The 144,179-nt window shown below is 41.8% G+C and overlaps 2 protein-coding genes and 1 pseudogene across 4 annotated transcripts; 1 reads left to right on the top strand and 2 right to left on the bottom strand.

The window, feature by feature from the left end:
• Positions 1-13,166: 13,166 nt before the first annotated feature.
• Positions 13,167-14,721, bottom strand: LOC311615418 (dystrophia myotonica WD repeat-containing protein-like; annotated as a pseudogene). Its single transcript has one exon. The product of its transcript is annotated as a dystrophia myotonica WD repeat-containing protein-like (transcript).
• Positions 14,722-37,750: 23,029 nt separating this feature from the next.
• On the bottom strand, positions 37,751-129,505 carry TMEM255A (transmembrane protein 255A). Of its 2 annotated transcripts, XM_084870407.1 has the most exons (11): positions 129,289-129,505; positions 122,761-122,903; positions 110,976-111,038; positions 108,768-108,857; positions 103,675-103,743; positions 102,153-102,224; positions 101,664-101,752; positions 91,611-91,773; positions 83,577-83,720; positions 50,961-51,092; positions 37,751-37,860 (listed from the first exon to the last, which is right to left on the bottom strand). In XM_084870407.1, exons 1-11 carry the CDS (start codon positions 129,344-129,346, stop codon positions 37,843-37,845), a joined length of 1,041 nt encoding a protein of 346 aa, XP_084726533.1. In that variant the 5' UTR covers positions 129,347-129,505; the 3' UTR covers positions 37,751-37,842. The 2 variants fall into 2 exon arrangements, with proteins under 2 accessions (XP_084726533.1, XP_084726532.1); XM_084870406.1 differs by lacking the exons at positions 37,751-37,860; positions 50,961-51,092 and adding an exon at positions 72,765-75,573.
• ZBTB33 (zinc finger and BTB domain containing 33) lies at positions 63,797-72,519 on the top strand. The gene is made up of 2 exons (XM_084870368.1): positions 63,797-64,087; positions 67,674-72,519. Exon 2 carries the CDS (start codon positions 67,676-67,678, stop codon positions 69,689-69,691), a length of 2,016 nt encoding a protein of 671 aa, XP_084726494.1. The 5' UTR covers positions 63,797-64,087; positions 67,674-67,675; the 3' UTR covers positions 69,692-72,519.
• Positions 129,506-144,179: the final 14,674 nt, after the last annotated feature.

The following is a 144,179-nucleotide window of genomic DNA, read 5'->3' as shown; positions in this document are numbered from 1 at the left end:
TGAGCTTTGCTCTCTTGACCATTTCTCAGTGCATAGTTCGGTCGTGCTAAGCACATTCATGCTGTGCAAACAATCTCCAGATCACTGTTCCTCTTGTTAAGCTAAGACCGTGCACAGTAAACAACTTTGTGTTTTTTGGGCCTGACAACCAGCTTTCTACTTTCGGTTTCCATTTGATTACTTCAGGTGCCTCCTAGAACTGGAGTCGTACTGTGGTTTTATTTTTGTGATTGGAATATGTCACTTAGTATAATGTCCTCATGTTTCTTCCGTGCTGTAGCACGTGATATGTATCATTTTTCATGGCTGAGTAATATTCCGTTGTATGGAAATTCCATATTTTGTTTATCTAATCATTTAATAATGGGCACTCGGGTTGCTTTTGCCTTTTGGTGATAGTGAATAATACTGCCATGAACACGTGTGTGCAAAATCACTAGGGAGTCACTATTTTGAATTATTTCATGTAGACCCAGAAAAGGAATTTGCTGGATCATATGGTAATCTGCCTTTAATTTTTTGAGAACTGCTCTACTGTTTTCCACAGTACCTGTACCATTTTACGTTTCCTCTAGCAGTCACAAGGAGGGAAATTTCTCCACAATATCCCTCACACTTGTCATTTTCTGCCTTTTGATATTAGCCATCTCAGTGGATGTGAAGTGGCATGTTACGGTTTTGATTTGCATTTTTCTATTGATATATGATGTTCAGCATCTTTTTTTTTCTTTTTTCTTTTTCTTTTTTACAGAGAGGAAGAGAGCGGGATAGAAAGAAACATCAATGAGAGAGAATCATTGATCAGCTGCCTTTTGCACACTCCCTACTGGGGATGTGCCTGCAACCCAGGTACATGCCCTTGCCTGGAATCGAACCTAGGACGTTTCAGTTCTCAGGCTGACGCTCTATCCACTGAGCCAAACCGGTCCCAGCAGATGCTTTGTCTTTTAGTTGTAGTTTTGAAATTTTTGTGCAAAGCAGCAGTTTAGGTGTTTACCTATGCCTCCATCTTGGGTTCTCCCTTGCACATTCTGTTTAAATAAGGATTCACTTTAGCCAAATGCAATATTTGGAGAAAAAATAAAAAAGGATAAGCTACTGGATACTCATGAGGATGTTTTATGTTTTCTTCTACCTGCACCATTTAATAGATTCCCTTTCCTCTGCATTTTGTCCTTTTCTATTTGATTCATTCATGCATCTGTTTATTGTGTCTTAGAATATGAGGCCATATACCAGATATAACACCACAGGTACAGGCACTGCAATAAGAAATAACAAGTTGCCCTAACCAGTTTGGCTCAGTGGATAGAATGTTGGCCTGCAGACTGAAGGATCCCAGGTTCAATCTCGGTCAAGGGCATGTACCTTGGTTTCAGGCACATCCCCAGTAGGAGGTATGCAGGAGGCAGCTGATCGATGTCTCTCTCTCTTAGATGTTTCTAACTCTCTGTCTCTCTTCCTCTCTGTAAAAAAAAAAAAAATCAATAAAATATTTTTTAAAAATGAAATAACAAATTAACTATGAATTAAATTGTCCCTTTTCCAAAGATAAGGTGATGTTTTCCATGGGTGAGTGGTAAGCAGTCTTTAAGCATAATGGTATTAAAATCTGGACTTTATAAGCAAGAGAAGTGCACAGCATTAATATGGTCAGAATGTCTGTGGGTATCAATCCAAAGTTTTCAATCTGCGCATCTGTTGGTTTTTCGGTGTATTGTTATGACTTGTATATGTTAAATGTTTTTTTGTGTTTGTTTTTTTTTTAACATGAAGGGACTTTATGGAGTGTTTCATGCAATTTCACAGATCTGCCTTCAGAGGGAGTCCAGTTATTTCCTATTTAAAGAAAAAGTAAAGATAAAAGAAAGCATTCCAGTCTCCATTCAAGTCATGAGCTGGCCTCGGCATTATTGCCTGTTTCCTCTCTCTTTCTTACACACACACACACACACAGAGAGACTATGGATGTGTCAATCACCATCTCCCAGCTGCTTTCCTAGCATTCCTCTACAATCCAAGCAGGAGGTACAGTCTGAGAAGTTCCTAAGCGCCATAAATTTGAGGATGCACAAATGGTTTAATCTAGAATAATAAAAGCATAATATGCTAATTAGACTGAATGTCTTTTCAGACCAAGCCATGGTGGGTGGGTCCAGGCAGAGGCGACCAGCATAGGTGGTGCCCGAGGCAGCTGCTGCAGCAGGCCAGCCATCCATTTGCATGAATTTCATGTATCAGGCCTCTAGTTTTTTTCATGATATGATGCTGAGGACAGTGATGTTGGTGATGGTAACAAGAGGGTAAATCATGTATGATACTAAACATAGGGCCCATTATTAGAAGTTGTTTTCCATATATGAGATAATAACACCCCATGGAGCATATTCACAGCACATCTTTTTTTTTTTTTAATATATTTTTATTGATTTTTTTTTTTTTTTTACAGAGAGGAAGAGAGAGGGATAGACAGTTAGAAACATCGATGAGAGAATCATCGATCAGCTGCCTCCTGCACACCCTCTACTGGGGATGTGCCTGCAACCCAGGTACATGCCCTTGATCGGAATCGAACCCAGGACCTTCCAGTCTGCAGGCCGACGCTCTATCCACTGAGCCAAACCGGCTTCGGCTCACAGCACATCTTGAAGGGAGAACCATAAAACACTCAGTCTGGCCTCAATATGCTTTTCTTGACAAATATAATTTATCTTTTCCTCAGCAAGCAGTCACGATATATTTCTAGATAAAGTGAGGAAAGTGGTAAGAACGAGGCAGCAGGGGGAACAGTTGAAAACACTGTGGCTTCACAGCCAGAGCCCAGCACAGGGAGCCCTGAACTGGCTTGGGGGACCTGCAACCAGAGACTTTGGAGCGACAGGAAGAAGAGGGCTCCCACTCCACTGTGCTGTCCAGAGCCCCTGAACTGAAAGTGCTCTTGGACGCACTAAGCAATGGGCTGGGGGCTAGGCTTGCACTCGGCAAGGACTGGTGACTACAACCCTGGAGTCCTTGGACTTCCTCAAGGGCGCATCGGGTGTCCTGCAGAGGCCATCCGGCCCGGAATACTGTGCACACCCAGCCCCAGATCCACCTCCTGGCGTCCCAGCGACATAGCCTGTTCTGCCTTCAGGATCCTCGCAGAAACCCAGGGCAGTAAGCCCCCTTGTTTGAACATTTCAGCTTAATTACTGGCCCGAGATCTGCAGGGGCCCTGAGACATTCTCCCATCTTTTCTGTAAGGGGCCCAGGGGCTCTGTGAGGCCACACCTGGCATTATCCATCTCTCGGTGCCCCACACCCCACATCAGCTTGCACAACAAAGCACAGCCCCTTCCTCAGGGCAGACATTCTGTTGAAGCCGGGAGAAGTAAGTGGGGTATACATTCCAATCCTGATTCCACACCCCCATGCCCACTACCAGCACCTTCTTTCCCATAGGGCCCCTGTGTTTGGCCACGCCCATGAGGCTTTCCCGCCTAAGCAAGTCCCACCCACTGAGACTGGCTTGGGAAGCAGACGGGACGCAGGGGAAGGAAGAGCCAATAGGAATCATCTAAAATGGAAGGCAAGGCATTGAACTCGCTACAAACTGGTTTGAATCAGTACCAGGCGCCAAAAGAGAAACATTGTCAGCCCGGGGAGAGCACAGTTCCAGGGGGCGGTCTACCTCGGCTGCATTGCAGCCATGGAGGCTCCGCCCGGGGACTACTATGACCTCGGTTTGTGGAGCCTCGACGAACTTTTCCCCGACGAGCAAATGAGATCTGATTCTGTGCAGAATGAGGGGCCAGAAGCCGATGGAGAAGCCCAGGCTGAGGAATCAGAGCTGTGCCTCTTGAATAATGTCCACCAAGAAGGCGACATCAGCTGCAAGGCCGACCAGGAAGATATCGGGTACGAAGGTGCCTTCGGGTACGAAGGAGCCCTTGGCAATGAAGGCGCCATCGGCCACGAAGGTGCCTTCGGATACGAAGGAGCCCTTGGCTACGAAGGCGCCATCGGCCACGAAGGTGCCTTCGGATACGAAGGAGCCCTTGGCTACGAAGGTGCCTTTGGGTACGAAGGAGACCTTGGCAATGAAGGCGCCATCGGCCACGAAGGTGCCTTCGGGTACGAAGGAGCCCTTGGCTATGAAGGTGCCTTCGGGTACGAAAGTGACCTTGGCAATGAAAGCGCCATCGGCCACGAAGACCACATCTGCCACGAAGGTGCCATCGGAAACGAAGGTTCCATCAGCCACGAAGCTGCCATCGGCCAGGAAGCTGCCATCGGCCAGGAAGCTGCCATCGGCGACGAAGCTGCCATCGGCGACGAAGCTGCCATCGGCGATGAAGGTGCCATCGGCCAGGAAGCTGCCATCGGCCAGGAAGCTGCCATCGGCCAGGAAGGCGGCGGAGGCGAGCAGGAGCCCGGGCAGCAGCTCGCGGCCGTGGCCCAGCGGGCGCCTGCTGTGCGTCTTCAGCACCAAAACCCCAAGCCACGAATCCACCGCCGTAAATTCACGCCGGGCCAAGTGGAGCAGCTGGAAAACATGTACAAGCAGACTCCATACCCGGACAGGATCGCACGGTAAGTGGCGCCATTTTCTCGGCACATTGGCCTCTGCCCCGCGCCCTCTCCTCCCTTTCTGAGCGCAAACAGCCACCTGTGCGCCAGGGCTGGGGGTGGGGGCTGAGTGCCTTTCCGCATCAGGGAATATTTTCACTCAGGCCTCACGTGCACCGAGTCTGGTTTCTGGTCAGGGGGCGGTTTAAAAAATTGTGGTAATGTACCCATAACGATAAGTTTCCTATCCAGACCGTTTCTCGGTGTCCAGTTCAGTCGCGTTAAGCACATTCGTGCCGTGCCATCAAGCCCCAGAACACCTTTCCTTTTGTTAAACTAAAACTGCACACAGTGAACAACTCTGCTACCCAGAGGCCTCCTACAAGTGGCATCATACAGTCGTTTTATTTTTGTGACTGGACTAGTTCACTTAGTGGAATGCCCTCAATTTTCTTCCTGGATGCTGCATGTGATAGGATGTCCTTCCTCTTCAAGGCTGAATAATATTCCACTGTGTGGAAATACATATTTTGCTTATCTATCTATTTATTCATGGGCACTTGTGTTCTCCTACCTTTTGGTGGATAATGCTATGAACACATATGTGCAAAATCACTAGGGAGTCGCTGTTTTCAAATGTTTTGTGTAGACCCTCAAGTGGAATTGCTGGGTCATATGGTGATCTGTTTTAATTTTTTTGAGAAGTGCTTTACTGTTTTCCACAGAAGCTGCACCGTTTTACTTTTGCTCTAGCAGTCACAAGAGGGCAATTTCTCCACATTCTTCCCGACACTAGTTATTTTGATATTAGCCATCTCAGTGGATGGGAAGTGGCATCTTAGTTTTGATCTGCATTTCCCTATTGATATGTGATGTTTAGCATCTTTCAATGTACTTTCTTAAGCCCTTTGCCCATTTTATTTTTTATAAGAATAATTTATATTTCATAATATTTATTATGGTAAAAGACTGATAATGTAAAATGTACCATCTTAACCATTTTAAGCGAGTAGTTCAGTGTTATATAGTACATTATTCTTACTGCGCAACAATCACTGCCATACATCTCCAGAACTCTTCCTCCTGTAAAACTGAAACTCTATTATGTTATATCCACAGGAATACCTTATGCAAGTGAAATCATGCATTCCCAGTAGCATTGGACAAAGGTCAAATATCACCATGTCCTCCACAACATTTGTTATTTTCAGATTTAATTTTTTATAGCAGCCATGCTAATGGGGATGAGGTGGTATCAGTGTGGTTTCAATTGCATTTATTTTTATGATTAGTTAGCAATGTGAAGCACCTTTCCATGTGCTTAGTAACCATTTTTCTATTATCTTTGGAGAAATATGTATTCAAGTCCATGCCCCCCCTTTTTTTCATCTGGGTGTTTTCTTAGAGTTGTGTTATAGGGGTCTTGACATGTTCTGCATATACACTCGTTATCAGATATATGACTTGCAAATATTTTCTCCCATCCCATGTGTTGCCATTTCACTCCACTGGTTGTGCCTTTTTGGTACACAGAAGTTTTTAATTTTGATGTGGTTCAATTTATGTTTTCTTTTCTTTGATTGCCTGGCCTGGGTTTGTAAATAGGATTTTTTGAGTCAGCATAAGGAGAATGAGGTTCTCTCAAACAACTGCAATGCCGGATCCTTATTTTATTTCCAATTTTTATACTTGGTTCATCATAGATTTTTGCCTAAATTAAAATAAATGTTTATATTTTTAAATAGCCCATTAAAATTGTTTATTATGACTGCTGAATAGTTGATGCCACCTTAAATTTGGCAGGGCAACCATCTATAAAGCAAACCTGGTGCTGGGAATGACAGAAAAATTTACCTGTGGAGTTCTTGAGAATTTTTAAATAAGCATGAAATGTATATGCATGCATTTTATTTTATTTACAATGCCAAGTACTGAGCTCCTCTTATTTTCTCCCCTTAGAAGGGACCTTGCGAGACGCATTGGTGATACTGAAGCCAGAGTGAAGGTCAGTAAACCTGAAAATGCCATTTGGCAGAGAGCCATCCTAAAACCTGTTTCAGGACTTGAACAGGTTTTAGGAACGTTTTCTCTAAACATTCTCATGTTGGTGTGTTTTTATGTAGGCAAACAAGTTTTGCTCTTAGGAATATTTGTGGAGGGAAATGGAAAATGTAAACTCCAACTTATAATTATTTCCTATTCCCAGACAGAAGATGATTTTTAAAAAATTTATCTTTATTGTTGAATTATAGATATCTCCTTTGATGTTTGGAACATACTTTCTTAAAGGAAAATATAAAGATGAATGGTTTCACCTAGACTGGGTACAAAATTAAACATATATTGTTTACAAACATATATATATATATATCTGTAAACGTGTGTGTGTGTGTGTGTCTCTGTGTGTGTCTGTGTGTGTCTGTGTGTGTTTGTGTGTACATGTAAGAGTATCATTGGGGAGAGTGAAAATGTCCCCCCTTCCCATCTTAATTCTTCTGGTTGGTCTAACAAGTGCAGTGATGTAAGAGAGATTAACAAGAGAAAAAAAAATTTAGTGCAGTGTTCTCACAATACTGGGACCTAAGGAAATGTCCCAAGAAGGCACTTTTGTACTTTTTAGATAAAGAAATGATATATTTATGAGGAATGGATAAGTCAAAGAGTCAGGCGTGGGTACTTAATCAGTGAAGATTCCAAGCAGAGTTTGGCTTAGGGGAGTAAATTAGTAAAGAATTGAGACTTGTTCGTATAGGCCTCTGGGTCCTGAATTCCCTCTCCTTGGCGATGAGGATGTCTCCTGGTGCAGGGATGGTACCTTTCATATGGGAGATTTATTTTCTGCTTTAAGAGGGACAGAAAAAGTAGAGTCAGAGTGTTGTTCTTGCACCAGCTATTTCTGAAGTAACTTCATTAGAAATGGTATGGCCCAGCTGGCATGGCTCAATGGTTGAACATGGACTAGGCTGGGCATATTCTCAGGTTGCTAGCTCAATCCCTAGTGTGAAGCATGCAGGAGGCAGCCGATCAATGAATCTCCCTCATCATAGATGCTTCTATCTCTGTTTCCCTTTTCCTTCCTCTCTGAAATAAATAAAAACATATTTTAAAAAATCAGTGTGCTACATGAACATATTTTGGGGCGGCCTGTCTTGAGCCCCATCAGTACATTCAATAAAGTGCAACTCCTAGCGCTGGTATCCGTTAAGGTGCACTTCTGTGAGGAGTCATGTTGGGGCTCTGTCTGATTTTAGAAGAATTCAGGTTAATGTACAGAGGAGCAGCTTATAGGAGGGCCCAATTGCACTAAATTATTTAAAGCTAAGCTTAAGCTCTTAGCTAAATCAATATATTTATAAATATTGGGGTGATGGAATATCTTTCCAGAGCAAGTTCTATATTGGTGATGTTCATCCTGTGTGCCACATTATTTTAGTAATTAGTTTATGTGTGCCATGATATGAAAAAGGTTGGAAATCACTGCTCTGTATAAACAACTTACATTTAATTAAGCTGAGACTGGTGGGGGAAGATCGCTTACATGTTTCATCACCTGGTTCTCCTTTTGTTTTTCACTGTTTGGTAAGGCTCTGTAAAGAGTGGCAGCCCCAAATTTTACTTTTCACAAACACTTTGCTGTATCAACCAAAATTATTGCTAGGATACTCTAATGGTGAGAATGGAGGAAATTGACTTTGGAATGCTGTGTGTAGAATGAATGCTGTGTGTAGAATGCTGTGTGTAGAATGAAACAAATGAGCTAAAAGTAATATGATTTGAGCTAAGAAGGGCAAAAACGTTAGAGAACAGTTACATACAGTCAAAATAGGCCTTCAGATCCTACACAAATTCAGTTATGAAGCTATGCAATGTAAAAGTGAATATTCTCATGAAGAATTTCTAACATCTAAGGATTTTCCCCATTTATTTTTATTTTAAATTTGTATTTTTTACATGCAATAACGATTTCAAGAAAATATTTCAAGAAAAAACGATTTTAAATATAATAGTTACATGCAATAAACATGAATATTTCAAGAAAATATATTAAATATAATATTACCAAAACTGTACTAGCTTAGTATAATATCACAAAAGTGTGGAAATACATGATTATGTCTATTATATTCAAAAAAATTTTTCTCTGGCTCTATTCTATTCTAGTTTATGTTGTTTATTATATTCCACAAATGAGTGAGATCACGTGATATTTATCTTTCTTTGGCTGGGTTATTTTGCGTAGCATAATGCTTTCCAGGTCCATCCATGCTGTTGCGTATGTTAAGGGTTACTTCTTTTTTATAGCGACATAGTATTCCACTGTGTAGATGTACCACAGTTTTGTAATCCACTCATCTGTTGATGGGCACTTAGGCTATTTCCAAATCTTAGCTATGGTGAATTGTGCTGCTATGAATATAGGGGTGCATGCATCCCTTCTGTTGGTGTTTCTGGTTTCTTATGATATATTCCTAGAAATGGGATCACTGAGTCAAATGGGAATTCCATTTTTAATTTTTTGAGGAAACTCCATCCTGTTTTCTACAGTGGTTGCACCAGTCTGCATTCCCACCAGCAGTGCAAGAGGGTTCCTTTTTCTCCACATTCTCACCAGCACTTGTCGTTTGTTGATTTGTTGATGATAGCCGTTCTGGCCAGTGTGAGATGGTACCACATTGTCGTTTTGATTTGCATCTCTTGGAAGATTAGTGACTTTGAGCATGTTTTCATGCGTCTCTTGGCCTTCCTTCTGTCTTCTTTTGAAAATATTCTATTTAGGTCCATTGCCCATTTTTTTTATTGAATCATTTATCTTCTTTTTATTAAGTTGTATAAGCTGCTTGTAGATGTTGGAGATTAAAACCTTTATCAGTGATAACATTTGCAAATATGTTCTTCCATACAGTGGGCTTTCTTGTTGTTTTGTTGATGGTTTCTTTTGCTGTAAAAAAGCTTTTTATTTTGATGTAGTCCCATTTGTTTATTTTCTCTTTGGCTTCCATTGCCCTAGGGGCATTATCAGTGAAGAAGTTCTTTTGGCATATGTCTGATATTTTGCTGCCTGTGGATTCCTCTAGTATTTTTATGGTTACCCGTCTTATGTTTAAGTCTTGTATCCATTTTGAGTTTATTTTTGTGTATGGTATAAGTTGGTGATCTAGTTTCATTTTTTTTTTGCATGTATCTGTCCAACTTTCCCAACACCATTTATTGAAGAGACTGTCTTGACTCCATTGTATGTTCATGATCCTTTGTCAAATATTAATTGAACATAGTGATTTGGGTCGATATCCAGATTCTCTATTCTATTCCATTGATTTATATGTCTGTTCTTGTGCCAGTACCAGGCTGTTTTGAGAACAGTGGCTTTGTAATACAGCTTGAAATCTGGCCCCTCCTATTTTATTCTTCTTTCTCAGGATTTCTGTGGCTATTCGAGGTCTTTTTTTAAATTTTTTATTCCAGATGAATTTTTGGAGAGTTCTTTCTAGGTCTGTTAAATATGCTGTTGGTATTTTAATGGGGAGTACATTGAACCTATAGATTGCTTTGGGTGGTATGGATATTTTAATGATGTTGATTCTACCAATCCACTAACATGGTATGTTCTTCCATCTGTTTACATATTTCTCTATCTCTTTTTTTTCAGTGTCCTGTAGTTTTCTGCATATAGGTCTTTTACCTCCTTGGTTAAGTTTATTCCTAGGTATCTTAATTTTTTTGGTGCGATGATAAATAGGATTGCTGTTTTAGTCTCTGTTTCTGTAAGTTCACTATTGGTGTATAGAAAGGCCATAGATTTTTTGGAGTTAATTTTGTATACTGCTACATTGCCGAATTAATTTATTAAATCAATTAATTTTTTTATGGAGTCTTTTGGGTTTACTATGAACAATATCATGTCATCTGCAAATAAGGACAATTTTACTTCTTCTTTTCCAATTTGGATGCCTTTTATTTCTTCTTTTTGTCTAATTGCAATAGCTAATACTTCCATTGCTATGTCAAACAGGAGTGGTGAGAGTAGGCATCCCTGTCTTGTTCCTGTTCTTAGAGGAAATGGTTTTAGTTTTTGCCCATTGAGTATGATGTTGGCTGTGGGTTTATCATATATGGCTTTTATTATGTTGAGGTATGATCCTTCTATTCCCACCTTGTTGAGAGTTTTTATTCAGGAAAGGATGTTGGATTTTGTAAAATGCTTTTTCTACATCAATTGATATGACCATGTGATTTTTATCTCCCAATTTGTTTATGTGATTTGCGGATATTATAGTGTGAAATTTTAACGGATAAAAAGAAGGAATAGGGAAAACCTAAAGCAGGAATTCAGTAAGAGAAACAGGGCAACAAAAGGGGAAAGTGAGGAAGAGTGTGTTGGCATAAAGGTAAAGTTGAGATAGAGTAAAATGATGCTAAAGGAAAGATGAAAATACAATATAGAACACTAATCCCAAAGTAAAATAAAGAGAAAATAAAATACTTAAAAAAAAGAAAAGGTAAAATAGTAGTAGCAATAATACTGATTGAAAATAAAAAAAAATGTAATAACTAAAAAGGTAAAAATCAAGTGAGAAAAAAAAGAAAAAATTAGTTTCTTAAGTAAAAGATGAAAAAAATAAAAATAAAAGTGCAGTAGTGAAGGTCATTCACTTCCTCTACTGTTCTGTTTGGCACACCTATTTCCTAGTCAGGACAGTATTGAAGTTCCCTGCGTTCCACTGCTACTCAGGGTTGTAAGCCAGTCCTGTTTTTTAAGCAGGCAGTTTATTTGTGTTTACACAGAGTCAATTTGTGATTCAACCCCTGAGTGGCAGTGTTTCTGGATTGACCTCTGGGTCTATAGGTCCTCTCTAGCTAGTGTTTAGAATTTGTTTTCCCTGTGGCACTTAATACTGGTGTGTGGGAGTGGGTTGCCCCAGACCTGGTTCTCTGATGGTTATTCCCTGCTCTTATCCCCAGGTTCCAGAAAAACAACTTTCCCCTACAGTCTCTTAGGGTGTCCCCAATTGGATGATCCTATGCTTTGGGCTTAGTAATCAGAAGCAAGGATTTAAAGAAGGGGGGAAAAAGAGCCAGAGTTAAGTGTGCGAACTCCTGGGCTGTGAGCAAGTCTGTGCGGTCTTTTTTCCCCTTGGGTCTAAGTAGCCGGCACACTTTAAAAATTTCTTAGGCTGTCTTTTACACCCATATAAAAATGGGTTGTTTTTTAGAGTTCCCTTCTGTTAGCAGCTCTGTGGACCTCCTTCCACATTCATGGGTCATGCCAGCCCCAACAGCCATGGATTTTTCTTGGTACAGACTTTCCCAGGTCTCCAGCTCCTGTGTGCATGTTTCTCTCTCCTGCCGGGACCACAGACCTCACCTTGTCCCAGGCAAAATCTGACTTTTCCATGGTGGAGTATAGAACTCCTCTGAATCTGTGTGCTTGCGCCACTTGGGAACCGGTGTTCTCAGGTTCTCAGCTGTTCCATGGGTGTTGTAGTTGTAGATTCCCTGGGCTTTTCAGGCTTCCGATAACATCCACTTTTCCTTCAAGATGGTGCGGTCTCTATGTCCGAGCCAGTTGCTGCAGGAGGGAAGTCAGCAGCAGTGGGGGCTGCCCGGTCAGGGGAACCCCATCCGACAGTCCCACATAGTCTCCTGGAGTATAGCTGTCCCTCAACTCACCAACATACACTCCCCGTGCGACCACACACTCTCCCTTTGTTTTCTCACTCACACACTATCTTGCAGTCTGCCTTCCTGTCTGCAGCCATCTTCCTGGATTCTGGCCTGTAGAGCTTTTGATGAGAAATCAAGTGTCAGCTTTATGGGAACTCCTTGTAGGTAACAGTTTTCTTTTCTCTTGCTGCCTTTAAGATTCTCTGTCTTTAATTTTTGGCATTTTAATTATGATGTGTCTGGGCATGGGTCTGTTTGTGTTCTTGTTTGAGGTTCTCTGCGCCTTCTGAACTTGTGTGACTTTTTCTTTACCAGGTTTGGGACGTTTTCTACCATTATTTCTTCAAACACTTTCTCTATTCCTTTCTTCCTTTCTGCCTCTTCTGACACACCCACTATTCTAATATTATTACAATTCACATTGTCCCACAGCTCCCTTAAGTTGTCCTCTTGGTTTTTTTTTTTTTTGTTTTTTTTTTTGTTTTTGAAAACAGGGAACTTTAGTATAAATAAGAGGTGCTGGGGACAGGAAGGACCCCAAATGGCTTCCATAACTTAACACTTTCCAAAAGCACAAACAGCAGCAGGGGAAATGGGGCTTGGGGTCGGGAGGGGCAGGCCGCCCTGCCCTGCCCTCAGACTGAGGGGCACACTGCAGAGCTGGGGTCTTGTGGGCGGGGAGCTTTTCCCTCCCCCACCACGACCAGACACATGCTGGGGACAGGGATGAGGCTAACACTGATGTTTCAGCGGAAGGAGTCGTTGTACTTGGCAGTGGGTGGGGACAAGGCTGAGGCCAGCCTGGAGGGGACACTCTGCCCCCCAAATTTGTGCAGGGTGGGGGGCCGGAGCAGCCCATCCGTCATAGTTAGTCTTGTTAATAGGTTAATCCGTGAGGTCAGCGGAGGGTTTTGGCTGGGTGGCGAGGTGGGGCAGGGAACCCAGCATCCAGGGCTTTACACCAAGGTGCCACTTGGGGAGTTGCCTGGTTGGGAGGAGATGCCTGCCTTGCCTGGCGGGGCCCAGATGCAGATGAGGCCCTCCTGGCAGGCGGTGATGATGCAGTCCTCCAGGAACGGAGGACTTCCAGCTGCTTTTGGGCAATCTTCTTGCACACCAGGGGCTGGCTGGGGCACCTCATAGATGCTCGGGCACAACGCCATACCCAGCACCTTGGCTGGGTCCAGACGACTGTGAGGACCAGTGCCACTGGGCTTGTCCCCGCTGCTGTCCTCCCCCCTCCCCCCCGCCCCATGTTGCCCAGGCTGTAGTAGCGCTTGTGCTCCTCCGCCCCCCAGTCCCTCTGATCCTGCAGCGTGAGCGTGGCAAAGCGGCCGATGCTAAACGGAGTGCCCAGCTCCGTCACTGTGCCTGGGCCACCCGCCTTGCCACTGCCCGCTGGGTGTGGGAGGCTGTTGGAGCGGGACAGGGACCCGGGGCAGGGCTTGCCACCCCGGGAGCTGCAGGCAGCGGGCGGTGTGGTGCTAGGCTTGCCAGGGAGCATGCGGGTGCGGGCCAGGGGTGGGTGTGGGTAAAGCACGTCTTCGGTGAGGTCCCACAGGCAAAACTGTGTGTCCTGGCCGGCCGAGCTGAAGCGGTAAGTGATGGAGCCGGCCTTGGGCATTGTGGAGAGCGGCTCTTCCCCCTTGGAGCCTGGGCCGGCCACCTCGGGCTCCTCCTCCACACTGCGTTCAGCATCGCCACTGGCTGCCGCCGCCTCCTCGGCCCTTGTTGTGTAGGGGTCGAAGGCCACGGCATTGACCCAAGACTTGTGGCCGTGGCCGCAGGCCACCACGTGGCCCTCAGAGAAGGACCACACGGTGACCAGGTCGTCCTCCCCGCCCGTCACCACGTAGCGCCCGTCGGGGCTTCAGCACACGCAGAGCAGGCCCCCAAAGTAGCTCTTCATGAGCCCCCGCAGGAGCTTGGAGTCAAAGTGAAAGACGGTCAGGCAGCCGTCCTGGCTGACACAGGCCAGGTGCCTGCGGTCCGACGAGAAGGCAAACTCATTGAGGGGCACCTCGCCCACCGCCCACTTGACCAGCGGGTTGCGGGGTGCCTTGCTCTTGGCGAGTATGGCGAAGCCCTCCTCCTGGTTCAGCAGGCTGTACTAGGGGGGTAGGAGGGTGCGGACGCGCACGGGTGGCTGACATTGTACAGGTACAGGCGGCCGCTGGCGTGCGATGCCAGGAACAGGCTCTCCGATTCCGGCAGCCACTTTGGGTGCGTCGCCTTGGTCTTGTCAATCAGCCGCTCTTCACTGAACAGCTTGCTGGTGTCCTTCTTGATGAGACCCAGGCACTGCACCTGGTCGGCGGAGAAGCCCACCAGCAGAAAGATGGTCTCTGTGGCAGCAGTGAACTGGTTGAAGTCGTGGCAGGTGGTCTGGGCGCCCCTATAGATCCGCTTGTCGATTGGCTTGTTGAGACGAGAAGCGCCGTCTCTGGGGAGCAGCTTGTAGAAGCCCTGGCGGGTGCGGAGCTGGGACTTGATCTCCAGGCAGTCCCCCATGGAGGCGCCCAGGCCCCGAGCCGCCCTCCGCCATCTTGGGCGCCCCTCGGGCCCCGCCACTGGGCGACCGCCGCCTGCCGCTGGGCCCCCTGCCCTGTCCTCTTGTTTTTAATTATTTTTTCTTTTTAGTTTTATTATTGATTATTTTCAACTCTCATTCTAATTCACCGATTCAATCCTCAACTCCCCCTAATCTGATGTGTATTCTTTCCAATGTGTTCTTTATTTGTGTTATGTCATTCTTTATCTCAGATTGTCCTTTCTTTCATAGATACTACTAGTGGCCCAGTGGATGGATTTGTGCTCATTGAAAGGAAATTAATTAGAAGAAATATTCTTTTTTTAAATCTTTATTGTTCATATTATTACAAATGTTCCTCATTTCCACTCCCCCTCCATTGCTCCTCTCTACCAAGTTCCCACCCCACCCTCTGCCCTTTCCCCAACCCCCATTGTCCTCATCCATAGGTGCACAGTTTATGTTCAGTCTCTTCCCACACCCCCCTCTCCCCTTTTACCCGAGAATCGTCAGTTTTCACTCCCCTTCCATACCTCTGATTCTATTATATTCACCAGTTAATATTGTTCATCAGATTTTTAAAATTCCCTTGGTTTTTAGATTCATTTGTTGATAGTTATGTATTTGTTGTTCATAGTTTTTATCATTATTTACTTTCTCTTCCGAAAGAACCCCCTTCAGCAATTCATATAATTCTGGTTTGGTGGTGATGAACTCCTTTAGCTTTTTCTTATTAGTGAAGCTCTTTATCTGGCCTTCAATTCTGAGTGATAGCTTTGCTGGGTAGAGTATTTTAGCTATAAGTTCTTGCTATTCACCACCTTGAATATTTCTTGCCATTCCCGTCTGGCCTGCATAATTTCTGTTGAGAAATCAGCTGACAATCGTATAGGTGCTCCTTTATAGGTAACTACCTGCTTTGCTCTTGCTGCTTTTAATATTCTCTCTTTGTCTTTTGCTCTTGGAATTTTAATTATGATGTGTCTTGGTGTGGTCTTCTTTGGATTCCTTTTGTTTGGAGTTCTGTGCGCTTCCTGGACTTGTAAATCTAATTATTTCACCAGGTGGGGGAAGTTTTCTGTCACTATTTCTTTCACTATCTTGCTCTCTCTCATCTTCTGGGACCCCCATAATTCTGATGTTGGTTCGCTTGAAGTTGTCCCAGAGGTTTCTTACATTATCTCCAACTTTCTGGATTCTCTTATCTTCTTGCTTCTGCAGAGGAGTGTCTTCTGGCTCTTTATGTTCCAAATCTTTGACTTGATTCTTGCGATCTTCCATTCTGTTTTTAGGACTCTGTATAATATTTTTTTTTATTTCCGACAATGTATTCTTTATTTCTTGTTGATCCCTTATTATTTCTTGTTGATCCCTTTTCATCTCCTCATAGGTCTTATCGACATTTTCTAGGAAATTCTTGAAAAACTTTATAAGCGTGGTTTTGAACTCTATATCCAGTCTCTTCTTTTCCTCCATTTCTTTTGTTTGGGATCTATTTCCTTGTCTCGGCATTTTCACAGCTTCCCTGAGTTGGTAGGGTGGCTTTGTGTGCTAAAGTGTCCTATATGGTTCAGTGAGTCAGCCTCCCAGTTACCTGAGGTGGACAGTCTTGGTGTAGCCCTTTGTGGGCTGTGTGTGCAGTCTTGTTGTTAAACCTTGCTTGTTGTTGGTATCACTGGGAAGCGTTGATCTCCAAGCCAATTGGCTATGAGGATCAGAAGTGTCTCAGGTAGGAGGGTTTCTGTATTACGCTTGAATGGGCAGAAGAAATATTCTTGTAGTAATTAAGTTACTGCAAAAAATTACATGTCAAAATAGTATATGTAATATAGTATTATAAAATTAAAATACAAAATATTTTAATAGAGCTATTCTCCCTTTCTCTATAATAGAAGTGAAAGAAAATTACTTATAGAGGTGAAAGAAAATTACTAAAATGTATATGAAAATAATATATAAATTGATTAATAAATAAACAATAACAACATGCTATAAAAACAACAAAGATGCTGAAACCGGTTTGGCTCAGTGGATAGAGCGTCAGCCTGAGGACTGAAAGGTCAAGGGCATGTACCTTGGTTGCGGGCACATCCCCAGTAGGATGTGTGCAAGAGGCAGCTGATTGATGATTCTCTCTCATTGATGTTTCTAACTCTCTATCCCTCTCTCTTTCTCTCTGTAAAAATCAATACAATATATATTAAAAAAAACACAAAAAAGACATTATATAAAAATAACAAAAATATGATATAAAATCAACATTGATAAAAACAATAATTGATAAATTGATTAATAAGTAAACAACAACATGATATAACAACAGAGACATATAAAAACAAAACATGATATTATACAATAAAAACATGATATAAAAACAACAAAAACATGATATAAAAACAACATTGATAAAAACAATAACTGATAAATTGATTAAACTTATTCTAATATCTCCCTGTACACCACATTAAGAGTAAAAACACTTTCAGAGTGCTTGACTAATTTCCCTTGTGATAAAATATTTACAACTTTAACTTTAATGTCACACGCTCTTTGAATTGGAGAGAAAGCAACATATAACTGCCCATGTCTGAAAACAGGTTCAGGTAGGAATATTCCTACTCTGTCTAGAGTTTGCCTTGTGATTTATTAATAGTCATCGCAAATGCTGGCATCATGAGAAACTGTCTTTGAATTAATTTAAATAAAAGGCCAGTGTCAGACAGGGACAAATCAATTCTTGGAATCAGAACAACCTCTCCTTCCTCAGATCCTGTTAATACTGCAGCTTCGATTATGTTAGGTTGCAACCTTTTCATAATAAATCTAGTACCATTACAAAGACCCCATTAACTATTAAGATTTCTCAGTAGCATGATGATTGCACCTACATTCAATTTTAATTTATGACTTGGCATTCCCAAAGGAGTAATACTATTAAGAAATTCGATGGGAAAAATTTCCTTGCGTGAGCCAATGTTTATTTTTAAATTGCCAGTGCACGTCACATGTACTAGCCGGTCGGTGGGCCTTTTGTATATACAAATATCTTTTTTCATGGTGTTGAGCATCTTTACCATCATTACTCTGAACTGTTTCAGATAAACTTCTTATTTCTGTTTCATTTATCTCTTCTTCTGGAGAATTCTCTAGTTCCTTCATTTGGGATTGTTTCTTTGTCTCTTCATTTTGGCTATCTGTTGGGGTTTGTGACTATGTATTAAGTAGATCCTCTACACTTCTCAATCTCTAGTGCAGGACAGTGTTAAAATCTGTTTCTGACTAATTTGATTAGGCAACAACTCAAAGCCACCAGAGACCACATCTGCCTACACACTGATAAAATTCCAACTTGAATTGCACCCCAGGCAATCATCCTCAGGTGTGGTGAGTGTTTTTTTCAAACAGGATGGGATAATTGCTTCTGCCTGGAGGCTAAATGTTATTATTTTTAAATTTTTTATTTTATTGTTTAGAGAGTATTACAAATAGTAGTACATTTGTCTCCATATTTCCCCATTGACAGCCCTCCACATCTTCCCCTACCCCCAGCTTATGTCGTCACCCCCCCTAAGTGTCTTGTGTTCATTGGTTATGCTTATATGCATGCATACAAGTCAGTTGATCTCTTACCTTCCCACCATCCCCTGCCTTTCTGCTATAGCTTGACAGTCTGTTCAATGTTCCTTTCCATCTGTATCTATTTTTGTTCATTGGTTTATAATGTTCTTTATATTCCACAAATAAGTGAGATCGTGTAGTATTTATCTTTTGCTGACTGACTTATTTCGCTTAGCATAATGATATCCAGTTCCATCTATGCTGTTGTAAATGGTAAGAATGCCTTCTTGTTTTTTTATAGCAGTGTAGTATTCCACTGTGTAGATGTAACACAGTTTTTAAATCCACTCATCTGCTGATGGGCATTTAGGCTGTTTGTAAATTGTGCTACTATGAACATAGGAGTGCATATATCCCTTCTGATTGGTGTTTGTGTTTTTTTGTTTGTTTGTTTGTTTTTTGTTTTTGTTTGTGTGTGTGTGTGTGTGTGTGTGTGTGTGTGATATATTCCTAGAAGTGGTATTACTGGGTCAAATGGCAGTTTCATTTTAAATTTTTTTGGGAAACTCCATACTGTTCTCCACAGTGGCTGCACCAGTCTGCATTCCCACCAGCAGTGCATGAGGGCTCCTTTTTCTCTGCATCCTCTCCAGCACTTGTCGTTTGTTGATTTGTTGATGATAGCCATTCTGAGACAGATGTGAGATGGCACCTCATTGTCGTTTTGATTTGCATCTTTCAGATGATTAGTGACTTTGAGAATGTTTTCATATGGCTCTTGGCTTTCTGTATATTCTCTTTCAAAAAGTGTCTATTTAGGTCATTTGCCCATTTTTTTTTAAATTGGGTTGTTTATTTTCCTTTTACTAAGTTGTATGAGTTCCCTGTAAATATTGATTAAACACTTACTGGAGATAACATTGGCAAATATGTTCTCCCATGCAGTGGGATTTCTTATTGTTTTGTTGATGGCTTCTTTTGCTATGTAGAAGCTTTTGATTTTGGTGTAGTCCCATTTCTTTATTTTATCCTTAGTTTCTGTTGTCCTAGGAACTGTATCGGTAAAGATATTGCTACAAAAATGTCTGCTATTTTGCTGCCTATGGCTTCTTCTAAGATTTTTATGGTTTCCTGTCTTACACTTAAGTCCTTTATGCATTCTGAGTATATTTTTGTGTATGGTGTAAGTTGGTGGTCTAGTTTCATTTTTTTTGCATGTATTTTTCCAACTTTCCCAACACCATATTGATTCCATTGTATGCTCTTGCCTCCTTTGTCAAATATTAATTGAGCATAATGGCTTGGGTCGATTTCTGGGTTCTCTGTTCTGTTCCACTGGTCTATACGTCTATTCTTGTGCCAGTAACAGGCAGTTTTGAGAAGAGTGGCTTTGTAGGATAGCTTTACATCTGGTATTATGTTCCCTCCAACCTTGTTCTTCTTTCTCAAGATTCCTGCAGCTATTTGGGGTCTTTTTTTTTTTATTCCATATGAATTTTTGGAGAATTTTTTTTATGTCTTTGAAGTATGTCATTGGTATTTTAATGGGGTTTGCATTGAATCCATAGATTGGTTTGGATAGTATGGACATTTTAATGATATTGATTCTAACAATTCATGAACATTGTATATTCTTCAATTTGTTCATGTCTTCCTCTATTTCTTTTGTCAGTGTCCTGAAATTTTCTGAGTAGAGGTCCTTTATATCCTTGGTTAAATTTATTCTTAGGTATCTTAATTTTGTTGTGGCAGTGTTAAATGGAATTTGATTTTTTTTTTTTTAGTTTCTCTTTCTGTGAGTTCATTATTGGTGCATAGAAAAATTATAGACTTCTGAGTGTTAATTTTGTATCCTACATTGCCAAATTCCTTTATTAAGTCTAGTACGTTTTTAAATATATATATTTTATCGATTTTTTACAGAGAGGGAGAGGAATAAGAGAGTTAGAAACATCGATGAGAAAGAAACATCAATCAGCTGCCTCCTGCACACCCCCTACTGGGGATGTGCATGCAACCAAAATACATGCCCTTGACAGGAATTGAACCTGGGACCCTTTGGTCCCCAGGCTGATGCTCTATCCAGTGAGCCAAACCGGCCAGGGCAAGTATAGTATTTTTTTTTTATGGATTCTTTGAGGTTTTCTACGTACAATATCATGTCATCTGCAAATAAGGACAGTTTTACTTCTTCTTTTCCAATTTGGATGTCTTTTATTTCTTCTTCTTGTCTGATTGCAATGGCTAGTGCTTCCAGTACTACCCTGTTTCCCCGAAAATAAGACAGTGTCTTATATTAATATTTTCTCCCAAAGTTGTGCTAGGTCTTATTTTCGGAGGATGTCTTATTTTCAGGGAAACACGGTATGTTGAACAGGAGTGGTGAGAATGGAAATCCCTGTCTTGTTCCTGTTAATAGGGGAAATTGTTTTAGTGTTTGTCCATTGAGTAAGATGTTGGCTGTGGGTTTGTCAAATATGGCTTTTGTTATGTTGAGGTATGATCCTTCTATTCCCACTTTGCTGAGAGTTTTTATCAAGAAAGGATGTTGGAACTTGCCAAATGCTTTTTTCTAAATCACTGGATATGATTATATGGTTTTTATCTCTCAAGTTGTTTATGTGGTGTATCATGATTATTGATTTGTGGATATTGTACCATCCTTGCATCCTGGGAATAAATCCCACTTGGTCATGGTGTATGATCTTTCTAATGTAATGCTGGACTTTGTTTTAGAATTTTGTTGAGAATTTTGGTGTCTATGTTTATGAGGGATATTGGCCTATAATTCTCTTTCTTTGTATTGTGTTTATCTGGTTTTGGGATTAGGGTAATGCTGGCATTATAGAAAGATCTTGGAAGTGTTCCTTCCTCTTGATTTTTTTTTTTTAGAAGAGTCTGAGAAAGATAGGTTTTATTTGTTTTTTGAATGTTTGATAAAACTCCCCTATAAAGCCATCTGGTCCAGGGCTTTTGTTGGAAGTTTTTGGATTGCTGCTTCAAATTCCTTCATAGTTATTGGCCTACTCGGATTTTTTATTCCTCTTGGTTGAGTTTTGGAAGGTCATATTTTTCTAGAAATATGTCCATTTCTTTTAGATTGACGAGTTTGTTGGAGTAGAGTTGCTCATAGTATTTTATTTTATGTTATTTTATTTTATGATTATTTATATTTCTGGGGGGTCAGTTGTTACTTCACCTCTTTCATTTTTTAAAATATATTTTATTGATTTTTCACAGAGAGGAAGGGAGAGAGATAGAGAGCTAGAAACGTCGATGAGAGAGAAACATCGACCAGCTGCCTTTTGCACACTCCCTACCGGGGATGTGCCCGCAACCAACGTACATGCCCTTGACTGGAATCGAACCTGGGACCTTTCAGTCTGCAGACTGACGCTCTACCGCTGAGCCAAACCGGTTTCAGCCACCTCTTTCATTTCTGATTTTGTTTATCTGGGTCCTCTTTCTTTGTTTATTGGTGAACCTGGCTAGAGGTTCATCAATATTGTTTATCTTTTCAAAGGATATTCTCTTGGTTTCATTGATCTTTTGTATTTTTTTTTGTCTCTATGTCATTTATTTATGCTCTGATCTTTATTATTTCTGTCTTTCTGTTCACTCTGGATTTTTCTTGTCACTCTCTTTCCAATTCTTCAAGTTGCAGAGTTAGATGGTTTATTACCAGTTTTTATTTTCTTTCTTTCTTTTTTCTAATTTTTTATATATAGGCCTGCAATGCTATGAACTTCCCTCTCAGGACTGCTTTCACTGTGTCCCAAAGATTTTGGATTGTTGTGTTTTTATTGTTGTTTGTTTCTAAGATGTTTTTAATTTCTTCTTTGATCTCTTTGGTAACCCACTTATTGTTTAATAGCATGCTATTCAGCCTCCAAGTGTTTACATTTTTGTGATTGTTTTTATTGTAGTTGATTTCTAATTTTATGCCATATGACCTGAGAAGATGCTTGATATGATTTCAATTCTTGAATTTGGGGAGACTTTGCCTGTGTCCCTATATGTGGTCTATCTTTGAAAACGTCCCATGTGTGCTTGAACAGAATGTGTATTCTGTAGTTTTGGGGTGGAATGTTCTAAAGATGTCGATTAAATCCATCTGACCTAGTGAGTCATTTAGTATTGCTGTTTCTTTGATTATTATTTTGTTTTTGTCTAGAGGACTTATCCAGTGAACTTAATGGAGTATTAAAGTCCCCCACTATGATTGTATTGCTGTCAATCTCTCCCCTGATATCTTCCAGAAGTTTGTTTTATGTATTTGGGTGCTCCTGCATTGGGTGAATATATGTTTACCAGAGTTATATCTTCTTGTTGTATAGATTGCTTTAAAATTATTAAGTGGCCTTCTTTGTCTCTTGTTATGTCTTCACTTTGAGGTCTATTTTGTCATATATAAGTATTGCTACCCCAGTTTTTTTTTTTCATTTCCATTTGCCTAAAAGATATTTTTCTATGCCTTCATATTTAGTCTGTGTGAGTCCCTTGTTCTGAGATGGGTCTCTTCTAGACAGTATATATATGGGTCATGTTTTCTTATCCATTCAGTCTCTGAATATCTTTTGATTGAAGTACTTAATCCACTTACATTTAATGTTATTATTGACTAGAGGTCTGGTGCATGAAATTCGTGTTGGGGGGCGTGCAGGGAGGAATTCCTCATCCTGGCTAGCACCCTTTCACAATCCAGGAACCTTGAGGGATGTCCGACTGCCAGTTTAGGCCCTATCCTGCAGAGATCCCTGTGGATTAGGCCTAAATTGGCAGTAGGACATCCCTTTTGCAATCTGGAACTGTTGGCTCCTAACTACTCACCTGCTGCCTAATCACCCTTAACGACCTGCTTGATTGCTCCTAACCACTCACCTGCCTGCCTGATCACCCTTAAGCTCTCTGCCTGCCTGCCTGATTGCCCCTAACCACTTGCCTGCCTACCAATTTTCCCCTATTGCCTCTGCCTGATTGCCTGATGGCCCTTAACCACTCACCTGCCTGCCTGATTGCCCCTAACCACTCACCTGCCTGCCTGATCACACCTAATGCTTCTGCCTGCCTGATCTCCCCTAACCACTCACCTGCCTGCTTGATCACCCCTAACCACTCTGTACTTTATGCCTGTGTTCCTTCCTCCCCTTCTATTTCTTCTTTTTACAGCATCCCCTTCAGCATTTCTTGCATTGCTGGCTTGGTATTGATAAACTCCCTTAGCCTTTTTTGTCTGCGAAGCTCCTGATTGACTCTTCAATTTTGATTGATTCTCTTTCTGGATAGAGTATTTTTGGATTTAGTCCTTTGCTTTGCATCACTTTGTATACTTCATTCCATTCCCTTGTAGCCTGATGTGTTTCAGTTGAGAAATCATTTGATAATCTGATGGGAGATCCTTTGTAGGTAACTCTGTGTCTCTCTCATGCAGACTTTAAGATTCTCTCTTTGTCATTAACATTTGCCATTTAATTATGATATGTCTTAGTGTGGGTCTTTTGGGATTCATCTTGCTTGGGACTCTTTGTACTTGTGTGACTTTTTTCTTCCCCAAATCAGGGAAGTTTTCTGTATTTATTTATTTATTCAAATATATTCTCTAATCATTGCTGCTCTTCTTATCTTTCTGGCACCCCTATTATATGTATTTTACTTCATTTCATGTTGACCCCAAGCTCCCTTAGGCTCTCTTCCTGCTTTCAATTTTATTTTCTCCAGTTGCTGTTCAGATTGGGTTTGTTTCTCTACCTTATCTTCTAATTCACTTATTAGGTCCTCTGCTTTTTCTAGTCTACTGTTGAAACCTTCCATAGCATTTTTGAGTGTAGCTCTATCACTTTTGACTTCTTCCTAATTTTTGCATAGGTTGTCCATTTTCTTATCTGTTTTATGAACTGTATGACCATTGCTCTGAATTATTTTTCTGTCATATTGCATGCCTCTATTTCACTTATTTCCTTTCTTGGTCATTCTTCCTTTTCTTTCCTCTGGGGATTGTTTTGTTTTCTCTCCATTCTAGCTATCACCAGAACATCCAAACACCGAGTTGTGGGGGCCTAAGCCATGTGCAGTGGGAGTGTCAAACCACCCAAGTGTCACTGAAGAGCTCCTGACACCTAGACGTGTGGCTCCTGTGGGTTGGTGGGAGCCACACATGCCAAGAATAAGTCACTGGCACTCAGTGCAGCCTTTTGCATGCACCTAGAATCAGGAGCCCCACATGTGCTGCACTGAGCAAGAGTCCTCTCAGGCATGAGCTGAAAATCAGTGTCTCCTAGTGCGTGCCTGGAGTCAGAGTCCCCATGTGCATGCACTGAGAATTGAGTGTCAGTGTCTCTGTCACTCTGTGTGGCCTTGCACAGAGAATCAGGGTCCCTGTGTGCATGTGCACCAATAATTGGAGTCATTGGTGCTCAGTGTGCACACACTGAGAATCAGGAGTCCTATGTGTGCATGATGAGAAACAGAGTCTCCATGTGTGCTTGCCAAGAATCAAGGCACTGGTGCTCAGTGCAGTCTCTCGTGCAGAGAATCAGGGTCCTCATTCTGCTTTGGGGACCGGGTTTCACAGCTGCCCTGTGTCAGTAGGAGGCCCATTCCCATGCTGCAGGAAACAGAGTTTTGTTTGTGCATGCCCAGAGTCAAAGTCAGGTAGCACAGCCACCCTATGTCAGTAGGAGGTCCGGTCATGTGCAACACCCTGTGTCCACACACCCAGAGTCAAAGTCAGGTAGCACAGCTGGGCAGCAGGGGAGGCCTGTACACAGGCTGCAGGAAATAGACTCCCAGTGTGTGCACATGCAAAGTCAAATTCAGGTAGGCGGGAGGCTCACGCCTGTGCCACAGGAAACAGACTCCTGTGTGCACACACCCAGAGTCAGAGCCAGGTAGCACAGCCCGCACAGGGCGGGAGGCCTGGTCACAGGCTGCAGGAAACAGACTCCAGTGTGTGGGCATCCAGGGTCAAAGTCAGGTAGCACAGCCGCCCTGTGTCGGTGGGAGGCCTGATTGGGCACACGCTATGGGAAACAGACTTCCTGTGTCTGCACAGTCCCGAATTTAAGTCATACAGCCACCCTATTTCAGCAGGAGGTCTCTCACATGGATCAGGTCTAGCAGGTCCTATGTCAGTGCAGTGGGCAGATGGGGAGAGGGATAGGCTCTGTGACTCACAGAAATCTGCAGCCAGGATGTCTGGAGTCTTGGTGTCTGTGGGTCTGCAGCTGTGATAGCAGGTCTTTGTCCTAAGTGGATGTAGGGTCTCAGTTTGCATCTGAGATCAAATTGGGTGATGGTGAGCCTAGGATCCTAGTCACAAGCAGTTCTGCTCTTCAATATGGTATGTTTCATGTGCTAGCACTGGCCACCCAGGAGTGTTTGTGGTTAAGGGGGTTTCACAGTCTAAGACTGTCTGGTTTGGCAGCCCCTTGAAAGGATCTAACTGTTGCTAGCTTGCACACACAAACACACCATACATGTCTACAAAACCCTCTATAACTCCCTTACTCTCTCACACAATCTATCTCCCTGCCTTCTTGTGGCCGCTATCTTCTCTACACCAATCCCTAAGAGTTATTTTTAATCTCTTAAGTGGCCTCAGGGCAAGGTGTTTTCCAATAGGATGTGTGGACTGTTCCCCCATCCCACCCCACCCCACCCCCCGAGGCAAGGCAAATGTCTATGTGGAAAAGAAGTCTTCTACTTTGTGAGGGAATGACTCAGAACAGGAAATTTGGGGTGTCTGCTTTCTGGGCTCTATCCCAGATTCTCAAGTCTTGGCTTCTGCCCGCACAGCTTCAGTTCTTTTAACCCTCCCCCTGCCAGAGCACAAGGTGAGTGGCGCCACAGGGAATTTAATGTGTTGACCCTTTAAGAGATTGCCCGAATTTTCAGCTGTTACTCCCTGGCAGACAGCACCCCACTACTTTTCACAGCCAGATGATATGTGGGTACCCTCCTCAGTTTTGGTGCTCTCTGCTGGGGGACGCAGCTTGGGGATTAAATCCCAGAGTTCTCAGTGGCAAACCCGCACAGCTGAGATATCTCTCTGGGACTTCAGTTGCTGTCTGTGGGCATCCAGCCAGCCCTTTCGCCCACTGCCTTTCTAGCAGTATCCACATTGGGTCCTCAAGTTATCAGGGTTCTCTCCTGCGAGGTTTCCATTGATTATTCCGGAAATTTTTCTGTATTTTAGATGTAATACCAGTTTGTTCCTGGGTGCATGTCCATGCAGCGTCCACTATACTCTGCCACCATTTTAGATTTTTCACATTTTGATGGTACTCCTTTAAAAATACTAGTTTCACGGAATATGTTTGCTGATGGGGGGTGGCCCAAATTTCAGACAGATCCATAGCTGTGTGAATTTCAAATACTTTTTTCAGTCTTGCAGGCTGTGATGATTAACTGGTAGGTTCTGGGATCAAAAGTTGTATCAAAGTGATGTTTGCACAAAGCAAAGGGAAGAAAATCAGGATGGTTCATGAGCTTTGCTACAGATGCACGTGGGAGTGCAGTGATGGCAATGGACTGCAGCCCAACCAAGCAGACCACTGAGATCTGGCCTCCTGACACCACAGACTGGGCTCACAGGCCTGGCTCAGGTGGGAGAGTTCGGGAGGAGGCTGGGAGCACTTTCTCAGGCTGGCAGGGCATATGCGGAAGAGAAAGAACTTCAGGTTCTGTGTCCTGCTTTCCCCCTTCCCTGGGCTAACATCGTGCTCTCTCCATGGCATTGAGAAGGGAATAGGAGCCTCAAGGAACAAACCAGGGGAAAACGTAGTGTTCTCATCCATTTCAAACCCTACAGATGAATTTCCAGGAGAACTTACTACAGGGCTTTCCTCCTTTCTTTGGCGAATGGAACGGCTTTGTGAAACAAGTACTGGGATACAGACCCACTATGAGCCCATGGCACAGCTGGCTGTGGGCTTTGTTTACGCTTATGGAGATGTGACCACTGGTGTATCTGGATGCCCCCAGAGATTGTTTACACTACGTATTCCTGCAGCACCAGACCACTAATCCTAAACCGGAGCCGGGGGTGGGAGGGTGGGGAATGAGGTCTCGGGCAGGAGAGATGGCCCATTGTGTCATATAACATGTGAATTTTGGAAACTGAAAGGGATTTATATACAATGTAAAACCCATTAACTAGGACATAGAGAAGATACTCAAATGTTCCCAACCGTTTTGTTTGCGGGTAGAGTTAGCAGATATTCAGAAAAGAAAATGTTTATGAGACAATGTTATAATCAAAATGTGGTTGTTGATTATCTTTGTGAAATGCCTGTTCCACCTCCTGCCTTGTGAATGAGGGATGGGATTGGGACTCCTGGTTGAATAGCAGCGCCGAGGATAGCTACCATAGTGGACAGCAGTGGCTCCTGTACAGCGTCCTGACACTGTAGGCAGAGCAGAGTGAGCTGACCTGGTGCTGAGCCCAGGAGGGTTTGTAGGGTGGGGTAGGTGTTGTGTGAAGAATTAAGAATGATTTTGCTCCGGCTGGTGGCTCAGTTGGTGAGAGTGTCTTCTCTGCAAGAGTTGTGGTTTTCACTCACCGTCAGGACACATACCTAGGTTGTAGGTTCCATCATGGTCAAGGCAGGTAAAATCTCCCTCTCCGTCTCCATCTCCCTCTCCGTCTCCCTCTCCCTCTCCCTCTCCCTCTCCCTCTCCCTGTCCCTCTTCCTCTCCCTCTCCCTCTCCCTCTCCCTGTCCCTCTTCCTCTCCCTCTCCCTCTCCCTCTCCTCTCCCTCTCCCTCTCCCTCTTCCTCTCCCTTTCCTTGTCCTTCTCCCCTTTCCTCTCCCTCTCCCTCTCCCTCTCCCTCTCTCACCTGGCACGTAGTAGTAAAGGGTGTGCACCAAGTGTCAGCTGAAGGGTGGTGGTGGTGTTAACTTTGCTGAGGTGTTTTAGGAATACGCAAATAGCTTCTGATGCAGTTGAAGTCTCAATGGCATATAATGTTGCATGTGATGATTTTTTTTCTGTGATGACACTGACTGTTCACTATACTAAACCCATCCCTTTTCCCTCTCTTTCTAGGCTTGGTTTCAGAATAGGAGGGCCAAGTGTTCAAGGATCCAAAGATTATCAATGCCAAGGAATGCACCACCTGTTACTCTTCACCAGCTCGGCTTTCATGTGCTGCAGAAGCCCTAGAATGCCATCCTTGTCCAGAATCCTGAGTGGAGATCAGTTTGTCTGGTGCCACTGACCCTATGGCACCCATGCCTCCCTCACCTCCTCTGCAGTTGTGTTATTAATAAAGAGGCAAATTCTCAGCATGTGTTTGTTTGGGTGCCATATGGGACTAGTAGGGTATGTACGGAACTTGTGAGGAAGAGTCGTTTTAACTCAATGACAGGGAGGTCTCCTTTCACAAGGTGACCTCCTGAATCATTTTCAGGGGCCCCTGAACATCACAGAAATGCCCCATGTGCCCAGGGTGAGTTTGCACTGGCCCATGCCTTCTCCTCAGTTCCCACCACCTTCCCATCCTCATCACTCCCCAGCCCCTTTGGGACCACAGATGTGTGTGTGCAAGATCGGATCCAGGGTGTTCCCAGTGAGGGAGAAGTGTGTTTCCAGACAGGGTGAGCTCCATCATGCTGACAAGATCAGGCTGAACACTGCACTCAGAGGGAATCAGCCTAGAAGGCTACTCCCAGGGCCTTATGGGAACGTGACCATCAAACCTCCATCCAGTGTGCTCCACAGCCCGTTCACCTCCTTCCCTTTTGTGCAGGACACTGGGAAACATTCTGGCCCACGGGTCCTGCTGGCTCAAAGAAAAGTGAGCAGATTCCACCGGGGCCACAGAGAGACTCCTCTCCCTTTTCTCCCCTCCCCGCTCCAGCCCAGGAAAGCCCATTATCTCTCCTTCCTTCCTCAGCTCAGAAGCTGCCAATCACGCCTTCGAAGGTACCTTGGCCCTGCACATCCAGGAGAGAATTCCAGATTCTGCTGCTGAGCACTAAGGGGACCTTTGGGTTTGGTGCTGCTCACACCAGGTGTAAGGAGATGTCTCCTGGGCGGTGTTGCAGAGACTCTCTCATTGGAAGGAAGCAGTTGTACCTTTGCTTTCTCCCGCTGGCCTCCTTGTGTGGAACTGCCAAGGGAGGGGAATGGGGCTGGGGAGTGAAGAGGCCAGGCCCACTTTTTAGGAGGCATTAAGTTCTTCCCAGATGAGCCTTTGTTTTGCAGTAATCTTTAGTGATGTGAGGCTCATTTAGTGGGGTTTCATGTTAAAAGTGACCAATTGTGGACACCACAGTCACCCGGGGAGTGACTGCAATGACTGAAGAGAAGGTACAGTGGTGTCATCAGACTTTCCTCTCTGCTGAAAGCTAACCAAAGTCAGTGTCTCGGTGCTTCTGCATTTCCAGTGTGATGGGAAGGCATCCACTCTTTGCCATGGTGCTCACTAATTTTTACTCCTTTCTTCTTCCAACCTTCTCGATTTTGGGTGTCCGATGTCACTCAAGTGGTGTGAGTGTGTGTGTGTGTGTGTGTGTGTGTGTGTGTGTGTGTGTGTGTGTGTTTGGGCTTCAGCAGACAGATGATATCACTAGTGAGAGGGCTCAGGCCTTGTGGGAGTGTGGTAAATTGGAGAACACCCCATGTATGCTCATTTCCATTCGATGGTTTTTAAGTCAAACCTTCTTACTTCCTAGAGCTGCCAACTTTCCTTCTCTTTTAAACATGAGGTTTCTGGATGCTTTAAGTCCCCTCTGAACTGCAGGGCCCGTACAAATGTAAACTCTAGGACACGTCAGACCCAGTCCTGATTTCTTCTCTCTGGCCACAGCTGAAAGGACCACATTCAGCCTTCCCAACCTGAGACTGGAAGGTGGGAATAGTCAGCACAAATCCCTCCGTGAACCCTCACACCCAGTCTGACACACACTCACAAAGAACGCTGGTCATACTCAGGCTGCCTTAAAGAGAAGAAAACGTGAATCTATTTCCTGTAAGTGGATGGTGTCTGACACATACATACTTTTTAAACAAGACTCTACTTCTTTCCGGTGCCAGAAGTATAAAGGTGGTATGGTAGCATGAGATGTAAACAATATGCAAAGTATTGCTACATATAATAATTCATCCCTTGCCCTGACCGCTTTGGCTCAGTGGATAGAGCGTCAGCCTGCAGACTGAAGAATCCCGGGTTCGATTCAGTCAAGGGCATGTACCTTGGTTGCAGGCACATCCCCTGGGGTGGGTATGCAGGAGGCAGCTGATTGACGTTTCTCTCCCATCAGTGTTTCTAACTCTCTATCCCTCTCCCTTCTTCTCTGTAAGAAATCAATAAAATATATATTTTAAAAAATAATTTACTCTTGCCTAGGTTTGCAAAGAGAGAATTCTCAAATTAATCCCCCAAATTAACTAATGCCCCAAAGATAATTTATCACAAAGTAAACTCCAAATATGGCAAAAGTGTATATTAGAAATTCACTATGCTAATAGGAGGAAGTAACTTTGACTTTAGAATCTGGTTTCCTCAAAGTACGTTGACCCTAGCCCCGTGTTCGGCAAACTGCGGCTCACGATCCACATGTGGCCCTTTGGCCCCTTGAATGTGGCTCTACCACAAAATACCACGGCCTGGGCGAGTCTATTTTGAAGAAGTGGTATTAGAAGAAGTTTAAGTTTTAAAAATTTGGCTCTCCAAAGAAATTCTAATTGTTGTACTGTTGATATTTGGCTCTGTAGACTAATGAGTTTACCGAGGAATGCACCATCTTGGACATGTTTATTGTGGCTGAGGAGTTATAAGCAGGATCTTGTAAGGAGTTCAGTAGGTTCAGCATGGAATAGTGTAATAGCCCTGGAGGCACTCTTGCTTTCACAACGAAGAACACCTGCCAGCGAACTTTCTAAATATTAAGGTGGGAGTTCAAATGCAGTGGGAAGAGGCTGTGAGCTATATGGGGCAAATTTTGTTTTGAAAACTACATTTATGTAAGCTGGATCCAAATTCAGACAAGTGTAATGTAATCAGAACCTTGGAGATCTGCCTTGGGAATGCCTGTCAATCAAAAGTCTAAGCAACCCTTTTATGTACAAGTCCATAGAGCAAAGGGCAGGGGAAAGAAAGGGCCAGAAACAGTTCTTTATGGGTGACACAGGAGTGTGGTCCTCCAAAGAGATGTGAAAAGGGACTTTTAAAGGCAGAGAAGAGGCCTGTGAATGTATGCCCAGCAGGGGAGTGAAGGCCTGAGTTGTTTCAAACAGGACAGATATACATTTGCCTGAATTCTCATCACGGGCTGTTGCGATGGCCACAGGGCTTGCTCTGAGCACACATGGAACTGCCACACTGTGTTACCATGCAGTCGTTTGGTGCTCATGGGGCACCTCTAGGACATGCTGGGGTTCTGGGAGAGAAATAATGGAGACAACACAGAGCACTTCCCTGGACTTGCTTAGTGAGAAGTGCATCTGGGTCTCATTTGACTTCCCGTAGCCCGGGGCCCGGACTGGGGTTCTCCAAGCCTTGAGTGCACACCTCTGGGGTCAGTTGCTGTGATAACATAACCTTCATCCTAAGAACGCTGAATGCCATAGCTTTCACTTTTCACGGAAGACCTGCCTTATGCCACTCCTCCCCTTAAGCCAAGGCAGCAGGGTGTTCCCTCAGAAGGAGTCCTGGCCTCAGCCACCTCCTCATACAGACCATGCTTATTTTCTCTTGTGGAGCTCTCACACAACATCACCTTCAGTTGGCACATGAGACAAATGGTGAGGGGCCTGGCAGTGAAAGGGTGAATATGGTGGAGCAGTAGTGCCATCACTTTATGGGGCTCTCCCAAGCTAAGTACCTCTTTTTCTTCTGGGGGACGCCCTGGCTAAAGGAAGAACCCACAATAGTTTGTCTGCACTGTGGGGACATTTTTGGGTATGCAGTCCATTCTCTTCACAGGTCCACGTGAGGGTTCACAAGCCCAGGCAGTGGGATGGCCTGCAAGACAGAGCATACAGGCTTCCTTCCTGGGAAGGCTAGCCTCTGGTGGCCATGCTCTGCCCTCGCCCAGAGTCGTCTATGTATGAACTGTGCACACCCAGGTGAAGCCCTTCAACACTTACCAGCTCCATCCTGCATAGAGCTTCTTCTCTCAAAGAAGCATTAAAAAAAGTTTTCTCCCTCAGCTTCAGCACTAAGTGTCCATGCCTCTTCCCCCCGGGCACTCAGTGTCCAGGTGTTCCCTCTTGCACAGCAAACCGCAGAGCCTTGTACAGTGGTGCAGTTTGTACTCTTCCCACAAAGGGCTGCGTGTGACTCCACTACCACAGCCTTCATTCCTCCCATCTCCCTGCACAGCTAGGCCTGCCACCTGGCAGCCCGCTCTGCACACAGGATGGAATCACTTTCCCGGGGAAGCAGGCTGATGGCTGGCAGCCTTCGTTATGCCAATAGGAATGCAAAGACTGTCTGCACGCACCTTCCTTTGTGTTTCACAAGCAAGGGAACACAGTGATTTAATGCTGGTATTTCACCCTATTAGCACCTGGCTCTCTCCAAAGCTCAGCCACACACACAAAATAGCCCTGCATGAGAATTGCAGTGTTGGAACATGATAATCCATTTCAGGCCCAAGAACCTTGGTTTGGTTTGGGTTGTGTTGGAAGCGAGCAGAAACCAAGGAAGAGTCCCTGTTCCATTCCCTGTGAACACTGAAAATAAAAGAGTGAGGCAAAGGATGATTTGAAATCTGAAGTGGGAAAAATAACCTAATGGCAGAAAGAAATTCATGTCACTGGCTGTGCACAGTGCTTATGATGGGGGCATGTGCAGGGAATGGGTGCTAACATGGCACATAAAAAGGAAAACTTCTGGTTCATATTCAAATGGGTCCTTCACATATTCCACAGATCCCATCATGAGGTCGTGCAACAAAACTGTCTTTTTCTCTCTAGCCCTCCCTCCTCTTACCTGAAATGCTCACTTTAAGACAAGCATGTCAAATTCAAAGGCTAACGTGGGCCAAATAAATAGGATTTAAATTTATGTGGGCCACAAAAAACCAAAAGCTTTAATTTTCATAGAAACATGGGTTTATTTCGATAGAGACATGCTGAATACAAAGGGCTGAAATAAATGAGTCATCTATATTTATAAAACCCTAGTATGCAAATGAACTGAACAGCAGAACAACCGGTAGCTATGATGTGTGCTGACCACCAGTGGGTGTGTGCAGAACCTGGTGGGCATAGGCAACAGGCATCAGAGCAAGGAATATGGCGGGTGTCGGCTGCAGTATGATGGTGGAGCAGATGAGCAGGGGTGCCAGACCAAGGCATGGTGCTGGTTGCTGTCATTGAGGCAAGTGTCTGGTGATTACTGAAAATTTTTTGCTCCTGTGTGCTGTGGTCCCACCCAATGTTTGCACCTGTTGCCAATTCCCAGCACTGGTCCCAATAGCACACAGCTGCTGGGCCTGATAGCCCCTGAGGGCTTCTCCACCTCCTCCTGCTCCAGAAGGGTGATCAGGGCAGCACCTTCCACTCACACCCACTGATGGCACTGGCCCCACTCATACCTGCTGCTGGCACCAGCCCCAATTGCTCCACGCCATCAGGGGACCAGGGGCTGTGGCAGGACCAGGGGCTGTGGCTTAGTGGGGGTGCAGAGGATGGGCTGAGATCCGTCCCTGTGCCCACTGCAGTCTCATGGCCCACAGTTCATTTCAAGATGCATTAATTTATGCACTGGGCCTCTAGTTGTTAACATAAAATAATATAACATTTTAATAAAAATTTATATTTTTCTTGAACATTAATTATAAGACACTAAATAACTGCACAAATTAATAAGTGTAACTCAAATGAACCTATTTTCTTTTATTCTCTGAAAGCGAAATATTTCCTTTTGTGCACACCAAACAAGTCAGTCCAAGACTAATGGCGTGGCAATCGGCTGCTAAAATATTTGCTGCTAGTATTAGTGGGGAGAAATGGTGTATCTCTGCATGTAAGCGGAGTAAGGGAAATGGATGCAACACCAGTATAATAATCAGTCATTAGCGAACATTGTAGTTCATTATTTATAATTATGTATAACAAGATATTGTAAAAATTAAGTTATGAAATTTTTATTAAAACGTTTCTTAAATACTGTCACATTGGCTGGGCTGCAAAAATTTTCATTGTGGTTTTTTAAATTAATTCATTTTTATTGAGGTATAATTGATATATCAGTATATATAAAAGCCTAAATGACTGAATGACCAAACAACTGAATGACTGGTCAACTGGTTGTTGTGATGTTCACTGACCACAAAGGGGCAGACACTCAATGCAGGAACCCGCAGCAGGCACAGCAAGGCTGGGATGAGTGGGAGCGGCATGTAGGAGCAGCAGCGGCTTTTGGTTGTGGGTTTTGGCCCAATCCCCACAGGCCACACCGAGGGACCCCACCAGTGCACAAATTGTTCACTGGGCCTCTAGTAACATCATATTAGTTTCAACATTGATTTGATATTTGTATGTATTATAAAATAATCCACCACAGCAATTCATTAGTCACCATACAGTTCCAGAAGTTTTTCTTATGATGAGAACTTTTAAAAACTTTCAAATATGCAATAATTTAATTAATTGTAGTTCCTATGCTATATATTACATCTCCATGACATTTATTTTATAACTGGAAGTTTGTATGTTTTGACCTTTGTCACCATTTCTCCCACCCCCAAGCCCCCACTTCTGGCAATCACCAACCTGTTCTCTATATCTATGAGCTTGGTTCCTTTGTTTTTTTAGATTCCACATGAGAGCATATAGTAATTATCTTTCTCTGACTTATTTCATTTAGCATAAAGTCCTCAAGGTTCATCCATGTTGTTATGCCAAGATTCATAATTTTTATGGCTGATTTATATCTATACTAGTGGCCCAGTGCATGAAATTTATGCATGGCAGGTGGGTCCCTCAGCCTGACATGCATCCTCTCCAATCTGGGAGCCTTCAGGGGAGCCCTCTCCAATCCAGGATCCCTGACAGTTTAGGCTCACTCCCTGTGGTTCTCTGCTCTCTGTGGGGTCTGGCTGCTCCATGCTCACTGCCTAGAGGCTCTCTGCGGATGGGGTGGGGCACTTGCCTCGTTGTGGGCTTGATCCCCAGTTGGGGGCGGGCAGGAGGTAGCTGGCCGGTGATTCTCTCTCATAAATGATGTTTCTGTCTCTCCTGCTCCCTTCCTCTTGGAAATCAATGAACATATATTAAATTAAAAAAAAAAAGATGAATAAAATAAAAAAAAAGGGAAAACAGCCATTCTCCGGATCATTGTCCCAACCTCTTGAGATGCTGCTTCCTGGCAAGTGTGGACAGTTTGGCTCATAAAAGCTCTCTACTGGTTTGAATGTTTTTACATGAACACGATGTATACACCTGCTGGTTTCTGAGGGCGAGGCAACAGAATCAGCCCATGAGGTCTGCTGTGAAACTGTAGAGGAGTCTGTTTTTGCTGTCAACAGCTAGGTAACTCTTGAAAGAGTGTAGAAAACCGGAAATGGGATTTACAAGGAGAAAACAGACAGAAGCGAACAGATGCCCCCGCACTCTTTTCCACCCAGACAGGCCGGTCTCTCAAGCATCCTCCCTCCCTGAAGCTGGTGCCAGAGAGTTTTCTGCATTTGAATGAGGCCTTGGAGTGAGATCCATTGGAATGAATCGCCCTGACCTCCTCTCCTCCCACTTGCTCCCTAGGCAACCCTCTACATCCAGAGCCCAGGATCTGTCTGCACCCAGCTGCCTCCCCTGAACATGCCTGGCACAGGTGGATCCCAGAGAATGGGCATTGATCCCCACAGCAGTGCCCAGCTCTGGAGGGTGCCAGCGCCCTACAGCCTGTGGTGCTGCAGTCCCAGGGACAGCAACACCCAGCAGCGGCAGGTCCTCAGCCTCCATCCAGACACAGAAAGAAAGACAACCTAAGCAGCTAGCCTATGGATCCAGACACAGAAGGAAAGACAACCTAAGCATCAAGCCTGGGAGGGACTTGCTTGCCAAGCTTCCAAGTAAAAGGCCATGCATGCACACTGCCCAGAGGTCTTCCGGGGCCAGGGCGGGACACTTGCCTCGTGGCCATGGTGACAAAGCAAGCATCTAGCCCTAGTCACTCTGTGTCCGCAGCCCAGAGGACTGGGAGACTCTGGTGGGGCTGAGGTGACTGGGCACTGCTATCTTGTGGCTATGGGTGCCACCATCTTTGTGATGGAGTGATGGTTAATTTGCATATTACCCTTTTATTAGATAGAATGTATAAAAGCCTAAGCAACCATTACAAGCAAACAACCAGAATGACCAGAACGACTGGTTGCTATGAGGTGCATTGACCACCACGGGGCAGACGCTCAAGGCAGGAGCTGTTCCCTGGTGGTCAGTGAGCTCCCACAGCCGGAAAGCTACTCAGCCAGAAGCTGAGCTCACAGCTGGCGAGCACAGCAGGAGCGGTGAGCACAGCTAGAGCAGCGGGAGTGGCAAGAGTGCTGTGAGAGAGTGGTGTTCGGGCTCCTCTCCAGCCATGTGCCACTTCACACACTGCTACATCCCTCGGGAGATGTCTGACTGCCAGAATCAGGCCTAAACCCCCAAGGGGTCCTGCATTGCAAGAGGGTGCAGGCCAGGCTGAGGGACACCCTCCCCCCCCATACAGGAATCTGTGCATTGGGCCTCTAGTATATATAGGATGTGAATATTAACCTTGTTCTAAAATGCCTATGGTAGTTCCACTCCCTTGCCTTAGGAATTGGGATCTCCTAGTTGGGGAGTAAGGATGGCAGGGGCCTAGGGTACTCTTCCACCCCAGGCAACATCACCTTCCATCTGGAATCCTGAACCTGCAGCTAGACTCAGGTTAGCTGACTGTTCTGAATCCAGGGTAGGCACATGCAAAATTGACAATGGTATGCCACTTTCCTTCCTGGCTGGGCAGAAATAGAGTTTTAATAAATTTGAACCTAGTTTGGCTAAACTTTCCTTAGCATTAAAGGCTAAAATACCAACGCAGTGTCCAGAGCTTCAGCTACTCTCATATCCCAGCAAGACAAGTGATAAACCTACTTGGCCCCCTTGCCAAACTTACATTTTAACTCCCAAGAACAAGCATGACAAACTCAAAGGCTAACACGGGCCAAATAACAAGGTCTAAGTTTATTGGGCCACAAAAACACACACAAAAGCTTCAATTTTCATAGAAACATATGTTTATTTCGATAGAGACATAAGCGTTGAGATAGATGAGTAATTATTAAAATAAAATAATAGAACATTTAAATAAAAATTAATATTTTTCCTTGAACATTAACTTACCAGGCAATGAATAACTGCATAAATAAGCGTAACACACATAAACCTATTTTCTTTGTTCTCCGAAAGCGAAATATTTCCTACTGTCGGTTCTTAATGATTACACTAAAAGTGAACCTTTTAGTGCTGCTGGAAGCAAAAGGAAGGACATGGTCCCCTGATTAATATTCCAGCTTAATGGATCATTGAAAAGAAGCAGTCAAACCTGTTTTTCTTCATGTTGTCTTTATCATGTGAAACTGCCAGGCTAGAAAACAACAAAAATTAAAAAATGGAGTGAGATAAGAATTGAAGAATTACTGCTACATTTTTAAGGGACTGTAATAGTATTGTGGTTATGTTTTAAGAAGAAAGAATATCTTTTAAAGCAGGGGTCTTCAAACTATGGCCCGCGGGCCACATGCAGCCCCCAGGGGAGTCTGATCCTGCCCGCCAGGTTTTTTGGGCAGTGAGCGCAGCCAAGGTGTTACAGTAGGAATTAGTAGTTCATATAGTCCGGCCCTCCACCTCTCTGAGGGACCATGATCTGGCCCCCACTTTAAAAAGTTTGAGGACCCCTGTTTTAAAGGAACATGCTGAATTGTTTTAAATCCAATGATATCTGAGATTTGTTTCGAAATTAATTGGGGGCCATGGCAACTTCCCACAAGTTGATAATTTTTCAAGTAGGGTGATGTGTACATGGGTGATCCTTACACTATGCTCTCTGTACATTTATATATATTTTATATTTCCCATTAAAATTAAAGATAAAATCCTGGCTATCTGTGTTTCTTCCTTTCCTTCTTGGCTCTTTAAAAATTTCCTTTAGGCCCTGGCTGGTTGGCTCTATGGGTAGAGCATTGGCCCGGGCATCAAAGGGTTCTAGGTTCAATTACCAATCAAATGCATGTGCCTGGGTTGCAGGTTCAATTCTCTAGCCCCGGTCAGGGCAGGTGCATGAGGCAAGCGATCAATGTGTCTCTCTCACATTGATGTTTCTCTCTTTCTCCCCCTTTCCCTCTTCCCTTCCACTCTCTCTAAAAATCACTGGCAAAAATATCCTCGGGTGAGGATTAACAAAAATATTCCTTTTGTGTCTTAATCTGCAAATTAAAACACGTTTATGATTTTTTTAAAAACTTACCTCTAAACATAATACCTTTGAGCAGATAAACATACTTTTGCTGTACCATTTGTTGTTAAAAATAAATTCATTCATTCAAACACTTATGTCAGGAAACATGATAGGCACTGGGAATAAAGAACCTAAAGGCATACTAAGTAAAACAATCAAACTATTCCCAAAAATTCAAGAGGAGGGAAGACTCCCAAGCTCATTTTATGAGGCCAGCATTATCCTAATTCCAAAACAAGATAGATACTACAAAGAAAGAAAATTATAGACTAATATCCCTGATGAACATAGATGCTAAAATCCTCAACAAAATATTAATAATACATAAAGTTCATACACCATGACCATGTGGACCTTTTCAGGAGATGAAAGGTTTGTACAATATCTGCAAATTAATAAACATGATGCACCACATTTGAAAAAGGATAAAAGCCATATGATTGGTCACTACATCAAGAAGGCATAATACTTCTCAATATATATGTACCTAATCAGGGAGCACAAAAATATATAAAGTAACTACTTAACAGAAATAAAAGGTGAGATCAAAAGCTACATAGAGATAAACAAGAATGACAATATGACATATCATAACTTCTGGGATGCAACAAAAACAGTAATAAGAGGAAAGTTTATATATTTACAGGCTTATCTCAAGAAACACACACAAAAACAAGTAAACAACCTAACATTACATCTTAAAGAACTAGAGAAAGAAAGAAAAAAGAAAACCAAAGTCAGCAGAAGAAATGAAATAATAAAAATTAGAGCAGAATTAAATGCAATAGAGAACAACAACAACAACAAAAAAAACTATACAAAAATGAATACAACAAAGAGCTATTTCTTTGAAAAAAATAATAAAATGGACAAATCCCTGGGTAGACTCACTAGGGAAAAAAGGGAAGAGACCATATAAACAAAATTAGAGGCCTTGGGTGATAGAAAAGTCACCACAGATATCATCCATACTAATAAAAGTCTTAGATGGTCCTTTCACTCTCATATGATGCCCTCACATCATCACAAGATGGCTGTCACAAATTGGCCACCACAAGATGGCCAGCAGGGGAGGGTAGCTGGGGGTGACCAGGCCAGCAGGGGAAGGCAGTTGGGGGTGATTGGGCCAGCAGGGGAGCAGTGAGGTGTCAATCAGGCTGGCAGGGGAGCAGTTAGGGGCAATCAGGCAGAGACAGGCAATCGAGCAGTTAGGAGTCAGCAGTCCTGAATTGTGAGAGGGATGTATGTCTGCTGGTTTAAACCAGCAGTTGGACATTCCCTGAGGGGTCCCAGATTGGAGAGGGTGGAGGCCAGGCTGAGGGACGCCTCCACATGCACAAATTTCATGCACTGAGCCTCTAGTTGATATATAAAGGATCATATTAGAATATTATAAAAGACTGTATGCCACCAAATTCAATAACCTAAAATAAATGATCAGTTCCTGGAAATATATAACCTTCCTAGACTGAATCATGAAGAAGTGAAAAATCTAAATAGACCAATCAGCAGTGAGGAGATAGAAACAACCATCAAAAATCTCCCAAAAAGTAAAAGTCCAGGACCAGATGGCTTCATTCTACTAAACATTCAAAGAGTTGAAACCTATCCTTCTCAAACTCTTCCAAAAAATTGAAGAAGAGGCAATATTTCTTAACACATTTTATGAGGCCAAGATAACCCTGATACCAAAACCTGGTGGATAACACACAAAAAGAAAACTACAGACCAATATCTCTGATGAATACAGATGTAAAATATGCTAAACAAAATATTAGCAAATTGAATACAACAATACTTAAAAAATAATACATCACAATCAAGTGGGGTTCATTCCAGGGCCACAAGGATGGTTCAACATATGTAAATCAATTAATGTATAAACATTAACAAAAGAAAGGATAAAAATCATATGATTTTATCACTAGAAACAGAAAAAGCATTTGATAGGATGCAACATCCATTTATAATTAAAACACCCAATAAAATAGGTATAGAAGGAAAGTACCTCAACATAATAAAGGTCATATATGACAAGCCTTCAGCCAACATCACACTCGATGGTAAAAAACTAAAAGCTTTCCCTCTAAAATCAGGAACAAGACAAGGGTGCCCACTCTCACCACTCTTATTCAACATAGTTTTGGAAATCCTAGCCAGAGCAATAAGGCAAGAGAAAAAAAATAAAAGGCATTGAAATTGGGAAGGAAGAAGTAAAAGTGTCATTTTTTGCAGATGATATGATTCTGTGCATAGAAAGCCTAAAGACTCCACCAAAAATCTATTAGAAGTAATAAATCCAGTAAAGGTGCAGGTTACAAAATCAATGTACAAAAATCCACCACTTTCCTGTATACTAAGAAAGAAACTTCAGAAAAAGAAATGAAAAAAATTCCTTTCTCCATTGCAATCAAAGGAATAAAATACCTAGGAATAAACCTAACTCTTTCACAAAGAGTGAAAGAACTATATACTGAAAACTACAAAGCATTATTAAAAGAGATTGAAAAATATACATGAAATAGAAAGATATTCCATATTCATGGACTGGAAGAATAAACAGTTAAAATGGCCATATTACCCAAAGCGATATACAGATTTAATGCAATCCACAACAAAATCCTAATTTCATTCTTTAAAGGAATAGAAAAAAATGATCAGATTTGTATGGAACCATAAGAGACTCCTAATAGCAAAGCAATCCTGAGGAAAAAATGAACAAAGCCAGAGGTACCACACTACCTGACTTCAAATTATACTATAGAACTACAATAATCAAAACAGCATGGTATTGGCAGAAAACCAGGCACACAGATTAATGGAACAGAATTGAGAATCCAGAAATTAAACCACATGCACATGGGAAGATAATTTTCAACAAAGGAGCCAGAAACACACACTGGAGAAAAGAAAGCCTCTTCAATAAATGGTGCTGGGAACTTGTAAAGCTACCCACAAAAGAATAAAGCTAGATTACAGTTTGTCCCAAGTACAGAAGTTAACTCAAAATGGATTAAAGACCTAAATATAAGATTTGAAACAATAAATTACATAGAAGAAAACATAGGTACTAAACTTATGTACCTTGGTTGTAGAGAACATTTTATGAAAAAGAAGTAAAGGTGAAAATAAGTGAATGGGACTATATCAAACTGAAAAGATTTTGCATAGGAAGAGAAACTGACAACAAAACAAAAAAGCAACAGACTCAATGGGAGATGGTATTTGCAAACAACACCTCCAGAAAAGGGTTAAAGACCTTATGAAAGAACCAAGGTGGCAGCATAGGTAAAAGCCTGTACTCGTGCGTCCCACAATCACATCAAAATTACAACTAAAATACAGAACAACTATCATTCAGAACTTCCTGAAAGCTGACTGAATGGAAGTTCTACAACTAGAGAATTAAAGAAGCACACTGAGACTGGTAGGAGGGGCGGAGGTTTGAAACGGTCTGGACCAGCATCCATGTGTGCCATTATTTAAATTGGGAGGGAGATAATTTCTGAGGAGGCTGCCCACGAGGAGCAAGGGGTCCCAGCCCCATATCAGATCCCCAGCGCAGAGTTCCAGAGCTGGGAAAATAAGTCCTTGTAACTTTGGCTGTAGAAACCAGCAGGGATTGGGACTCAGTGGCATGGAGGCTGCTGGAGATGCAGGGGTTTCTTTTAAAGGAGTGGTGCATGAACTGAACTTACAAGGTCCTACTTCCTCTGAGCTCAAGTGCCAGGGCAAGGCTCTGGGGGACTCAGACACATACAAGGAAGAATTGGATTGTCTGGCATTGGGGCAGGAACTTGGGACAACTTTCTCCCAAACAGAGGTGGTCCCAGAGGTCATTGTTTCTGTGCAGTTATTTTCTCAGTCACAGGGCTGACTGGCAGCCATAGCTGTTTGCTCCACCATGGTCATTCCCTGAGACCCCACCCCATCCAATTTTCAGCCCCACACAACCTGTTTGTAGCTGCTTTTGCATATGAATGGTCTGTCCTTAGTTAGGCTTAAGCCTTTCTAAAATCTCTCAAACAAACTGAAGCTTGGTCAGGGAGCCCCGAAACGATCAATAAAAGGCCCAAGACCCTGCACTAGCATGAGCCTGCTTTGCTTCACAGCTGGGCCTCACCTGAGCACCTCCAAGTACAATACCAATAGCTCCTGCTAGGTGGCCCCAGGCAGTGGCTGACTTTGCACCGCCCTGGAAACCCTAGAGCCAGTGCACCTTGTGGCAGCTTCATACCATAGCAGATTACAGCTCTACACATCCATAAGTGATACAATCAAGGGTCAGCCTCAGTGAGCACCAAAGCCCCACCGAAGCAAGTTCTGCTCCATAGGGGTGTTTCCTGCACAGCAGCTCTCCCACTATAGCAGCAACTGGTCCTCACAGCCAATTGACTTGGAGGTCAATTCTTCCCAATGATGCCAACAGCAATCAAGGCTCAACTACAAGACTGTGCACACAGTCCACATAGGGACACAAATAGAGTGCCCAGCTCAGAAGACTGGGAGGCTGAGTTACTGGGCTCTACAGGACACTTACTTCACAAGGCCAATCTGCCAATTCCAGGAGGCATTACAGCTCTACACAATACATTGAAACAAACACAAGGAAGAAGCCAAAATGTGGAGATAAACATGTTACAAATAAAAGAAATTGAAACAAGCAAACCTCTAGATATAGAATTCAAAACCAGGATTATAAGATTTCTCAAGAATCCTCATGAGACTTTCAAGGATCTTAGCGAGAATGTCAAAGACATGAAAAAGGACAGTCATAAATTAAACATACACTAACTGAAATAAGGAATAATTTATAGGGATTCAACAGTTGGATAGAGGAGCCCAAGAATCAAATCAACTGTGTGGAATACAAGGAAGCAAAAAATACTTAATTAGAAGAGCAAAAAGAATCCAGAAGCATAAAGATGGTATAAGTAGCCTCTGGAACAACTTCAAACATAGCAACATTTGCATTATGAGGATGCTAGAAGGAGAAGAGAGAGAGCAAATTATTGAAAACATATTTGAAGAAATAATAACAGAAAACTCCCCCTACTAGACTTATATGTCCACAAGAGCAACCCAAAAAGGCCCACACCAAGACACATCATAATTAAAATGCCAAGGACTAAAGACAAAGAGAGAATCTTAAAAGCGGCAAGAGAAAAACAGTTAGTTACCTATAAGGGAGCACCCATATGACTGTCAAATAATTTCTCAACAGAACCTTTGCAGGCTAGAAGGGAGTGGCAAGAAGTATTCAAAGTGATGAATAGCAAGGACCTACAATCAAGATTATTTTACCCAGCAGAGCTCTCTTTTAGAATTGAGGGTCAGCAAAAGAGTTTAAACAAGAAAAAGCTAAAGGAGTTCACCACCACCAAACCAATATTACATGAATTGTTGAAGGGTATTCTTTAAGAAGAGGAGGAAATACAAAATGTGAACAATAAAATGGCAACAAACAAACAAACAAACACACACACACACACACACACACACACACACACATATATAAATAATTGAATCTAAAAATCCAAAGAAATAAACAAGAAATCTAATGAACAAAATAAACTGGTGAATAAAATAAAATCAGAGTCATGGAAGCATGGAACAGACTGATGAATGTCTGAATGAAATAGGGGCAGGGGGAGGCAGGAAGAGATTAACCAAAGATCTTACCTATGGACACAGAAAATAGGGTGGTGAAGGCCTAGAGCAGGTTGGGAATCAGGTGGAGAAGGGCAAGGGGGGGGGGGGAGAACATCTGTAATACTCTCAACAATAAATATTTTTTAAATCATAAAAAAATAAAGAACTTATAAAACTCAACACCAAACAAACATATAATCCAATTAAAAATGGGCAGAGTACCTGAACAGATACCTCTCCAAAGAAGACATACAAATGGCCAACAGATATAAGAGAAGATGTTCAAGCTCACTGGCAATTGGGAAATGAAAATCAAAACCACAATAAGATACCACCTTATACCTATTAGAATGGTTATTATCAACAAGACAAATAATAACAAGTATTAGAGAGGTTATGGAGAAAAGGGAACTCTTATTCACTACTGATGGGAATGTAGATTGGTATAACCACTATAGAAAACAGTTTGGTGATTCCTCAGAAAATTAAGAAGAAAGTTACCATATGACCCAGCAATCCTCTCCTGGGTATCCTGAAAAATTAGAAAACATATATTAGCAAATATATGTGAACCCTGATGTTCAATGCAGCAAGATGGCCAAGACATGGAGACCAGCAATAGAGGATTGGATAAAGAAGATGTGGCACATATACACAATGGAATACTCAGCCATAAGAAAAGTTGAACTACTGCAATTTGTGACAACATGGATAAACCTTGAGATCATTATGCTAAGTGGAATAAGTCAGTCAGAAAAAACTAATAACCATATGATTTCATTCATATGTGGGCTATAAAACTGAAACTCGTGGATACAGACAGCAGTGTGGTAGTTATCAGAAGGAAGGGCTTGGGGGGAGTTTGAGGGGGGAGGGGCTAAATATATGGTGATGGAAGATTATTTGACTTTGGATGGTGGACATACAGTGCAATATACACATCATGTATCATGGAAATGTACACTTGAAACCTATATGATCCTATTAACCAATGGCACCCCAATAATTTTTCTAAAATAAAAAACTATAAAATCATATCAATAGATTCAGGAAAAGCATTTGATAAAATTCAATATCCAGTTGTGATAAAAAGTTCTCAGCAAAGTGGGAATAGAGGGGACATACCTCAACATAATAAAGGCCACATATGACAAACCCACAGTCAACACCTTACTCAATGTGCAAAAACTACAAGTATTTCCTTTAAGATCAGGAACAAGAGAGAGATGTCTGCTTTCACTACTCTTATTCAACATTGTACTGGAAGTCCTAGCCATAGCAATCAGACAAGAAAATAAAATAAAAGATATCCAAATTGGAAAGGAAGAAATAAAATTGTCATCATTTGCAGATGACATGATACTATTAATATATATATAAAAAATCCTAAAGATCCTACCAAAACATGACTAGAACTAATAAATGAATTCAGTAAAGTATCCAAATAGATAAACATACAGAAATTGGTGGCATTTTTTAATCCTTAACCAAGGATATATTTTTATTGATTTTTTTTTTACAGAGAGAGGAAGGAGAGAGAGAGAGAGAGAGAGAGAGAGAGAGAGAGAGAGAGAGAGAGAGAGATCCATTGGTTACCTTCCTGATGTGCCCTGACTGGGGATCAAACCTGCAACCTAGGTATGCATTCTGATGAGAAAACAAACTCACAAACTTTTGGTGTATTGGACGATGCTCCGACCAACTTAGCCACCTGGCCAAGGTGCAAGTGGTGGCATTTTTCTTTTAAAAAATATACATATTTTATTGATTTTTTTACAGAGAGGAAGAGAGAGAGGGATAGAGTTAGAAACATCAATGAGAGAGAATCATCAATTAGCTGCCTTTTGCACACCCCCTACTGGGGATGTGCCTGCAACCTTGACCAGAATCGAACCTGGGACCCTTCAGTTCACAGGCCAATGCTCTATCCACTGAGCCAAACCGGTTTCGGCAGTGGTGGCATTTTTCTACACTAATGATGAACTGTTGGAAAGGGAAACTAAAAAACAAACAAACAAACAAAAACGATCCCATTCACAATTGGTTAAAAAATACCTAGGAATACATTTAATCAAGGATGTAAAAACAAAAAAACAAAACAAAAAACAAACAAACAAAAACAACAACCTATAGTTGGAAAATTTTAAGACAGTGAAGAAAGAAATTGAAGAAGATACAAATAAATGGAAGCATATACCTTGTTCATTGACAGGAAAAATTAACATCATTAAAATGTCCATACTATGGAAGGGGAGTGAACTGACGATTCTTGGGGAAAAGGGGAGAAGGGGGCGTGGGAAGAGACTGAACATAAACTGTGCACCTATGGATGAGGACAATGGGGAGAGGGGAAAGGGCAGAGGGTGGGGTGGGAACCTGGTGGAGGAGAGCAATGGTGGGGGGGAGGGAAGAAACATTTGTAATAATATGAAAAATAAAAACTTATTGAAAATTAAAAAAAAAATAAAATAAAATAAAATAAAATAAAATGTCCATACTATCCAAAGCAATCTATGGACTCAACACAACTCCTATCAAGATACCAATGACCGCCCAGCTAGTGTAGTTTAGTGGTTGAGCATTGACCCAGGAACCAAGAGGTCATGATATAATTCCCAATCTGGGCACATGCCTGGGTTGCAAATTTGATCCCTAGTCGGGGGCAAGCAGGAGGCAGCTGATCAATGATGTTTCTAAGTCATCAATGTTTCTATCTCTCTCCCTTCCCCCATCTCTTTAAAAAAAAGAAAATAACTAATGGTGTAATTCACACAAGTAAAATAAATATTCCAAAAATTTATATGTAACCACCAAAGACCTGGAATAGCCACAGCAATCTTAAGAAGAACTAGAGGAATCACTCTACCTAATATCAAACTATACTACAAAGCTATAGTAATCAAAACAACATGGTACTGGCATAAAAAACAGACACGTAGATCAATGAAATGGAACAGAGAGCTCAGAAAAACAACAACAACACATGCCTTTATGGTCAATTTATATTTGACAAACAAGGCAAAAACATACATTGGGTAAAGATAGTCTACTCAATAAATGATGCTTGAAAAATTGGATACATGCAAAAATATGAAACCTTCTTATACCGAACATAAGAAGAAACTAAAAATGGATTAAGGACTTATAGGTTGGATTTAAAACCATAAAAATCCAGGCAGAGAACATATGCAGTAAAATCTCAGACATTTCTCATAGCAATATTTTTTCTTATATATTTCTTATATATTGCAAGGGAAACAAAAGAAAAAATAAACAAATGGCACTACATTGAACTTAAAAGTTTTTGTACAACAAATAAAACAGTCAAAAAACCAAAAAGACAACCCACTAAATGAGAGGTTAATTTCCAGAACTTATAAAGAAAAAATTTATAAAGAACTTATAAAACTCACCCTGGACAGTGTGGCTCTGTTATTTGAACAACATCCCATGCACAGGAGGGTCTCTGGTTTGATATCCAGTCAGGACACATGCCCAGGTTTTGGGCTCAATCCACAGTAGGGCGTGTGCAGGTAGGTGTTTCTCACATGGATGTTTCTCTCTCTCTCTCTCTCTCTCTCTCTCTCTCTCTCTCTCTCTCTCTCTCTCTCTCTCTCCCCTCCCTCTCATTAAAAAGTGGACAAAGGTCCTGAATAGACACTTCTCTAAAGAGGACCCACAGATGGCCAATAGACATATGAAAAGATGCTCAACATCACTAATCATCAGAGAAATACAAATTAAAATCTCAATGAGATATTACCCCATACATATCAAAATGGCTATCAGCAAGAAATCAACAAATAACAAGTGTTGGTGAGGACATGGAGGAAAGGGAATCCTTGTGCACTGTTAGTGGGAATGTACATTGGTGCAGCCAATGTGGAAAGCAGTATGGAGTTACCTCAAAAAATTAAAAATGAATTTCTTAATGACCCTGTGATTCCACTTCTGGGAATGTATCTGAAGAAACCCAAAACTGATTCAAAAGAATATATGCACCCCTATGTTCACTGCAGCATTATTTATAATAGCCAAGATTTGGAAGCAACCTAAATGCCCATCAGTAGATGGGTAGATAAAGTCTGTGGTACATTTATCCTTTGCGACCACATGGATGGACCTGGAGAGTATTATGCTAAGTGAAATAAGCGAGTCAGAGAAAGACAAGTATCAGATGATTTCACTCATATATGGGATCTAATAAACAAAATTACCTAACAAACAAAATATACTCATTGAGTGAGAACAGAGTGACAGCTGTCAGATGGGAAGGGGATTGTGAGGCTTGGTGAAAAAGGTGAAGGGATTAAGAAAATAAAACCATAGACATAGAAAACAGCATGGTGATTACAAGAGGGAGGTAGAAGAGGGTATGGGGCATAAATGGTGATGGAAGGAAATTGGACCTGAGGTGGTGATGACACAATACAATATACAGTTGATGTACACCTGACTTGTACACCTGAAACCTATATAATTTTATTAAGCAATGTCACACCAATAAATTCAATAAAATAAAAAGTATTTTAAAAAGTCACACTAGGCATTTTTTTTAAAGAATTGCTTATGGAAATATTTAGCATCGACATTTGTAACTTACTTTCAATATCTCAGAAAAAAAAGCCCATATTTGAAAAAAATATCAAAATACTAACAATTGTTAAAATCTAGGTGATATGTATATGGTTTTATGCTGTTCTCTTTACTTTTCTGAATGTCTGGGTATCTTCATGATGGAAAGAGAAAACCCTAGTATGTTTGGGGGATGCTTTCCAGGAGCTCAGTCTAATGGAGGAGACAGAGGTGCAGAGATAAATAGAATCTGGAGTGACTGGGGCACTCTGGGCCTACAGGAGTCTTAGAATCAGGCTGACATGGAGAGGATAGTTGAGGAATTGTTGGCCAGGCAAAGGTGACTCTAAAGCTACTTCTTTTTTTAAAAAAATATATTTTTATTGATTTTTTACAGAGAGGAGGAGAGAGGGATAGAGAGCTAGAAACACTGATGAGAGAGAAACATCAACCAATTGCCTCTTGCACACCCTCTACTGGGGATGTGCCTGCAACCAATGTACATGCCCTTGACCGGAATCGAACCTGGGACGCTCTACCACTGAGCCAAACAGGTTTTGGCTAAAGCTACTTCTTTTTAAAATCAGTTTCTAAAGAAAAAAAATCCAATAAAATCAGTTTTATTACAAAAGTAATGCATGCCCATTGTTGAAATGAGTTAAGCCAAGCCGCATGCAGGGAGAGATTGGCATTGCGGGCAGACAGACTATATGTATGAGTAACAAAAACAAGAGAAAGAATATGGGATATTGAGGAGACAGAAAGCAGTTCTCAGGCTACAGAGGATGCTACAAAAGAAAGTGAGAGGATAGCCAAAACCGGTTTGGCTCAGTGGTAGAGCGTTGGTCTGCGGACTGAAAGGTCACAGGTTCGATTCTGGTCAGGGGCATGTACATTGGTTGCGGGCACATCCCTGGTAGGGAGTATGCAAGAGGCAGCTGGCCGATGTTTCTCTCTCATCGACGTTTCTAACTCTCTATCTCTCTCCCTTCCTCTCTGTAAAAAAATCAATAAACTATATATTAAAAAAAAAAAAAGAAAGTGAGAGGGTATATGTGGCCCAGACAGTGTGGCTCAGTGGGAACCAGGAGGTCACAGTTCAATTCCCAGTCAGGGCACATGCACAGGTTGCAGGCGTGGTCCTCAGTGTGGGGTGTGTGGGAGGTAGCCAACCAAAGATTCTCTCTCATCATTGATGTTTCTATCTCTATCTCCCTCTCCCTTCCTCTCTGAAATCATTAAAAATATATTAAAAGAAAATTTTAAAATTAAAAAGAGAAGGTAATGTAATTAGAGCAGATCAGTCAAGGTCTGTACTTTACCTTGAAGACCATGAAGAGCTATTGAATGAAGCATTCAGTAGGGGACTGACATCTTAGATTTGTGCTTTAAGAAAGTCTAGTCTTCCAATAATGAGAAAGAAAAGTCACAATGGGCACAAGGAAACCCAGGTAACATGAGAGGAAGGGGCACCTTTATGTAATGTGTCCCCAGAGGATGTATCCTCTGTCAATCATCAGCCAGGAATAGGCACAAAAAAGGTGGCTTTTTGATGTGTCACCCACAGGGGTGTCTTCCTTCCTTAAATCAGCTGCCAGCCTGAAGGGGAACCTTTATGTGAAACCTTTTGAAAATTGCACAAAGGTTCCCACTGAGTGTGAGAATTACACAAAAGAGCTGCTCAGCCCCGTATGGCTTGGTTTGGCACCACACGCCTTGCAGCCCAATCAATCTAGAGTCACACTGCTTAGGTTTGAATCCAAAATGTGACCTTTTAGGTGGTACTTTAAGCTGCTCTGTGCCTCCCTTTCCATCTCTAAGATGTACCCTACAGTTACTGTGTGGATTAACTAGCAAGGACTTAGCAGGGTGCCGGGCACAAAGTAAGTGTTAAAAGACTCTTGACTATTATCATTGTTTTTAAGAAACTACCTCTGAAATAAACTTTAAGACGTAAAAGTAGTTTTGAAGTGAGACTTGCAGAATGATGTTGCCTTTCTTACCACTGGAGTCTGTTTCAGAATCAGAGTCACTGTCGCTATCGTCAGAATACTTCCTGTGCTTTCTTTTAGATGATTTTTTCTTTCTCCGTTTCTTGGACCTTTCTTTTGAATGGCTAGACAACTTCTTTTCTTCTACATAAAATACAAATAAAAACTGACTTCTAAAAAAGTATTTCTGAGTCTCAATTTTAGTATATTTGAAATACTGTCAAAACAAAGATGATGGGTAAATTGAGTAAAAGCAAAGTTTAATGTTCAATTATTTATAAACTTATTTTAACTTCCCAATAGAAAAAGCTCTGATCTGGCCAGGTGGCTCATTTGGCTGGAGCCTCACCCCTTACACATTCCCAGTCAGGGCACATACCTAAGTTTCATGATGGATCGCAGTTTGGGGCACGTACAGGTGACAATGGATCGATGTTTCTCATATCGATGTTTCTCTTAGCCTACCACTTTCATAATAATATAATAATTTACACTTGCATAATGCTTTAGAGTTTACAAAGTGCTATTCAAACTGACAGCAGCATGTAAGATTAACATTTTCAGAAGAAGTCTCAGAGCAAATGTAGGGAACCATAGGAAGGATGAAAGAAGGTAGAGATAAGTGTAATAAAAACCTCACACACAACAGTATAAGCACATTGTGTTCTGTTGTAGAAAGTTCTGACAGTAAGCTATTAAAATTCTATAACAGTTTTAAAAAATTAAATTTTCATATCTTATAATCTTTTCCTCTGGGGATCAAATTTGGAATAACTTAGGCATCACCTGGAAAATTATTGTTTAAAATATATTTTTATTGATTTCAGAGAGGAAGGGAAAGGGAGAGAGAGATAGAGCCCAAAACCAGGGCATATGTCCCGCCTAGGAATTGAATCATGGCCTCCTGGTTCATAGGTTGATGCTCAACCACTGAGCCACACAGGCTAGGCTGAAAAATTATTTTTAGGGTTCCTTCTAAATTGAATTCCATTTAAGGTTGTTATAAGGATATCCATAAGAACAAGTTTCTGATAATAATGCTTTATAACCCTGTCACAAATTACAAAGTTTACCTGTGAAGTACATTGTCTCAACTCAACCTAAAGTAGACACAGCAGCTTATGAATAGCACCAAAGAGAAAAGAAATAAGTAAAAAAAAAAAAGAACTAAGATTTCAGATAATATTAGATATAGGAAAGTTAAGTAAGCAAAACCATACTGGTACATTCATTGTTAAAATCCCTTTGTAATGCTAAAATCCGGCATGCAATCTGCCATTGGGTTAGTTGAGGAAAAATAATATAAATGTATTTTTGTGGTTAATCCTCACCTGAGGATATTTTCCCATTGATTTTTTAGAGAGAGTGGAAGGGAGGGAAAGAGACACACAGAGAGAAACACTGATGTAGAGAGACACATCGATTGGTTGCCTCCAGCAAGTGTCCCGACCTAGGTACATGCCCTTGACTGGAACTGAACCGGGGACTTGGCCCTTCAGTCCATGGGCCGATGTCCTATTCACTGAGCCAAACCCGCCAGGGCTAAATGTATTATTTGCTTTAACACTGAACCCTTTTATGAATAAGAAATTAGCACTCTGTTGATTATAATTTAAAGAGAACAATTAGCATGGTAATATCCACTAGCAGCATGTTTTAATTCTTAGGTATGTTTCATGTTTTTAAAACTTAAGGGATATAAGAGGATAAGGCACAGGGAAGAAGAAAAATGTGAGATGTACTTAAAGTTCTTTACTTAATACAAATTTTAACAATAGATTCTGGACTTAACAAGTGTTATAAAATGTTAAAAATATTTTTAAAGAAATTACTCTGATTCAGGATTGTATTAGTCAGCTAGGGCTGCCATAACAAAATACCACAGACTGGGTGGTTAAACAACAGAAATTATTTGCTCATGGTTCTGGAGGTTAGTAGTTGAAGATTAAAGTACCATCAAATCAAGGTTGGTTTCTAGTGAGACCTCTCTTCCAGGTTTATAGACTCTTGCTTTCTCCCTGTGTCCTCCTGTGGTCTTTCCTCTGTGCACTCCTCTTGGGCATGGGGGTGGGGAGGAGAGATATCTCTGGTCTTTTCCTTTCAAATCAGGGACCATCCTTATACGTCAGTTAGCCTAATTACCTCCTTAAAGGCCCTATGATCAATAGTCACTTTGAGGGCTAGACTTCAACATATGAATTTGGGGGTGGGGGTTCATATTCAGTCTATAACAAGATTCTTTGGAGAAAATCCTCATACTTCAGGAACTCCCAATTCTTCAATCCTCTCTCACCTAATCTCTCAGAATATATAGACATGTCAATAAATCAATGGCTGAATTCTATTTTATTCGTGTGTGTGTGTGTGTGTGTGTGTGTGTGTGTGTGTGTGTATGCGCGCGCGCATGCTCATGAGATTCAATAGAACCAGTTAGGTCCAAGTATCCCTTGTCATTTTAAACTTTAATAAAACTTGGTATAGATGTAAATTCAACATTTAGGATTTGATGCTCTGATAGCAAATGGCACAGACTACAGACAGCCTGAGCGGCTGGGCCAGAAATGTAGCCTGGGAGTCTATCAAGTGCATCCTTTCTGTCACAGGCATGGCAGCTCCCAACTGCTCATGTGACAGAAAGTTTTCATTGGGAAATACTAACTGCATTTGTTTACACACATTTATAAAAGCAAAAAGAGGTCTGTTTCAGTTTGGTTAAAACTTTAGTTATCAGAAACCCATGAATTTGTAAAAAATGAAGCACTAGAAGTAGTAGAAAATAAACGGAGCTCTGAAAAAAGTTCCACGTAACAAAAATTAAATTCTATGAAATTCATTTCAGGGTGTCTTTCCTCTTTTTTCCTTTATGTTTGTCATTTTTTGTTTTAATTTTTGCAGTTACTAATAAAGTGAAAACAACTAACAGGGTCTCGATTTCCCCAAGTTTAACTGTGTCTCTATTTGTGTTTTTAAAATCTTTACCAAATAAATATATGTGGTTTCATTGTTTGAATAGATTTATTTTTTACTTCTTTATTCAGGGGAAAAGATACAATTATGCAAGGGTGGAAGCAGTGTCTCCACTTCAAGAAGCAGGCAATCTCCTCCCCCAAGTCTCTATCCGCCTTGGCTCCCGCAGTCTGCTCTGCAAATGGGCTCCTTGGTCTACTGCTCTAGTTCCTGTCACCTATGATTACACATTGCCTGATCCCTAAGGAAGCATCCTGGTGGCCAGCTCACCAGAGCCAGCGCAGGGGCCCGCCAATCTTAGTGGCCACTACGAGGCACCAGATTTCCAGAGGCACCAGGCTCTTTTGAGGGCCCTCACCCCTCTTCATTTACCCCCTCCTCCCCTCCCCAGCTCACCCCACAGACTAGCTAGGCTTCAGCAAGTGGAAACAATTGGGTTCTTTTTTTGTCAAAACAGCAAAACACCTAAAAGGAGTTGAGAGAGGCCTGCTCTTTACTATCCAAGCCACAGGGGAGCTTTCCTGACACCCTGTAACCACAACCTCTTGCTTTTCACCAAGTGGAAAATAAACAAAAAGCAGCAAAAAAAGAAAAGGAAGAAAAAGAAAAGCAGGCAACCTAAAAATAAACATAAGTAAACATGCAAATAATAGTTCTTCTAATATATCAATATGAGTATAGGGGCCAATGGAGCCTGCCAGACTGTAAAGGCACACAGTCCTTAAAGTGTAAAGCATAAAATTAAGGCCCATTATTATGTACTACCTAGACATCTGGGGAAACCAGAAGGGCATCCATGACCTAATGACAAATTACCCTCCCCACTTCGCTCCTGCCTATAGGTCCCCTAGCCAAACAACCTTCTTTATCAAAAGGTACAATTCCAGCCGAAGCCAGTTTTGCTCAGTGGATAGAGCATCGGCCTGCAGACTGAAGGGTCCTGGGTTCGATTCCGGTCAAGAACATGTACCTTGATTGTGGGCACATCCCCAGTGGTGGGTGTGCAAGAGGCAGCTGATCGATGTTTTTCTTTCATCAGTGTTCCTGGCTCTCTGTCCTCTCTCTTCCTCTCTGTAAAAAAATCAATAAAATATATTAAAAAAAAAAAAAAGGTACAGTTCCAGACATGCCTGGGTAGTGAGTCTGAGTACCCTGCCAGTCTGTGGATCTCATTTGTCCAGTGTCAGGTAACCTGTGTTCAGCCTCCCCATAACTCTGGGGAGGACATCCCTTCCTCTCCCACCAACAGGGTGAGTAGGAGACCATTAAAATGGACCCTGCTGCTAACTGGTTTCATCTGTACCCTTAAGATGAATTATCTTCTACATCCACAAATGCAAATTTCATCCAAGCTGTTCTTACATCTTTTGGTTAAGATTCTAAAATAGGAAGCTGTTTCGCCCTGACTGCCACTGTGGCTCAGTGGGTTGCAGGGTCGTACTGTACACTGAAAAATGTCGAGTTCAATTCCTGGTCACATTGATGTTTCTTTCTCTCTCCCCTTTCCTCTCTAAAAAAATAAAAATAAAAATAAATCAATAAGCTTATCCTCATGTGCGGATTTAAAGAAAAAGAAGCTATTTTGGTTTGGGTTGACAGACTGGGAGCACCTTTTTGAAACATTTAACTTGGAGGGGTAGGTCTCCACTATAACTCAGAGGGTTGTTTCTACCATTTCCGCTCGCAGGCATGAAACCATAATAGCTAACACGGAATGTGTATTATGTTCCAGGTATTATATCATCACAACACTAAAAATGTCAGTATTATTTTTATCCCCTTTTTATAGGTGAAGAAATGAAGTTTATAGAGTTTAAGGAACTTACCCAAGGTTTGACTTTGTTAAATTAACATTTGTTAAGTGGATGGTGAGCCAAAGTTCAACAACAGACCACAAGAGTAATTGAAATAGAGTAGTTTATTACTCACAGGTCTGGAAGGACTTGCACAGCATGCCTGGAGGGTCCACATAGGGAGGTCAAGACAGAATACAGATAAAGATGACAGGACCTGGAGCACATGCCTCTATTAAGGCCTGTGGGTGGAGTGCTTTGGGGTTCCCCAGCTAGGTCCAGATCAGTCCATTTAAAACAAAGGAGTGATGCCGAAACCGGTTTGGCTCAGTGGATAGAGCGTTGGCCTGCGGACTGAAGGGTCCCGGGTTCGATTCCAGTCAAGGGCATGTACCTTGGTTGTGGGCAAATACCCAGTGGGGTGTGTGTGCAAGAGGCAGCTGATCAATGATTCTAACTCTCTATCCCTCTCTCTTTCTCTCCGTAAAAACTCAATAATATAAGAGCAGTGTCTTATCTAAGGGGCCATATAGCACACAGGTGCTAGAAGGCAGGGGAGACTATTGATCACAAGGGCTGCTGCGTAAGTCATATCAGGAATGTACATTTGCTTGTGCCTCTGTGTGCTGCTATGTCGGGCATGTGCTAGCATGAGGGGGATAGTGCCAATTTAAGGTCCCTGCAAGCTGCTTGGCTGAACAAAATGGATGCTGAGGCTGTAATATCATGGGATAGCTTAGCTAAACTCTTCCGGCACAGGCATTAAGTGGAAAAGCAGGGCTTCAAACTCAGGCAGTCATAATCCTTCAACTATACTCCTTCTCACTGTGCTTTATTACCTCTCACTGCTGGAAGAAAACACACACCATCAAGATATGTCTTAGCTGTTGTAATTTCAACCTACCCCTCAATGCCTGGAGTGTTTTTAAATTTCTCATTTTTTGCAACACATCCAAAGGCACTTAGTATGCTACCTGAAATGAATACTTACACAGCAATAATAGTAAGTCTTTCCTTCTCCTTCTTAAGCTAATTTTCCACTCCAATACTCAGCGTCAATAGAAGAAAACTGATCTCACCCTCCCCCCATTCTTTGAGGTCAAGATAGAGACCACTTAACAAGACCTTTCTTAAAGGAGACTCCTCTGAAGTTTAGCACATCACTTTCCCCATATTGAGCTAATCATGGCTTAGAGGAAGGTTTTTCTACTTTCCAATTTCAACTCTTAATTTCAATCTTTCCCAACACCCTACAAAGATTTTCCACTTACACATCCTGTTATCATCTCCAACCAATCAATAGATATTGGACAAGCAATTGTTGAGCTCTTATTAAGTGACAAGTAAAGCGAATTCTGTGATGAATAACTCACAAAACTCCTCCTTCCACTCAGTATGATGGAAAATAAAAACTTGTTCAAATAACACAAAGCATATAAATGCTATACATAGGTCTGCGAGCCTTGGCCATACCCGCTACAAGACCAGAGGTGGAAGGGGTGTGTGTGTGTGTGTGTGTGTGTGTGTGTGTGTGTGTGTGTGTGTGTGAAGGGATCCCATGGCACTGTCTGAAGGGGCCTGAGGGTGAGCGAGAATTAAGGAAGAAAAAGCCGAAAAGGGGACTACCATGGATACAGTGAAGAAAAAATGAAAATAGACGCAAGGAAGGTAGAAGGAAGCAAAACGCAAACGGTCAAAAGCGGGGTGAAAGATGAAGGGACTCGGAAAGCAGCTGTGCGCTCCTCAGGATCAAAGACCCGTGGTCCCTACCCACTCCTTGTCCATGTTCAGCAGCCTAAGCCAGGGCTTGTTGCCCGCGATAGGCAGCCAAGGAGGCAAAAGTGACCTGGCACCTAGCTCAGCTCTCGAACCAACGGTACCTTGAACTGCAGGAGTGGGGTGGGTTTCCGGGACCTTGGCGGAGGCCACCTAGCTGATGCCCAAGGCTATTTGGTCCCCTGACCGAGAGCTGGGGGCCCCCGAAGGGAACGCGCAGCCTAGCTGCGCTTCAGGCTCTGGGGAGAACTGCGAGGCTTCCTCTCAGAGCCCAAGGTCTGCAGGAGCTCAAGCACCAGCGCCACCCTTGTTGCAAAATAGGTACCGCTTTCCAGAACCTGGGAACCCGCCTGACTCCCAGACAGCGCTACTGCGCAACCTCCCAAAGCTGGGAGACCATGGAAACCTTCCGGGTACATCCGCAAAACCCTTCCCCAAGCCTACGTGGCCAGCGGCGGATGTGAAAGGAATGTGGGTAATCGTGTAAACAGGCCTCCGTTACAATCGGTTCCGGGCATCCTTGTGGTTCCCCATAGGGCACGCCAGGTTCAGATTGGACCAGAGACTATGTCTTTCTCAGCCTTGTACTGGAAGTAACTGAAAGGAAGAATGACAGGCCACATGATTTATTTCAGAGTGGTTCTATCAACAATAGAGTCAATTCTGCTTGTGTTACATATTCTATACTATTGGGTACTTACTGTGTTTCATATATGCATATATGTGTATGTATATATGTATGTATATATGTACAAATAATAAATGAATAAATAATATAATATGTGTAAATCAAGTGTGTGTACATATATACATATAGAAAGAATAGTGGTGGGACAAAATAGGTTTATAATTTGTATAGAAAATAACATAATTAATGATAATATAAGAATAAACTTTCACATACTCACAACTGTAAACTTACTTTTGCCTCACTATATATATATATATATATATATATATATATATATATATATAGGAATAGTTCAAATATAATTAGGTAGTTATAGGCAGATTTTCAACTGCCTGGAAGGTCGGTGCCCCTAACCACCCTCTCCCACATTGTTCAAGGGTCAACTGCACATATTTTTAAGTCTATCTTGAATTAAAAGAAAAATCTAAATGGGATAAGAAGAAAACACGCAAAGTATTGAAACTATTTCCTAAGCAGCTGACAGTGTGTTTTAGTGTCAGATTTAGCAAAAGGAAATAATGCAGTAGGTCCACTTACATTTGAATTTCAGATACACAACAAATAATGTTTTAGCACAAGTATGTCCCATAAATAATAATACAGCATGGTATTATTACAGTCCCTGCTCACACATCATCTTTTCAGAGGCAGTCCCTGACCACACTATTTGCAATGGCACCCTCATCATTCTCTGCCCCTTTACACTAATTTTCTTCAAAATACTCATTCATATCTGATGTTATATATATATTTTTAAATATATTTTATTGATTTTTTTTTACAGAGAGGAAGGGAGAGAGATAGTTAGAAACATCTATGTGACAGCATCTATCAGCTGCTTCCTGCACATCCCTCCACTGGGGATGTGCCCGCAACGAAGATACATGCCCTTGACCTGAATTGACCAGAATCGAACCCAGGACCCTCCAGTTCACAAGCCGACACTCTATCCACTGAGCCAAACTGGTTCCGGCTGATGTTATATATTTAGGTAATATATACACATATGGTTATTGTATGTCTCTCCCGTTTTAAAAATATATATTTTATTGATTTCAGAGAGGAAGGGAGAGGAGAGAGACACACAGAAACATCAATGATGTGAGAGAATCATTGACTGGCTATCTCCCTTCAGAATTTGAGTTTCATGGCCTGAGACTTTATTTTGATGATGACTGTATCCACAGTGCCTATGACATTGCCTGGCACAAAGTAGATACAAAATTATATGTATTTAATGAACAAATGAATGTATTTTTATGTCAGTGTTAATAGTAATTTCATTCTGTAACATATTCATAATCAACCTTGCTGTTTGGTCTTAGTCCTCCACTTAAATAGATTGGCTCATTGCAAAATGTCCATTTTTAATTCTCTATTTTGATTCATTTCTTACTTGATTTCATATTGTCAAATAATTTTTATAAAGAACTCAAGGGTATTATAGTCCCTCATTTTCTCCATATTTGAAATATGAAACTGTTACAGAATAGCAAGAAGCTAGGAAAATTCCATGATATGTGGAACAGGAAAACTGAGACATAAACAGCAGTTTGCAACCACCTAATAAATCCTAACTTCCCTAAGTAGTCTGCTCTGCTTTTCTACAAAAATTCATTTCCTAATCATTGGATACTCTTTAATTGTAAGTAATTTATTTTATTTTATTTTAGCTTTTGCTGAGATAGGGGGTGAGTGACATGGACAGAAGGGAAGAGAAGCTTCCTGGGCTTTGAATTAACAGATTTTCATCATATCTCATTTGAGGTTCCACACTTTTAAGGCCCTTTCGTGAAAGAAACCAAAAGGCAAGACAATCCTGGGGGCAGCCGTGGTGCTGATCATATTGATGCAAAAGAAGTTGTATTGAAGTGTGTCCTCCCACTTACTGAGTGGTAACAAAAAACATTTGATAACAAGTGTGGTAGTTACTGCCATTGCGATCTGTATTTCAAAGTTAAGTCATTTCAGTTTTAGTCAACTTAGCTACTGAAAGCTAAATAGATCCTAAACTTTCAAGATGTAGTTTGTTCTAATACCATATGATTTTATTTATATGTGGTATCTAAAGAACAAAATAAAGGAACAAACAAAATATAAACAGACTTATAGATAGAGGATGGACTGATGGTTGCCAGAGTGGAGGGGGGTTGGAGGACTGGGTCAGGTGAAGGGTTTGAGAAGTACAAATTGGCAGTTACAAATTAGTCATGAAAACATAATGTACAGCATAGGGAATATAGTCAATAATATTGCCATAACTATGTATGGTGCCATGTGGGTACTAAAAATATCAAGGGGTGCCAAAACCAGTTTGGCTCAGTGGATAGAGCGTCGGCCCGCGGACTGAAAGGTCCCGGGTTCAATTCTGGTCAAGGGCATGTACCTTGGTTGAGGGCACATCCCAAGTGGGGGGTGTGCAGGAGGCAGCTGATTGATGTTTCTCTCTCATCCACGTTTCTAACTCTCTATCCCTCTTACTTCCTCTCTGTAAAAAATCAATATAATATATATTAAAAAAATTAAAATATCAGGGGGAACACTTTGTAAAGTATATGATTGTCTAACCACTATGCTGTATACATGAAACCAATACAAAATAATATTGAATATAAATTTTAATTGAAAAAATAAAACTTAAAGTTCTTAAAAAATATGTACTTAAAAAAAGATGTACTTTTTCCTATTTTCTAATATTTTTTGCTACTAAATTTTGAGGGAGAATGACTCAAAAATGGTCATTAATCTGCTAACTAATTTTGTTAAGTACTTAGTTGCCAGGCAAATACTACTATCTATTTTACTTTCTTTTATAACAACACATTACTACTTCCCATGAAATGTATTTATTAAACAATGTATTTATATTAAACAATGAAACTTATATAATTTTAAGTCCTAGTTTAACAAAACCAGTCTATATATATAAAAGGTTAATATGCTAAGTGTCTGACCGTTTGACTGTTTGACCATTCTCTATGATGCACACTGACCACCAGGGGTCAGATGCTCAATGTATAAGCATGGAAACATGGAACAGACTAATGAATCTCAGAGGGGAGGGGGGAGAGTGGAGGGTGGGAAGATATTAACAAAAGATCTTACATGTATACTAGAGGCCCAGTGCACAGATTTGTGCATCAGTGGGGTCCCTCAGCCTGGCCTGCACCTTCTCACAATCTAGGACCCCTTGGGGGATGTCGGACGGCTGGTTTCAGCCTGATCTCCACAGGCCAGGCTGAGGACCCCACCGGTGCACGAATCTGTGCACCGGGCCTCTAGTAATGTAATAAGCCCCACATAGTTTGTTTTCCCACAATATAAAATCTTGGTGAAGTAACCAAGTAATTTCATGTGACTTTCTTATTTCCATGTGAAAATACAACTGTATTACACCACTTTGATGCTTTGCTATGTGGCTTTACTTTACTGATGAGAATGTATAATAGATTGGGGATGGATAGATGGAGATATGCTTGTCTGATTTCATGTTGAAGAAAATTAGATATAGTTAGATCTGTTTTAGCCTGATGGATATTTTCAGTAAGGTTTTTGTAGGAAAGAAGCACAGAGATTCTGACTGAAAGGTAAATAGGTGCAAATTAAAGTTTTTGGAAACAGATGCAATACTATCCTATACATATTTTTAAAAAGAAAATTATACCCTTGAGTCCTTTCATTGTCAAAGAAAAAAACAAACAAACTACTATTTTGGTTCCTTAGTTGAATACGATCATTAACCAACCTAAAGGGAAATATTTTATTCTCCAAACACCAATCCTGTCGCTTCCTTCATCATGGTACTCAGTTGGAAGTGTATTATGAGAGGATTTTTAAAAAATTACCACAACTATCCGTAGCTGGTTTGGCTCAGTGGATAGAGCATCAGCCTGTGGACTGAAGTGTCCCCCTGGGTTCAATTCCAGTCAAGGACATGGATCTTGGTTGCAGGCTCCTCTCTGGCCCAGGGCCCTGGTTGAGGAGTGTGTAGGAGGCAACCAATTAATGTATCTCTCTCACATCAATGTTTTTCTCTGCCTCTCCCCCTCCCACTCTCTCTAAAAACCAATGAAAAAACATCCTCAGGTGAGGATTAAAAATATTTACCACGACTCATTTATTCATTCATTAAACAATTACTGAACACCTACTATGCAACTGACACTAAAGCCCTCTGAGGAGGAAATGCTATGTAAATAAAAGTAATAAATTAATAATGCAAGTGTTATTATTATTTATCATTCAAGGTACAGCTCAAATGTTAGCATTCAGTATGCTATTCCCTTCTCTGTGTTCTATACCTTGTACAAACACTTTGGTCCATGTTCGGTGTCTATCTATTGAGCTCTTTGAAAAGATAGAGACTTGGCTTATTCATGTTTGTATTCCACAGAACCTAGCATAAGATTTGGTATAGATAAAACAAAATAAATGACAGTTGAAATTAAGGAATTACAAGTACTGCATCATTTAGTAGTCAATTAAGAAGCTAGTACTTTTACAAATTACATGAATTTTTTTTATTGATTTTTTTTTACAGAGAGGAAGAGAGAGGGATAGAGAGTTAGAAACATCGATGAGAGAGAGTCATCGATCAGCTGCCTCTTGCACACCCCCTACTGGGGATGTGCCCGCAACCAATGTACATGCCCTTGACCAAGATGGAACCTGGGACCTTTCAGTCCGCAGGCTGACGCTCTATCCACTGAGCCAAACCGGTTTCAAGAAGCTAGTACTTTTAAAAATATTTTTTTATTGATTTTTTTACAGAGAGGAAGAGAGAGGGATAGAGAGTTAGAAACATCGATGAGAGAGAAACATTGATCAGCTGCCTCCTGCACACCCCCTACTGGGGATGTGCCCACAACCAATGTACATGCCCTTGACCTGAATGGAACCTGGGACCTTTCAGTCTGCAGGCAGATGCTCTATCCACTGAGCCAAACAATCGGCTTGTCCAGACACTAGATTTATTGATATTTAAGAATAGTTACTGTAGCCAAAACCGGTTTGGCTTAGTGGATAGAGCGTCAGTCTGCGGACTGAAAGTTCCCAGGTTTGATTCAGGTCAAGGGCATGCACATTGGCTGTGAGCACATCCCCGGTGGGGGGTGTGCAGGAGGCAGCTGGTTGATGTTTCTCTCTCATTGATGTTTTTGGCTCTCTATCCCTCCCCTTTCCTCTCTGTAAAAAATCAATTATATATATATATATATATATATATATATATATATATATATATATATATATAATAGTTACTGTAATATAGTTATTATCCTACAACTTGAATTATCATAAGTTGATGAAATCTATTTGATTTCATTTATTCAGATTATATTTCACGGTGGTTTATTATCTAAGAAACAGGCTAATAGAGCCGTTCCAAACTTGCTGAAGAAATGAAACCGGGATAGCCTCTCAAAGTTTTTACGCCCTAGATGCTTAAACTGAATTTAGATGAAAGCGTCTAGCTTCCCTTGCATCCTTAAGGCTCCTCAAGACTACAATTACCCTACCTTTCTTTCCCTTTCCTTTTTCCCACCCTTTTGCCCTCCGGAAAGGGCCGAACCTTGCGAGGACTTCCCAGGCTTCCGCTGCCCGCTGACGGAAGGAGCCGAAGACGGGGAGAGGAACCCAAGCGACCCGCTTCGAGCCGGGGCCCTTCCGGAAAGACCCGAGTGCGTTCGGAGGTGGAACGCGCCTTCGGCTCCGCGCGGGGCCCTCTGTCGGCCGACGTGGGGCGGCGGTTGCTGCGGTGGCGGCGGGAGGCGGCAGCCGCGTCGACGTCGCCCAAGACTGGAGCGACGTTTAAAGAAGGAGCGGAATCGCCGCGGAGTCCGGCCTCTTGTTGTCGGAGGCCTCCCACCGTTCGGCGCGGCCTGAGGAGGAGAAGCGGCGACGCGGAAAAGCAGGTAAAGAGCCGGCCCGGCCCGGGAGCGGCTGGGGCCGCGCTGCTGCCTCCGTCCCGGCCGCGCCTGCGTCTGCTTCCTCCTCACTGGAACCAGGAAGCGGCCGAGTTGGAGGCTTCGCTCCCCCGGCCCTTTCTTTGTGTGGGCCCCGGAGGGAAGGAGGGGGCGACCGGGAAGGCCGCGGTGCGGTCCTCTTCGCCGTCAGGGGCCCGAGGGCTGCGGGTGCCGCGGGTAGGCCCGGGGCGTGGGAAGCCTTCCCCAGAGGCCCACTTGGCGTTTTCCTGGCCCCACCGCCTGCCTTTTTGTGCCTCTCTTTCTGCTCCTTGTCCGGACTTTGTTTCAGAGCCTTTCTGCCGGGCCCATCCTTCCCTTCTGTCCCCTTCCCAGGGCATAACAATGCCGTCGGCTGGGCCTTATCCCCTCCCAGCGCCCCCACCCTCCTCTTCGCCACCTTCTACTTTCCCCAGCTGGCCTTATGCCCCCCGCTTTCACTGCTGATCCTATCTCTGTCTGTATTTGCGAGACGCTGCCCTTTTGCGTGGAAGGGGGTTAAAAACCTTGGTTGCAGCCAGCTGGGTGCAAATGGAAAAGGGGGGGGGGGAGGTGGAGAAAGGAAGATGGGGTTCAGCTGCTGTTGGGAGCCGCGTGTCAGTTTGTTTCACTCCCTTGCGGCAGATGTCGTTTCTAGCTTTTCCACCATCACTGGCCCTCCCCTCTCCCCCCACACCCCCGTTCCTGGGCCCACCCTAATGGGGAGGAGAGGAAACCTAAACAAAATGAAACCAAGTCCCAGTGTCATTGGGACATGACCACTTCATGCATTCCTCCATTGGAAAAAAAAATTTGTAAATGACAAAAATTGTGACCCTATTCAGAAAACGCATCTATCCAGTGAAAAGTGACTTTTTTTTTTTTTTTTTTTTTTTTTTCGAAATCCCCATATTTCTGAAGCCCTGGTTGCTGGCTCGCGTTGTCCAAAGGTCACCCTTTCTGATGAATGCCTAACCTGGAATTCCTTGGTACTGTTAACAAGCAATGCCTTGTTACTGATGATGATTTAAGTCCTGGATCTCTAGACTCTTCACTGTTTTAAAGCTACAATTTTGAAATATTGAGAAGATATTTGAGATGTCTCTGTCTTCCATGTGTCCAGGGTGTCCCAAAAAATGTATACACATTTTAACAGCTGCTAGCTATTTTGGTAATTCTAAACGGAAAAAATATTAGAAATAAAAGTATTTCTTTACCAAAAGTACTTATCAGCTAATCTATACTAATAAAAGGATAATATGCTAATTAGACCGGGAGACCTTCTGGATGTCCTTCCAGTCAAAGCTATTTTCGTGGGGCCAAGGCAGAGGTGGTTAGGGGCAATCAGGCCAGGAGGGGAGGGCAGTTGGGGCGATCAGGCTGGCAGGGGGATGGGGGGCAGTAATTGGGGGTGAGCAGGCCAGCAAGGTGGGCAGTTGGAGGTGATCAGCCTGGCAAGGGGGGGGGAAGTTGGGGGCAAGCAGGCTGGCAGGCAAAGTGATTAGGGGCGATCAGGCTGGCAGGCAAGTGAGTGGTTAGGAGCCAGCGGTCCTGGATTGCGAGAGATGTCCGACTGCCAGATGGACATTCCTGGAGGGGTCCCTGATTGGAGTGGGTGCAGGCCGGACTGAGGGACACCCCCATGCACGAATTTCGTGCAACAGGCCTCTAGTTTATATGTATTTATACTAAAGGCCCCATGCATGAAATTCATATAAGAGTAGGCCTTCCTTCCCCCCAGCTGCCCTCTGGCACTCGGGTCCTAGGCTTCCCTCATAGCCCTGGCTTCATCCGGAAGGTTGTTTGGAAGGATATCCAATCTAATTAGCATATTATGCTTTTATAGTTATAGATACTTGAGGCCCAATTCATGAGATTGGGTGCGGGGAGCCCCTCAGCCCTGCCTGCGTCCTCTTTTAGTCCAGGAGCCCTTGAGGGATGTCTGACTGACACGGAGGTGGGAGAGGCTCCTGCCATCGCTGTTTTGCTTGCCAGCCTTGAGTCAGCTTCTGGCTGAGCGGCGCTCCCCCTGTGGGAGTGTATTGAGCATCTTCCCTCTGGTGGTCAGTGCGCGTCATAGCGACTGGTCATTCCGCTGTTCAGTCAATTTGCATATTAGCCTTTTATTATAGGATTGGGGTTGGTGGGGAGGAGGGGGAAGGGCTTCAGGAGGTTGGCCAGCCCTGCCCCCAATCATGGGGGGGCGATTGGGGGTGGGGTTGGCTTTGGGGAGGGGCCACAGAGGTTGGTGGGCTGGAGGTTTGAGCTGGTTGGCCAGCCACAGTGTACATCATAGCGACCGGTCATTCTGATCATTTCGGTCATTCTGGCTTTTATATATATATATAAATTGTATTATATTGGATAGGATAGGGCATCCCCGAAATATGTATATATAATTTAACAGCTGATAGCTCAATTTTGAAAATGAAATGTATTTTAATAAACATTGCCTTTATAATAATTCAAAGTGTGCATATACATTTTGGGGGGACACCCTATGTATTTTAACAACTCAGGATCATTGTGACTGAGAATATTAAGATGTGCAAAAATATTTTTCACTGATGTGATTTACTGACATCCCCCCATATTTTCTGGAGCAGTATCTGCACTGTTCCAATAAGCTTATTTTCATTTTCACTAACTCATTTGACGTGAGAATGTTCTCATACCAATGCACATAGTTCTTTACTAACAAAATGTTTTTGTGCAAATAGGCATTAAGAAATGGTAAACTTTTCCTTTATCTTACTTTTTATAGTAGCATCTGTTGATTTCATTTGGCACTCTTTAACATTCCACCTCTGGAGATTGTAAGAGGGGTGAGGAGGAGGAAGAGGAAGGGAATGAAAGAAAGGATAAGAAAGGTGTTTACTGGTTTATCCTGATGAGGCATCACAACTTAAATAAGAATAGAATAATAATGGGATGTTTAGAGGTAATAGTTGTCAGTGCTTGTAAATGCTGATTTAGTCATTGGCTGCTGAGAGTAGTTTTTGAATATGTTCTTAAAGATAAGTTAAAATTTAGGAAGAGTATATATTGCAGACTCAGTTTTGTATACACCAAGTGTATCAAATTTGTGGCCTGCAGGCCGCAAGCTTTTCTGACATTTAAATCATTCATTTACAGGTGAAATAATTTTTATGTGTTTATAATGAAGATTTTTCTTTAAAAGGTTTTAAGACAGCTAAATATTAATTCTTAACTCTTCTTGAGAAAACAAAATTGGAACTAAGAAAATTAATTCTAATATTTAAAAATTGCCTAGTGGTGTTGCATGTATTTGAGATGCAAAGGAAGAGATTACTGTTCACATCTGTAGATCAGTTTAAAACTTGCTTGTCTCTTCTCAGGGGGAAGTCATGAGATTTGACACACGGTCCAAAACCCAACCCATATGAACAATTTATATAAAAGCCATAAAGTTATGCCAAACTTCGGTTAAAACTTGAGCAAATTATTTAACGATGCTGTAGCTAAAATTCTGAACGGTAAAATACTTTTGCTTTTCTTTCCTAATCTTTCATCCCTACCTTCTCCCTTTCTCTAATAGGCATGGAGAGTAGAAAACTGATTTCTGCTACAGACATTCAATACTCTGGCAGCCTGCTGAACTCCTTGAATGAGCAACGTGGCCATGGACTCTTCTGTGATGTCACCGTTATTGTGGAAGACAGAAAATTCCGGGCCCACAGGAATATTCTTTCTGCTTCTAGTACTTACTTCCATCAGCTCTTCTCAGTTGCTGGGCAAGTTGTTGAACTAAGCTTTATAAGAGCAGAGATCTTTGCAGAAATTCTCAACTATATCTATAGTTCTAAAATTGTTCGCGTTAGATCAGATTTACTTGATGAGCTAATTAAATCAGGGCAGTTGTTAGGAGTTAAGTTTATAGCAGAGCTTGGTGTCCCATTGTCACAGGTTAAAAGCATCTCACGTACAGCTCAGGATGGTAATTCAGAAACCTTACCTCCTGGTTCTGGTGACAAGAACCTTGAAGCACAAAAATCAAAAGACGAAACCCAAGATAACGGGGCAACCATAATGCCTATTATAACAGAGTCTTTTTCCTTATCTGCTGAAGATTATGAGACAAAAAAGATTATTGTTACTGATTCAGATGATGATGATGACGACGTTATTTTCTGCTCTGAGATTCTGCCTGCAAAGGAGACTTTGCCAAGTACCAGTGCAGTGGCACAGGCCCAGCCTAATCCAGGCCCTGTTGCTATTTCAGATGTTGCACCTTGTGCTAGCAGTAACTCCCCCCCTATAACAGAAAACACACCTCCTCAGAAACTTCCTACTCCTGTGAATCAGGCAACTCTGAGCCAAACACAAGGAAGTGAAAAAGTGATGGTATCTTCCGCCCAGACACATCTGACTCCTAACATCATTTTGTTAAATCAGGCACCACATACTACGCCACCAAATGTCAGTCCTTCACTTCCAAATCATATGTCTCCTTCAATCAATTTACTTGTGCCGAATCAGCAGACAAACAGTACTGTTTTGAAAGGAAACAAGGCCAATGACGAGGAGGAGGAGGAAATTATAGATGATGATGACGACACTATTAGCTCCAGTCCAGATTCGGCTGTCAGTAATACATCTTTGGTCCCACAGGCTGATACTCCCAAAAATACCACTTTTGACGGATCACTGGTACAGAAGATGCAGATCCCTACACTTCTGCAAGAGCCACTTTCCAATTCTTTAAAGGTTTCAGATATAATTACTAGAAGCACTAATGATCCAGTTTTAGAATCAAAACATCTAATGGAGGGCCAGAAGATCATTACTTTAGATACAGCTACTGAAATTGAAGGCTTGTCAACTGGTTGCAAGGTTTATGCAAATATTGGTGAAGATACTTATGACATAGTGATCCCTGTCAAAGATGACCCCGATGAAGGGGAGGCCAGACTTGAGAATGAGATACCAAAAACAATTAGCAGTGAGCCAGCAAACAAACGTATGAAAGTAAAGCATGATGATCACTATGAGTTAATAGTAGATGGAAGGGTCTATTATATCTGTATTGTGTGCAAAAGGTCATATGTCTGTCTGACAAGCTTGCGGAGACATTTTAACATTCATTCTTGGGAAAAGAAGTATCCTTGCCATTACTGTGAGAAGGTATTTCCTCTGGCAGAATATCGCACAAAGCATGAAATTCATCACACCGGGGAGCGAAGATATCAGTGCTTGGCTTGTGGCAAATCTTTCATCAACTATCAATTTATGTCTTCACACATAAAGTCAGTTCATAGTCAAGATCCTTCTGGAGACTCAAAGCTTTATCGTTTACATCCATGCAGGTCTTTACAGATCAGACAATATGCATACCTCTCGGATAGGTCAGGCGCTGTGCCTGTAATGAAGGATGATGGAATTGGGTATAAGGTTGATGCTGGGAAAGAACCTCCAGTAGGGACCACATCCGCTCCTCAGACCAAGCCAATGACCTGGGAAGATATTTTTATTCAGCAGGAAAATGATTCAATTTTTAAACAGAATGTAACAGATGGCAGTACTGAGTTTGAATTTATAATACCAGAATCTTATTGAACTCCTTTGAAATATCAAAGTTTTGGTTTGGCTTTCAGAAGACCTATAAAACAAATTAAGAAATTTTATGTGACATGTCATCTGAAGGTAGTTTAGTTGAATTATCTGTTGGTAATTTCTAGAAGCAAATTATTCTGAAGGTTTGTAGAGATTGAGAACTCCCAACCCCCAAGTATCTGTTTATATAGTTAGCTATCAGCTCACTTAAAGGGGGCAAAAAAGCTTGGAGAGATAGTTTCCAGAATAGAATTTGATGCAGTCTGAATGTTTTTTGAAGATAACTGGAGTTATTAGCATACCCTAGTATATCTTAAACTTTCCCCTTCTATGTTAGCACTTTACTGCTCAATTCTCAATTTTCTTAATATTGAGACTATAAATGTGTGTTGTGTTTTGTATATGGCATAAAAAGTAAACAAGAACTTCTGAAGTTGTTCTGGAAATTTTTTAAACAATGTTCCACGTGGTTGTGTGTTCTGCTAGTCCAAATGGATAGCAACCTCCTGCCTCCTTCCATGAAAATGGCCATGCAGTCAAGTCTCATCTGAAGAATTAATTTTAGCCAATTAGATTTAAATCTTACTTTTATTGTCATAGCGTGGAAAAGACTTTGGTGGCTGGGACTATTGTATATATACCTTTGCTATGTGGTCTCTGTGGTTAAAAAAAAATACTAATCTCTAATGCAGACAGGAGGCGATGAAAAGTTCTGTTGCATTATTTTTGAATATTTACTATTACGTGTTAGAGGCAGAGTAGAAGTGATTGGAGATTGCCTTTTTGCTCATTATGGTTAAAAATAGTCCCATGAAAAATTTTCAAATTTTGAATATGTAAGCCACCAAAATAAATCTTTAATTCTATATAAATATTTATACATGATAGTTCCAGAAATGAGACTCCTACATATTTTGGGTAGGAGGCTACTGGCATATATTTTTCAATGTTCATATTACTTAGAATCTCTAATAGGAATTTTTCATTTGAAATAGCTGAATCAGTGATCTAGTACTTTCTTATCAGCAGGACCTTTTAGGTTTTTACCCTTTCGCAAATAAGTTCCATTCCATCTGCAAATTGCTGCAATGTTATAGCAATCAAACTATATATGGAATGTAAAATAAGCTTGTTGATCCCCCTTTATCTTGAGACCAGTAAATACCACCTTTCTTCCTTTTTAAATGACACATATTTAAACATTTAGAAAATAAAGTAAAAACTTATTGAAGTGCTAGAACTAAAAGGAAGCAGGTTGGAAAATATAGCCTAGCATTTATAACAAGATTAACTTGTTGAACTTCTTCTGTAAATGACTTTGCAAAGAAAAAAATTTGATACTGAAAAAGATTGTTGTGCATAGTTATTAGTCATGTGTAACTTTGCTTAAGTATTTCTTAATTCAACATATTTTCTTTCTCCTTAACAATGTATTTTTTAAAATAGTCTATTTCTTGACTTCAAACTTAAAGCTTTAATTGTAATTTCTCATGTATACATCATTCTTCTGATGGTAAACTAGATTTAAAGATAATGGTTTCAGTGTTTCTAAAGTTGGTAGCTGAGGGTATCAGGCATCAGTATTTGCAATAATACAAGGAGAAAGAAAAAGTCATCTGTTGCTTACTGAGGCTTAGAATGACGTACATCTGTTTTCCGTTCTTTGAGTCTATACTGTCAAAAACAATTTTGTAAACTAATCCTCGGAAAATTTTAAATTACCTTATAACTCAAGACTCGGCAATCTCCGGATTCACAATATCTACTTCCTTTCTGTGTAGCTGTTGATAGCATTACTCTTTGGCTATAGGTGCATTCTGAAATATTTCACCAGTTAGACATAATTACTCTACAAGTATGAGTGATACTGATGCCAGCAGGGCTTCCAGACTTTTTAGGCTTAAGTGCTAGGTAAATTAGTTTGTCATCATAACACTTGGTATTTTCTACAGGCTATTATGTCAAACCAAGAATTCTATAATGGAACACTATCCATTCTGAGTAATATGGATATTATTTTTTGCTTCTGCTGTGCTTTATGTAAATTCTTTGTCTGAGATTTAAACTGTGCCTACTGAAGGTAACTTCCAGAGTTTGGGGGGAGGAGGAAAACCGGAAAATTAAATTGTATTTTTGCCAGAAGACTCTTTCTTGCATGTATATCAGAGTCTTCAGTTTTTCTAGAAATTTATTTGAAGTTTGGAATTCATGTGGAATATTCTAGTAAAGGGTTAACACCCTTTACTCCCAGTATTTATTAGGTTGGAAATCTGCAGCAAGACAAAACTTATTGTGGGTTTTCTTATTTTATACTTAGTTTTCTGGCTATTGAACTTCACTTTTTCTTTCAAGTTGGCCTCAAATTTGGTTATGGGATAAATTACCCATAAATATTCTAGAGAGGAACTATTCGAAATAGCAATTTGTTAAGATGGCAGAAAGTGAAACTGCTCAAACTAAGCAAAGATGTTTAAGTGATCATTATAATTTTGGTGATAATTATTCCCCACATGCAACTACTATGAGGAATTAATGCTGCATTGTTTCCTATTATACAAAAAAAGATAAAGCAAATGGTAAAAATGACACAAGGTATTTTGTATGGTCAAGGCATGCATATTCTAAAAAATTAATTGCTATTCAACAGGATTGGCTTCCTCACCTCTGTCAATCATGTGAAAACTTGTCCATTTTCACCTAATGCTGTAATATTCATACTTGTACAATCTTCCCTTTCATGACTTTTAAGTTCTACATTTCAACTGTTACCTGATATTAGTTCGTAGAGATTCATATGGCAAAAATAAAATGTTTTGTGATTTTTGAGTGCATTTTTTTACAAGACTATCTTTCAGAAGTTATATAGACCTTTATATTCTGTTGTTCTCAATTTTTTTGTGTGTGTCAGGAGATTGGAGCTATATATCTAATGACAGCAAGACAGAATTCTTCATTAGGTTTTATATGTTGGTTATTTGCATGCCCATTGTATCTTGAACTCTAGTCAAAAGTGAGTCAGCTGCTGTCACTTTAGAGCACATATGTCAAACACAAGGCCCGCGGGCCAAATCCAGCCCGCCAGGCCTTGCAATGTGGCCCGCACCGCGCTGTCATCACTGCACTCCGCTGTCAGTTTATGACATTGTCAGTTTATGACTGTTCAGTAAACCATTCGGCCCGCGATTTAGGCTGGATTTTAGATTTTGGCCCCTTCTCTGATTGAGTTCGACACCCCTACTTTAGAGCAACAATTTGCAACCTTTTTCATCTCATGCCACACACAAACTAATTATTAAAATTCTGTGCCAATCTGACAAAAAATAGGTATATTTTGGCTCATTCACACTGGACAGGAAGTGTGTTAGCTGTTGTCAGTTTTTTTATTTGACAATCTAAGGGAAAAGAGGTCAGTGTCCCTGACTAAATAGGTACTGCGTGTTTTAAAAATTCTTGTGGCACATGGGTTGAAAATCACTGCTTTAGAACATTTGTGACACCCTTTGTAGATTCCATGAAGACATATGTAAGTGGATAAGGAGGAGGATAATTTTATTAATTTGAAACATCACAAAAGCAGGATTTCCAACATGGCAGTGGTAAAGATTTTAAGCAGCCTCCAGTTTATAGGTGCTGGGTTAATATTTTAATATTTCATGCCCAGTTCAATACTTTAAAGCAGAATTAGGAATAAAGCAGTAAAGATTACAAAATACAGTTAAGGTACATATTGGAAATACAAATTCCTTCATTACAGCAAATGTTTTGCAAAAGAGTAAAGCAGCAAATATTAATTTTTAAGGTAACATGCACTTCATGTAATTTGATGTAATAAAAAAGAAACTGCTCAAATTAAGTGTTACAAAATCTGTTTTCAAGTTATTTTGTAAAGTAAGAAAAATACATAGAAATGAGTCATAGAATCTTAAAACTTTAAGAAATGTGATAAATGTAGGATATAGTGTGTAATGATGCCTTTAAAAAATTAAATACTAAAGCAAAAGGTAAAGTGTAAATAGCAAAATATTTCATTGAATTACAAGTTGATACTTGTAAGTCAATTGGTTATTAGTTCCTTTTTGAAATCCATTAGAATTTTAATGTGCTCAGAACTATGGAAAATAATAATTTTATGTAACAAAAAATTATAGTTTTTCAGATTTCAAATCTGGATGAGACTTCATGGTGCTGAAAATTAAACTGAATGTCTTGCAAACATTTACTGTGAACAGTGAGTGCACTTGTTGTGCCTTGATAATTCTTGATGGCTGGGTGTCTGCAAGGTAGATGGGAGCACCAGCGTTTGCCTGCTACCTGTAGTCCATCAAGTCAGGAGGTAGCTAAATTGGCTGGAAAATTTTCCAGTATGTGTTCTGTTTGCAGAACTGTCTAATTAGGTACCCTCCTTTAGCCCTGGTATTTTTACATGATACAAGTCTAGGGTTATCAATCTTTTTTAAAATCAATCCTCAGGTTAACATAAGATTGCAATGGAAGTGTTCGTTTTGAAGTGAAGGCATGAGTGCCAAAGTGTTAAATCCATCAGGTTGGTGGTTTAAAGCTATGCCTAATTAAAAGAACTGTACAAATACCTACCACAATGTGCCAGATGGATTTTTAATCTACAATAACACAATAATTTGTCAAATTGGCTACATTTGAGGTTTTGCAGATTTAAAGCGGCATTGTAAAACTTTAATAATCTTTAACACTGTCATAATTGGTCTCAAAAGAAACGGGACCAATAAGCGCAATAGCATTAAAACATGATCTTTTTGGGGTAGGGTGCAGGATACGTGCGGTTTGCTAGGGTTGAAGCACAATATTTGAAGATTAAATAGTCACAAAGATTAGTAACAATTCATGTTACGACCCAAGAACCTAATCTAGCATTTTAATTCTGAATTTAACCATAAGATTTATATCTGTAGCAAATGTATTTTGTGATACTGCAACACGTAGTAGAACCACTGTCTCCTAAGTTATCAGATATATAGCATATCTCCTTAAAATATCTCACATGTTGCTCTCTGTGTATTTCAGTGCTTCTAGAACAATCAACCCTGTATCCCACTACTTGAATGGATATTGCACTTTTCCCTTTGGGAGGTACCAAGAACAAAAGCTGAGCTGAATGATCACGACAGCCATTTTTACAATACTCATAGAGAAGGAAAAGATATGGGCAGCTTTTTACAACATCCAGACACAAGTAAACTAAATCCTGGTCAGAACTCTCCGTAAAGGAACTACTGTGTAGCCCCATCATCTGGGAAATTTTCCTTAGGAACTGACTAGTAGTAGGGAAAGATAGGGTCTATAAGCTAGGTGCTTCAACCGAGGTACTAGGGTGGCAATCTACCAAGGGCTTGAGGACAAAACTCCATTTACACAAAATGAAACAGATGACAACCACACTTTAGCTGAACACAGGAAGAGCCAAAGGGTAATACAGGTCCAAACATGACAAGCTTCTTGCTGGGCTGGCTTCCCAGCCTTGCTTAGAGCATGTGCACTGTTCTTCACGGAAGTCCTGGGTTCAGCCTAGCCACCCCTGTTCGGCACTGATAACAAATAAGCTTCATTCCTATCTTTCCCTAGCCTGGTAGGCTGTTTGTAAAACTTGAAACTATGCATAAGAATCACACTTGAAATTGTGTACCCTATACACTTCCACTAAAGCAGAAATACAAAAGCCACAATAATCCCAATGGCCAGCAGACATTCCTCTAGGGGCTGTAAGGTGGTGGCTTTTCAAAGGGCGGGTAGTAGGGTGGAGAGTAACGGGGTGGTGCACTGGAGGACCACATGTAGCTGGGTGAAGGAGAGGCAGACTGGGGCTCATCAGAAAGTCCAGAGGGAGGCGAGGGTGGAAAGATGCCAGAATGCTGTGTAATGAAAATAAAACAACATCAGTTTGGGCAGTTTGCTTTAAGTCCCCATTGTCAGTTATTTTAAAATGAAATATAGACCAAATTTGTTTCTGTTTGGAACACCAAAGAGCTAAAACCACAAAGTTAATGAGAGGCATGAAGCTGGGCTGGTCTCACTTTCTCTTGGTCACTCAAGCTGTGAAGCTCATGCAGAGATATCTTGGACTGCTCCTATCCCTCCCGTTGAGCCCCTTTTCCATGTTTATAACTCAAGCCTTCAATACCCCTCTCTGAGCTATGGCAATAGCCTCCCAACTAGTCTTTAAAAAGGTAGTTTGGGCCTTAAGAACATTTGATGTTAAGTCACTAATACATGGGGAAATCTTTGCGACAAGAATATATCACAAAGCCCATCTCATAAAACAAAGCAAAAAGTAAGGCCAGAGAGGTTAAATGGCTTCCTTGGATCTGTAGTCGTTTTTTTTTTGTTTGTTTGTTTGTTTGTTTGTTGTTGTTTTTTTAATCCTCACCCACGGATATGTTTTATTGATTTTCAGAGAAAAAAGAAGGGAGAGCGAGAAACTTTGATATGAGAGAAACATCATCAGTTGCCTCCCATATGCACCCTGACCAAGGATCAAACCCGCAACTCAAGTATGTGCCCTGACTGGGAATTGAACCCATTAACCTTTTGTTGTATGGGATAATGCTTCAACCAACTGAGCCAACCGGCCAGGGCTGGATCTGGAGTCCTAAGCTAAGTCCATTAATTTCAATTTCATCTTAACTGTGCCCCCACCCCAATAACAAGGTAGGTGGGAGAGAAAAGAACAGAGGCATGAATAAGACGCAGGGGTCCTCAAACTTTTTAAAGTGGGGGCCAGATCACGGTCCCTCAGAGAGCTGGAGGGCCGGACTATATGAACTACTAATTCCTACTGTAACACCTCGGCTGCGCTCACTGCTCAAAAAACCTGGCGGGCCGGATCAGACTCCTCTGCAGGCCGCATGTGGCCCGCGGGCCGTAGTTTGAAGACCCCTGATAAGAGGATGGAGCAATATGTCAAGTTGCAGAGACAGTGAGGATTCCATTTTACTTTGTGTTGTCTGACTGGTGGTCTTTGAGAAAGGAGCAGATTTGGATTTAAGAAATACCAAATGTATTGGCATGGTAGGCATCATTTGCCCCTTCTCTTTCCCTGGATCCTAATGATTTTCCTGCTCTAAAAGAGTTGGCCTGTTTTGTTCATTGCTATATCCCCCAGAGCTTGGCAAGTAGTAGGTACTCAATAAATATTGAATGGGTGACTATAATGTCAGGAGTAGATAAGATGAACTTGGTATGTTTTTTTAAAAAAATGATATCTATTGCCGAAACCGGTTTGGCTCAGTGGTAGAGCATCGGTCTGCGGACTGAAAGGTCCCAGGTTCGATTCTGGTCAAGGGCATGTACCTTGGTTGTGGGCACATCCCCAGTAGGTCGGTGTTTCTCTCTCATCGACATTTCTAGCTCTCTATCTCTCTCCCTTCCTCTCTGTAAAAAATCAATAAAAATATATTTTAAAAAAAGAATTAAAAAATAAATAAATAAAAATGATATCTATTTTCAAAGAATGCGGTCACATCTCATGGGGATCATTGCCTTGCTCCAATGGTGGAGCATGGCTGAGACCTCAAGGCTAGAGGAGGCTAGAGGGATGACAAGAGGCAAGAAATTAGTTTTAGGCTCTCCAGAAAAGCAAACATAAGCCAACAAACAGGGCTGGAGAATGGTCTCCACTCTAGGAGGAGCCATTATGCTTAAAAAAAAAACTAAAAAAAAAACACCAAAATTTCTTAAGAGTTCAAGTACTGTTTGGAGAGGTCACACCTCTACTTTGTTCAGCTGGCCAGACTCTGAGTAGATCATGTCTTTTTTCCAGGCCTGGAACAATCTAGAGTCAGCCTAAGACCAGTTGGCTGATTCTCCTCATCCCCAGTCCTGACCACTGCCCAGGTTTCTAGGCTTTACTTGAGACACTGAAATATCTGTCCCTTACACTTAATGTTAGGATTGAGAAGAGACTGTAGCTGCAATCTTTCCCCTTCCTCTCCCACCCCACCCATTACCAGTATTTCATCTTGAATGAAGGAATGACAGGTTCATACAACCTGCAAAGCTATTCAAAGCAAAACAACTTGAGGCAGTGGACTCAAGTCAGATTCCTTTCTAAAATCTCCATTTTTTCCTACCTCCAAAAGAATATGTGTCAGTATGGTGAATTACCTAGTCTTCTACTCTGTGTCCCAGAACTCTTTCTCCTTCTCTCCCTCCTTCCTCTTCTGCTGCTTTCTTCAACTGATAACACTGTCCTCTTAACCAGAGAGAAGAGCAAAACCCCACCAGGGACCAAATTTCTGCTGGGGCTGTGGTGGTACTATGCCCTTTGGATTCAGCTCTAGGATGGGTAGAGTCAGGAGGCCATTTCCATGTGTTCCCAGCCACAAAAGGGAAGGACACATTCCCTACAGTGGAGCTAAAGGCAGTTCTGTCCTGAGAGGCATTTAAAAGCTGCTGTGGGCAGCAACTACTGTGGGTGGCAGTTGTACACTTTGATAATAAAAGGGGGTGGTACAACAGTCTTTGGTTTTCACTTCCGAGTTTCATGTTTGGGAAGTATTGGGTGGGGGAGAGGTGGAATGATTCTCACTTCCTTTGAGGATGCTGGGAATCTTAAGGATAAAAGTGAAGGGCTCTTGGCAGAGCTACAGGGCTCATTGGCTGCAGTCCACACACCCTTGGGGTTTGAGTTGTTGGGTGTGGGGAGGAAGGGCCCACAGTACCAGTGCATAGTTTCCTAGCAACAGGCAAGCACCTTGGGAAAGATTTGGCTTTGTTGCAGCTGAAGAGCTGGCCTGGTGCATTTTGGTTCCTGCCTAAGAGTCGACTTTACTAGTGGGACAGGCAACTCAGAAGAACAGAGCTTTGAATCCTTGTACACCACAAAGCGTGAAAACCATCTAAAAAACCTACTGCTAGGCCTAGTTGGCTAAAACTTCCCAAGCTGCTTCTTAGAGGCTGGGGTGGCTACAGACTGATGACACTATAAGAGGACCACCATCTTTTCAGGACACACACAGCTGTCTTGCATCTTTGCCTGCCCCCTCTGCAGGATGGATGACCCATACTCTGCAAGACCAACCTGCATTTCTGTCACAGTTGGCTTATCTCTTCAGAAGTACTAGGAGGTAGTTACTCAGAAAATAGCCCTGACACTGACCAGGTGATAAAGATTACCAGCAAGAGATGCTGTGTTCCCAGGGGAAAATCCAGAGTCTCCTGGTCTTTGCATTCTCCCTCTATTTCTGTCCCAGAAAGAAAAGCCAGGGGAGATTGAGAGAAGAGTAGCTAAAAGGAAGAGGATGGAAAAGAAGGAAGAGGTCAGAAACCAGAGAAAAGAGGAGAATAAAGGAAAACCTTGGCAGGAGGAGGGAAATAAAGAGAAAAAGTTGAGTGGTGGCAGCAGCAACACCTTCTAAGGCTCTCAGCAACCTGTGCTATACACTGCCTCCCCCAGGAAAGTGAACCTTTCATTAAATGGGTCCAATTTATAATGGGTCATTTTTCACACCTAAGAGGAAATCTAGTGTGTACCCTCATGTGGTTAAAAAAAAAAAGCATAAACAGAGGTGCTTACAGTTTTCATATGCTTAGACTTTTGTTTTAAGCTAAACTTGGCAGTTCACCAAATGGACAGGAAACAGATCAGTCCATGGTTAGAATAAAGCAGGGGGACTTGCCCAGCAGCTAGCCTGGGAAGTATGGCTGGAATCCTTAAGTGGTTTACATAAAGCTACACTGGGTTGACTTTCCCGGGAGAGGTAGAAACTGATGCTTTTGACCTGACAGACTTTGGACTACTTGGCTGGAGCTGAAGGACAGGTAATGGGGAAATGAGGACAGGCAAAGGGCAAGAAAATTGAGTATTGGGGTGATGAGCAGGGAGGCAAAGGTAGTCTCAGTTTATCTCCTTCCTGCCTTGAGGGATGGGTATTTCATTAGAAACAAGGACACCTTGGAGCCCAATGTTTGAAAGAGTCCTGTTTCTCCAAGCTCAGCTCTTACAGAATCCTCAGGGTCAGCTGACCAGACTCAAGTGCCTGTTCATGTCTGTCCACAAGAAATGTTTCTCAAGCTTCCTAATTGGACAGATACCCAGTAAGGGCATGACGTTGAGGGGTTCAATCAAAACCCTATAAATCTCTTTTCTCTTCCTTCTATCAGCTTTGGGGTAAAAAGGAAGCAGAAGTCTTCAAACTTTAAGTCACCAGAATAGTCCTATTTGGAAATGAGCAGAATGGAAAAGTCATCCAGAAGAAAGTCTAGAAAGATCAGTTTTCCTGATATGATTTGGGCCCTTTTATAATCCAAGAAGAGCACAGGGAGCTCTGGCTTTTTTGGGGGGGTGGGGAGGTGAGGTCTGTGCTTCTGGTGGTTTTATTATAAGAGCTAGCGTACGTTTTGCTGACTGCTTGTTTAATTTTTAAAAATATATTTTATTGATTTTGTACAGAGAGGAAGGGAGAGAGATACAGAGTTAGAAACTCGATGAGAGAGAGTCATCGATCAGCTGTCTCTTGCACACCCCCTACTGGGGATATGCCCGCAACCAAGGTACATGCCCTTGACCGGAATAGAACCCGGGACCTTTCAGTCCCCAAGCCGACGCTCTATCCATTGAGCCAAACCGGGTTTGGTCAAAAAAAATTTTTTTTTTAGAATTTATTAATTAAATGAGAGAGAGAGAGAGAGAGAGAGAGAGAGAGAGAGAGAGAGAGAGAGAGAGAGAGAGAGAGAGAGAGACTTGTGTGCTCTGACCTGGGATTGAACCCAAAGCCTTGGCATATTGGGACAATGCTCTAACCAACTGAGCTACCTGGCTGGTCAGGGCCTGACTGATTTCTATTCATCTGAGAACATAAGCATATGTTCTCCCATCCTTTTGGCTTTCTTGAGTGAAGACTGGTATTTCCTCCTATGAAACTATAAGGGAATGGAATTTAGTGAACACAAAAAAGCTCAGCTCAAACACTAGAACAAAATACAATCTAAGTTCTAAAGGGAAGCAAATCACGTAACATACCCCTCATATCCCCATCATACAACTATAAAGTCTCCAAAAAGGGAAATACAGAAGACAGTTGGAACCTAGGGAAAGAACTAGGAGAGGTATGTGTCCCAGTAGCCCTACAGTGTTTAGCAATTGAATAATGTAATAAGGGGCCCTTTATAAGAGTCATGATTAGGAAGCCCATAATTTAAACCAGTAGAAATATAAATATCCTAAAATTAACTGGGGGAAAGATCTGTGCTGTGTTCAAACGTATAGCTTTTCCAAAGAACCTCAAGCCAATCTCTCAAGTCAGACCTGGATACAAATCCTTGCTCTTCCACTTAGCATCTCTGTGAGGTAGTTACTTTCTCCATGACTTAGTCATCTCATCTTTAAAATGGCAGTGACAATTGTATTTTCATCAAAGGACTAAGCAAGATGATATATATAAAACACTTCTTAGCATAGTGCTTGATACATAGTAAGTGCTCGATGTATAGCAGCTGCTATTAAAAAGTAGAGTCCTCCTTAAATCCCTGGAGGCCCTGCTATGAGCCCATAGTGTAGGTCTGGGTGAGGTGGCTAGATTTGGATTCCTGCCCAGGCAGTGTTGCTCAGCGGATTGAGCATCATCCCATGGACCAAGAGGTCTCCAGGTGGATTCTCTGTCAGGGCACATGCCCAGGTTGCAGACACGATCCCCAGTAGGGGGCATGCAGGAGGCAACCTATCAATGCTCCTCTCTCATCAATGTTTCTATCTCTCCTCCCTCTCTAACTAAAAATCAATAAAAACATACTTAATAGATTTGAATCCCTTTGCTGTGTTAGATACCCTGTTTTTGGGTTTCCATAGCACTCTTGGTAATTGTCTATTTACTTTTTTGTCCCCACTGATGTCCCCTATCACCCTCTCAAGTCTAGAGACTGTCGCATTCATAATCAGTTTCTCTATCCACAGCTCTTAGCACAGTGCCTGGCACAAGGGAACACAAAGTAAACATTAGCTGAACTGAAACCAATAGCTTGAGTCACCACTGGCATTGTCAATCTTGCTTTCCCCCTGGAGTAGTGTTTGAATAAGGAATGATAGAGAGAAAGATGGCTCCATACTCTAAGATAGTGCTTCCTATCTTAGAGTTTGCAGCAACCATCACTAGGGAGATCATTGTTCCTACTTAAGGGGCTCATTATAAAGTGAATATTCCTATAATCAATATGTTTTACTTTGATATAAAAAAGTGAAGATGGCCTCTTCATTGAATTCATGTGTTTCCCCTCTATCTCAGGATGGCTTTTTATTACAGGGGCCGAAGAGAATGATGACCCTCCTCGTGTTAGCTTCAACATCCTTGCATTCTCTTAAATGATTCTTTTTTTTTTGCCTGCATTACAACTGAAATTATCTATGCATTTTTAACATACCTGTGTTTTTTGGTTTACATAATCTATTTAGGTAATAAGTTCCCTGAGTTACCTGTGAATATGTAGGTTTTAAAACAATTTCTAATGTTATGTTTTCCAAGTTTTAATGGATACCTCCTGATTCTAATATTGTATTTTATAACAGTGAACAAGTCCATGTTCACACTACATGTATAGTTGTCCCATGATATCCATGGAGAATGGTCCCAAGACCCCCCACAAATACCAAAATCCCTGGATGCTCAAACCCTTATATAAAATGGCATAGGGCAATGTAGACATATCCGCAGATTCCTAATCGCAGATGGAAAATACTGTTCTCCAGCTGTGGTTGCTTGAATCTACAGATTCAAAAGCCTGAGATACAAAGGGCTGTGTCTTTATTGAAAAAATCCATGTATAAGTGGACCCGTGTAGTTCAAACCTGTGTTGTTCAAGGGTCAACAGTGTTACTATTGCAATGTGAAATCCTAGACCTCCCCAAACAGTATCTAAACCATGCAAATATATGATTTATTCAACTATATGGGGTTTTCTAGTTTTAATTATTTTGTTAATCTAAACCTAAAATTAGGTTTCCCAAGGGTTTTGCATTTCTAAACTAGCTGTTTAACTGGAAGCACCCCAAACACTCTTGCTTTTATGTCCCCTTGGAGCATTTATGGGCTCTTAATCAATAGCAGTAAATTCATTATGAGCCTCCCTTCCTTCAAAGATATTGCCTTTGGTTCCCAAATTTTGAATTAACCAGATTTTAGTGCAATTCTACTTTTCTGTGGCCAAGTTTACCACCACTGAAAATGCCTAAAGGATCATTTCATTTGTTTTTTCAAAGTACTCTCTGCACACAATGGATCCCTTTTAATTAAAAGCCTTTTTTGGTTCCATTTTTTCTGTGCTTAGTCTCAGCTCAAAAGGAAATAGGGAAAGTGCAAATTTGGTAACATTATTCCTGACCTATTTGATAATAGGACAACAAAGGAGAGGGGGGAGTTATAAAAATATTTTCTCTGTGTAGTTCTAATTATGAAGTCTGGAGAAAAAAGAAGGGATTATTACAGATTTGATTCAAACCCTTATGTGGCTCAGAATGTCTCTCTGACCCTTACGCTAAGGATCAGGACGAGGCCTCTTCCTGTAGCAGAGAAATAGAAAATGCCACTGGTGGACAGGGGTTCATGGTGAGGTACTAATGAGTATCATCTTCTCCTTGGGGTAGATCAAGGCAATTTGAGATACCTCGATCTTTCTCTCCTCTATTCTTCCATCTCTGTTTCTTCTCCTCTTATGTCTTTCTCGCCCTTCCCATCTATCCTATCTTTGCATGTCTACATAGCCCTTATGGTAATCACTGGTATCCAAAGGCTGCTAAAAGCCATCAGGGACAGAGAGCCTGACTACCTCATATATATTAGGGAGATTCTATGATTAAGGAGAGAACAAGAGAACATGAATGAGAGCAAAGGTAATGGAGAGTTTTTTTTTTCTTCTCAAAACATACCTGAAAGTCATAAGCAGAATATGGTGGCAGGTGAGGAGGACTATGGTAGTAGGTATTGTAGGATGCCACTTGAGGACGAGCATAATAAGAAACAGTCGGATGGGCATTTTCAACAGAACAGTTCAATGCCGGGAGAGTTGGATTCTGTAGAAAACAACACATTAGAAACAGTATTAAAGTTCATCACTAGGAAAATGGTTAAATAAACAGTGGTACATCTATACTACAGAATACCATGCAGACATAACCATTATTGATAAACAGTTTAGTGACAGAAAATGTTGTCCAGGATATGTTGTTAAATTAAAAAAAAATAAGCCACTGGCAAAACTATAGAGACAAAGATTAGTGGTTGCCAAGGGTTGAGGTTGGGGGGAGGGATTAGTAGGTGGAGCATAGAGGATTTTATGGGAGTAAAAATACTCTATATGATGTTACACTGATGGATATGTCATTATAAATTTATCTAACCCCTAGAATATACAATACCAAAAGTGAACATATGGTAAACTATGGACTTTGGATGATTATCATGAGTCAATATAGGTTCATCCTTGGTAACAATGTACCTCTCTGGTGGGGGATGTTGATAATAGGCTATGTATGTGTGGGGGCATGGGGTATGTGGGAAATCTCTATCTTCCTCTGTTTTGTTGTAAGCCTAAAAGTGCTCTAAAAACAAGTCTTTAAAAAGGAAGCCACCACATCTAACAAATCACTACATGGAAATATGAAAATATCTGGGAGATACACAATGGACTGACTCAGAATAAATTATTTCCAAATAAATAAATAAATAAATAAATAAATAGATAGATAAATAAATAAGGAAGCCACCATGTTATATTAATATAGCATGATCCCACTTTATGTAAAAATAAAGACCTAAACAATTATATATGAATATATGTTGTAAATGAAATTAATCTGGAAAGATTCACAACAAACTGTTAACTGTGGTTATATCTGGAAAGGGGAGTAGTAGTAGGTGGTAAATGAGGACTCTTCACTTTCTGTTATATAGCCAGAGTTTTTACAACTAATAAGAATATTTGTGTCATTTCTCTCAGCTTATTTTGAAAAATTCAAACCTATAGAAAAGTTAAAATTATTTATTTGTGATATTTTAAAAGAAAAAAAAACAAGACCCAAAATACACAATGTCAAATATCTTGCTATGATAAAAATGTGATGGATCACAAAGGGATTTTAAGAGTTGTGAGGATTCTGGTAGATTCTAATCCTTCGAAGGAGCTCCCACATAGACATGAAGTATATTTATTTCTCATCAGCTCTGCAGGCTGGAGGCAAAACCCTAGCAGTGAACAGAAACCAGGAATGACCAAGCAGAGTATACTGATTATTTTTTGCAAACAAAATAATGCAGAAAAAATTAAATACCATTTTAATATGGTGATGTGTATAGGCCTTTAAATGTTAAGGCTAATCTTGTCCGGGATGGAAGTCCTGCTCCCAACAGGGCCAAAGCATCGCTAAAGGAAGTCACCACTATTCATTAATTCCTAAAGAGGATTGTGATTTGTATCTTTTGAGTGCCATATGGGTAAAGGTGTGAGGCAAATATTTTATCCATTTTCTATGTCATTGAAACCTCCATTTGTATGGATAATCAAGAGCTGTTTTCAAAATCAATGTGTCTTGTTTCTGGTACACATGCTATATCATAAAAGGGTAATATGCAAATTAACCCTAAAGGTGGAATGACTGGTCGCTATGATGCACACTGACCACCAGGGGGCAAATGCTCAATGCAGGAGCTGCCCCCTGGTGGTCAGTGTGCTCCCACAGCAGGAGCTCTGCTCAGCCACAAGCCGGGCGGACCTCTCCTACGTCCTCAGTAGCGCTAAGATGTCCGACTATGGCTTAGGCCCACTTCCCCCATGGATAGCGGGGTATTGGGCCTAAGCTGGCAGTCAGATATCCCCTGAGGGGTCCCAGTCTGCAAGTGGGTGCAGGCTGGGCTGAGGGACCCCCCCGAGTGCACGAATTTTTGTGCACTGGGCCTCTAGTATACTCTATATTAATAGAAAACAGAAGCTTACTCTCAAGTGATAAAAATGTGTGGGCAGGCTTTGGCAGTGGCACAGGCAACCATATTGAGGTGTTGGCAGGGGAAACTCCCTTATAGCAAGTTTCAACACAGTTCTGCTGCTCTCTTCCTTGGTGTGGGTTACTGTTTACATTTCTAGGAGGCTTAAAGAGCTACAAACCTGTCATTATGATGCAGCTCACAGATAACCAGAGAAATGTTTGTTAGCCTCTATCATTTGTGGGAGAGAGCTGAGATCTTGGATCCCAAGGGTTTGTTCACTTTACAGAAAAAGAGTGCTCAGAAATGCCCCTACCTCTCCACCAGAAATGTAAGAAGAAATTTCATCTCTGAGGAAATCCCAGAAATCATATTCCCTAGGCCTTCTGTCAATTAAAAAAACCACTCTCTATAATCAAAAGAGATATGACTAACCAAGGTGAATTAGGTAGTCATTATCTATCTTTATCAGAATACTTGGGTACTAATGCTTTGGGTACAATAGCATGGTTTATCTAATATATCATAATAGATCAATGATTCATTGTGTACTTTCTCAGAACAATAAAATACTTCCAAATATCTTTGCCAACTATATAGCTAACATATGGCCAATTTTGATTCTTGATGTAGTAATTAATTAAACAAATAATGCATTAATTATTTGTATTGAGTTAAAGAGGTAAGAAGATAAATAGTATTTTTATAACTTGGCATCCAATTAGAGTATTTCTAGATTCAATGCTTTATCATTGTCATTACTTTGTTTTCATAGATTTCTTTTCCTAAAAATGAAAGGTCACCAATGAAATCTCAATAATATCCACCAATAAACAAACAAACAAACAAACACACCCTCCAGCTCTTGCAAAGTGAAACCAGTTCTTCTATGCAAATAAATTAAGCCTAACCAGAGAGAAACCATCATGCAATATAAACTCTATAAGTTTTTTTGTGTGTGTGTTTACCAACTCCAGGGGGCCAGGATAATCTTTGAAAAGAAGTTGACTATTATAGAGAAAGAAACACAAAAATATAAGAGGAAGATAGAATGAGCACTGAAAAGCCACAGAGAGAAGAAAGTTAGGAGTAGAGGACAGATAGAGAAAATGGGCAGGGCAACAAGATAAGGTGAGGGGTTGAAGGAAGGTGGAGTGAAGAGTTGGGCAGGGAAGGACCAAAAGAGATGGCCCCAAATAAATGGTCTGGTTATGTTTTAAAGCAATAATTCTGATTTTACAATAAATTTAAATTTTTTACAATAAATTTAAATATTTTTTCCATTTTCCATGTCATCAAAACCTTCTCCATTTGTATGGATAATCAAGAGCTGGGCACTGTCTCTGTTTGTGTGTGTATACAGGAGTGTGTGTATTTCTATTAAAATTTCTAGAGTTTGCCGAAACCGGTTTGGCTCAGTGGTAGAGCATCGGTCTGCGGACTGAAAGGTCCCAGGTTCGATTCCGGTCAAGGGCATGTACCTTGGTTGCGGCCACATCCCCGGTAGGGGGTGTGCAAGAGGCAGCTGGTTGATGTTTCTCTCTCATTGACGTTTCTAGCTCTCTATCACTCTCTCCTACTCTCTGTAAAAAGTCAATAAAATATATTTAAAAAATTTGTAGAGTTTAAGCTATGAGACTCCCATTACTGATCAGTAGCTTTTTAAACTCCAGTGCAATAAAGGCTGCTAGGTAGCACAGAAAACATTGAAAGCAATCTAGTCTGGATAAAGCAGAGTCTGTTCTGAGACAATAATTGCAGACTTTGCAAAGATTGCCACTTTTATTCCTCCCTACTTTACTCCAAACCAGAGACAACCATTAGGAGAAAATGATAAGATATCACTTTTGAAAGATTCATTTCTAATCCTTATAGCTTTGGTCAGCAAATATTTTATCAAACATTTCTTTAAGATCCTTTTAACCAAACACCTCTGGTCAGGGAATGAAGTCCTCCTTTTTCCTTTCAAAATCCCACAATTCTGGAAATGGTGGCTCTTAGCTGATCCTGTTGAAGACTGCTAGCTCACAGCCCTTGGCTTCTATCCTTACTCCCTAGGGAATGGCTTTCATCAGCCAGCACCCCTGAGTCTCTGTGCGGACCTCAGGGCAGTCCACTCAGAGGGAAGGTACATCATAAGTCTCTAGCCACATTTGGACCTAGGCTGTGGATTTTAGTTAGGTTTATTTGGTTGATGTTCCAGGATTTTATACATCATGTATAATTTTAATACAACGAGCTAAGTAATTCTTCCATGGTGGCCCCATCTCACTCTCCTATTAGTATTCTCTCACCTTAGGAATCAAATATTTTGCCCCCTGATCTTTGCTTTTATCTTTTGTTTTCCTCACTTGCCTGAGTTCTTGGGCTTGATTGGCATTTGATATTGAACAAAATTTCCCTTGCTCTCCTCCTTTACTATTGAAGAAGCTCCCAACAGTTGTAAACAACTTGCTTTAATTTTTTTGAAACAAAGGAGGCAATTTCTGTTAAAACATTTGTAGAATTAGAAAAGGCTATCCACATGCTAAAGAGAAGCTGGGATGGAGTAGAAAGGCTCTGGCATTTGAGAAACCTGGGCTTCAGTCCCAGCTCTGCTGTTTAACTCTGGGCAAGTCATTGATCTCTGTTGGCCCCTTATCTGTGAAATTGGGGCAGTAATACTTACTTACTTCACAAGTTACTAGTAGATCAGAGAAAGTAACTGTGTAAAAGTACTTCATAGAAAGTAAAGGGCCATTGCTGCCACATATGAGGACAGACCATCAACAAACCCCTTTTCCCCCCTAGGGTAAGGTGACTAGACGTCCCGCTTTTGGAAAAAATCAGGACTTTTTAAAAACGCTGTGGGACGTGGGACAAATTGTTAAAAATCGGGACTGTCCCGCCAAAAGCGGGACGTCGGTCACCTTACCCTAGAGCACATATGTCAAACACAAGGCCCGCGGGCCAAATCCAGCCCGCCAGGCCTTGCAATGTGGCCCGCACCGCGCTGTCATCACTGCACTCCGCTGTCAGTTTATGACATTGTCAGTTTATGACTGTTCAGTAAACCATTCGGCCCGCGATTTAGGCTGGATTTTAGATTTTGGCCCCTTCTCTGATTGAGTTCGACACCCCTACCCTAGAGCAAGGGTCACAGTGAAGTTATGAATCAGAAATAAACCTAGACATCAATGGTCCACTGAGTCTTGACAGGAGTCCTTGCCGGGAACCCCATTGAAACTACCAAGTAGCCATCACCCACTCCATTTGTGCCCATGTCAGAATGCTCTAGCAATGATTCAGAGTACTTTTCACACTGGTCCTCATGACCCATCTCCTCAACTTACCAACCTAGGAACTTCTCTACCAGCCGGCCTATTTTAGATTCCGCTTTCACCTATACCCTGGGGAAATTCTTCAAGAACAAAGGAAGTTCTTTTCTCCAAAAAAAGTCCCAACCCAGAAACAGTTTTTCCGCTCTCACACCCAAAGTTCCCTCAGGCCCAAACCGGAAATCCTTCTCCCTCCTCCTTCTTCCTGCTCCTTCTACTACTGAAGGCCCCACCTTGTTGATGCTTCCTCCACTCCTCTGTGCTTGGGCTTTCCTGAATGGGAGAAGGGGCATGGGAATGAAAAGCGCACATACAAAAGAGAGAGAGAAACAGACAGACAGACTGGGCATGAGCAGGAAAAGATTTCACTTAAGAGTCACCAGCAGGAACACTCAATGCTTCCAGTCAGCCTGATTCTGCCAGGGATTTGCTGCCCAAAACTGCAGAGTTTTTCTTTAGCCCACCTTTCATTTTCCATTACGCAGCCTTTTGACAGTCCAGAGTTAAATTACAAACTGCCTTTCAGGTTCTTGTTCCTCAGGGACCCCAAAATGGGACAGAAATAGCCAAGGGCCTAGAGGCTATCGGTCTCATTTCTGGGGTCAAAGAAAAACCACTTTTAGGTACAAAATAATTCCCTAAACACATGAGGGACATTCCTTTGCAGTATTTCCCAAATTCTCTCATGATGAGAATCACCTGGTGGAGCTGTTAAAATACAGATTCCCGAATCCCAACTAAGAAGTGCTAAACTAGAATTTTTGGTAACATATAGGTAAAATTGTATACTTAACTAGTGCTCCACCAGGTGATTCTCATCATGAGAAAAGTTTGGGAAACAGTGAAGCAATGGTATGCAGTCCTGACTGCAGATCAGAATCACCTGGGCTTCAATTTAGACCATTTATTTTTTTTATTTTAAATATATTTTGATTTTTTTAGAGAGGAAGAGAGAGGGAATAGAGAGTTAGAAACATCGACAAGAGCCGAGACCGGTTTGGCTCAATGGATAGAGCGTCAGCTTGGGGACTGAAGGGTCCCGGGTTCGATTCCGGTCAAGGGCATGTACCTTGGTTGCGGGCATATCCCCAGTAGGGGGTGTGCAAGAGGCAGCTGATCGATGACTCTCTCTCATCGATGTTTCTAACTCTCTATCTCTCTCCCTTCTTCTCTGTACAAAATCAATAAATTAAAAAAAAAACAAAAAACATCGATGAGAGAGAATCATCGACCAGCTGCCTCTTGCACACCCCCTACTGGGGATGTGCACACAGCCAAGGTACATGCCCTTGACCGGAATCGAACCCGGGACCTTTCAGTCCCCAAGCCGATGCTCTATCCATTGAGCCAAACCAGTTTCGGCCAATTTAGACCACCTCAATTGATTATATTCTCATAGGAAGCCAGGAGGATAATCAGTTCTAAAGCTATCTACACTAATAAAAGAGAAACATGCAAATTGACCATCACTCCGTGATTCCCACCAGCCAATCAGGAGTGAGTATGCAAATTAACCAGACAAAGATTGTGGCAGCCCCGCCCTCCAGCTGCTCCAGGTCTTTGGGCAGCATGCATGCAGGTGCGGAGCAGAGGGAGCTACAGAAGTGGTGCTCCAGCTGGACCGAAGACTGAAGGCTTCTGCCAGAGCGAAGGTCTGGGTCCCAGGTGCTGGAGGAAAACCGGTGCCGGCAGCCAGGGGAAGGAAGGCCTATTGCACAAATCTTTGTGCAACGGGCCTCCAGTTATCTCTATAATTTGAGATCAAGTTTTATTAAATAAGCAAAGAAAAGCTTAGAAATGCTTTAAAAACAAAAGAAAAAAAGGGGCCCACTATTATGAAGCACCTACTGGGTGCTGAGTCCTGGCATGCCTTTGCAGATACTCATACCCAAAAAGATGAAAAAGAGTTGAAAGAGACGTTAGAGAATGTGGGGAGGCTACGATTGAGGTTGAGGTTGAGGATAAGACCTGGCAAGCAGTTTAGCCCACAGCTGGCTCTTCAAATGCAGGGGGTTGAGGGGGAGTAAAAAAGGGAGTCCAGATGCTCTTTCTGGAGAAACTCCATGATGAAATTACTGAGAGGGGAAAACTATCATTACTCTTACCTGTAGCTAAAAAAACACCACAGGAATCAGATATAGAGGGGCAATGGGGGAGAAATGAAGAGGGCATCTGTAATACTCTCAACAATAATGATTTTGAAAAACCAAATCTTTCCTTCCATCTCTCCCCAAGTCTGTTGGGGAAAAACTACCCTGAAATATTTATGTTAAAAGTGTGTTTAGGGTAGGGAAGAGTTTGAAAAGGTTATCTATATAAAAGCATAATATGATAGTTAGACTGGACAGCCGAATGACCTTCCAGACGTCCTTCCAGACGAAGCCAGGGCTGCGAGAGCCGAGCCCCTTGCACAAATTTCGTTCGTTGGGCCTCTAGTATTTACATAACCAGCATGAACCAGAAAATTGCTAACACCTTCCTCTCCCTCCACCCCAGAATGTGCCATAAGAACACAAGCAACTCATGTTAACAAGAAATATTTGCAGATGTTTGAAGGCAGTTACATTTTTTAAGTAATTGCTTCTGATTCCTTCCTTCAAAACATGCCCATTGTTCCTTACCCCAGCCTGGCTCTCACCTCTGTGGAAAGGGAAAACCCTTCCTTACCATGTCCTTAAATCCTCCAAGAACAGCGGCAGTGATGATGCCCAAGAACAGGCCAACGATGTTGAGGATGGTGGCAGACCAGAGCAGGTGGTAGAGGTGGATGATGTCCTGGCAACTGCTGACATCGATGTATTCATAGTACCCACCAGTAATTTCCACCCGGCTGGACAGGGAGAAGCACACTTCAGTCAGTCCCCAGGGAGCAGGTTGGGCCCCTAAGGCTTTGGCTACCACCCAGCTCAATGAAAAACAGGTTAACTATCATAAGGGACATCATAGGTATGAATGCACTTGGGGAGCAAGAAACTACAATATGATAAATCCAAGTGTAATTGCTGTTTATTAGAAATCAACAATAAAAAACTACTACCTGCCCAGAGAAACACTTGTTATCAATAACACTAATCCTAGATGGCATTATTGACCCCTGGCAATATGCCAGACACAGTGTTAAGGATTTTACATATGTAAATTCATTAAAAGTGTGCTAATATGGCAGTTACTAGTCACATGTGGCTATATAAGTTTAAATTCATTAATATAAAGTAAAATTTTTAAAATTCAGTTCTTCAGTCTCATCAGCCACGTGTTACATGCTCAACAGCCACACTAGTGGCTGGTTACTGTGCTGGACAGAGCAGATTACAGAACATTTCCATCATCGCATCAAGTTCTATCAGACAGTACGGTAAATCCTTAAAATACTCTGTGAGGTAGGTACTATCACTATTCCCTTTTTATCGATGAATAAACTAAAGCACATAGAGGTTAGGAACTTGCTCAAGTCATAAGAGGTAGTGCTGGGATCTGAATTCAGACTTCAAAAATATCAGTATTTCCTTTCTCAAGATAAAACAAAACATCAACAGCCGTAGCTGGTTTGACTCAGTGTATAGAGTGTCAGCCTGTGGACTGAAGGGTCCAGGGTTCGATTCTGGTCAAGGGCACATGCCCAGGTTTTGGGCTCAACTCCCAGTAGAGGGCGTGCAGAAGGCAGCTAGCTGATCAATGATTCTCTCATCATTGATGTTTCTATCTCTCTCCCCCTTTCCCTTCCTCTCTGAAATTAATAATATATTAAAAAACAAAACAATTTCCCAATAAAGAACTACAGCTGAGTTGCTGAACAAAACCTATCATCTCCTTGGAGAGGTCTTCCCTGACCATTCTGTCTAAAGACAACCCCCACCCCCAAAGCTCAGTCATTCTCTATCACATTACTTGCTATGGACTGCATTGTGACCAAAATTCGTATGTTGGGGCCCTAACTCCCATTGAGACTGTACTTGCAGAAGGGCTTGTAGGAGGTAATTAAGGTTAGATTAGTTATAAGAGTGGGACCCTAATCCAATAGGATTGGGGGTTTTACAAATTGAGAGAGAGAGAGAGAGAGAGAGAGAGATATCTACGTACACAGACCCCAAGAAGACACGGTGAAATGGCTGCCATCTGCAAGCTAGGAGAAAGCTCTCATGGGAACCGGAGCATGCTGTCGCCCTGATCTCAGACTTCCAGCCTCCAGAATTGTGAGAAAATAAATATCTGTTGTTGAAGCTATCCAGTCTCTGGTATTTTGTTATGGCAGCCCCTGTGCCTGATGTAGTTGATGCTACCTAAATACCTGGTGAACAAATAAATGAAGTTCCTGTCCTCCTGGATGTGGCAAACTAATTTACAACTTGACCACTGGAAGCAATAGTAATTCTTGCCCTAGCCAGTTTGGCTCAGTGGGTAGAGCTTTGGCCTACGAACTGAAAGGTCCCAGGTTCGATTCTGGTCAAGGGCACATGCTCACAAGGGCTCCATCCCCAGTAGAGGGGCTTGCAGGAGGCAGCTGAGCACAATGATTTTCTCTCATCATTGATGTTTCTATCTCTCCTTCTTTCTTCCTCTCTGAAATCAATAAAAATATATACATTATTTGTGTGTGCCTATGGGTGTCTTTGTGTATGATCACATGTCTTTGAGAAAGAGCTAGTTAACACTCAGATTCTTAGGCCCAGCCTCAGTCCTACTGAATGTGGCAGAATTGGGGGGTGGGGGGGTGAGGCTCAGGAATCTGTGTTAACATGGTCATTGTTGTTAGAGAACCACTGTTTTACATAGTAAGCTGCCGTAGTGGAATTTTAAAGGTATTTCAATTCATCAGAATTTTAATTGGATTTAAGTATTTTCCATAACATAATTGAAGAGACCATCCATAAGCATACATTGAGTGTCTTTTGTTAGTTGGCACTGTACTCAGTCCTGGGAATGGGGTAGGGAAGACACATAGATTACTTAAATTCAAAAGGGCACAGTGGACAGGGACTATCCCCTGGAAAGGATGGGTATGGGTGTAAGGGAAAGTGGGCTTGTAGAGACCCAGGAGAGGCTTCTGACTGCCACCAAGTTATCTATGCCTATCTCCTAAAACACTGAGGGCAGACTGGCAGTACATATAGATACAGTATAACAAACTCTGGAGTATGACTGCATTTGAACCCTGGCTCTGTCACTTATTTGTGGCCTGACCCTGAACAACTTTCTTAACCCTTCTGGGCTTGTGGGATTTAATTAGAGAATGTATGAAAGCAGCACTCCAGCGCATAATAAGAGCCCCCACCAAAACATGCAGCTATATATATTTTTCCCTTTTAAGAGCCAGCCGCTGGCAACAAGATTCAACTTGGAATCTTGTTTTTAAAGGCATCAATACTTTAAAGGCACAGGCCACCACATGATAGATCAGCAGTTTGTTTTAAAATATTCAGTAATTCTAGCCATAACCGGTTTGGCTCAGTGGATAGAGCATCGGCCTGCGGACTGAAGGGTCCTGGGTACGATTCCGGTCAAGGGCATGTACCTTGGTTTCGGGCACATCCCCAGTGGGTGGGGGGGTGCAGGAGGCAGCTGATTGATATTTCTCTCTCGTCGATGTTTCTGACTATTACTTTCTCTTCCTCTCTGTAAAAAATAAATAGAAATATATATTTTTAAAAATAAAATAAAATATTCAGTGATTGTAGAGAATATATATTTGGTTTCTGTTTGAGTGGGTTCAGTAGCTATTGAAATATTTTTTACTGAACTATGAAGCAAAAGACCGTTAATACTTAGATCTGGCTCAGGATTTAGCAAAATAGTGTGGTTTGTTTCTGTTTGAGATTTATGGTTCCATTTGGGTTAGTCTCTGGAATTGCAGAATTTCCTCTGGAATTTCATCTTTTGCATTCTCAGCACTCCTACCCTCAAGCCTCCATGGCTGCAGGGATCCCCTGCCAGACCCAACCACTGCCTGATTTAGCTTCCTAAAACATTTAAAAAACTAAGTCATTCATTTAATCAAAACCCTTCCATGGCTTCCCATTATCTTCAGGAAAATGTGTCCAAATTCCTCAGTCTGCCATAATCTGACTCTAAAATGGAGTTCACACTCCGGCTAGGCTGGAGTCCCCAATTGGCCTTGCTGGGCACTTATTCCAAAATTTGCTCAGATTTCTCCCCCTGTGTGCAAGATACTGCCTTCTATTCTCTGCCTATCCTAATCTCTTCTACTGCTCAAAACTTCAATAGTCAACCTCACTAGGGCTTTCTTCAAGGACTCCAGTGCCAATTCATTAGCCTTTTACCTGGACTCCCATAGCCTCAGAAGAGTCTGTTTTTCTTTTTCTTTTTTTTGAATCCTCACCTGAGGATATTTTCCAATTGATTTTTAGAGAGAGTAGAAGAAAGAGGGAAAGACAGAGAGGAATATCGATGTGAGAGAAACACATCAATTGGTTGCTTCCTCCTGCATGAGGCCCAACCAGGGCCCAGGCTGGGAAGGAGCCTGCAACCGAGGTAAGTGCCCTTGACTGGCATCCAACTGGAATCCTTTGGTCTGCATGCTAATGTGCTACCCATTGAGCCAAATTGGCTAGGGAGAGCCTGTTTTTCTTAGTTTGTACTTTACATATATCAATAATTCAGTTATTCATTTAATCCAATGTCTATTGTGAGCCTACTCTGTATTGAGTACTGTGCTGGGTACTGAAGCTACAACCAAGCCAAAGTGGACATGATGTCTCTGTCTAAATTGTAATCTCTTGAGGGCAAGGATGGTCTTTTACCTACATTTGTTTCTCCCACACTGCCTTGCACAGTTGTAGAAATGTTATAGGTCATCAATAGGTACTTGGTGAATGAATAACAGTTCAAAGACTGATCATTGCATTGATCATGAGATTGATCACTCAATAATGGGCTCTAGTCCCCTTGCTGGGTGTACCTGTGTTTCGGATCCCATTTACTTAAATAGGAGGCTTTATCTCTGGATAAAGCAGAAGGGCATGCTTCTGCTCTTAGATAAGAGCCTGGAACTATATACCAACTCTTGATTAGCAGGCAATGACAAGGGCAGCCTCTGTGCATTCTGTCTAATCTCCCACCCCTTCCCACAATCTCCCTGAAAAATTGAGTTCCTTAAGGGTAAAATTATATTTTATTGAAAGGTATTCTTCTAGAATAGTCTCGGGCACATAGTAGGAGCTCGATAAAGCTTTGTCAAAGGAAGAAATGAGTGAAAATAAGCTATCATCTTTCATTTTATTACCAGCTGAAGCAGTTCACAAACCACCAGTGTTTCATTTCACTTCCTTTAAGTTATACAGTGAAAACCAGTGATATTGACTTGGCCTCTCCAAAGCTGAGTAAAGTGCTTTGAAAGGCTGCTACTGAGGAGCTGTGTCCTGGAGAAAGCCACCTTCCTGCACAAGGCAAAATGAAATAATCTATGTTTGCTATTAAAACCTCACTGCCCCTGACGTCAGAGAAGTCTGTGGCTTAGAGGGGACAGTAGCAACTCTGTGTTTCCGTAGCACTGAACAAATGACTGCCTGATGTCTTTGTTCCCACTTTTTTTTCCCTTGGCCTCCTTTCCAGGAAACGGACTGAAGAATCTCGCAATTGATTAAAAATAGGCTTCATGTGAGGAAAACAAATACGTATTCGGCAAAATTAAAGACACTGAGCCCTAGAATGCTTGCGGCTAACTATATTTAGGCCAGGAGTTTAAGTCTCTTCGGGCGCTGGCTGGACAAAGCCTTGGGTCAAGGTAAACTTTCTCCTCTATTGGAGGATCATCACCTCTTAAGTCTCATGGTCTTGATTTATGACCTACTGTGACGGTTTCCTGATGAAGAGCTTAGTAAGTGCTTTTCTAGTGGCCTTGCTCTTGGAATCTTAGCATGAAATACTTTGGAAAGGGCCTTGACTGCTGCCTGAGGCTGGTCACCAGGCACCAGGTAGGTAAAAACCATTTCCAGGTTGAAGATCTTTAAGAGCAATGTCCCCATGACCCTCTTAGTTGCCTAGTCCCATATTTTATTTTCCTGGTGAAAAGGATGTTCCTCTTTTTGTTCCTTTTCAACAAATGTCACTCCCTTTTCATTAGGCTTTTACTCATGCCTGGGCTGGTGTTGGGTGGAGCCTGGGATATAGATAACATGAAGTTATGTTTACTGCCTTTAGTGAGCCTAGAGTTTAGCACAGCTCCTCATAAAATTCCTTTAGAACCTTGAAGATAATACTAGCATAACTTGCTTTTAAAAAGTTAGAAAGTCAGTCCTGGATGATGATTCTCAATGGTTAGAGCATCAGCTCACACCTCAAAGGGTTGTGGGTTCGATTCCTAGTCAAGGGCACTTACATACTTAGGTTGCAGGTTCTATCCCTGGTCATGGTCTGGGCGAATGTAGGAGGCAATCAATTGATGTGTCTTTCTCAAATAGCGCTCGCTCTCTTCTCGCGTCTTTCTCAAATCCACTCTCGCTCTCGCTCCTGTCTTTCTCAAATGTCGCTCTCCCTTTTTTCTCTCAAATCGCGCTCTCGCTCGTGTCTTTCTCAAACCTCGCTCTCGCTCGTGTTTTTCTCAAATCCCGATCGCTCTCACTCGTGACTTTCTCAAATCTCGCTCGTGTCTTTCTCAAATCTCACTCTCGCTCGTGTCTCTCAAATCTCGCTCTCGCTCTCGTTCGTGTCTTTCTCAAATCTCGCTCTCACTGGTGTCTTTCTCAAATCTCGCTCTCGTTCGTGTCTTTCTCAAATCTCGCTCTCGCTCGTGTCTTTCTCAAATCTCGCTCGTGTCTCAAATCTCGCTCATGTCTTTTTCAAATCTCGCTCTCGCTCGTGTCTTTCTCAAATCTCGCTCGTGTCTTTCTCAAATCTCACTCTCGCTCTCGCTCGTGTCTCTCAAATCTCGCTCTCGCTCGTCTTTCTCAAATCTCACTCTCGCTCTCGCTCGTGTCTCTCAAATCTCGCTCTCGCTCGTCTTTCTCAAATCTCGCTCTCGCTCTTGTTCGTGTCTTTCTCAAATCTCGCTCTCGCTCGTGTCTTTCTCAAATCTCGCGCTCGCTCTCGCTCGTGTCTTTCTCAAATCTCGTTCGTGTCTTTCTCAAATCTCGCTCTCGCTCGTGTCTTTCTCAAATCTCGCTCTCGCTCGTGTCATTCTCAAATCTCGATCTCGCTCGTGTCTTTCTCAAATCTCGCTCGTGTCTCAAATCTCGCTCGTGTCTTTCTCAAATCTCGCTCTCGCTCGTGTCTTTCTCAAATCTCGCTCTCGCTCGTGTCTTTCTCAAATCTCGCTCTCGCTCGTGTCTTTCTCAAATCTCGCTCTCGCTTGTCTTTCTCAAATCTCGCTCGTGTCTTTCTCAAATCTCGCTCTCGCTCGTCTTTCTCAAATCTCGCTCGTCTTTCTCAAATCTCGCTCTCGCTCCTTTCTCAAATCTCGCTCGTGTCTTTCTCAAATCTCGCTCTCGTTCTTGTCTTTCTCAAATCTCGCTCGTGTCATTCTCAAATCTCGCTCTCGCTCGTGTCTTTCTCAAATCTCGCTCGTGTCTTTCTCAAATCTCGCTCGTGTCTTTCTCAAATCTCGCTCTCGCTCTCGTGTCTTTCTCAAATCTCGCTCGTGTCTTTCTCAAATCTCGCTCGTGTCTTTCTCAAATCTCGCTCTTTTTCAAATCTCGCTCTCGCTCGTGTCTTTCTCAAATCTCGCTCTTGCTCTCATTCATGTCTTTCTCAAATCTCGCTCTCTCTCTCGTTCGTGTCTTTCTCAAATCTCGCTCTGGCTCATGTCTTTCTCAAATCGCTCTCGCTCTCTTAACCTCTTCTTCGCTCTCGCCCTCTCTCCTTCTCCCTCTTTCCCTTCCTTCCACTCTTTCTAAAAATCTATGGAAAAAATATCCTCTGGTGAAAATTAACAAAGAAAAAATGAGAGTCAGTTATTATGAAGATTAGATTTGACAGAATGATAAACTGGGCTTGAGTCTCCACTTTAAAAAGAAATCTAAGGGCTCAGCTAAATGGAATTTAAAGTAGGATTTAGTTTACTCAGACCTTCATCAGAAATACACTTAATTGCAAAGAGCAAGGTGTGTCTGTAAGGAATCTATTCTCAGCCTCCTCAGTGAGCCTCTTGTTTAATTCTCATATCTCAGGCCCTATTCTGGCCAACTTCCAGCTGCCCCCTCCCCTTTCCCGCCCCAGGAGGCCTTGAATCCGGAAAGGAAAGGGGAGCAAAGAGTAGGGAAGAGGCTGTTAGGAGGGAGGAGGAAAAAAGAGAGGAAATGGCAGAGCAGGGGAGGGAGGGATAAAGAGAGGCTAAAGGAAAGATAGCAACAGAGCCCCAATTCCCCTGAGACCCATTTTACATTGCTTTGATCATTTTTTGAAGGATGGACTCAGGAAGTACAATTATAGCCAGCTCTCAATCACTGCTGCTAGGAGGGAAGTCCTTTACTTAGTTATTATAACATGAATAATTAAACCTCCCAAATAATCCCCAAACCTCATTTAAGTTTCCTTTCCTCCACCAAACCTTTTAACGAAATGAGACTGATGCTAGCAAAGAAGGTAAAGGACTGGTGTGTGTTCACCCCTTCTCTTCCCTGCCTCCAGTCTGTCCATCTGTCTGGTTTTAATCCTCATTTTAGAGAAACTTCCCCGCCCCATACAGAAAGCGAGTGAGGAGGGGGCCTGCATCCATCTGACCCCTCTGGATCTAGCTCCATGCAGACTTCTTCTGCCAACACCCCCTTCCTCCCTCCCTCTCCTGGCCCTCAGCACTCCTGCACTGAGAGTCTAGAGAAAATATGTGCATGGGCAGGAATTGGCTGACACACCCCACAGGCAGTGCTATTCACTTATACTCTATCTTTTGCTCATGCATTCCTGTCAATTTTACTTTCTAAATTGCTCTTGAGTGTTTCTTGCTGTCTATTATCTCCAAAGCAACTTAATCCAGGATCCATTCCCTTTGGTCTGAACTCTTACAGTGACCCCCTAGCTCCTTTCTAAACACTCAAACCAATTTTCCATGCTATATCCTCCAATGGATCCCAATTGTTTACAGAGTCAAGTCCAAAGGCATTTCTATGGCCAAGGAGCCCTCCATAATTTGACTTTAGACTACAACTCTGTTCTTACCACCTACCCCCTTGTATAACTGTAGAACCCCACCCCCACAATGCTTGGGAATATTTCCCAACTTCCACCCACTTTTAGTTTGTTTCCTAACTTCCTATTTATCCTTTAAGTATCAGCTCCCACACCAACTCTCCCTTGACACTGCACCCCCCAGCAACTCTGACTTTCAATCATTTGTGTTTCCAGTGTCCCCAGTACATCCACTGATTCCCCACCACACTCATCATACTACATTGCAATCAATTGTTCAGGTATCTGTCTTCCCTACTAGCTTGTGAACTCCACAGCAGTAGTCTCTATATTCCTAGCTCTTTGTTTTGAAAGAAAGAATAAATGATATTTTCACAATTGGAGGGCAGAGAACCAGAATGGTTATAGCAGAAATAGCACCAATTCTGCTCCTGCCTCAGGGCCTTTGCACTTGCTGTTCTCTCTGCTTGAAAAACTTTTTCCCCCCAGGTATCTACCCATGTTTCCCCGAAAATAATACATCCTCTGAAAATAAGACCTAGCGCAACTTTGGGAGGAAAAATTAATATAAGACACCGTCTAATTTTCGGGGAAACAGGGTACTTGGGTTTCCCTCTCACATTACTCAGGTCTCTACACAAATGTCTCCTCCTCAAAGAGGCCTTCCCTGGATATTCCATCTAGCACAGCACACACATTCCCCTCCTGTTACTATCTATCTGCCTTTCATGCTTTTTTTTTTTTTTCAGTGCTCTGATTAATACTTGGCATGTTATACAGGATGATGTAATAGTAGGTTTATAGTTGTGAGTACCCAAAACACGAAGTTTATTCTTCTATAAATATTTTTAAATTATTGTATTATTTTCCATATGAACAACTGTAAACCTACTTTTGCCCAACCCTATATATTCATCTTTATTAACTGATTTCCCTAATAAAATAGAAGCTCCAATAGCGCAAGGATTTTTGTTTTGTTTGCTGTTGAATATCCAGTGTCTACAATAGGCCCACGCACAGAGAAAGTATTCAATAATGACTTGTTAATCCTCACCCAAGGATATTTTTCCATTGATTATTAGAGAGAGGGAAAGACAGAGAAACATCAATGTGAGAGAAACACATCAATTGGTTGCTTCCTGCACGAGCCTCAACCAGGACCCTGGCCAGGGAGGACCCTGCAGCCAAGGTGCCTGCCCTTGACCTGAATCAAACCCGGGATTCTTTGGTCTGTAGGCTGGCACTCTATCCACTGAACCAAACTGGCTAGGGCAACTTGTTCAGTGTTATTCAATTTTTTGACTTAGAACTCTGTTTGACCCTATCTCTATCATTTTCAACTTCTGTGTGACCTTGGGCTAGTTGTCTGTGTCATCTGAGCCTCACTCTAATCATCTGTAAAATGGGGATAACAATTCTACAGACATCATAGACAAGAATGAAATTAGATCAAATATTTAAAAGCACTTGATATGCTTCCTGGCACAGAGAAGGCAGGTAACGTATCTGGGCTGAAATCTGGTAACTGATCAGTGTCTTCTACTTCTTTGATCCCTATGGCATGCCCTTCCCCCATCTTAGCCCTTCCATTATCCATTGTGATCAAACCAATATTCCCATGCCTGGAGGCTCCACTCTTACTTGCCACAGTTGTAGAGGTCACAGCAGAAGCAGGTGTTTCCCCGGATGCGAGGCGTGCAGAATCCACGGCTGAGGTGAGGGCAGCTCACCTGAGGGCACACAGCAGTGAGGAAATGAGCTGGCATTGCATGGGAGGCAGGACCCTCTGGTATTTGAAATGTGAGTTAGCCACTGATGGAGATGGTAAAGATGGCTGTGAGATGAACACACCAATGCACAGGAAGGCTGGGCAGGGGACTAGCTGAACTGTGTATGAAGCAAATCACCGTGTAGCTGGGCTCAAATCCGGCCTCAGCCACGCCCTCAGTGCCCCATCCCTGAAAGGTGGAGATGGAGAGGAGAAGGATGGATGGAAGAACAGACAGAAGAACAAATAGACAGTAGGAAATGAGGATATGAAAGGGGAAGGCAAGTCATGGTGTAGAAAAGGGGACCAGATGGGAAGGAAGACAGAGGGACTGTCACATGCACTCTGAAGTACAATGGTACCTCTCTAGCTGCCTGGGTAAGGTTCCTCATAACCCTCGTGGAAGGAGAATTTTTGGTTGAGGAACTTATGACCTTATATAGGAAAAATAGGGTTAGGGGGACCAGGATTATCAGTGAACCTATGGAAGTTATTAATTAACATTTTTACAGTCACCAAATTAACACAAGAAAGCAGTGACAACAAAGACAAGAACAAGAGCAATGACATTTTACCCATCTTGATTGGCAAATAATTTTAAAGATTGATTTCCATTTACTCTTGTTGGTAAGAAATTTTCCAGACTCTCTCCCACATATGGATAGATATATAGATGTAATAAAGCGCTTGTAAATTTGTTCTGTTGTGTTATAGAGAATATTCATAGTAAATGAGGATTCATTTTCATCCAAATGCTCACGGCCTTTCTGATAAGCATACATATTTCTATTCCTCCCTGCTAACCTGGGGATAGTTAGAAAAATGGCAAATTTGTAATTGGGGAAAGAAAAAGAAGGCAAGTGGATTGCATGGCCATAAAAAAAGTATTTGCCCTGATGCCTTGAGAGCAGGGTTATTACTTTGCCTAACTCCATAAAATATATAACTTCACATTATATTTTATGTAGAATGGTTTCCCCTGAAGTTGTGCAATGCAGTGGTCATTTTATATCCACTTGTCTCTCTTTTCTCCCAATCACACGTTTAAATTTGTTCTAACTATTGGGGGGGGGGGGCAGGAGGGAGAATGATGTTCAATTTGGGTATTAACAGAGAACCAAAGTGTCAAGGTTCCTAGAAGCACACAGTAGGGTTTCCTATGAAAGTGATCTCTGGGTTTGGGAAGGGCTATTATGTACTGAAATGGAAGCTCTCCAAAAATGACATGGAGTCGTGTTTCACCTTACTGTCCACCAACTCTAGTTCTGCATGAAAGGACATGAAATACAAGGAGAGCTGTATGGGTCAGTGGAGAGAGACTCTCATGTACCCAATTCAAACATCAGACTGGCCTCATGAAAGGGGCCAGGCTAACAGTCTGGCCCTCCCCAGAGCCTGCAAGGGAACTAGGCCTCTCAATTACCCTCATTTGACTTCCTGACTCCTCATGTGTGGGGGGATGCAGGATCTGTCCCCTAATCTAGGCCTACTGCCTTGGTGGAGCTCCTGATTTTCTTCCAGCTTGGGTACCTGAACCACAGGCAACTGAACCATTATCCACAGAGATGGGGAAGGACCCTGCACTGTGGCCTCTGTACTCTTATATGTTTCTCTAGGGATCAAAGCCACAAACTGAGAGGCTGCCTGCAGGGGCAGAGGAACAGCCTGTGTCCATAGAACAAAGTAAATCTTATTAGGCCTCATGAGGCTCCAACCTATGAGCATAACCTTATTAGCACTGTGCTCTGATCCGAAGAGCAAATCAAATATAGATACCAAGCAGCCAGCATTAGGCCCCCGGAAAGGAGTACCGTAAAAGAAAAAAAGTTTAGTCAGAACAGAAGACTCCCAAAAGGTAAGACAGATAGCCTCATTCTGGCTCACCTCCTCAGCTTCCTTCTGGGATGTCTTGGGGACATAGTGGCACCGGTTAGCGTAGAGTGGTTTCAGATCCTATAAATGGAAACACCAAACCAAAGACATTTTGGCTTTGGAAAATAAAGCAGCAAGTGGTCTGATGGGTAATAAAAGATTTGAAAGCACGTGTGCGCGTGCACACACACACACATACACACACCTGAGAGAGTAGGCAGGGGGTTGAGTTAATTAATCTAAGAAGACTGAGAATGTGAAGATCAGATAAAAAATGTTCTAACAACTGCTTTTAATTGGACCACTTGGTTAATGGGAAATTAGGAAATTGATTGAGAAATGGGTTTCCTCAAATTTCCTCTCTCATTTTATTCCTACTCTTTTTCTCTTGCACAAACTTCACAGGGACTGAGCTTCAAAGCTCCAGGTTATTGCAATATCACACTCCTAAATGATGGGGAGGGGCTGAGGTTGGACAGCATAGCTTTAACAATGAGATCTCATTATTGCCTGAGGACAGGACCAGGGCTGGCTGACATGTACTCCCTGCTGTCAGAGCCACAGCTTTTCCAGAAGGAAGAGCTCAGGAAGCAAGCCCCAGGGGGATGGGCAGCCACTGAGATTTTAACTTACCTGAACTATGAGCCATTTTCACAAATTAGATAAAGACAGAGAACTCCAAAAATATTGCAAAATCCCAGAAAACTAAAATGGGTTTTAAGAACAGTTGATTTACCCACTGGCTTGGCCAACTTCCTAGTAAGGAAGCTCTCGGGCACGGGATACAGGGGGTGGGGGTTCGCATAGAACAGATAAGACACAATGCTGCCAGGAAGCTTGCAGGCAGGGAATGTTGTTCACTTTCAGAGTAACATTAAACATCCCCTGAGTGGTAGGGGGCTTGGGCCAAAAACAGGTTGGAACAGGACAATCAGTTTATGCAAACTGACCTTAAGGGTTTGACCAAAGCACCCTGGCAATGGGAGTTTACCAATTGTTTCCCACCCTGCCCCCAGTTCTGTCAGCATTTCCGATGATCCTGGTGGCTGCTTTTTCCCACATATGTAATTTAGCATCTCCTGTTCCTGGCACCCAAGTGCCTCCTGTCTCCTAGCCTCCATACCAACAAGGACCTAGGACTTTCCATCAGCTGCTTTTACATAAACCTGGCTTCCCAATGTTCTAAAAGTACATTGTCCTATTACCTTAGCCTGGAGTTGGGCTGGAAAGGAATGAGAATTCTCATGTTCAAACCCAGCAGGGTTTATTTTCCATGTTTGGGTGATAGCAGAAATCATTATTATCCCGTGGAATGGGAGACTTGATGTGCTTATTGGTCACAGCACTCCTGACCTCCTGGTTCTGCAAAAAGCATTCAGCCACCAAGTGCCCTAAATGAAAATTCACATATGCAATGGTTGCCCATTTGGTGTTTCTGGTTGTTATTCTACGTTGAGATCCCAGAGGAAGAACAAGCCTGTACAATTGAGAGGTAAGGGAAGGTCACTCAGCCAGGGCTCAGCAACCTTTTTAATCTAAAGGATCACCATCTCTGGAGTGAAGAAATGGAAACAGATATTGCTTTGTGGTGAGTATCTGCTCTTTGCCAAGCCCTCTTAGGGCATGTACACACCCATGGCTTCATATTGTCCTCATACTTACCCTGACAGGTAAGTTATTATTATATCCATTTGGAGAAGGAGAAACTGTGGCACAGAAAAGTGATATGACTTTCCCATCTAGTTAATGGCTATATTTGGGGGAGGGAAACGGGAAGAATTAGGAGATGAGAGAGAAAAGGAATAAGAAACATTTATAGGGGTGTGTAGGAAAGTAGGTCTTGAGAAATTCATATGCCCCAAGCCAAAAGACAGGGCAAGATGACATTAAAGGGCTTCAAAAACAGGAAAAGCTGGCTTTAACCCATCCAAGCGATACTAGGGTCAAGATGTACCTTTAATTTAAACTGGCTAACAGATATCACTATAGATGAATAAAGCCTCATTCCTCAAAAGTCTCTGGGTGTCAATGAGGACTGATAGATGTCTTAGGACAGGTACGGTGGAAACACAAAGGTTTTCGTAAGGATCCATCCAGCCTTACCCAACCCCCTGAGTCAAATGTGCTACTTCAGGCCACTCTCTGTGGGAGGTACACAGAGCCTGGAGTCAAAGGCAGATAGGGGTCATTGGAGGAAACTTCTGGTAAATATAATTTGGATTTTTACCCATTGCTTTTGACTGAAGCCAGTAATAAAACATTAAATGTTTCTGGCAAATGCACATCAAACCCACAATCAGACACCACTTCAAACCCACTAACCCACTAGGATGGCTATAATTAAAAAGTCAGATGATAACAAAAGTTGACAAGAGTGTGGAGAAACTGGAATACTCATACACTTGCAAGGGGGATGTAAAATGGCACAGCCACTTTGCAAAACTGTCTGGTCGTTTCTCAAAAGGTTAAATATAATTACCACATGACTCAACAATTCCATTCATAGATATATAGCCAAGGGAAATGAAAACATGTTCATACAGAAACTTGTAAATAAATGCTTATAGCAGCATTATTCATAATAGCCAAAAGGTAGAAACAACCTAAATGTCCATCAGCTGCACAAACTTTAGTATATCCACACAATGAAATATTATTAGGCCATAAAAGAAAATGAAACACTGATAACATGTATAACTGATACATGTTATAGCATGGATGAATCTCGAAAATATTATACTAAGTTAAATAAATCAGGTCACAAAATACCACATATTATATGGTTACATTACTATGAGATGCTAATTAATATAGGGAAATCTGTAGTGAAAGAGATTAGTGGTTGCATAGGACTGGGAAGTAGGGGGATGGGGAAGTGACAGATAAAAGATATGGGTTTTCTTTTAGGGATGATGAAAATCTTTTAAAATTGATAGTTTTCACTAACTGTGAAGATATAAAAGTCACTGAATTGTATACTTTAAATGGGTGAATTATATGAGATGTGAACTACATCTCAATAAAGATGTTTTAAAAAAATTAGGAGTGAGAGGAGGGAAATGGAAGAAGCCATTTTAGCTCATGATACCATCAAAATCTACTGCAGGCTTCTTAGCCACAAGGCCTTGTTGCCATGGAGACCGCCATAGAGTGAATACTGTTTGTCAAGTGGAGATAATAATGCCTGCCCTACATACCCCACAGGATTGTTGTGGATCTCAAATGAAATAATAGATGTGAAGGCACAATGAAAAGCTATATGCACTACACAAAAATAAAGCATTATTGTTATCAAGATGGTTCCTATTGAATACACAATAGCATGCATATTATGACTGAGTGCAACCATGCTACAAAACAGGTATGTACTCTGAAGGTATGCAAAAATGATAATAATGTGTATATGAGAGTGATAGGATGGTGGATAAGTTCCTGATGTGTCATTTGCCTTTTTAAGAAGAAAATGATAAAGAACAAGATGGCTGCTCTCAGCTCAAATCAGAAGGGATGGGTCTGATCTAAGTGCCTACATTTATATCCTGGCCCTGAAAGAAAACTGGGCAAAGGGCCTCTCTCTCCCACCCTTTTCTTTTACCCCTTTCTAGAAATTATTTCCAGAGATGCCATTTCAGAGACTGCTTGGGTGGAAGCACTGACCATATGAATCCCTCTAATCTTGGCAAAGAAGAAATTAACTGTTATGTCTGGGAGGAGGGCCCAAGAACAAGTTGAAATTGAAATAATAATATTTCAAATCATAATTTTCCATATCCAACCATACCGATGACACTCCCTCAGGATGACCTGCACTATTATCCCATGACTGAAATGAACTTTAAATATCATAGATCCACAGAAGATCCCAATAATACAATTTTACTCCAATTCAATTGTTTTAGAAAAACAAAACAAACAAAAAAAGTCAAACTAGTTCATGAGGTGTTTTCATTTTTTATGTTGGTTCAGTTGGAATCAAATGACTATTTGAGTTTGTTGTGAAGGCTCAGTAATTTGTTGTGGCTTGACTTTTGTTTGTGGGCCAGATCAGAACTACACTATGACTTCTCTGGGACTTAGATACTTTTGCCTTTGTGGGCCCCTTCCTTCTTCAAAAAATATTGAAAACTATATTTTATTTATTTTAATTATATCTTATTTAATTGCTGTATATTCATATTATATGAAAACTTTCTTTTGACCTAAATGTACATCATTTTCTTCTGATTTGAGAATAAATAATATTTTTATGGGCCCCTGAAAATAGTGTGGATCATAGGCACTTGTGCCTACCTCTTGTGCCTAATGGAGAAATTGGCCCTAGGCCAGATGTCTAGAATAGTATGAAATAGAAATTGCTGAAAAAGGGGAATGGAGAAAGCCATTTTAGCTCATGATGCCATAGGAATGCTCTGAATTTTAGGCTTCCCCAGAGAATAAGCACAGATTTGGGTTTCAGGAGTAAAATGGCCTTTTTCAAGGCATGGATTATCCAGAGAAGGAAGCATTTGGCATCTTAACACCAGGACTGGGCTCTGAATTGAGGCTTCTAGTTCTGGGACTTTCCCTAGATCCCAATCACATCTCTACTCTCCAATAACTGCTGCAGTTGACAGCAAAGTTCAGGCATCCAAGAAAAAGTGGTCTTCTCTTGTAGCTATTGAAGGAGAGAGAGGACATCTATTGAAAACTTCAAGTCTCTCAGGAAGTTATGGGGCTTCCTGCTCTTCTCTGCCTACCTGGTTTTTACTAACATCAGTTCCAAGCCATTCCCCTGGTCCCACTGCCCTGTCTTTGCCTTTACAAATCTCACCCACATGCCAAAGGCTTAACTCCAGCCCCAACACCACTGGGAAGAGTGCCCTGACCTCTGAAGTCCAAGATAAACCACTCTGGCACTTAGAGTGTATATCCTCAGCCTAGACTCAGTTCTCTAGATGCCTGTGTATTCATGGGTGTCCTTATCTTGATTGTCAGCTCTTTGATGCAGGGATCCTATCTTCTCTCCTTTCTGTTCCCCTCAGGGCACTCAACACACATCCAGCACAGATTCAGTGAAGCCTCACTGTAGAGCACACTTACTTTAAACCAGGGCTAAAACTACTCACAATGTGTCTGGCAGCAAAGACCCCATCGACTATGGCACAACAGAAGGCTGCAATCACACCAAAGCTGATAAAGACGATAGAAGCCACCAACTGTGAAGGGAACAAAACAAAAGTGTCTGTTAGTTTTCCACTCTTGCTGATTCTGGAGAATAGATGATCCCCAAGAGACTGCCAGACAAAGCAGAACTCTGGCTTGCCACTCCATGAGGATGCTCTTTGCAGCCATGCAGGATTAGTGGGAGCAGAGAAGGGGCCAATGAAGCACCATTTATTGTACATTTTCAGGGCAAATAAAGAAATTCACTCTGTGAGCACCAAAGAAGAGGCTTTCTGGTATCCAACATGCTGTCCATGGCAGAATTTGACTGTATGACTCTTCCATTCTCAGATTCAGAAAAATTGATGTTGGGCCTTTGACATCATGTAGTCCAACTCTCTAATTTATTGTGAAATTAGAGGCTCAAAGAGGGGAAGTGGTGTGTGTGCCCAGGATCACCATCTAGTCCACACAAGAGTCTGGTGCCCACCAACTCTTAGTCCAATGTTCTTCCCAACCCCTCATAGTAGGCACTGATGAATACAGAGATGATTCTGAGGCCTTGCATAACCCTACATGGTCTTTTGCATCATTGAATAAAAAGAACATTCAACTTAATACTTAAATGTCAAAGACATTTTACAAAGGTTGAAGCCTCTGACACTGAAGCCTCCCTGTGGTGCATACGAAAAATTTTAAGTAAGAAAAATGTTTGCTTGAATTAGATTGCCCTATTCTCTGACCTAGTTAGACAAAAGAAATATTCCTAATAATTTGTCTTCCATTACAAAGGTGGTAGGGAGTAGGTGTTTCCAGGGGCATGGATAGGTGCAGCCTGAGTCCACCATCTACTCCTGTTGACCCTCAGAACTAGATAGATTCAGTGGTTTTCTTCCTTGAGGTGTTTGGGGGATAAAGGGGGAAATAGCATGGCATTAAACAGCTCTCTAGGGAGAAGGAGGAATCAGAGCCAAGGCCACCCTAAATTTCTCCCACCTCAACAGGCTAGGGGGAAATGCTTATCTCCTTTGCGAGTTGTTGAGAAACCTCTCCCCATAAATCTCACTTCACAGCACTAAGGAGAATTGGTAAATAATGGATGAACAATGTCATGAAATTGGCATTATTAGCTATGCTATATCAACTCTACAACTAAAACTCCCCTATTATTTTGAATAATTTAGGTCCAAAGTGCAAACACAACTGGGAGGGGGGAGTCTAGATGAAATGGAAAACAAGAACTATTAGAAATTCCCCTGAGGGCAATTCCCCATATTGCTGGGGAAGAGATATGGTTAAAGTTCTCTGTCCCTAGAGCTATTACATTATCTGATTAAACTTGCTGTTAAATAGACCCCATTATCAAAGTCAGGATGCACAGAGACTTATACTGGGGGAGCTAATCAATCTACCATCTGACCACTCACCAGGCATCTTGATTTACAAGTCCTATAAAACTATAATATGTGATTGCAATTCAGTCTATTCCTTCTTCTCCTGCCCTCTAGGAAGCTTTCTCAGACTGAACCAGAAAAATACAACAGCTTGTCCTTGTGGGCCCCCATCAGGACATAGAACTTTCTAAATTTTAACTCCTGTTATATATGCTCATCCTCCCTTTCAAATCTACAATATACTTGTTTTGAACTACAGATAATGGGGCTGCATACTTTAGGGCTCCATAATTTAATTTTGTCTTTTATGTGCTTCAAGTATATTTGTTCTCTTAATCAAAGTACCCTAGATTATAACTTCCTAAAAGTGGGAACCCTCTACAAAAACTTCTTCAAAAGATTATACATCAGAGAGAAAGATGTGACAGTCCAATAACCCAGGGCTGTGGCAATGAAAATTACAGAAGCAAAGGCATTTTAGGCAAGGATAGTTGCCTGACTGGATAGGCTGGGGAAGTCCTCTGGGAGTGAGGAGGAAAGCTAATGGCAAGGTCCAAAATATCGTATCCCTATGACTTGAGGAAACTAGCTAGGCCCTGAGGGAGCATCAGACAAGATGAGAACAAGTCCAAACCATGGGGTCATTGAAAAACAAGTTCCCTGGAGGCTTAGGCGAAAAGGCAAAGTAGTAGGTTTTTGTTTGTTTGTTTGTTTTTTGCCCAATTTGGGCAACCTTAAGAAATGTGTTACTTTCAGATGAAGAACTTGAACACTTACCATCTGCCGTTTGTTCTCAATGAGGTTGGATCCGATGATTCCAAGGAATGATCCAAAGCCGAGCTGTAAAACAAGGCACATATAGGATGTGGGGAAATGGTCAGCCTGACCGCACAATCATTCAGCTTCTGGATATGATTCAGGTTAATGGAAAGTGACTGGGGTATAGATGCTAAAACCATATGCAGTCTTTACTTACACAAATAAAGTGTGTGCAATAAAAGTATTTCTCCCACCAGTTGCCAATTTTTCCTTGTACATAGGAATCATGCCTAAAAAGAAACGTATCTCCCCAAAACTAAAAGTCAACCATAGCTTTTCAGAGCCTGCTAATTTCAATTTCAATATCTATTACCTAGCATATAACTGGTGAATCAGTAAGACACATATAATGGGAAAAGCACTCATTATATTCTGATCTTTATCCTTTTCTTTTTAAAGCAACCTTCTGATCTGATGTATGAATTACAAAGTAAAGGTTTGAAATAGCAATTTTTGATGCATCTGGCACACTAATAAAACCCAGGAAGTACTTTAGAAAATAGCAAGCACCTTAACCTAAACTTAAAAAAAAGAACAATTTTTTTTTAGAAGCCTGTATTTGTGGTTGACCCACTGCAATTTATGTTAGCACTTATTCACCTCTCCTTCCATCTCTGCTTCATTTACGGACAGAAAGATTCATTAAAGGATGTACAGAAATGGCAGCATAAAACCCTGAAAAACAATTTCCCTATCTAAGTGGCTAGGATGATGGTTCGGTGTAGCAGATCCCACCTTCGTCTCAGCTCTGCCATTAGTGGACTGAATCTGCCAGTCTCAGCTGAAAATGATCACTAACTGATAGCTGTTGATGGGGATGAAAATGAAAGGAGTAAAAAGTGGTGAGAATGGACCAATAAACCTTAACACAAGTTCAGCGATGTAGTTACATATTTCTTTAGCCTCACTAATGGTCTGAGTTTCCATCTGCAGCCTTTCCTTAACTCACAGGGGCATCTATTTCAGTCCAAGGCCCTAAACTAGGGGTGTCGAAGTCAATCAGAGAAGGGGCCAAAATCTAAAATCCAGCCTAAATCGCGGGCCGAATGGTTTACTGAAGTCATAAACTGACAATGTCATAAACTGACAGCGGAGTACAGTGATGACAGCGCGGTGCGGGCCACATTGCAAGGCCTGGCGGGCTGGATTTGGCCCGCGGGCCTTGTGTTTGACACATGTGCCCTAAACTTTACATCTAGGCTTAGAAATCAAATGGACCCATGGATTGGGCAGGAGTTTGGTGGGGGAGTGTAGGGGTACTAGGTGGTTGTCTCAGAAACCCAAGAGTGAAAGAAAGGAATGAATACAAATGTACAAAGACACACTCTGCAGGGCTACTCAGCCAGCAAACCCTCTTGGGAAATACATAGAAGCTGAAGGTCGTAAGGTTGTACAGATCCCATGCCATCCAAGACTCTACTAAAAACATCCTCACTCAACAGCTAAACTATACCTATCTCCCACCTGGTCTTATTTTACAGGTAATTAAAAAGAGTTGTCCTAAAATATAGTGATTAAAACCTGGTTATTTAAAAAATATAAAAAACCTGGTTATCAGACTAACTTGGCTTCTAACCCCAGCTTGTGTTCCATTTATATTTGTGCAATCTTGAACAAGCTGAATGACCTCTCTAAACCTCAGCTTCCTTATTTGGAAAACAGTGATTGTATGGTAGTAGTGGTCCTGTTATAGGACTTAAGAATTGACCAGGATGATACAGTCAAAGAATTTTGCACAGTGCCTGGTACATAGTAAGTACTCAGTAGACATCACTCTTCTAGTAATTATTATTACTGTTTTCAAAAAATTAACTTTTGAACAGTTCTAACCTGATTTGAGCTAGAAAATTCTACCATTATTTGCTGTGTTCCATAGTAGACTTGTGTTCTATCTCATTCGCCCTTCCAATATGCTTCACAGCTTTAATTTTTTAGGAAGAACTCCATGAATAGTATGTGCTTATTGAACTATGGGCGACTTGTGGACATTGAGAGAAAGTTGGAGGCATCTTCTTACATGGAAAATTAATGCCTTTCCTGAGTAATTCTGTTTCCTCAGATATTCACTGAATGTCTCCTGAACGCCAACAGCAGTCTGCTTTAAGATGGGAAGCAAAGACACTAGCTATTTCTGCACTCTCATATGGCTCTCTAATGGCAGTGACCAGAGTGGGCTAAAGTCTCAGGGAATTGACTGGCAAGACAAGGCACTCTGGGACTGGAAATCCCAGGCAAGCCACTTACTTCATTCAGTTCCCTTATGTATCCTTCCATTCCATTCTGTTCTACTCCAACTCATCCAATTTTCTAACATTCACTGAGTATTTTGTCAGATAAAATAAGTTATGGCCCTGACATCCAGGATCTCATAATCTAGTGAAGGAGATACAGACTTTGGTTTAAGGACTACAAGTATAAACATACTGTGATAGGAGCAGAGAATAATTCATTTTTTATTATATCCCTGGCTCGGTTACTTATAAATTGTGTGACCTTGGACTAGTCTCTTCATTTTCCTCATCTAAAAAATGGGACTCATGACTTGGCCAGTTTTGCTCAGTGGGTAGTGTTGGCCTGCAGACTGAAGGGTCCCAGGTTCAATTCTGGTCAAGGGCATGTACCTTGGTTGCGGGCACATCCCCAGTGGGCCGGGGGAAGGGGGAAGGCGGTGCAAGAGGCAGCTCATCAATGTTTCTCTCTCATTGATGTTTCTAACTCTCTATCCCTCTCCCTTCCTCTCTGTAAAAAATCAATAAAATATATTTTTTTAATAAAATAAAATAAAAAATAAATTAAAAATGGGACTCATGCCTAGCCAGCGTGGCTCAGTGGTTGAGCATCGACCTATGAACCAGAAGGTCACGGTTCTATTCCCTGTCAAGACACATGCCCAGATTTCGTGCTCAATCCCCAGTGTGGGGCATGCTGATCAATTATTCTATCTCATAATTGATGTTTCTGTCTTTCCCACTCCCTTCTCTGAAATCATAAAAATATATTTAAATTTTAAAAATGGGAATCACAATGTTATCTATAATGCATGGCCACTATGAGGATTAAATGTGATAAGGTACAGGTATACTTTGGAGATAACAACTACAATAAAGCTGATATTGCAATAAAGTGAGTTGTAATATATTTGTTGGTGGAGGTTCTTGCCTTCAATTTGTAAAACACGCAACATCTGTGAAGCATAATAAAGCAAAGTGCCATAAAATGAGATATGCCTGTGTGTAGTGTGACTTGCATAAAGGAGGCTGCTAAATACATGGTAGATCTAAGATTTCACAGAGGAGGAGGCATTTTAACATGAGCTCAAAGGATAGGTAGATTCACTAGGCAGGAAAGTAATATCCTTTGAGTTCTGGCTGGAAGAATTCACTCACCTGGATGACAGGTTGATGAACTCAGCAGTGTCGCCAAACTACCATACCTTTGAAAAGTATTTTAATTTTGATGAGCACTTGCCCTCCATTTTGGTCAGAGTAATGTTATGGAGTTTGGTAGTGCTCATATCATTCCCATTTGACAGAAAGGAAAATAGAGGTCTAGAGCATTGTATGGACACGCTCCCTCTTGTAGCAAGTTATTAGAAGGGCCAAGACTAGCCCACAGGTCCCATGAAAGTCGGGGTACTTTCAACCATGCTTTGCTGCATTTGTGTCCAGTGTTTGTAAGTATAGTGACCTTTATAGTTGCCCCCCACCCCACCCTGGGAAGAAATTCTCTCTAAGGATGGAGTGAGAAGTCCTATTTGAGGAAGAGCTGAGGGGTTGAAAGTAAAGAAGGAAAAAAAATCAAAAGAATTTCCTGAGAATGGGCAGCTGCTTCTAAATCAACTGTTTGCTCTCCTGGAGCCTCAGAAAAAAAATCTCTAAAGAGAACCCTCATGCACTGTTGGTGGGAATGCAGGTTGGTGCAGCCACTGTGGAAAACATATGGAGGGGCCTCAAAAAATTAAAAATGAAACTGCCTTATGACCCAGTGATTCCACTTCTGTGAATATATCTGAAGAAACAAACTCAAAACACTAACTTGAAAGAACCTATGCACTCCTATGTTTATTGCAGTATTATTTACAATAGCCAAGATTTGGAAGTAGGCCAAACACCCATCGGTAAATGAGTGGATAAAAAAAACTGTGGTACATTTACACAATGGAATGCTACTCAGCTGTAAAAAAGGAGGAGGAGAGAAGGAGGAGGAGGAGGAGGAGGAGGAGGAGGAGGAGGAGGAGGAGGAGGAGGAGGAGGAGGAGGAGGAGGAGGAGGAGGAGGAGGAGGAGGAGGAGGAGGAGGAGAAGAAAAATTTACCCTTTGCAATAGCATGGCTGGACCTATAGAGTATTTTGCTAAGTGAAATAAGCCAGTACGAGAAAGACAAATACTACATGATTTCATTTATATGTGGAATCTAATGAATAAAATAAACTAAGACAAAATAGAAACAGACTCACAGATACAGAGAACAGACTGACAGCTTCATTTATATGTGGAATCTAATGAATAAAATAAACTAAGACAAAATAGAAACAGACTCACAGATACAGAGAACAGACTGACAGCTGTCAGAGGGGAGGATGAGTGGAGGGCTGGGTGAAAAAGGTGAAGGGATTAAGCAAAAACAAAAAAACAAATACCTCAGAGTCAGACAATAGTATGGTGATTACCAGAGGGAAAGGACAGTAGGGGTAGTAGAAGAGGGTAAAGGGGGATAAATAGTGATGGAAGGAGACTTGACTTTGGGTGGTGAACACAATACAATATACAAATGATATATTATAGAACTGTGCCCTTGAAACCTATATAATATTATTAACCATTGTAACCCCAATAAATTCAATAAAAATTAACTATTTTTTAAAAGAAAAGTAATCTCTGTAGTCACCCCCTGAGAACTACATGGATTCATGGAACATTCAGACCTTTGAACCTCCAGCTTGATTCCCTGTTACATGAACAAATAACCAGTTTGCTTTATTTTGGCTACCCTCTACTTGTAGAAGAAAAAAGATAAATCTTTAGAAATCAAAGTCAGAGTGTCAAGTGCTCTTTTGGGGTTAGAACCTATGACCTATGCCTATTTCCATCTATTGCTCCAGAGACCCAGTGCTGAAGCTCGGAGGATTAGTTATCCAATACACAGATATCAACTGGACACCTACTCTGTGGCAGGCACTGTGATTTGGAGTCCAAGAGGCCGAGAGGAGTATGACACCAAGATCAAAAAGATTCAGCTTCAGGAACTGTAATTAGGTAAACTGGTCCACAATTCCTTTCCATTATCCTGAAACCCACAAAGCTCTTAAAACAAAAAGGTTTTTCATAACTAACTTGGTAGCAAAACCAGACTTTAAACTGATATGAGGGTGTTTTGTTTTTTTTTAAATCATCTTTATTGGCTTAGTGTAAAAATTCAGTTTATTGTAGAAATATAAAGGTGCTTGATTACGGGGTGTTTCTTATGACCCCACGGGGATGTTAGATAACATATGATATCTGCACTATATTGCTTTCTAAAATAAAAAAGTCTGAAGTCTAAACACATCCAGCCCAAACCAAGGGTTCAGATAAGGGATTGTGGACCTGTATAAACAAAGCTAAATGAGAATATAGTGCAATATCCCACAAAGCAGGATGCAAGAATTTTCTAGGAATCATTAGTAGTTGGAATCTATGGAAAGTTCAAAGACAGTAGACATCACTGTGGACCCTACTAGCTGAGAAAGGTCCCTACTGTGTCGTTAAGTTGGGATAGGACAGAGCATTAAGATATACTACAGAAAGAGAAAGCAGAGTGAATGTTCTGGGCCAGGGGTAACCATGAAAATGACAGTATTAAGGCAGAAAAGCCCAAGTTATGTTCAGGGGACTGCTGATTAACAATTTTGGCAGAAGAGAGGTCATGGGAAACTAGGCCAAAGGCATCTTGCAAGAGCTTTGAATAAGAACACTCAAGAAGCAACAAGGAACCAATGAAGCTTAGAACCTTCTGGCATTGTAAGTCTTATCTAGCAATCAAGTTTTTTGTTTCATCTTTAAATGTACTTACTAAAGTAGCAACTTCAATTTAGAATTATCTTATATTTTAGAAACATTTCCAACAAGAGGTGGACAAAAATTCTGCCTAATTCATAATAAACCACCAAATCCCACTATACAGAGCTCCTTGTATTTCCAGAGCATTCAAGTTAGTCAAAACTTGGTTGGCTTTATCAAGAGTCTTTACCTGTGACGCTCAAGTCACACTGGCCTAATGAAGGTTTCTGGGCTATTGTTTCTGAATGATCCTTGTTGTCCCTATCTCCTGATGTAATTTTCAATTAACTGACCCCACAGCCCCCAAAGGAAATGTGGTAAAAACTCCTGTGGGTTTTTTTTTCTTGCCTGAAAGAAAATCCAGGCTGGTGTGGGCCCTATCAGTACAACAGCTGGGGAGAGGGTTCAAGAATGAAAGGCTTTCTGCACTGATCCGGTGGCCAACTCCATCTTGTGGGTTGCTTGAGAAACACATTTAAAGACCTCCCTCTTCTGGACATAAAATTAAGAATTATAGGGAAGGATCAGGTTCTCTCCCCTGCCTTTTTCAGTTTCATACAACCCAGGCTCTTATTTTTTTAGGCTCCCAGAGTAGAAAGTTCACCAAAAAATCTTTTGGAATAGAATGTCTGAAATATCTGAAGACAGTAAAAATGCTAAATTGATGTCTTTTGGGGAGATTTTAATTTTTGTAAATTGTACAATTCAGCCTGTATAGATGAGTATAATTTTAAAGGTGCATGTGTACATGTGTCTTAGGGTGATGATACCACATTCTAGCTCAGGTGAGTAGCTAACACTCTATCACAATGCACCTTGTTGTACAAGGGCATCTCTTTTGGCAAAATAAGTATGCCCCAGAAAAGTTTCACATGACTTAAGTTATGCAAATGCTATTATATTTTAAAATGCTCAAGATCTCAATATTTAAATGAATTGTATGGTAAGTCTTCTTTCTTTTTAAAAAAATATATATTTTATTGATTTTTTACAGAGAGAAAAGGAGAGGGATAGTTAGAAACATCAATGAGAGAGAATCATCGATCAGCTGCCTCTTGTACACCTCCTACTGGGGATGTGCCCACAACCCAGGTACATGCCCTTGACCGAAATCGAACCCGGGACCTTTCAGTCCGCAGGCCGACGCTCTATCCATTGAGCCAAACCAGTTTCGGTGAGTCATCTTTCTTTTAATCTAATAATTGCTCCATAATTTATCTGTTTTTAAATTTAACTTCTCATATATTGTTAACACATTTAACGGGATTCCAAAACAGCTGGGTTCCAAATAACCTGAAAATTTTTCCCAGTGCTATCAATAGCATTTTATATTCAAAGTGACCAATTTGAGAATATAAATCTTAAAATGCCATATTATGCTCATTCTGGTTTTATTGCTAAGCACACTGTATTTATTGTTTTAGTTGCTTGTCCACCTGAATTAGACTCCCCTGAGGTGTTCATTAAAATGCATATTTAGCATGTTTTACTATTTCAATCAAAGGTTATTGCAGGAAAAGAAAGCTCAGGGCCTAGGGTCCAACCCAGACAAACTAAATCAGCATCTCTGGGGGTAGGGAGCAGAGCTCTGTATTTTCCACGTTTGCCAGGTCATTTCTATGCATGCCAAGGTGGGAAAACTACTGGCTTGGAGTTTATATTGCCAAACTATTCAATTAGTGAAAGTGTCCCATTCCTGGACAAATCTTGATTCTCAGGCACTTACTGTTTCACAGATATGAATCCTAATTGTATTTGTTACAACATGATCTGACCTGTAGACTCAAATGGATTTTTCTGCTTTTCTAACTGTAATCTTCCTCCTTCGCTTTCTATAATTAAAACCCTTTAAAAATCAACAGGAACTATAAGAACAAAATTTTAAAGGTTAAACCATGGGGCACACTGTCTGTTAAAGATGGCTCTCCTATTAATATTTCCAGATTAGCTTTTAGTGAAGAGCACACACAAAGACACACGCCCCCACTGCTTCAACTTGCAGCTCTAGCTGAACATCAGGTACTCAAGTAACAACAATCATGCACCCTCCTTCCTTTGTTAATGTATTCCCACCTAACCACCCACAGCCAGAGCTTCTACAGAGAAAGTTCATAGCCACCCTTTGTGAATAGGAGTTCCTACTCTCAAATCTCATGGAAAATGCTTTTCTTCACCCGTGGAGAATCTGAATCTTGGCTTAAGCATTATTAGCTAATCAGTAAGAAATATTTCACTAAATGCAGCTACCTGAAACACACAAAGTCACACAGACCCTAATATTGCTTTTCTAAGCCACCAAAATGCAATCTCCCCTCCCTTTCCTACCCCCATCCCACCTTGCTTGTGTTTAAAAGTAAAATCCAATTCTGCTGACGACTGGTTTTCTGGTCTCACCACAGGAAATGGACTGGGTGAGTTCTCACATCATATGTTTAACAGAGGGCACCAAACTGTGTCTGTGGAACACCTTCTCTTTTAGGGGAGCCCTGCTGGCCCTAAAACTGTAAAGCCACACCCCCAGGCCACCTTCAGCTCCTGGGAGTCCAGCCCAAGTGATGCCCTAGCTTTGCTAGTGCTCTTGAGGAGGCTGACTATGGAATTACTGACCTAGGCAACAGGCGACAGGCTTGTTCACTGCTGGCTTGTCAAAGGCATCCATCTTTTACCCCTTTCCCTCTCTTTGCTTCTCTCTCTCTTCCCCACCTCTCAAAAGAAGAGAGAGAGAGAGAGAGAGAGAAAGAAGAGAAGAGAAGAGAAGAGAAGAGAAGAGAAGAGAAGAGAAGAGAAGAGAAGAGAAGAGAGAGAAGAAAATGAAAACAAATACGTCTGACCTATTTGCTATTCTAAAAAATATATATTCAAAGAATGAACTATCCTAAAATACCTTCCTATTTTCCCACAGTTACAATTGGGAATTCATTTGATATTGAAAATATGATCCAAATTCTAGAGTTAGGTTTTGGGGTTTAACAGCAGTGTGTGTAGATCCAAATGAGATTTTGTTTGTTTTTCTTTTCTTCCCCCTACCCAGCTTTATTGAGGCATAACTGATAAATAAAATTGTATACATTTAAAGTGTACAATGTGATGGTTTTATATAAAATGAGGTTTTATGTGCCCTGGCCAGTTGCTCAGTGGTTAGTGTCAGCCTTCAGACTGAAGGGCTGCAGGTTTGTCAAGGGCACGTATCAAGGTTGTATCAAGGTTGCCAGTTCTCTAGCCCAGTAAGGGCCAGTGGGGGAGGCAACCAATCCAGGTGTCTCTCTCATGTAGATGTTTTTCTCTCTTCCCTCCCTCCCAGTCTCCCTCCCTCCTCTCTCCTCTCTCCCTCCTTTCTCTAGAAATCAATGGAAAAACATATCCTTGAGTGAAGATTACAATAAATAAATAAGGTTTTGTATGTAAAGAGTGCAGCAGTTTCCAAAGCAGATTGCATGCACCCTGGGAGTGGGTAAAACAATCCACTGAGGTATGGAAAGAAACTATTTGGACTCTTGTTTCCTATTTGTTTATTTAAAATAAGAAAGGAATTAAGTGTTACAAGTATTCAATAAACAGGCTGTCATTGGCACCTCTCTCAGTGTGAATATCAGACAACACGGTGAGCTACCCTGAGGGAGGAGGGAAAGTTCCAAGCAGCAAAAGGTTGATGGTGGAGCATTTTATGTAACCAGACTGTCTTATCTAATTTTACTAGTAACTAAATTAGTCCAAAAAAATAGACAAGTAGTTCAGAAAGACTACTGCTGAGAAACCACAAATTGAAGATGATCCTAATAATGTAAGCACAAATCAGCAATAAGAAAACAATAGAGTTGACACTTGTAACTCTTAGGATGCACTTTTTGTCAGCCACATGGCGAGAGCAACATTAAAGAACAATGATGTTCACTGGTTGGGCTTCAGCCCATGAACCAAGAGATCACTGGTTATATTCCCAGTCAGGGCACATGCCCGGGTTGTGAGCTTCATCCCCAGGAGGCAGCTGATCAATGATTCTCTCTCTCTGTCCCTCTACCATCCTCTCTTCCTAAAACAAATACACACACACACACACACACACACACACACACATCCTATATAATAAAAGCTTAATATGCTAAGTGTTTGGTTGTCTGTTCAACCAATCAAAGCATAATATGCTAATGATATGCTAAGGTTGCTCAACCGCTCACTATGATGTGACTACCAGGGGACAGATAGTCAACCAACCAGTCAACCAGTCGCTATGATGTGCACTGACCACCAGGGGCAGATGGTCCAACAGGTAGGTTAGCTTGCTGCTGGGGTCTGGCCAATTGGAACTGAGCAAGACAGGCCAGACATGCCCTGGAGCCCTCCTGCGGTCCCTCCCCAGCTGGCCAACCTCCCACATCCCTCCCAGGGCCTGATCATGCACCCATGGGTCCCTCGGCCTAGCCTGTGCCTTCTTGCAATCTGGGCTAAGGAGCCCCCCTCCCCCCCAGTGCACGATTTTCACACACTGGGCCTTTAGTATGTATATAAAAGGCTAATATGCTAAGTGTCTAATCATCTGACTGGTCACTATGATGTGCACTGACCACAAGGGGGCAGATGCTCAATGCAGGAACTGCCAAGTTGTAGTGACTTGGCAGCAGAGGTTCTCAGGTGATGCTCCCCAAAACCAGAGAGGAGGGAGCCTGGTTCCTTGAGGGGCTGGGCAATTCCATCTTCTGCTGTGGGTTATGTTGCTGGGGCACTGTCAACCTCAAATCTGGTTTACTGCACACTTGCGTTTGCGTTCTACACCCTGTATGACAGCAACTTTGCAGAATACCTTCTCGTACTCTGGGACCCCTTGGGGGATGTCGGAGAGCCAATTTTGGCCCAGTCCCTCAGGCCAGGCCGAGGGACCCCACCTGCCTGAGGGACCCTACTCACTCTGCAGATGCTGGGGAGGGACCGCAGGCATTTGGCTCCAGGGTGTGTCCGACTCCACCCAGTTCCACCCCACTGGCCACCTTTTAATTAATTTCCTTTCTATGTGCATGAATCTGAGCACCAGGTCAATGATGCAATGGCAATCTAATCATCTGGGAATAAGTCATCCAAAAATATTCAAAATTATCTAGTAGATTATCTGAATTAGGATTTATAGCCACTATCTTAAATGACAGACTTCATATGACATGCATATCATTCTTTGCAATTTAATTAGTATTAATATAAAGATGTTAAAATTACTGTTGATTTCACTGTATCTAAATTTTGAATGTCCACTTTGCATATTTTATAAGCAGGTACATAATTTATAAAAGAACAAATATACATGTTTTAGGAATAAATATTCTACACATTTTTCCTGATAGGAGTGCAGGATCACTTTTGATATCAGAGTGTCAAGCTGCCAGGGTCCTTAGATTTCAGGTAAGATCAGGAGACTCTATTATATATTGGAAAGCAGATGCCCACAGAGGAATGCTCCAAATCACACTGCTAGTTAGGGATGGAGATGCTTAGTCCAGTGTTCTTCTTAATGAGCTAAGAGTTGTCTTTGTATTTTATATATACATATATACATATATACATATATATATATTTCCTAAATATATATATATATATATTTAAAGGAGGAAAACTGAGCAAACACTAGAAACTCAAACCAAATTGAAAACTATTTAAGTAGAACCCAAATGTCTGTAGCCAGCAAGCTACTGAGACCCACCTATGTCTTTTATACTTACAATAACTCCTGGGTAATAACCTCCAACAGTCACATTCTGGGTCCTGGTGGTTGCAGCAAGGCCCACCGTGAGAATTAACACGGACACTATCAGCAAAGTCACGGTGACATAGATGGAGTTTCGTTTCCTCCGATTGAAGGCTCCTGAAAGTACACAGAGGAAATGAAATTACTCATTTTGACTGGGGAAGAGATAGACACAAAGAAAAAATCACTAGAAAAGTGTTCCTTTCCTATTCCAACTGGTAACTGGGGTTATCTCTGGGGCGTGGAATTGTGGGGAAGAAATGGAGCTTTAGGTTTTTTGGCTGTCATCAGGTGCCACATTCACAATAAAAAATATATTTCCTCTTTGAAAATAAACAACAGAAGAAATATTGCCAGTTACATAAGAACAGCAAATTTTTGTGCTTTCAGCACTCTATAAAAGATGTGTCAAACCCACTTAGTAGAGTGTTTTTTAGTCTAAATTATAAGGCATATGATAAATGGGAAGTGTGCATGTGGAAGTATTAAATGAAAATATTTTAAAGCCAGTGTGTAACTAAGAAGGGCTTTTTTCATAAGCTGGAGATATGAAATTTCATTTTCAGTGTAAATATCAGAACCAAGCTAGGAACTGGGATTTTTTTTTCATTTATTTCTGACATTTGCCACCTCATGTATAAACTTTAAAATGATGTGTTAGCAAGATTTGTCACATAACAAATGTGTGTAATAAAGTAAGTGTTTAGAGGCCATTAGTCCGCAAAGATATGTATCAGGGAAGGTAGACGGGGAGGATTATAACTTATACACTTATAAGCTTATGTGAGGATGACATAAATATAAATGATGATAAACCCGTTCTCCTACTCAGTGCTTATCAGACATGATCGTGCAAACCAATATATATATATTTTTTTTCGGAAACAGGCTTATTAAATCAGAAAAAAAAAGATATCTAGACTAGCTTTTCAATTTAATTTTTTTTTTTTAAGGAATCAAGCACTGGAGCACTGCTCCATACTCTGCATGCATTTCTCTGACCTGGGGAGGGACTCCCAACAGGAAATAACAGGCACGGGTTATCCTATGAGAATCTCTAGCTCTCTAGTGAGGATGAAGCAGGGGGGAGCCTTCTGATGGGGTCGCCCACCCAGTGGCTTGACTGTTAAAGAGGCCGCTTGGGCCTGTTCATTGGATCCCGTCATTGGGGAGGCCTCACTGCAGCCTTAGGAAGCTGCTGCCAAATGAAGCTGCCTAGACTGCACCACTAGGAAGGAGGGGAGAGAGGGGTTGAGGAAAGAGGGAAGGAGGGAGAAACTGTTGGGGTTCAAGAGGCCTGGTGGTGGTGATAGGGAGGGGTGGTTGCTGACCCTTCAGCCCCCAGCAGACATCCCCTTCTATAGGGAAGAAAATCGTCAAGAGTGCCATTCTGGATTAGCCCCACCATCCATCTTGTCTTCCCTAGTGCAGTCCCTGCAAGGCTCCAAGGGAGGTGGGAGGGGCTGGCGGTCTCCCCTGACGTCAGCCTTGAAAGTGAGGGGCATGACTCATCCGGTCATTTCTAATAGGATATTAGTCTAAGACGACTTTACATTGAAATGTAGAAATGGCATGAGCATTTATAGGCACCCACTCTGCACCCTATTGCACCCGGGGTGGAGGGGAGAGTAAGGAGAGTTGGGAAATAAGGCTCCCCTCCAGTGGTGCCTAAGTCCAGCCTACACAGGAAAACAGAAAGGACTGCTAGAGACATCTGTGACATCAGGGCCCTTTGTGTGAAAGGGGTCTTTGGGATGCAAATGGCAAGCAGACTGATGGTAAACATGATGAGCAAGCCTGGGAGAAGCCAGACTACAAGTGGTTCAAATAGAGGAGCAGGACTTATTTCATCTGTTTACCTTGAAGATTAGTTATCCTTCCTCTGGATTTTGAGGGGATCGAAATGATTCTCTAAACAAGGGCCCCGACATCTATTCAATAAGAGATACTTCTCAGTGAATCTTCCAGTTGGTTTCACAGAGGGGCTTTGAGCTAAACTTACCAACATCACCTCCTATTCCTTCCTGTCTGTCTTTCTCCTTTGTCACTCATGCCATCTCTGCCCCAAACTGGCAAAAGAGAGTAAGGGAAACATCTAGATATACCAAGATTATTTTTGTGACACATGAAAGTGTTTCAACACCTCATATGTAACCTTAGAGACTTAATTGGGAGAGTGTATGTGTGCACGGTCTTTCTGATTTTTTTTTTTTTTTTTGTATTACTCACCTGCTCCTTCCCCAAATGGCTTTTGATCCTATTCACAGCCTTTGGGTCTCCTTTGCAAATATCACTCTAACTCTTTAAAGCACAGGAACCAGGTCAGAAAAGTGACTCAGCAAACCACACAGTGTCATTTGAAAATCTATTTTTTCCCCCTGCTTAGAACCTGAATTGAAAATCCAGCCAGCTGAGAAACCCAGGCACAGATCCTAGAGCTCCACTGGGGCCTTGCCTCTAGTTAGGATTTGCTTTGGGTAAAATTCCTAAGAAAACTCTCCCATCACTAGGTTGAATATCTATTCTCTGTCCCCTCCTCCTCCCACACGTCACCCTTTATTTTACACTCTACGGACCGTCTAGTTGCACTTGGGGAATGGACCATTTTAAGGAAGGTGGGGGTGAATCCTTTTGAAAGTGTGACAAATCAACCCTCTATTTATCTTTAATGTTAATTTGACTTAAAAGTCACATCTACTTAGAGCAAGACACACCTTTTCTCTGAAGGTGTGGCCAGGCTCCTAAAAGGCAATTCATGTGTCTGCTTAGGACGTTTTCCTGGTGGTTGTTTTATTTTGGAAAGTAGAGCCCTGTTCTTATTATAGTGCTATTTGGGACCTGTTTTAGATGTTCTTGTAAACAGAGGATCATCTGATTCCGAAAGTGTCTAGTAAATGAACAAATCAAAAAACCTCAAATACCACAAAGTACTTAAATAAAGCAGCAGGTACTTGAAAATAGTGCTTATCACAATGTGTGATACCTAGTGAGCAGTCAATACTTGTTGAATAAATAAGAGGCAACATCTCAGAATTGCTTCCTTTCTAATAAAAAAGGCCGTGTGTGTGTGTGTGTGTGTGTAAATATGGAATTGATTTTTTAAAATAGGATACACCTGATGGCTCTCCAGAACTAAAAGCTTTCTTGCCAACTAGTGTCACATCCCCAATGTCTCTCACTAGCCTGTCTACTTGGTGCCCAGCATATTCCAGTTTGAATAACAATAACCTCCCCTGTGACTGACAGCAATGGGAGAGTCTGAAATCCCGTCATAGGCATTGCCTACCCCCCCCCCCACCCCCAGGTCTGGGCAGCCTCCCTGCAGAACTACTGCAGCCCTCCTTCTCCGCAGTGCCCCCCCACACTCCAGATTAGCGAGGACCCGGATGCTCAGCTCTGCAAACACCCAATTATTTGCTGTCTCCACCCTTTCAAATACAGCCCCTGGTCAGAGTCCCCCCCCCACTCCATCCCCACACGGCAGTTTCTGATCTTGGTCTTTCCCTTCCTCTGAAACCTGTTTAAAGTCACCTCCCCCAAGTTTTTCTTGGCCAAGCTCACTCCACTGGAATCACTCATTACTTCATGTCCCTATGTACCTTACTCAATAAGTATATCAATTATAACTGCTACAATTATAATTGTAATTGTGGGTATGGTCCACAACTCATCTAATGCCCACCAGTTTCAGGATTATGTATCTGACAGGAACCAAGGTGTGGGTTGTCAGTAGGTAGTGATTGTCTCTGCTCACTTGTGTTTTACCTTGTACATGTTCTTGATTATAAATTATGTAATCCCAGTGCAGGGAGGATGAGGGGGGCAGTATCCTGTCTTGTGCACTGACTAATTTGTTGTTGTTGACGATGGGCTAATTTTTTAGGCTGATCTTTTGAATTGATTAGGATTTGCTTACCTTAGCTTTGCCACACGGGGTAGGGGGTGGGGTCATAGGAAGTCCCAGCCTTGAGTATCCATGGAAACAGGTGGCTGCCCACAGAAGAGTCTCAAGACTCTGCCAGTCTCCCAAACATTTCCTTAGAGGCACTGAAATCCCCCCATCCTCATGGGCAAATCTTTGACCAGAGACACCCACCAGTGAGTTACCAAAGTGTTATTTGGGAGGGAAGGAGTGCCCTGCTGTAGTAGAGATGCCTTAGCTGCTGGGGGTGGTGTTTCTAAAAGGGAAAAAGGGGTGCTGAGAAGGGATAAAGGGACGCTGGAGTCAGATTACCATCTTTCTATTGCCAAGTGCTCTGCTCAGCTCCAAGCTATGGACTAACCATTCATCCCCAGGCAGCGAGTAAACAAGTAGCTCAGCATATAGTGCAGGCACCTCAGTTCAGTGTATCTGTGTGTTTTAAATTTTACTGTTTTGTTTGTGGTTGTGTCTTGCCTGTAGGGAGAATCCCCTCAGAAATGTTGCCCTTGGAGACTGACCCCTGTACTTCCCTTCTGCTCCATGCAAGGGAAGATGGTGTTGCCAGAGCTAAGTGGGAGTAGCTCCTAAGTAGCCTAGACTCCCTTGCCCACAGTGTGAAAATTCATGGTTACCACTCCACTCGGGTTTGCTTGCGCCCTGGATCTGCGGACTTTCCAAAGAGGGATGCATAGAGCATACTTTTACTCCAGAAGGGATCCGTGATTCTTCTCCCGCAGTATCTGGACGAAGCCCACTCGGCTTCCTGTTGCGCAGACCTTTCAGGAAATGCGAGGGCCCCTGGGAGCCCAAGAATCTCTTCATTTTGTTCCCCAAACCCACAGAGCAGTGTGCCAAGTAGCAACATTTTTAAGCCCTGGGTTACTAACCTGTGTACTCCTCCACAAGCGGATGGCCGGGCGCGAGAGAGAGGTTGGACTGCTTGGCAGGTGGTTGTGGTTGCTGCAGGCAGTGTACTGCGGACCCCCACCCCCCTACCCCGCATTCCCCTGCCCCCTTCCTCCAGCCCTCCTGCGCAGCTGCCTAGAGTCTGGGAGCCAGGGCAGCTTTGGCGCCACAGCTGGCCAAGGCGAGGAGTGCATTGTGTGTGCTTGTGTGTGCGTGTTAGGGAGAGAGATGGGGGGAGCCTGGTACTGCTGGGTCCTGGTTCGGACCCAAGTCCTTGGCCTCATTTGTACCACGTTGTAAATAACTATGCCCTTAAAAAAAGGCAAATTATTATTCTGAATATGCAAAACCAATAAAAATATGGAGACTATATTTTATGAGAGGTCCCTCCAGTGAACTAATTCTGCTGAGACCTAGTCTTTTGCCAGCAATAGGGAGCTCACAGACTGGGTGCAATCCTCTCCCGCCCTTTCTCGCCAGGTGTTCCCGCAAATTCTGCGGAGAAGACCTGAGCAGACTGGATTGCAGGAATTCAAGACGGAGGGATTTTGCAGAATGCAAAGTATGTTGGAACGAGAGAATTTTATTTGGTTAAAGTGTATTGGAGGCGATTTTTAAGATTAGGTGGGATCAGGGTTTAACAATCCCCTCCCGCTCTCCTGGGCTCCAAATTAATTTCTACGCCCAATGAAATCATAGGGCTTGGGAAGGTGCCTAACAGCTGAGAACTGGGTTTGTGTTTTGTTTGTAACTGAAAAAGCAGCTTTGAGGGGCAGCCAATTTAGTGCCTGGAGGTAGCCATCCCCCAGTTTTGATGAGGAAAGGTGTTGAACCAAATCAGGCTAGTGGGTTCCCGCTGCACCTCTATTCCATCCAGAGAGGGAAACTGCGATTTCAGAAGATGCGCGGGCTCCAGCTCGATCTTTCTTTCTCGTGCTCTCGCCTGCCCCCCTCCCAACACACACACACACACACACACACACACACACACACACACACACACTCCATATCTTGTATTTGGAGCAGAACAGGAATCAAATTCAAGAAATGTTGATGCTGCCACTGCAGACGGCTGGGCTGGACTGTCTTGAGTGATTCTTCAGGAATTCCCCTCCCTCCAGCCCCACCTCTTTTCTTCCCCCACCCGCCCATCCCCCAGGGTTGCGCAAACCTCCCCGTCAGAGAGGTGCAAGTCAGTCTCCCTCCCACTACAGCTCTGAATTTCGGGGCAGCTTCCATGGAGTTGGGAGGGGGCGCGGACCCCGCTTCTTGTAATTATTGTTATTATAGAGCTCTTAGAAGTGACGCCGACTTTGCAAAGAGAGACCGTCGAATGGAAAACGAAGGCGCAGGTTGCAGGGAAGTGTTTTGATACCCAGACAGCTGGGATTTACCACGGGCTGCAAGTCTGTTGACACACTCACACAAACACACTCACACCCACACTCCGGGCAAGGAGATTCCCAAGCTAGCTGGGGCTCCAACCTCATCACTTTGCCCCCTCCCCTGCTGGGCCGCTCCCCTGGGGCTCTGGTCCTAGACTCAGAGGCTGGGGCATGCGGACCCCCTCCTTAACCCAGCTCCCTGCCTCTCTAGGCAGTCAGGGCACTCCTGTCCAGAAGGCAGTGTACTCACCCCTTGCTGCCGCCGCCTAGGAAGAGCGTCTGGACTTACCCATAGAATCGGGCAGAGACATATCGCTGGACCGCTGCTGAGTCAGGGACTGATGCATGGTGAAAGCTGCCCTGTTGCCCTGGCCAACGAGGCTGCTTCAGGCGTCCCTGGCTCAGGGCGCCTCCAAGAGCATCCTACACCTCGGCAGCCGCTCCCCCTCTCTCTCAGAGAGAAGACTGCCTGGGTTTGCGAGCTGCAGCTCAAGTGCCGCCTCCTCCTCCCCTCTCCTCTCCTCCCTCCCTTCCTCCCTCCTCTTCTGCCTCCCTCTGGCAAGGGAAGCAGCAGCATTGGCGGTCCAGCATTGGTGTGCGCTTGCGCAAGACCCCCCTCCCTCCCCCTCACCCCCCCCCCTCATCCTAGTTATCCACCTCCCAGCCTCCCAAGCCAGACAGGGAGCCGTTTTTTGCCCCTTGGGGCCAAGGCTGCGCAGAGAAAGAGGGGGAGGCTACAGCCTGGGACCAAATGGCCTTCTCTGTAGTTTGGAGAAGGGTCTTGGGCAAGCATCGTGTTCTAAGATTTATAATTGGGGGGTGGGCAGAGTCTGAGGTTCAGAGCTGAGTAACACACACACACACACACACACACACACACACACACACATTTGTGCAGGTTTGGTTTTAGTGCTTCCAGAATGACATAATGGAGCTGGACATGATCCAGAGAAGGGCCACTCTATAATCAAGGGGATGGAGGCGGGTGGAGGGGACTGCCATATGAAGATAGATTAAACAAACGCAGACTCTTTAGTCTAGAAAGATGAAGGCTAGGAAGGGATGTGACCAGAGTGTATAAAATTATGCAGAGATGGAAAGAGGGAACACAGCCTTATTCACATCTGAGAATTCTAGAACCAACAGTATCCAACAGCTAGAAGGAGATCCAGCTAAAATAAATCTGACTCTGTATCAGTTCCCCAGTTTGTGCTTTTGTTGAAGGAGCTTTTAAGTCAAACACCTAATTTTCTCATCTTAGCAGCCATGCAAGGCAGAAAGAGGAGTTATCAAGAACTCCATTTTACAGATGAAAAACCTGAGTCTCAGAAAGGAATGAAAATTTCCTGTAGTCACTCAGCTAGGAGGTGGAAGAGGTGGGATTTGAACCCAGTTCTGTTGGACTCCCAGGCCAGTGATCTTCCCACCATGGCAGCTGAAAATAAATATTAATCTATGTGCCATATAAAAAAAAACCAAGGAATTCATTAGCCCCAACAGGTGAAATAGGATGAAAACATAAGTAGCTTTGGAAAGAGTGATAAAGTCATGGCTAGGAGATCCACTGTGGATTGTTAAGGAAAACTGGGGATGAGGTGGGAATGTCCTTAATCTTGGAGGACAGCCAAGTTTTCTCCAACACGTCCTTTCGGACCCCATTAGAATATTGGGCTGGGAACACTATGTTGTCAGCCCAGAAGCGTGGCTCTGATGCCCTCACACAGTCACAGAACAGGATGAGGCTTCCTTGAAGTGCCCCAAGGCATCTGCCTGGACATGGAAGGCCAGGGAGGGGATAACAGTGGGTGCCAGCTCCTTCTGAAACTCAGCTCTGTGCATACCAGGGAATTGACCTTTTTGAAGGCATCCATCTGTCCCAGTGAGATCTCCCAGGTTCCACTTGCCAGGCTTCCTTCCAACCACCTTCTCCATGATGATTGCTTGCAGCCTTTTCTCCGTGACCGCCCCCCCCCCCACACACAAAACACACACACACACACACACACAAAAACATCTTAGAACTGAGCATAAAACTTCTGAGAGTTGATGAAGAAGAGTAGTAGTTTTTTTCCAGCTCTGGTTTGCTAATCTACTCTGAGACTTTGTTTCCTTTTGCAGGAAATGGAACCAAGGGCCCTGGCCCTTTCTCATCTTCCAAAGGAAGAAAAGATGCTTCCTGAAGGTTAAAAAGGAAACCCTTTGTAAGGAACTTGGGCACACACTCCAGGGGCCAGGCTGAATGCTGTGTCAGGTATTATTAGCAGCCCTACACAATAGATGTGGTTTAGAAATCTGTGATATATGTCCTAGATAGAGATGAGATGTTGTAGAAATGTATGTCTTAAGCATGCTTGGCCTATGTGTCCATCTCCATGAGCTGCACAAAGGCAGAGAGAAATCCCATATTTGCACTCTTGCCATGTTTGTCTTCAGGTCTGTTTACTTATCTCTTCCTCCACCATTCTAAATATCTCATATATTTAATGTAAAAAACAAACAAACGAAACAAAAAAAAACAACAAAAAAACTCTGACAATCAGCACTGAATTCTCAGGAGTACTTCATAATTAACTGATTTTGTTTCTGTGGACGTAGCCTGGAAGAAAAGACGGTTTTATACAGGCTGGAAAAGACTGTTTTATACCTTCTTTAGAGATTTTTGGCTTCCCTAAAGCAACCATATAGCTAGAGATCCCTAAAGAAGACAAATAGAAACTTGTTACCATGCTGATTTCAAGGGAGAGAATGAGGTCTTTTCATTTTAGAGAGAAGCACATTACTCATCAATTGACACAGAGGGCATATGTAATTTGACCTTTATAATCAAAGACATATACTAGTGAGGTGCCCTTAATGGGGGTGAGCCTTGCTTTATGCAACATCTGTATTACTGAATCCTGTGTGAAGATTAAAAGCTATTTTAGAAATTGCTGCAGGATCTGGCTATTTAAAATAACTATTTATTTCCTTTAGACTCTCTCTTAAGGCACCTTCTGGAACTTGGAACACAGCAGGCTCTTAGTCAAGTTAAAAATGACTTTGAGTCCAGTAGTAGTGACAATAGCAGCAGCTGTGGCAGCTCAGAAAGTAGTAGCAGTCTTCTCCCCAGGGACTGTATGCTTGTTTGAACAGAGGAGGAACTGAGATAAGGGGGAGGACTAGCATGGGAACTGGGGTTGTGGGGGGAGACTCACATTTCAACCAAGCCTGGCAAAAGGACCCCCAAAAGAAAGTTTATTTTAATTCAGAATGAGCTGGGCAATTAAAAAGCAAAGGCAATTTTTCATGAGCTCCATTCTGATTTTATTCAAAACACATGTGGATTTGATACATTAATAGAGTCATAGCATCATAGCAAAACTGATCAATAGGCAAGCCACCTAGATGCAAGTACAAGAAAACAAGTGTTTCATGCCAGTGAGGGCTACTATAACACACACACACACACACACACACACACACACACACACACATATCCCAGCCATTGTTTCTCTAGCCTGATTATCACCACCCACCTCTCAGCTCCCAGAATTGAGTTGACCAAGGATATAAAGGAAGATTCAGAATAATGGGAACCTTAAAGGGTCTAAACAGCCAAATTGAGGTTGGAGTTATGCCTACTGAACTACTTTAGGTTATTGCCTGGCACCCAGTGCTCATACCACAAGCAGCTAAGGAGAGCTGAGGAGAACTATGGTTGATGGTGCAATTTCAACCACGAAGCTTGACTGGTTCCCATCATCAGCTGGCCATTTTCTGTGGGTACCAGAAAAATCGCCACTGCATCGGGGAGCAAAACTGCTATTTGTCTTTGTTATTGTTTCCTTCTTATTCTGCAACCTGCTTCAGTTACCAAACACTATATAGTAAGTGTTTCCCAATATCAGTAAGACATTTTTGATTACATGATTTTAAATGGATGGAGCATCATTTATTTACCACTCCCTATTATTGAATATTTTAAAGGTTTTTAATTTTTCAACATTATAAATAACACAATGAGCTAAATCTTTGCATCTTTATTACCATAGGATACCATATTATGGTGGAATTATTGGTTTAAAAATTCCAAAGATATTTTTCTGATGAAAAAAATTTTTCAACATGTACAAACTGAAATATCTTAAGTGTACATAGTTGTAGAGGGCCAAATGGGAAGACACCTGGACGTTATTTAAATTGTTGCTGACTGGGCCCGGGATATTGGCGGAGTCATGTCAGTTGCACTCCCGCCCTGGGAGTGCGGAGATGTTCTTAGTTCCTGGCTTGTTTGTCCAGGAGGAAGGAGTGGGTGGGACCTGGGCCCTCCCAGGCTCCTTGTTTTCTTGTGAAACCCCTTGTTGGATTGGAGAATAAATAGATGTGCTGCGTGGTTTAGGAGGTCATCAGTCTGCCTCTCCAGCAGAGAAGGTCTGCGGCCCTCCCAGCTCCCAGCTTAAAATCTATCTCTGTGTCTTCTCTCTTTATTTCTAATATTTCTCAATCCCTGGCCGCTTACACTTAGAACCGGTTCATTCATCTCTCTTTCCATGTGGGAGTCGGAAAAGGGAGATCCCCACCAGATCAGGCCCCTGCACAATAGTGATGCTTCATATATATACTGTATATATATATATATACCCTTTAACCATCCAGATCAAGATACTGAACCTTTCCAACATCCCAGATGACTTCTTTGAGCCACCTTCCCAGGCAATAATCCTCTTAGAGATAAACAATATTCTGATTTTTATCATCAAATCCAAATAATTTTAAGTTTTTAATACATATTGCCAAATTGTCCTCCAAAATGTTTGTATCAAAATACATTCCTGCCGGGACCGGTTTGGCTCAGTGGATAGAGCACCAGCCTGCGGACTGAAAGGTCCCGGGTTTGATTCCGGTTAAGGGCACGTATGGCACATCCCCAGTAGGGGGTGTGCAAGAGGCAGCTGATCGATGATTCTCTCTCATCGATGTTTCTAATTCTCTATCCCTCTCTCTTCCTCTCTGTGAAAAATCAATAAAATATATTTTAAAAAAAATACATTCCTACCATCAGCAAGTGAAAGTGCCTGGGTCCTCACACCCTCTTGGCTTTACCTGCCAAAGGAGATGTGTTAGTACTTAAGACACACCTAGTTACAAGTTAGAAACAGGAAGGGCCAGTCAAGAAGCCAACCAGGAATTCAGCTGGGCACTAAGCAGCCAGTAGGAAGCACAGTTCTAAGAGCCAGAGGTTGAGTGCAGTCCCAGAAGGCAGGTGACACTATGTCATAGTCCACAAGTCCCTTAGCGACCTGCAACTTAGAGATCTCAGCTGTTTTCATTGTCCTATTCATTATTGGTCTCTGTTGCACATACCCAAAGTCTTCTTTTTATATAGCTATCAAAATTTTTCTAATGATCACTTAGTTATGCTTGGTACATAGTAGGCACTTAAAATACTTGGTGAATATATGGCACTTTTAAACTTGCTTTATTCTGCTTACTAGAATAAAACATGATGTAAAAATTCTCCAAACTGCAGAGGTGCACAGTGCAGCAAGTTTATCCTCTCCTCCACAATGCTTGTCCCCAGAGATAGCAACAATTTTCCAGTTTGGAATGCATTTTACCGGAATTTTTCTCCACATGTACTCTTATTTATTGTGAAAGTTAAATACTCCCTTTAAACCGTAAACTTTTTCAATAATAAAATAAATACACCATATCAAAGTCTACCTTAAATTAATCAAACTGAACAGTAATTCATTCTTGTACAATAACACTCCCTTCAACTTATATTAGAATACCTACCTTGCTTTTATGGACAGGGGATGAAAATTGCATCTTGTTTCTGATCATTAAAGCGTGATGAAAAACATCAGGAGAACTATAGGAAAGTGAATATAAATTATTCTGATTTTAAAATACATTGTTGGAAACATTAACAAAAACATCAAAATGATACAGGTATACATCTAGTAAATTCTTGATAGGCAAGTTCAGAAGAACAATCTGTTTCTTACTACACAAAGGAGGTAGTTTCTTTTTAAGGTCAAAGTTTGTTTTTTTCCCACAGAATTTCATATTTTCCTAATTTGAAGGCATAAAATAGCAACAGAGAACAATATTTTAAAAGGCTAGATAATGGTTTGGGGAATTTTAGAATGAAGGCAACAGAGGTTAATAATTACAAATGTTAGGCATAGACCGAGGTCAATCAATGAATAAGCAACATATTTTATACAATAAACTATGCATTGAAGCAAAAATCTAAACAGAGAAATCACCACATGTTGTAGAGGGCCAAATGGGAAGACACCAGGATATTCTTTAGATTGTTGCTGACTGGGCCGGGATATTAGCAGAGTCATGTCAGTTGCACTCCCGCCCTGGGAGTGCAGAGATGTTCTTAGTTCCTGGCTTCTGTTTGTCCAGGAGGAAGAAGTGGGTGGGACCTGGGCCCTCCTAGGCTTCTTGCTTTCCTGTGAAACCCCTTGTTGGATTGGAGAATAAATAGATGTGCTGTGTGGCTTAGGAGGTCGTCCGTCAGTCTCTCCAGCAGAGGAGGTCTGTGGCCCTCCCAGCTCCCAGCTTAAAATCTATCTCTGTCTTCTCTCTTTATTTCTAATATTTCTCAGTCCCTGGCCACCTCCACTTAGAACGGGTTCATTCATCTCTCTTTCCCTACCGGACAAGAAAAGGGAGATCCCCGCCATCAGGCCCCCGCAACATGTATTACTTTTTAATTAATATAAAAGGGCAAGAGATGAGGATGAGTGGCTTTAAGCTCACGGGGATGGGTTGGGAGATCTCTAAGGGAGTCTCACAGTTTAGAGAGAGAGGTTTACCTGCCAGAGATGGCAGTTGGTGATGATAGGATTCAGTTAAGCTGTAACTACCCTGTTTCCTTCCTCTAATTAATTACAGAGCTCAATACATCCTTTTCTTTATCACTATAAAAAAAAACGCTCATTAAACACCTAATTAGATGTGGCATTGTTACAGGCAGGGTGTGTGTGTGTGTGTGTGTGTGTGTGTGTGTGTGTGTGGTGGTGGTGGTGGTGGTGGTGGTGGTGTGTGTGTGTGTGTGTGTACAACTGCTTGGTTCAGGTTTGGACTAGAGATGATTTCTGAGTTCAGTGGTTTCTGGGAAATCAGTAGATTTGCTCCCAGTTCAAACTGCTCCGCAAAGCCTGTAAAAATGTTTACACTCTGTGACCCAGTAATTTCACTTCTGGGAATCTGTACTAAGGAAAGAGAAATCTGGACTACAATTTGTGTGCAAGGATGTCCATGGCAACATTATTTAAAATAAGGATGAAAATTGGAAAAATACCGTGAAGTGCCCCAAATTAGGGAAATGATTAACTAGATGACACCACAGCCATAAGATGCATATATTATATACAGATATTCCAATCACGTTTTCAAGTGGTAAGGACATAGAAATAGCCATAATAAGGAGGTAAAATAGCAGGCTAAGGACTGCATGTATAGTTTAGTCCCAATTTTTGTTTAAAATTGCATATACATGCAGAGAAAAATGAATTGAGGAAAGTCCTGAAAATATTTACTTTATCTCTGGGAGGTGGAATTACAGGTGACTACATTCTTCTTCATATTTTTCTGTATTTTTCAAATATATTCAGTGAGCATGTATTATTATTAAAATTAGGAAAAAACTACAAATTCCATTTTATAAGTAAACAAGTGAATGTTTCATTAATTGCACTCTGTTGTGCCTGAGGGCTGCTCAGGACCCACCTCTCACCTGTCTCAAGTTTCAGGCGGTATGTCACCTCTCAGAGGAATTTGTATTACTCTTTCATTGTGTGATTAAAGCTTATTGGCACTGGCAGGTGGGCAAGTATTTTTTCTGGTCCAGCTGTTCCTATGCCCCTGGAATTACACCGATAGGGGGCTGTCTACTCTGTGGATTGCAGGGAGGGAATAGCTTTCTGGGAAACTAACTTGTCTGGGAAGATAAAGGAAGCCTGTCTGGGGTGGGATGATGGGAATTTGAGGGACAGATAGAATAGAGAAAAGGATAAAATGAGCAACTTTATTAGAGAGGATTTTTTGTGAGATTGTATTTTAGTGTTTTGCTGTTTAAATTAAATTAAATACTTGCATTGCAGTTCAATTGAACATGTAAGAAGTTCTATTGAAGGTGACATGCATCTAACTTCATGTCTGCCCCTCAGCTCAGCTCAGGAGCCCAGAACCTGCTCTAACGAGGAGGGGGCTGTTCAATAAAGGCAGCTGTTTTTTAACAAACGACCAATAATTACAAAAATAAAATATGCATCTAAATTTTGAAGAATTACAGACATATGTAAATTAAAAAGTGGAAGTCTTTCCGTCCCCAATCTCACTCCTCAGAGATAACCTTTATTAAAAGTCTGGTGTATATTTCCCCAGACTTTCCCACTTTTCTTATGCCCATACAACAAATATGTGCACACACACAGAGTTACACACATAGGTATTTAAAAAAATGGAACAAAACTATAAATATTATCCTGTAACTTACCTTTTTAAAACCCAACACAATCATTGTAATGGGCACATTTCCATGTCACATATATAGATTTACCTCATTTTTTAGCAGCTACATAACATTTCATCTTGCAGATGTTTCAGACTCATTTAACCAAGCCCTGGTGGTTGGACATTTGATTCCGTTTTTTGTTTTTTGTGTTGTTGTTTTTTTTTCATAACTACAAGCAATACTGCAATAAGCATTCCTGTACATATACCATGGAATCAATTTAAGGGGAAATCTTTCCATCAGCTGTGCATTACCTAACCATTTGCAATTAGTTTCTTGGGCTCTTGAGAACAGATCTTAATGGCTATGCCAAATGTTCTGTAACATCCCGAATGGTCAAAAGCATCCTTTCCAATTAAGTTGCAGTCTACGACACACTGCATTTTAAATGGCATTATGCTTTAAGGACAAGACACTGTCTTACATTACTGATACAGTGTTATAATGCTCTTTATTCTAATTACCTGGACTTGAATGGTTACTGCCTAAAAAAGAGTGGGTGGCCAGAGGCTTTTGGTACACATGAAGGGCAGCCCAACCCAGGGGAACACAAACATGTGATCTTTCTGCCTCTATTTACATCCAGCATCTCTCCACTATTTCTGGCAAGAAGACTCAGCTAGACATAAGGCACTTTATTTGCCACCTACTGGCTTGGGGGAAAGTAATAAAGGAGCACGAATACTAACATCTGTATTGAAGACCAGGCTGCTTTCCACTCCTCTCTCCTCCCCATCTTCCCCCCGCCCCCTTTACTCAGGTGTTCATTGTCTCCACAAAACCTCCTGGCTGTTTGCTGACCTTATCTCTGACACCCTACTTAGAGGTGACCTCTGCCTTTGCCTACACTCCCATCAAAACATGTCTCTTTTTAGAATTCTCAGTTGCCAATATTAAATTGTGTATAACAGAGAGTGCTTAAGGCTTGACATCAAGAGACCAATTTCTAGCCCAAGGCCTTTGAGAAAATCAATTAATATCTCCGATTCTCCATTTTGACATCTGTAAAATGGGGATGGTAATAATAAGTTCTTCACGGTGTTGATGTAAAATGAAATGAGATAGCATCTGGAAAAGTATATTAAAAACAAGGAAAAATGCTCTGATTATCAAGTTCTATTATTATTTATGGATTCTCTCTTCCAGATAAATGTTTTATTTGATTTTTTAAAAAACAGAGGATTTCTGGAGACTACAGTGTTTCAACTGAAACTGGGAGGAGCGCTTATTACAGTAAAAATGGCAGGTGGTGGAGCAGGCCAGTGGGGAAGCTATTCTAAGACATGGAAACCCTTCTGGACCTTCAGATCCACAGATGTAGGGGGTTACTGGCACCACCAAGACAGAAGTCTGGCCTGAGTCCCCCAAGCAAGAGTGCAGAAAGCTCTCTAGAGAAGAAGAAGATCAGTTAGAGGGGGCGAGGACAATATAGATTTCCGTGGGCTGGCCCAAGGACCTGTCCTCTCTAAGGAGATGTGTTCTAGCAACTGTTTGGTGTATTTTTAAAGGTCAGAGAGGCTTTGGCTCTATAGGATGGAGTGGCTGTGACACCTGATTAATGTCTGTGCAGTACTTTCCAGAATGAAATTTAATCAGCAGAATGATTGCAGCAAGCAGCTGCCTGAAGGAAAACGATCCTGTTCTAATGGTGGCTTGTTTGATGTGTTGGCATTGTAGTAGGGCACGTACATTATTAGTCCAGCCCAGGGGGCCCCAACTGGGACGCTGGATCAACTAGTAAGGAAATGCAGCAAACACCAGCAGACCCTCTATGGCCCCATGTAGGATCGTCACTATCACTTCAAGGACCTTTACTGTCAATATCCCTCCCACCATCAGAGTCTTCCCTGTCAGATCCTTTGACCTCCTCCTATCATTATTATCTATTCCCTGAGCCCCCTCAGATCCATCCCTCTTAAGGCACTCCAGCTTCAAGACCTTCACTCATAGCTTCCTCCAATGCACTGACACATACAGCTCCCCCTTTCCCACAGGTGTTCTCAAGGCTTTAGTAAAATGAAAAATGGCCTTTCCTCACAAAATGACGGGAGTCTCCTGGTCTAATTAACTCTTCTTTTCCATCAAAAACACCGGGATTTTTACACTGACTTGCAGAAATTCTGTAGTCGGAATTATACTCCCTAACAGGTAGAACATACAGCAGAGACCTAGGTGACTGCTATGTCCCATCACTCAATGACATGGTGTCCTTTATATTCAAGCTGACTATGGCTTCCTCACCAGGTGTTTTTTTTTTTTTTAATAAATCTTTATTGTTCAGATTATTACAGTTGTTCCTCTTTTTCCCCCCCATAGCCCCACTCCACCCGTTTCCCACCCCACCCTCTGACCTTACTCCCCCCACCCCACTGTCCTCATCCATAGTTGTACGATTTGATTTTTGTCTAGTCTCTTCTCGCACCCCCACGCCCCCTTCCCCCTAAGAATTGTCAGTCCACTCCCTTTCTATGCCCCTGATTCTATTATATTCACCAGTTTATTCTTAATAACACTAGAGGCCCGATGCATGAAATTCATGCAAGGGGCTTGACCTTCACAGCTGCATCTGCTGGCCCTTGCAGCCCCAGCTTCATCTGGAAGTTTGTCTGGGTGGTCATTCTGCTGTTTGGTCTAATTAGCATATTAGTTCTCTATTATATAAGATTTTCTTTTATCTAGCTTACTTTATTATAAAAATACAGTATATAATATATGTAACATACAAAGTATGTGTTAATCAACTGTTTGTTATTGGTAAGGCTTCTGGTCAATAGGCTCTTAGTAGTCAAGTTTTGGGGGAGAAAAAGTTAAATGTGGATTTTCAACTGCATGAGGGACTTGCACCCCTAACCCCTATCATTCAAGGGCCAATTGTACATTCTTTAACTTTCAACTCAATTGTGTCTTTGAATCCAAAGCATATCTCATAAGCATATAATTGGGTCATGCCTTTTAATCCTCTCTTCCACTTTCTGTCTTTGGAGTATAGTGTTTAAGCTGTTTGACTTTAATGTAATTACCAAAAATATAGGATTTATGTCTACTATTTTTTTTTCCTGAAAATCCAGTTTATTTCCATGTTGTGGACAGATGCAGTTAGTGTGATCAGTTTTTCTGCTCATGTAATAATTTATCAAAATGCTTTTGTTTTTCCCAATGCTGGTTTGGCTCAGTGGATAGAGCATCGGTCTTCAGACCAAAGAGTCCTCGGTTTAGTTCCGGTCAAGGGCATGTACCTTGTTTGCAGGCTCCTCCCTGGCCCAGGCCCTGGTGCAGGAGGCAACCAATCAATGTGTTTCTCTCACATCAATGTTTATCTCTATCTTTCCCTATCTCTTCTACGCTCCCTGAAAATCAATGAAAAAAATGTCCTCATGTGAGAATTAACAAGAACAAAATGCTTTTGTTTTTTATATTTCATGTCTTTTTTTGTTCATCAATTGCTACCTTCTTTTGTGTTAAATTGCTTTCTAGTTTATAATTTTATTTGCCTTGTTGTTTCTTTCTTTCTTTTCTTTTCTTTTCTCTATATTTTCAGTTATTTTCTTTATTGTTGAAAGTATTACGTGTGACCCCTTTTCTCCACCATTGACCCCCTCCAGACCGCCCCCACCCCAGGTCTTTAGTACCGTATTATCTGTGTCTATGGGTTATGCATATATGCATACAAGGTATTTGTTTGATTACCTCCCACCCACTCACTCTCCTCCACCTTCCCTCTGAGATTTTGCACTCTCTTCCATGCTTCCATGTCACTGGATCCAATCTGTTCATCAATTAATTTTGTTACTTAGATTCCACATATGAGTGAGATCATGTAATACTTATCTTTTTTCTGACTGACTTATTTAACTTAGTATGATACTCTCCAGGTCTCTCCGGGCCATCTCAAAGGGTAAGAAATTTGTCTTTTTTACTGCTGTATAAATGTACCACAGCTTTTTTATCCACTCATCTACTGATGAGCACTTGGAATGTTTCTAGATCTTAGCTACTCTAAATTTTGCTGCTACGAACATAGGGGTGCATACATTCTTTCTGATTGGTGTTTTGGGATTCTTAAAATATGTTCCTAGAAATGGGATTGCTGGGTCAAATGGCAGTTTCATATTTAATATTTTGAGGAAACTCCATATTGTTTTCCCTAATGGCTGCACCAGTCTGCATTCCCACCAGCAGTGTACTAGGGTTCTCTTTTCTCCACATCCTTGCCAACACGTGGCATTTGTTGTTTTGTTGATGGCAGCCATTCTGATAGGTGTGAGGTGATACCTCATTTTCATTTTAATTTGCATCTCTATGATGATCTGTTACTTTGAGCATTTTCTATGTCTCTTGGCCATCTGTATCTCCTCTTTGGAGAAGTATCTATTTAGGTTCTTTGCCCATTTTTTAATTGGATTGTTTGCCTTCCTTTTGTTAAGTCGTAAGAATTCCTTATATATTTTGGATATCAACCCTTTATCTGATGTATCATTGACAAATATGTTCTCCCAGTTTCGTTTTGTTAATTTTTTTTTTTGGTTGGGCAGAAGCTTTTTTTTATTATTTATTTATTTTTTTAAATATATTTTTATTTATTTCAGAAAGAAAGGGACAAGCACAAAGAGATAGAAATATCAATGAGGAGAGAGAGGGTCATTGATCTGTTGCCTCCTGCATGCCCCATACTGGGGACCAAGGCCACAACCCAGGCATATACCTTGACTGGGAATCAAGTCATGACCTCCTGGTTCATAGGTTGATGCTCAGTTACTGAACCATGCCAGCCAGGCTCTGCAGAAGCTTTTTATTATCACAATACCAAATTTCAAGTTATACTACAAAGCTACCGTAATCAACAAAGCCTGATAATGGCACAAGAACAGGCATATAGACCAATGGGACAGAACAGAGACCCCAGAAATCCACCCAAGCCATTATGCTCAGTTAATATTCGACAAAGGAGGCAAGAGCACACAATGGGGTCAAGGCAGTCTCTTCAATAAATGGTGTTAGGAAAATTGGACAGATACATGCAAAAAAATGAAACTAGACCACTACTTTATTCTTATACACAGTAACAAACTCAAAATGGATAAAAGACTTAAATGTAAGCCATGAAGCCAGAAAAATCCTAGAAGAAGCCATAGGCAGCAAAATCTCAGACATAGCAATATGTTTACAGATACATCACCTACGGCAAAGGAAACTAAGGAGAAAATAAACAAATGGGACATCAGTTATTTTCTTTAATGGCTTCCCTGGGGATTGCAATTAACATATTAACTTATGAAAACCTAGTTAAAATCAATGCCATATTAATTTCAGTATTATTCAAGAATTCTGTTCCAACATACTTCTCTCCTGTGCTGCGGCTTCCCTTGTTGCTGTCATGTATGCTTTCCTGACCCCCAAAGATATTAATGTGCACATCCTCAGTGGCTCATGGCCCAGGTACTGATAATTTAAAAGAAATTGGAAGGAGTATTTCATAATTATTCTCTTAATGCATAACCCCTAGCCAATGCATCTATGCTTTGCCTAGAGCTGTTGCTTATCAGCTCATCAAAGGGCTAATCTTGTGATCATGTTGCTTGATAGATCCCTATCCATGTCCTACGTAGATGAAATGATTTTACTGGATGTGAACTTCAAGCTTGGGAAAATTGACTGGCATTTCCTGGAGGAGGAGGCAGCTGCCTATGAACTGCTGAACCTTTTCCAATGACCATCAGAAGGTCCACATCATAGGAAATTGGGCAATGACAAAAATTGAAAGCAATGGCTTTCTGTGACTAGAAATCTAAATTATTATGAGGGAATTTGTAGAGAGAGGAAAGAGAAACCCCTGTTGGGAAAAGACTGGGCCATAGAATTGTGGATCCAATGCTCTGCTTTGCCACTCTGCTTCTTATGTTTCCATGGCAACAAAAAGCTTGATCCTCAAGGTTGCAGGAAAAAAGATTAAATTGAAACAAAAGTCCACACTGACACAATTGGAAATACAAAATTTACTAAAATAATTTTGCAGCAAAAAGAATAAAGGGCACTTTTGCATCTCTACAACATAGGTTCTGAATGAATTTCAACATTTGCTGAAGTGCACCAGTTGGCAAATATTCATGATCTTAATCAATATTGAGGCTCAAATTACAGTTATACCTGGGGACACATTAAATTTAAACAAGGTACCCTCTATAATCTTAAGGGACTCACTGAATATAAAATAGAAGACAAATAGATATGCCTCACCTTAACCTTCAGAATTATTATTTTGTCTAAATTTCCCACGGTCATAGTAACCATTACTGTAAAATATCTTGTAGTGGCCATGAACACTCTGACCCAATGAGTAATAAATTAAAGTTAAACAAAGTATTTAGCACTTACAAACTGACTAGGCTAAATGAGATGCATGGATCCCTATATTAAGGTTTTAATATGGCCTAAGGTAACTTAAAACAGGGCCTTCAAGGCTGAAAATTCATAATACTTAATCATTAAAGGGGTTATTATCCCCCTACTTCTTGATTGAAAATTCCAATTGGTGTGTTCTTAAGCCTGGCAAGAATAAACTGTGCTCACAGTGAATAACTACAAGTTTAATGCTGTGGTCCCATCCATTAAAGCCCCCATATCCAATACTCAGTATTGTTTGGATTACTAATTTCATCCACTAA

Source organism: Pipistrellus hanaki (genome assembly GCF_964339955.1).
Source record: "Pipistrellus hanaki genome assembly, chromosome: X".
NCBI lineage: Eukaryota > Metazoa > Chordata > Mammalia > Chiroptera > Vespertilionidae > Pipistrellus > Pipistrellus hanaki.
The sequence above is the reverse complement of the archived record's forward strand: the minus strand, read 5'-3'. Positions and strand labels throughout refer to the sequence as shown.

What these genes read in the sequence shown, in the direction of transcription:
- ZBTB33 (XM_084870368.1), top strand. Translation starts at nt 67,676, where the DNA reads ATGGAGAGTAGAAAACTGATTTCTGCTACAGACATTCAATACTCTGGC.
- TMEM255A (XM_084870406.1), bottom strand. Translation starts at nt 129,346, where the DNA reads ATGCATCAGTCCCTGACTCAGCAGCGGTCCAGCGATATGTCTCTGCCC. An exon ending in GACCTCTACAACTGTGGCAA is followed by an intron (nt 91,774 to 101,663) that starts GTAAGAGTGGAG and finishes CTCCCTGTCCAG; the next exon opens with CCGGGTGGAAATTACTGGTG. An exon ending in ATTCTGCTTATGACTTTCAG is followed by an intron (nt 75,574 to 83,576) that starts GTATGTTTTGAG and finishes TTCATTACACAG; the next exon opens with CATTCTGGCATCTTTCCACC.